Source organism: Denticeps clupeoides, chromosome 11 (genome assembly GCF_900700375.1).
Source record: "Denticeps clupeoides chromosome 11, fDenClu1.1, whole genome shotgun sequence".
Taxonomy (NCBI): Eukaryota; Metazoa; Chordata; class Actinopteri; order Clupeiformes; family Denticipitidae; genus Denticeps; species Denticeps clupeoides.
This window is the reverse complement of record NC_041717.1, coordinates 12,492,095-12,616,567: the sequence shown is the minus strand read 5'-3', so window position 1 is coordinate 12,616,567 and position 124,473 is coordinate 12,492,095. Positions and strand designations below refer to the sequence as shown.

The window sequence follows — 124,473 nt, the reverse complement described above, 5'->3', positions numbered from 1 at the left end:
CGTATTTTCCAGTTTCAAATAGCATAATTCAAATGTGTGGAAATAGGTGTCATAATTGAATTAAGTTAACCCAACAAATTATTTTTTTGAGTGTAGGGTCACCCAAGGCAAACTGGTCCTAGGTGAAGGAAGGAGACAAAAAGCGATTCACCAAGGCCTTCCTCTCGAGCCAGGTGGTTTGGACTTCACACATCGGGTTTGGCTGGTCGTAGCCCAAAGCGGTAACATGGGTCCCACTTGCCATGGTCTCATCACCTGTTGGAGGGGCCGGAGAGGTGAGTTGGGCAACGTCTGAAGACAGGGGCCTTGGCAGTCTGATCCTCGGCTGCAGTAGCTTGCTTTAAGTACATAGAATGTCAACTCTCTGATGGGGATGGAGCCTGAGACTCTCTTCATAGAAAATCTTTAAAGAAGGGTAAATTTGAGTCAAACCTCAAATTTAAGAGGAGAAGTGTTGTTTTTACCAGACTGCGGAACAGTGGGCCAGCTCAACATTACATTTACATTTACAGCATTTATCAGACGCCCTTATACAGAGCGACTTACAATCAGTAGTTACAGGGTCAGTCCCCCCCTGGAGCAACTCAGGGTTAAGTATCTTGCTCTGGGACACAATGGTAGTAAGTGGGATTTGATCCTGGGTCTTCTGGTTCATAGGTGAGTGTGTTACCCACTAGGCTACTACCACCCAGTAGGCTACTAACACCATTGGCAGTGTCCTGGAGGGTGCATGGAAGTTTGCCCAACCAGAAGGCATTTGACCGTGTCACTCTGGTAGGGGGTTCTCCGGGAGTATGGGGTATCGGATTCCCTGTAAAGTCTGTTTGCTCCCTGTATAACCAGTGTCAGAGCTTGGTCCACATTGTTGGCAGTAAGACAGACCTGTTTCAGGTGAGGGCAGCCATGACATTGAGGGGATCCAGTTTGGTGGGCCCAAGATTGGGTCACTGTTTTTTGCAGATCACGTGGTCTTTTTGGCCTCATCGGACTGTGACCTACAGCTCTCACTGGATCGGTTTGCTGTAAAGTGGCTAAAATGAGAATCAGGACTCCAAATCTGATGACATGGTCTTCAACCGGAAAAGGTTAAAGTGCCCTCTTAGGATTAGGAGTGAGATCCTACCCGAAGTAGAGGGGTTTAAGTTTCTTGGGGTCTTGTCCAGGAGTGACACGTGCTTTCGCAGTTTTTTATTTTTAATAAATTAGCAAAAACCTCAAGTAAACTTTTTCATGTTTGGGTAATGTGTGTAGAATTCAGAGGTAAAAAGTTAATTTAATCCATTGTGTAATGAGGCTGAAACATAACAAAATGTGGAAAAAGTGATGTGCTGTGAATTAACTGTTATTTCTCAATCACTTTAGTGAAACAACTCTCACCGGTTGTCAGATGTAATTGGGTTATGGACTTCTCTGTAAAGACACAGTTAACATGAAATGAATGTACATTTGCATAAAAACATTAAGATGCCTATACAATACACAACAACGCACCAGGTCTGATTCATGAATGCTACCTCATCCCAAGATTTAATTGGCATCATGCTTGGAAAACCTTATTTCTGATTATGGTCAAATGCGTCATCTGTGTCATTATGCACCACCCTTGGTAGGTAGCATGAAGAGAACATAATGGCAAAGGTCAGCATCCGGCCAAAATAGCGCAGCTGACCAAATTCTATGCAGGCAGTGACACTGGAAGTGATTCGTTGCATTGCATAAATTCACACCGATCTTCTCTACAGTGACGAGGTGTATGGCGTTTATTCAATTTGTAAAGTGGTTTTGAATTGATTTTAAATTGCAATTATTTTTGTTATTTGCAGCATTCAGGGGCATGCAGTCGCCGCACAACATGGGAGTAAAACAGCTGTGTTTTTACATCATATGTGCTTTCCGGAGTGAAACAAAGCCCGGTGTTTGCTGCGATTAACATTCATCATTGCTATATCACCACCCCAGGGGAGTATCTATTAAGAGAGTGAGCCTCACCTCCCTGGTGGCAGTTTATGATCATATGCTTGCTTCTTATCTTTTGATAATCTCATACCTTTTCCATAACTATTCTAAAAACTTGCATTTGCACTCACCATTGCATGCAAATTACTGAAATCATACTGTACTGAACGAGAAGTTCAACAGAAATTTTTTATGCAAATTTGTGTGTGTGTGTGTGTGTGTGTGTGTGTGTGTGCACTCAAGAAAACCTGGTTGAAAAGGGGCAGGTTTGTGTGATACCTGGCATACTTTGTAGGTTTAAAAACATCAACGCAATGCCTCAGCAATTCTTTTATAAGTCATAATCCATTAATTGGTTTTTAGTGTTTTTCACATCTATTGCTCAGGCAAGGCAGCGATGAGCATGAGCGTCAGTGAATCACAGTGATTTGTCATGACGGGGTGGAGGAGAGATGATTTTTTCAGAAGCGGATGTATTGTGACAACTTAGAACATTTCTGTGAAGTGCAAGCAATAACCAAGCAGATTGTTTTATTTATTAAAATTCATAATTTTTAAAATATATTAATACAACACCAACTGGGAACATGTTTTGAACAACTACGTAGTCTCAGAATAAACAGACATAACAAAAGTTAAACTGGCTTCAGGCACTATATGGATATGGACAGATATTTATTTTTCTATTATTCTAAGTGGATCCTGGAGGTGTGACCAAGAGAAGGTAAGCAAAACATTTCTCCTCTAATCAATTATTTCATTTTGGGATCTAACAAAACTTTTAACAAAAACTCAACAGCCAACATGTCAGAGTGAGGTGAGCAGATCATCCTCTGCCTCCATGATCTGGCAAGCATTTCATGAACCTTTTACACACAGCACACGGCTGAACCAGGTTTGAAAGGATAATGGGATGTTTGCTAGCTTCCACAGCTGGACAGAAAGAAAGTGTCTACTGAACTATTTCCATTTGTCATTCTCCTTTATTACTTACGTGCAGACAAAAGCACAAGGTCAAATGTGAAAAGTGCACTGTGAGTTCCAGATTGCATGACAGGTTTTTACAAATCTAGAGGTTTATATTCATTCACATACAGTACAGCCAAAGTATGGACACAACTTCTCATTCGATGTGTTTTCTTTTTCATGACCATTTACATTGGTAGATTCTCACTGAAGGCATCAAAACACATGTGGAGTTATTTCACGTGTTCAAAACTATGAATGAACACATGTGGCCTGTACTGTATACTCATTTGTGAACCACAATTTTCGGAAATCTTATTTTTTACATTACAAAGTGAAGTGATTGTCACATGTGTTCAGGTGAGGGCAGCCATGGCATTGAGGGGATCCAGTTTGGTGGGCCCAAGATTGGGTCACTGTTTTTTGCAGATCACATGGTCTTTTTGCAGGTCACGTGACTACAGCAGCACAGCACACGGTGCATACAGTGAAATTTGTCCTCTGATTTTATCCCATCACCTTGAGTGAACAGTGGGCAGCCATGACAGGCGCCCGGGGAGCAGTGTGTGGGGACGGTGCTTTGTTCAGTGGCACCTGAGTGGACCCTGGCGGATCGGGATTCGAACCAGCAACCTTCTGATTACGGGGCCGCTTCCTTCCTTAACCGCTAGGCCACCACTGCCCGCTAGGCCACCATTCCCATACTAACGAATGGGAACTGTTTTCATTCTATGTTTTGTGCTAATGCTGATTTTAATAGACACAGTACCAGTAATTGACATAGACATTCTATTAAAGGAACGGCATACAGAGATTGGCATTAGAGTCTTTTTACCTAATACTGTTTCACTTAAGTAAGATTCCTTTTGAAAAAAAAAGTAAAGTTTAAAGGGATGACTTTTAAACTATTCATATTTTCCCTACTTTAACTCAAGTGCTTGACTTGTGATCTTCACCCACCAGGATTTGAATGGAAATGTTGATGTCCCTTTTAGTTCCACTTCCAGGATGTCTGCATTGCACCAAGCAGCCTGTGCAAACACAACATCCTGTGGCGTGTTTAAGTTGTCTGGCGGCGGGTTTTTTGGGGAAACTTCAGGGGGCCGCGTGCTGCGCAGTTCCGGCGTGACCGAGGCCAACAGCGGTTGCGTTAACGTTAACCCACACGGCACCACTGTGACTCATCATTGCATGAACGCTGCACTTCGTCCAATTATATCTCACCAGTTTGCTGCTCTTGGGTCACGACACAGTTGCACTGGACAGGGCTATTTTCACGTCTGTTAACCTCTACTGACCAAGCTCACAACACTGGGACACCTCTTGTCGTTAGAATAGCATGACTACTGTCTAGAAAGCTGTGTTTGATTTTAGTTGAAAGCTACAACTGAAGCTGAACTTGTGTCAGTATTATTTATTACTGTAATGTTATCTACCTTTTTTCCCTTGAAAAATGTACCGGTTTCACACACACGCACATATAGTGGTCGACATTGCACTGCCTTCGTCTTCGAGGAGGATGAAGAGGAGGATGCGCTATGGATCGGGGTCTTTATGCATCAGCACCAGCTTTCTCCAGGGTGGGGGGGTGGGATTGATCCCTTCAGTAAGCCTGACATTATAAGCCCTCGCTGCGCGGTAATGTAAGGTGGGGGCGCACAGAGGACGAGCGGGTCGGAAATCGAAAGCGTAAAGGCACCTGCCGGAAACACGAGCATCTCGGGGAGAGCTCTGGACTGGAAAATGAACCAGTCAAAAACTGCACCATTAGGAGCCAAATGTTTCACGCCGCAGTCTAAGTAATGTGATTATGGTATGGAGCCAAGATCGAATTCTGTGTGCGTGTACGCGATGCGGCGATGGGCTTGTCCATTGTGTTGTGAAACCATCAAGCCCTCGTCTGCTCAGGGCTGGAGAGACCTGCTGCGAAATGTACAATGACGGCCGCTTTCGTGGATTTTGGCCAGTGATCCTGACCAGGCCTTTATGCAAAGGCTCTGGCCAGCACGAGGACGCACAGAAAGCTTATTAGAATCCAATAAGAATGGTACATTGCTTCGTGCAAATGACATACAGCAACAAGGCAGAGCTGCAGTGAACGAGTTCACAGTCCGATTGGCAATATCGTCACGTGGGGTCTCAAGCAGATTATTTCATTATAATAAGTAGGTGCGCGGGGCTTCAGTCGATTTATCGGACGGAGGAAAACGGCCGCCGCCATCGCCTCCCTTCTCTGCCAGCTGGAACTTTAGTTTGCTTTTCTTTTTCTTTTTTTTTGTTGTTCCTTTTCTCCTGATACGTGGTTCTCTGACGCGCTGAAGCCACCGGCGCCCGGTTACCGGGAGGAGCCCGGAGCTGCAGACGCGCTGGACCCGCGCTCGGCGTTTCTCCTCGGGTGAGATCGAACTTTTTCTTGTTTTATCTGGATTTTACGTAGGAAAGTACATTTCTGAATTCCGTAGTGCCGGCGAGATTCTCTTTAGTACACGAGTCGAGATTAAATATATATATATATATATATATATATATAAAAAATAAGAATTCCTCGTGTTTTTATCTCAGGTAAGTTTTCGTACCCCCTCCTTTGCAGAGTTCTCTTTTGACCGCAACTGTGTCTGCATTCGGTCCTGCATTCGGAGTCTAGGCGCTCGGTCTCCCCCCGTGCGTATTTACGCACGATCGCGACGGCGGCGGACACCGGCAAGCCGCGCGTTTACGCGCCACTGCCGACCGTCGATACGCAGAAACGACGTTGTCCTCGAATAAGCAATATGTCGAACTATTTTTTATCTGCACAATCCTCGTCGGCATCCGTGGAACTCGCCTCACCGTCCAGGATTCTGCAGCGCGTATCTTGACCGCCGCTCCTTATTTTTCTACATCTCGGACCTTCTCCGTCCACGTTCGGGTCGCAGGTCTTTGCTCGCCAACACAATGCTTCGTTTTGCTCGGACGAACCTTTTCGGATTCCTAAAGTGACCCAAGTATTTCGCTTTTAACCCACGCATTTTGATGTTCGGTCTTTTTTTAATACCTTCAACGGCATCAACACTTGAGGTCAGATGTTAAATATTATTTTACTATGTCTTTATTTCTTTTTTTATTGGTTCCAGAAGAAAGACATGATGCATGACGACGATCGATTGTACGTTGGACAGTAAAGGCTGCATAAAGCGTGTTTCATAAATAAATTATTTGTTACATTTATATTTACAGCATGTATCAGACGTCCTTTTCCAGAGCGACATACAATCAGTAGTTGCAGGGACAGTCTCTCTGGAGACACTCAGGGTTAAGTATTTTGGTCAGGGACACATTGGTAGGAAGTGGGGTTTGAACCTGGGTCTTCTGGTTCATAGGCTCCCCGGGCGCCTGTCATGGCTGCCCACTGCTCACTCAGGGTGATGGGTTAAATGCAGAGGACAAATTTCACTGTGTGCACCATGTGCTGTGCTGCTGTGTATCACATGTGACAATAGGCGAGTGTGTTACCCACTAGGCTACTACCACCCATAATGAATTATAATATTAATTATCTTTATTTTAGCGCCTTCAATGGCATCAACACTTGAAGTCAGATATTAAATATATGTCTTTTTTTATTGGTTCCAGAAGAAAGATGTGATGCATGATTGAGATCTCAGTTGATCCCCCGCCACTCCGAACTACACCCTTCAGTGGAAGCACGTTTCAGCGGCACGCTCCAGCTGACCGTGGGATCATCAGTCAGTGAAGGAAATTTGGGCTTTCAGGGATAATTAGCATGACTAGGCCCCATAAACGCTTATCACTTGGCCCCACTATGCCAGGTCACTACACCTTTTATTACCCCAGAAAGCCAATGATGGCTGCTACTTTTATCTGTGACGATGCAGAGACAAATGAAATGATCTGTTTAGCTCTGTCAGCCGCTGCCACCGGTATTTTCATGCTTCAGTTATTCATACTGCTATCTTGGAGGGTGATAAGGGAGAAAATAATGAGCATTCTGTTTTAGACCTAGCGGACTGATCTTGACTGGCCGGTAGATCAGTGTCATCTGGTTCCAAATCAGATTTTGAATTTAGTGGTTCAAACATGTATCAGACCAATAGAACTGGCAGACAATTCAGCTTTCTGCTTGTATATTGCTGCTTGAGAAAGGAGCGTGGGAATTTATTAATCACTCAAATCTAAACATTTCATAATGGTGTGTGTATTTTGTATTTGTTGCTTTACACAGACTGTAAAGAGTTAACCATACTGTGTGTCCTAAGTCGGTGTGCATGTCTGACTTGCATGAAAGTCTTTTAGTTCTTTCGTTAGTGTCTTGGTTAATGGCACTCTCATTAGGGCAGTGCACACTGGCTGCTTTTGTTGGAACTTTCTCTGTACACGTCACGCCTGTTACTGGAGAAGAAAATTAAGTCTTATTTTTATTTAAAATTAAGCACCGTTACGAGAAATGCTGCACAGCTTTCAATCTAAATTAGACATTAAATTCTAATGCCTTATGTCAAAGTAACACATCCTATTACCTCTGGATCTTCGTTTATGCTGAGCTTGTGATTTAAATAAATGTTCCTGCTAATTTCAAGTGCAGCACCTCTGGATTCGAACCGGCACCCTTCCGACTATGGCTCAATTTTCCTTACCCGGCCATTCTAAGCTGCTCCTAAGGTGACCCTGGAATCCATAGCTCCTCGTGTGATGATGCACTAGCCACACTAGACCGCATCACACATTCTGCCAAGCAATATCCTCCATCCTTCTGTTTGGCTGCCTTGAGACAAGTCCAGGAGACACTGAGGTTTGATGGAGGATAATAGAAAAGCAGACCCTCTGGCCATGTGTGACTCAGTGGACAGGAGGAGATGAGCACCCAGAAGGGTCCAGAAGGACGGCATTTTCTGTGATGTGACTGGCTCAGAACCAGCAGACAGATCCTTCTTGACAACGTCTCTTTAAACAATTGCACGGTAATCGGTTAATTATAATCACCAGGTCCACCACTGTATTCCCATTCGGTAGCATCCAAACACATCATTAATTGTCTTTTCACGCTTCACAAAGACGTGGTCTGTTTTTTTTTTCATAATGATGCTCTGGCCCTGAGAACATCAGAGCCCAGTATGTAAATCCATCAGGGAGCTCCATCAGTACACAGTTAGAGCCACTCCAGACTGGGCAATTAGGCCAGCAAGGTGACGGGGGTTCGTTGTTCCTGTCGTCTAGATGAGCAGGAGAAATGGAAATTGTTTTTCTCTTTTCCGTCCTTATCTTCCCACACACCGAGGTCTTAGTTGCTGAATCAATGTTTAATATGTGGCAATGGAAACCAGTTACACAAAAATATGGTCTCTGGAGAATAAAGGAAGTGGGAAATCCATAATGTATTGATTACAGTATTTTGAAACGGAGCAGCCACTCTATTGGAAGAGGTTTTAATGTGAGGTATATAAAAAAGACACGAAGCTCCTTGTTACCTGGGTCCCATCTTCGTTTAGCAAAGGCGAGCACTTCGCTTGATGCCTGCATCTATAACAGTATTATGCAGTATTACGTAGGCTGAGGCAGATCACGACAACTTCAGAAAAACACCCGGACAAATGCCACGGGCTGCTCGGTAGTAATCTGCATCTTGTAGGAAAGAAACCATGCTTTATGTGTGTAATTATTTCTGTTGCTCATCTTTTTTTTAAGTTTAAAGTGGGAGGAGCCAATGATTCACCTTAGATTAGAAAACAAGCTAGTCTTTGAAATAGTGACCCTAAGCATCCTCGTGAAAAGATTGCAATAGTGACATTTAATAGATATTGGCTTTGGATGAAGGACCTTTGTATGCGCGTGTACAGTGCTGCTTGGTTTTCGTGTAGTGTTCAGCAGGGCAGAGAATATTCGCAACGTTCTGAGCTTCTTGTTTATGGGTTCAGGGTGCTGCCGCTGCTCTTTAGTGCTTTTGGCCATCCACCATCAAAACCTGATTCATTTGGCCTCTAGCATTACTTAAGGCCTGATGCACACTTGTTTTTATGAAACAGCATAGTGGTGCATGCACAACATTAGCATTACAAAGTGCAACCAAACTACGAATTTTCACTGAAAGCATAGATGGCTTAGATAATTCATGTGATCTAAAACTCAGGATGATGGCAAATGAATCATGGTCCATGTCAGCCTTTGTCACACATTCAAGAGAGCGTCTCAATTTATTTATTTTCTGTAAAAATATAAATTAAGCAAAAAGCTGGGTACAGCAAGATATTTTCTTGCTCCTGCATTTGGGGATCAAAAAAATGACCTAATAATCAGTAAATGATGAAAATGAACATTCACTCTGATGGCGACTGCTATTATGAAGCCTGTAGCCTGTTGCTGGAGGTTTCCTGGGTGCCATTCATGTGCAATCGATCTTGGATGTCTAATACTGTGTTTTTCCATGCACTCTGAAATCTAGTCAAATATATTTTTCTAAATGTATTCGTGGATCTGATTACTTTATTCATTTATTTGGACTGAATCTGTAGAGAGACAATTATGAACTGGGCAGATTGGTGCAGAATTAGATCCATCTGCTCAACTTAAATGCAAATTACAGCGCGGCTTTACAGTGCGTCACTATTTGCTAGTGTTGCAATAATAAACTATAGGCAATAATAAACCAGTGCTGTATGGTGAGATATTGGCACTTCTGTGACAAACATTAGTGTCAATGAACTGAGATTTCATGACCTGATTGATTGATTGATTGATTGATTGATTGATTGATTGATAAAACCCTTTATTGCTGTTGCAACAAACCATGTCAAAAGTACTACTGAAGCTTGGCCATCCACCCGACCATACATAAACACAGCACAGTACTTTGGGGGGTGGACAGGTCAGGAAGATAGGGGAAAAGGTCAGAAACAAAAGCAGGGTTCACATTAGGATAGAAGAGGGGGATGAAAAGAAAAAAAAAAACAGATTGTACTCCAATGGGGAGTACATTGTGGGAACCGTAAAAAAAAGTCCTGTGATCACGGTTCCGAATATGTAGATGTCTTCGATGTCCTCCACGGAAAGAGCAAACAGGCACATGATCTTCCATTTCTCCCATCTGTCCATCATGTACCCAGCGGCAAACGTACCGGCAGGACACTCAGGATCTCCTGGATTACTCCTCGAGATGATTGTGTCAATGTCGTTGAGAGACCAGCTGATCAGATCCATGATTTTCGTTGATTTTTGTCGTTCGCGGAGCAGGGCTGAGCGAGTCTCTGAGCGAGAGACAGTAGACAGGACAAGTTGGCAGTGGTGGCCTAGCGGTGGCCTAGCGGTTAAGGAAGCAGCCCCGTAAACAGAAGGTTGCTGGTTCGAATCCCGATCTGCCAAGGTGCCACTGAGGTGCCACTGAGCAAAGCACCGTCCCCACACACTGCTCCCCGGGCACCTGTCATGGCTGCCCACTGCTCACACAGGGTGATGGGTTAAATGCAGAGGACAAATTTCACTGTGTGCACCGTGTGCTGTGCTGCTGTGTATCACATGTGACAATCACTTCACTTAATACTTAAACTTAAGTGAAGCAAGCAGGGAAGAGAAAAAGCAATAGCGACACGTCCTCCTCCATTGAGATTCAGAGAGAGGATGCATTGCTAGCTAAAGAACTTGAATCAAACCCTCATGAAAACCAAATAGCGTGGTTCTCTTCTATCTAACCTTCTCTGCAGAGTAACGGTCCACCGTCTGGGATGGATGGCAGCGGGAGCGGGTGGCCGACCGACAGGGCTCCATCGGCAGGCATCGCTGGCATGGCCGAGGAGAACATCAGCTCGGGTCACGTGTTTGAGGTGGTACTACAGCCAAACAGCTCGTCCAAGCACAATCCACAGTTCATTGGCGTGGAACTCCTCCAATGCTTCAAGCCCCTCATCATCCCCTGCTACACCCTGGTGGTCCTGGTTGGCGTCTTCGGCAACTACCTCCTGCTCTATGTCATCTGCCAGACCCGCAAGATGCACAACGTCACCAACTTCTTCATCGGCAACCTGGCCTTCTCCGACATGCTCATGTGCGCCACCTGCGTCCCCTTCACCCTGGCCTATGCCTTCAACCCTCGGGGTTGGGTGTTTGGACGCTTCATGTGCTACCTGGTATTCCTCATCCAGCCTGTCACCGTTTATGTGTCTGTCTTCACCCTCACCGCCATAGGCATTGACAGGTAGGACCCGTGGAGATGGGACCGGGTTGTGGGATGAATAAAAGCTCGGAGTAGAATCGTCTCTTCCCTTGTAGCTTCCCTTTCATGTTCCCACGTGCAGCATTCACACTTATGAAGAGTGTTTAAGTTCATAAAATCTAGTTTCCCTTTACATGCAGTCACAGGCAGACTGGCTCACAATGTTCTCTTTCATCCAGTGATGTCTGATTAGAACATTTCACCAGTGTGTGACATTCAGGAGGCGATGCATCGCTCAGAAATCATGCTGAAGGTTGCCTTTCACCTTCCTCAGAAACATGGTAATGGTGGATTTCTGAATTCAAAATCAAATTTTATTTGTCACATACATAGTCATACATGGTATGATATGCAGTGAAATGCTTTAGCGACTGCTACAGGCCACAGTATTGCAAATATTGCAAGTAACAATGAACCAATATGCAAATATTGCAAACATAACCAAATATTACACTTTTATGTATTTAACCTAAAACATAAAATATGTGTGACAGATAGGTTGAAGGTGTACAAATGGGTGAAGTCAAAGTATAAAAAAAATAAATTTGTGCAAGGTAAAAAGAGTTAAAGCTTTGTGCAAGGATTTCTGGGGGGATTGAGACCAGAAGGGATTGAAAGTGAAAGTGCTGGAGTGTATTGGGGTTCTCGCCTTCAGATCTGATTTGGTTCCAAAATAAATCAGTCAATCGTTAAGCTCCACGCATTGTGTTTCTGCCCCCATTGTCCAGGAGCTGGCATTAATATTTCTCAGGAAGTGGCTTTGCTCCGCTGAACGTAATGTGAGGTATAGGTTTCACGTTGTTTGTGAATGGGTACTATTCAATTCTCTTTTTCCTCCTTAGATACTATGCTACAGTCCACCCATTAAAAAAGCGCATATCTGTGATGGCCTGCACCTACCTGCTCACTGGGATCTGGCTGCTGTCCTGCGGCCTGGTGGCTCCAGCCGTGGCCCACACGTACCACGTAGAGTTCAAAGAGGAGGGTTTCACCATCTGCGAGGAGTTCTGGATGGGCCAGGAGCGGGAGCGGCTGGCCTACGCCTACAGCACGCTCTTCATCACCTACGTGCTGCCGCTCTCCGCCCTCTGCATCTCCTACTTGTGCATCTCCGTCAAGTTGCGCAACTGCGTGGTGCCGGGTCACCGCACCCAGAGCCAGGCCGAGGCGCAGCGGGCCCGAAAACGCAAGACCTTCCGGCTGGTGGCGCTGGTGGTGGCAGCGTTCGGCGTCTGCTGGCTGCCCATCAGCGTCTTCAACGTGCTGCGCGACATCGACATCGACCTGATCGACAAGCGCTTCTTCCTGCTCATCCAGCTGCTGTGCCACCTCTGCGCCATGTCGTCCTCGTGCTGCAACCCCTTCCTGTACGCCTGGCTCCATGACCGCTTCCGCGCCGAGCTGCGCAAGATGTTCACCTGCCACCGCCGCATCGGTGCCAACGCCTGCGCCGCCAACGCTAGCGTGGTTCTCTAACCGGGAAAAACAGTGACCTTCTCACACCACGCGGCCCTGGAACCGCGTCCTGCGCCGCAGCACGTAATGACCGCTTTGCCGAGGGCATTTTTCAGAGCGAAATCAGCATGTTCCACCAGCGTGTTTTCCATGTAATGGTCTGAAGCCATAAATAAAACGTAAGAGCGTAATTGGGCCTCAAATTGGTGATGAAAGTGTCCCTCGGTAATTATGTTTCTCCCGCAGGTTCACTGTCTGCAGGTACCTACAAAACTTTATTTTTTTTGTTTTGCTAGAGTACTGAAAAAGAATCCTCTTTTATTTCGCAACGAACCTGCAAAGCCTCTGCTGCTTTCGAAATGGATTGTGCTCGCGGCAAATGGTTGCGCTTTGGCTTTCTACTCTCCTTCTCGGCGTGAATCTGTTTGCGCCCGTCAACGGGAGGGGGTGGTTGTACGAAACGAAGCGGAACTTGGGACTCGGAAGATGGCCTGGCGATAACCTGCTCTGACAGCTGCGCGTCCGAGGCGTACGTTACGAGGATGGAGGAAGAAAGGACTGGACAGAAGACCGAATGATCCGCAGTGCCACAGCTTTAGCGATCAAGAAATCTCTTTCTATGTAAATGAGCTACCTTAGCGCGTACGCTTAAATAGCTTTTAATGTCCTTTGGTGTGAATACTATATTGTACCAATGGTGTTTTTGGATCAAGTGTCAATTTTATTCATTTTTGATGAACTGTTGTCATTACCAAAGAGTGGTTTCTGATCATTGCACATTGAACCTTGAGCTGATGATGTGATAAGACAAAAAAAAAATCACTTCATTGATTTAATGGGAAGATGAAGCAAAATGATTTGTGGAAAATGACACATAATGGTCACAGCTTAGCTCGTTTTTTTCATTTGCATCGAATATATTGTGGTCAGCTTAAAAAAAAAAAAAAAAGAAAACAAATCAAAGTGCAAATACATTCATTGTGTCGCTGGCAAAGCAAGAGTGAATTCTATGCAACGCTTTTCATACGTGTCACAGTTTTGCTGAGCATGTGTGTAAAGTGCATCACGAATGTTCAAAGTGAAATTACGCACCACCCCCCCCCCCCCCCCCCCCCCCCCCCTTACTCTTACTCTACCACGGATAGGGAGGTCAATTAATTTTTCAGCTGAACAATTGCTCAGGCTCCATGCCTATTCGGCAGCCTGGAGGGGCAATAAACGTTTGAAAAGAGAAAAGGGACGCGGTCAGCACTAATGGAGGGAAGGGAGATAGGTAGACTACAAAGGGACGTCATTGCCTGGAGCCTGAAGTGTTTTCGAAAGGACCACAAACTCTCAGGCATAACTGAATTATTCTAATATTGTATGGAGCCATGTGATAGTGTGACTACTCCCAAGGAAAGAGGAGGAGGAGGAGGAGAAAACGTTGCCATGGTCACACATTCGGTAACCCCTGTCTGTCCTTTCTCACTTTCAGGTCAGTGGAGTGCTTTGGAGTGCACACGAAGGGATGCTCAGGGATGAGTGTGAATTTATGGGCCCAAACTGGTGTTTAAAATGATACTGATATTTTCACTTCATTGGATTTTGTTCTATAGGTATACCACAACTGTCGTCTCCGTAAAATTGGAAATAAATAACAATTAGCCAGTGCAAAAAAGTGTGCAACTCAACGTAAATATGTACACGCTGTCTTATGCAAGGTCAGAGATGATGTTGGCTGGTCCATTATAAATGGCTAGATTATCAGTGCATCCTGTATATTGGCCCGTCTGTAGCTAAATGGACAGAAGAACCATGAGTCCGGAACCTAGTAATTTAAAAGAAATTTAACCACAAGAACATGAACACTGCAGACAAAAACGCAACTTAACTGAAAACAACAGCGGCAGGAATATTTGACAAAGCACCTTTGTTTCTGCTGTGCTAAGCTGTTCAACCAAATGATATAAAACACATGACTGGCCACAGACCAGCCCGATCTGGATTCGGGCTGATGTTACGCTACATCTGAACATGAACTCACTGAACAATGTAATAGCCTTATAAATATTCTTAACAGGGCTAAAAAGCATTCTGCCTCACAACACCGCTGTACGGCAATCCTGTCAGGTTTATTAAAATTAATCAGTGAGGTACAAATGTTGTTGTACTACAACTAACGCCCCTAATTCTGTAGTTCTTCCCAGTTCCTGGTTCAAATGTCTGTATTCAGGTAAGTTGTAGCTCAACTCCTGGTTAAATATTTTTATTAGAAACACATTTAGAATGCGTCCACTAGAGGTCAGGGCAGATAAACGTTTACATTTTGGATTTATTATTCATACAATTTTACAACAACTACAGGTGCAGACCAACCAGTGCAACTGGGTGATGCCAGATAAATATTACAACTAAATAGAAGATTATGCATTACTGTTTAGTGATTTGAATGAACGGATAATCTTTTACCCATTAAGTTGAAAAAAGGTAAGTTATCAGAACCCAGGTCTGCATGGCCATAGATGGTATTGTTTTACGAGATAAGAATCATATACACTCATTAAATGCAAAACATACAAATGCAGAATATAAACTTTTTATTGAGATTTTCAAAGTCAGTTTATGCAGAGCTACTAAAAATGTCAAAATCTGAAGAAACAGTTACTTCTTTATTCACTATTAAAAGGTATATAATTGATTTAAAAGCAAAAGTGAAAAAAAATTAGATCATACTTATGATCCCCAGATAGGTATGTTGAAAAAGGCACTTTTCCAAAAATACATAACCGTATGACAAAATGTTCACGGTACAGATTACTCGCCAATATGATATTTGACAGACACGTGCACACAAAAATACATTTAACGTATGCTATTCTTCATGAACCCAATATATAATCTTCAGAGAATAAATATAATACAAAAATACAATTGTGCTTCATAAATATATCTGATTATTTACAAGACTGTGTCCTTCATCGGAATCTGTAATGCTATGAGCATTAAAAGACACTGCCCATAGTGTATGAGAAATACTGCGCCTAATCCTGAAGATGACTTCATTTTAAACAACGACATGCTGACAGACATGCCGCTGTAAATAGAAAAAAAACATTTGTTCTTAATGAAAAATCATAGTTCTCTTTCATATTTGGATGCTTATGAAAAAACAGCCACTTGTGTGAAGTAGCTGCTTTTGCATTCAGCAGCAGTTAAACCAAAAACTTGGCGTACACATAAATAACTTCCAATCAGAACAATTTGTTTGTTCCAAGGCATCAGGAGATCTGACCGGACAATTAATGAGCCCGACAGAAGCAGTAAGTAGCATTAACATTCCAACAAATGTGCAAAAGTCTGTAGAAGTGAGGGCCCAGGAGGCAAACAGCATCAGAACTCATGACAACTAGAATAGATTGCTAATAAAATTCCACATTCAAAAATAAAATAAATAAAAAGGCAGAGATTTGCAAGATGTAAAGGTTATTTCATTTTCTACAGAATCAAACACTGGACAAAAATGCCTTTTGGAGAGAGGAAAACAGAAACATATGGGAAATGATAATGCAAATATTACCTTAAAAAGCTTGAACAAAAAGAATTAATTTATTGTTAAATAAATTGTTACAAAAATGCTTAGTGTCATAAAAAATAGTCTCATATGGTCATAATTTTATTACTATTATTTTTTTTTTTTTTTTAAGATCCAGCAAGAACCAAATTGTTGGTTGATAAAAAAAAAAAAAAAAAAAAAAAAAAAAAAAAAACTGTATTAATATGCACTTTTCGCATCATTGAGCATCAAAAGGAGATTTGGCTGCTCCTCCATTACGCGTACCAGCAAGTTGTCAATGTACTCCTCCAGCTCAACGATCTTGGCATCTTTCTTGGAGAGTTCGCCCTGCTGCTTTACGACCAGAGTAATGAGCTCTTCTTGGGTCAACTGTGTGTAGGGCCCACTCACAGCCACCTACAATCAAAGAAAGAAGGTAAGACTGAAGGCCCTTTTGACTTTCAGGGTTAAAGACACAGAATCCTTTCAGAAGGAACTGTTCCATACCTTTGGCTTCTCTGATAGATCAAAGATGCTCATGGATTTGAGATCTTTGGTCACTGAAAGGCTGCTGGATGGCTGGCTCTCTATAGAGCTCAAAGGCTTCACTGGGTGAGGTCTGTGTACAAAAAAGGATTTGAAATGGATGAAGAGATTTAGGAAGTACTGTCAGCACAGTAACGGTCATCCTATTGATCTACGACACGTTGGAGGTATTATCTGCTGGTTCCCATTTCCCAACACCAGGTGTCAAAAGTGAAGTGTCCACTGTTCATTGTAAAATGTTGATACATTACACAAAGCAAATTATAACACACAACATAACAATGAAGCGTAGACAGCAGTGTTCTCCAAGGGAATCAAATGCTTGATGAAATTAGGTTAGAATATGAAGTAAATTCCAAGTCAAAGCCACTTTAGCGAAATTGGACCAAAATAAAATACAAATACAGGGTATGAACCCATAACAGGACCAGTCTTTCTAGCAAAGTCGGTCTTTTTAGGAAGACTTTCCTTTAGCCAGGACTGAGGTCTGTTTCAAGAAGGAGGGGGAGGGGGAAGAAGCATACAGACATTAAAAAGAAAACCAATTAGTGACCCTGAACAATGCTCCCATATCAACAACTCTTCACCAACTGAGGTTTTATTTGATAGATCACAAGTGAAGAACAAAACTACGTATTAATTAGTATTTATCTCGACTAAAGTTCAGAACAGCCTTGAAGATGAGGTCAGTGGAAAACAGTCAGAGTTGGGTGACAAAGAGAAGGGCGACGGCAAGGTCCAGAGGGGATGAAGAGGTTCTGTCTCACCTGCGTGGAATTGGAGTTGGCCCTCCACCGTTACTCTGCACAGTGAATGGTTGCACCTCTGAAGGTGAAATCCAGGCCCGCAGTGGGGTCTTAAGCACCCCATGCTGCAATGAAACATCTCCAGCTGGTGTCCTCAGTGGCTCAGATGCATCCCATAATATCTCCTCACTTTGAGATGCTTCTTCACCAAAAGGGCTGGAGACTGCTAAAGAATCAAGCTTGATATCAGCCAGGGTGGAAGCTTTAGGGTCCATCTCATCAGTTGGTAATTTCACCACATCAGTGCTACTTTCCACAACTGGTTTGTCGGGTTTTGCCTTTTTGGTCTTTTCTGGGTCTGGAGTACTAGAAATCACTGGAGGTTGGGGTGCTCGATTTTTCTTTGATGAAATTTCCATAGCCTCACTGGCCTTTTTGGGGACCGCTTGTTTTTCCTGCTCTACAAGTTTGGCTGAGTTACTATGTGAAAACTCAGTGAACGGGTCGGCAGGATCACTGGAGGAAAAAATCTTGTCAAAGTCCTCAGGTGTGATACGTTGGTCCCCAGGTTGATCTGTTTTCTTTGGCACACCAGCGAATAAATTGTCTTCAAAAGGTTTCTCTTGGGGTATAACCCATGGATCTTTCGAAAGGAGGGAGTTACTGGGGAAAGGGTCAAACTCTACAAATGTCTTAACTGAACTTGGCACCTCATCTGGTTCTGTATGTGTGGCATGTGAAGTCTGACCATTTTCACAGTCAATGACCTCTAATTTTTCCAAAGCTACCATCTCAAAATGACTCTTTGCAGGTTCTTTGGAATCCTTTTCCTCTGAGGTAAGTTCTGTTGTACTGGTTTGTTCTTGTTGGGTTTGTAACAATGAGTCTTTAGCTGACAGTCTTTGTCTAGGTTTGACTGTGGGAACATCTTTGTCAGCTTTGGGAACCTCAGACTTTATTGGACCCAAAATGGGTTTGGTAGGGGGTGCTGGTGCTGGTTTTTCCTTTGGCAGTATGAAGCCCTCAACTTCGTCAAGCACCTTTCTCTCACTGATTCTATGAGAATCCTGAGACTCTTGTGGTTTGGATGTATCGGTCTTCTGAGCTGACAGAGAGGGTAAAACTTTGACACGAACATCGCTAGTCTGTTCAGCCACTAGACTGGCTCGTGATGTGTTTTGTGTGACAGTGTCCTCATCCTGTTGCTTGGCTGAAGGGACAGCAGAAACCTTTGGAGGGAGCAGGGGCTTTTTGATCACAGTCTTTGCCACTGAAACCACAGAAATGTCCTCTTTATCCTTCTGGTTTACATGAATATTTGGATCACTTCTTTCTTTATGGTCGACTGATCGACGATTGACTGGGGAAACTGGGCCATCTACACTCATCTCAGGTCCACACAGTTCAGCATTTTGGTCAAACTTTCTTTGAGTAACTTCAGCAATGATGTGATCCCACTGACTCTGACCTTGCACCCCATGCCTCCTCTTAGGGTACAGGCTTTCATAATCAGGCAGTGGAAGAACAGGTCTTTGTGTTGGCGGTCTCTTTGTCACATCAGCATCTTTACCTCCCCAATCCTCCATGGGATCTAGTAAGCCACTAGAGATGCTTCTAGACACACTTCTTGATTGTCCAAAATTCTGGGATTCCATTTGCACATTCTTAGCTGAACTTGGATATCCAGGTGGAATTGGTGCCTTGCGTTTCTTCTCTGACATGCTAGAAGTGTCAACAGACAGGTTTTCTACACTTTCCTGGGGGGTCTCAGAGGAACTTCTTCTAACGTTAGGTGGAGCCAGAGATGAGTGCAGGGATGAGAACATAACAGAGTCAAAGGGAACACTAGAGAGGGAAGAATCAGAAGACAGGGTGGAGGGGGAAAACTTGCTTTGAGGGTCTGTAGGGGCAGTGGGGGAAGCAGGATTGCTTAGATCAGTCTCTGGCTCCAGATACTCCAATCTGCCGAGGAGCAAAAACAAATCGAGATGCCTGCATGTAAGAGCTGTAAATTCAGCCAGAGAACCACAACCGCAGAGAACCCTAATGATTCCATGTTTATATGTCCTCTCACAGCATTAGCAGTCCCATAATTATGCAGAATAGTAGGTAACACTTTATAAAGAAATATCTGCCACAAGACCAGATACAAATATAGACTAAGGCACTTCTATCTGTTCTGATCCCACTTTTGTTCACTATGCATTTCTGGCATTCAATGAAATGCGTATTTATGAGCCAGTGAACAAAACAATTACATTTACAGCATTTATCAGACACCCTTATCCAGAGCGACTTACAATCAGTAGTTACAAGGACAGTCCCCCTGGAGACACTTAGGGTTAAATGTCTTGCTCTGGGGCACAATGGTAGTAAGTGGGATTTGAACCTGGGTCTTCTGGTTCATAGGCGAGTGTATTACCCACTAGGCTACTACCACCCTGATTATGTCTGTGACTAAATCCAAAGTGTTAAAGCAACATAAAAACTAATCAGACTATTCCGAATCGCAGACTACAAGCTCACAGCAATGCAAACCAGTTTAATAGTACATCTTTATGCCACAAACCACCAGGTATAGAGGGACAGGTACAGAAAGATAATTTCTAAGACTGACTCACCATTAGAATTATCCCAGATCCAAAGTATAAAAACAAAAACTCTGCAAAACCGTTCCTGAAGCCCAAAATGGCACCCTGACTCACACACTCAAGGAGTTCTGGTCACCGTGTACCTTCCGCATCCCACACAAACCGGTTCTGCTCCATACCATTCCAGTGCATCAGACACACCTCATCACACTTCATCACCTTAAACCAATCAGAAACAGAATGCCAGTCCAACCAGGGAGGGTTGTTACAAGCTGGGGTGAATGGAATGTCTCGTTCCAATTATTATGGCCAGTTGGTGAGACTAGTCTTACTCGACCTGGTAAGAACAACTTGCAATCTGGCAAAAGACCACAGAAACTTTGTGAAACAAGCATTCAGCCCCTCTTGTCTCAGAGTGAAGAAATCAGGGAAAAAAAGGGAAAGGAGGTGCATGACCTGATCTAATTCCACCTGGATTAGAATGAGGTGGAAAGCAATACAGTTTTGCAGATTCGGTTTCCCCGTCACACCCCACAAAAATGACCAGCAAATAAAATAAATAAATAAATAAATAATAATAAAACAAAAAATTTCACATGAGACTCAAACGACAGCAGATTGAAAGTTACGGCGCAGAGAAAGTTTGTGTGCGACACCTGGTGGTAGCTGCTTTCAGCACAGCGGGACATTTGCATATCGAATCGCAGGTGAACGGCCCAGTTCAGAAATACAATTAGCTTCCGCTCGTCCTCAGAATGCCTTCAAATACAGAAAACTCTTGGACGGCACAGTAAGACAGGACAAGGACGCACCCGAGAAGTGGCTTAGATTTCATTAGAGAAGTGACGTCCACGGAGCTGAAGGCGGTGTTAATTGCACCGCAGGTCGAGTGAAATTTCAGAAGGTCTGAGCTCAGAGGCTGTGCCCACGTCCCCAGGGGGCTAAATGAATTAACGGGAGGCTCAACTTACCGTTCCTGATCCAAGTGTGCTAAAAGAAGCTCTAGAAGGCCTTAGATTGAGTAATTTGTAAGCCCACCAGTTAAGCCACTGTCAAACGTAGCACAGCAAGTTGAAGAAAGAGGGGGAGAAGGAGAAGAAAAAAAAAAAAAAAAAAAAAAAAAAAAAAAAAAAACTCACCTTGGTTTGACGGCAGACACTTTGGTTGTGCGGCTGCTGAAAATGCTGTTTGGGGTGAGGACTTCTTTCTGAGCCTCTTCAGGACCCTCTTGGATGAAAGGATTAGGTGGGCTGGGGTTCAAAGGGATTTCCTCAAAGGGGTTTGTGGAAACATGGGGAGTCTCTGGTAAGGTTCGTCGAGGAGCAGGGGTCGGATGGTTCTCGTGATGACTGGGTGGTTCCTCTTTCTTCCGTCCAATACCAAACAGTGAGGAGAGTTTGTCGGTCACAGTGGCATCCTCTTGTCGTTTCTGCTCCTCTACCTTTCGGGTCGCCTCCTCTTCCTTTCGCTTTCTTTCCTCCTCTGCAAACATTATCTCTTCCTGCTTCCTCTTCCTCTCTTGCTCTTCCCGTCTCTTACGCTCTTCTTCTTCTTCTTCTTCTGCTGCTGCTGCTTTCTTCATCTCCTCCTCCGCTTGCTTTTTTTGCTGCTCCTCTCGCCTCCTCTTCTCCTGCTCCTCCTGCCGGTGCAGCATGTCCTGCACTCTCTTCTCCGCCGCCATCTTGGCCTTCTCCTCCTCCTCTTTTTGCAGGGTCTGCTGCGTGGCCGGGCTCCTCTCCCAGGGCTCAGGCCGGTATGAAGGGATGCTCAGGGCCTGGAACGAGTCACTGGAGGCGTCCGAAGCGTTCCGGGCGTGCTGCTTCCTCACGTCCTCAACGGAGCCCCGGCCAGAGCTGTTGAGACTGAGGCTCGAACCGCTCTTTGGTTCAGGCTCCTCGGCGTAGACGTGGCTCCCGTTTATACACAGGTTGCTCTGCTCAGCGGTGCTCTGCTTGGAGCGGGAAAGCAGAGCGAACGGGCCGAGTGACACCTTACTGTCACTGCTGTCTGTGCGCTTGTGGCCAAAGAATTTAAACTTCTTCTTCACTACAAGAAACACATAGATAAAAAAAAAAAAATTATACTCATTATAGTATTATGATTCACCCCCCCACTACAAAAAGTATTCTATTTGGAAGTAAATGTGAACATGAAAAAAAAAAAAAAAAAAAAAAGAATAAATATATATATATATATATATATATATATATATATATATATATATATATATATATATATATATTTCTTTGTATCATTTAAAATAAATCTGTTTCACTCATCTTTGAATTTACATTTAAATAAAATAGCTAAACGCAGATACATTAACACACATTTTGAAAGGAATTCAATATACTCAAATAATAATCTTTATGTATATGATCTAGCCTTAATACTTATAGTACTTTTCTAATAAAATAAAAAAAAAGTTCTCTCACCATCAGGTGACTCAACATTGAGACCCGATGAGCGACTTCCACTAAGGGAAGAGTTTTTCTCCGGCAAGGTCCCCAGCGTGGACATAGACTGGGAGATGTTGCGCTGAAGGTTGCTCTTTGGCGCGAACAGAGTCTTGAGCTTGGACTTCTTTTTCACAGACGTCTCTGACTGGGCGTCGCCCTCACCTTCGCTGTCGGTTAATACCTGAGTAACAGACGGCACAATGGCTGACGCAGAGTCAGAGAAGCCATCTTTCTTCTTGCCACGGACCTTGTCCTTCAGCTTTGAGAGACGTGAACGTGGCTTGTCCTGCATGGAGAGGTCGAACATGCTGGCAGTCATGTTGTTCCTCATGAACTGGATGTCCAGCAGAACTTCCCCTCTGTCCTTATCAGCCTTCCCATTCTTATCAACTAGTTTATACCAGCTGAAAGAAAGAAAGAAAAATGTGAGCCATTACGGAGTACAAGAGTAACCTCTGGGACAAAAACACCATTCTGTGATCATACATGAAAACTATTAAACATCTAACAGAAATCTCTTATAATTTTTATCATATACTGGACTGAAATGACCAGAGAAAAGCACGTCATGGAAGAACCTCTTCAACTTGGAGCTCAAATGTCCCCCTAATTACACCGAACGAGCCTCAGAATGTGCATATATAGATATTAACTCCATTTCATGCTGGTTGTTCCAGCAAATACAGGTCATGAGAGGCTGATAAAAACAGACAATTACGGCTTTGTGTTCTCTGTGCCCCCGGGCTCCTCTCCCTCTCAACACAATCGGCATTTTTCCACTCAGAGCAGTAGGAGCATTCTGGAGAGTGCTTTTCATAAGCATGATAAAAACAGGTAATTATCCACCGACGCCATTGTCACCGGCATGTCCACCCTGGCGATTTACAGCGGCTCATTGTCGCGCCGGGAGCCAGGAAGAGTGGAGGGCGGATTAGGGGAAAAAAAAACTAATGCCGCTGCAGTGGTTTGTTGGTGGCCTCCAGCAGGGGGAGGGATTACCAGACCCGGGTCACACGTCGTTGTTTTCGCTGCTTCAACAGTTGCACAACCATCTCACTGTATGAAAACAAGAGTCTTGAAGGATTTTCACTGTTCACAACTACAGAGGGGGAAGATTAAACGTAATCCATATTGCATGCACAGCGAGCGCGGTTATATAATGAAGCACACACACACACCCATCCCTGCTAAATTGACTGAACTTGAAACCCTAAAACCCAGTTTCCAGTAAGGAGCTCTGACTAGAGCCTGAACTTTCTGGATGAGGTCATTCTTAAGATAACGCCTCTCTTCCCTAAGCTCCAGGCTGGGCGCTTTATAAAAAGCCACAATGAGCCAGAGATCACTGGCTATTGGCTATTTGGGGACAGACAGTCTGATCATGAGTCAGACGGAGAAGCGGGAGCTTCTGTCCGTTTTTCCGTCAGTCCACTCCTATGGTTTAGTTCTTCTCTGTATAAACTTAATTACACAGAAGGCTCTAAGAACTTCGGAAATATTTTGACCCGAACAGATGGCACACACTCCTGGTCTAGGTCATAGGATTTCAAACTTGGGCTCTCCGGTCCAATCCATTGGTACTGTTGGGGAGATTCCGAGAGTTTTGGTTGTATTTACAGCCGTACTGCCGTATGTGTAAATGCAGCGCCCTGACAACGTGGTATTGAAATGTGGTGCGTCCACGTCCAAGTGCACTAGTTCCAGTTGCCTCCTTGAAACCAAAAGAAAAGACACAGGAAACAAGAGGAGCACACAAAAAAAAAAAAAAAAAAAAAGAATCTGACAGAACATCGAATGAATGGCATATTTTTTGATTAGCCGAAGGCCAAATTGCCTCAGTCTGTCTACAGCAACAAGCGTGCTGTAGACAGAAATAAAGTGTTCTAAAGGTCATGGCCCTTAGAAACCTCATGCTGACATAGTCCACACTTTTCCGACCGAAACGCCTGCACAATTAGGAAAGGTCATGCAGTTAAGTTTTAAAATAGCACGCAACTCGGAAAAACAAACCTTCCAAGAAGTGACGGGAACGTCTAGTAGCTGAAAGAAAGGCTAAGTCGCAAGATTTGCCATTTTCACTAAAGAACACTAGTGCAGCGGCTGTGCTTGATCTGATTTCCTCATCTGACAAGGTCATTTGTCTCCTCCTCTCTCCATTTTTTTTTTAAAAAGCTGGACTACTTCCTCTAAACGGCTCACCGCGCCAACCTAGACGGACAGACCGTCGCTTTCAGTTGGACTTAAGGTCCGTCGAACCAAGCAAGGTCTACGTGAAGGCGCCTTTAATGAAATTTGAACGAGCCGGCCGTCTGTTGCCATTCCCTGGAAGCCAATCTCGTCCGTCCGCGGGAGCCTGCATTCCACCGAGCTTTGTGGTCCGGTGGGGGTTTAGAGGAGGATGCCTTCGGATGGGTTATGAAAACCAGCCACGCAGGAATGCCGTAGAAAAAGCCTTATCTGTCTCCTGAACCCGGCCAGGGCCAAGACCGAGCGGCCTGGAACTGAGAAAACGGCCAGCTTGTGGATTCTTGTTCACGGTTTCGCAGCGATAGGAACAGTAAGAGCCCGGCTGGTTAAACACCGTACTCTCAATGGTGTTTACAGAGAAACATTAACCCCCGACGGACGGGCTTTGGAGAGTTAACCAGTTTGTCCAGCTATGACATATGAGACTCTTTGACTTTTCCCTTGACATTGTGCGGCAGACGTTTAGAACTTTCCAGTCCCCGAAGCCCCCGCATTAGGTGAAAGCGCCATTAGCAGTTAGCGGCGTCATATCATTTACTGACACTGATACCAAATATGACCTTGGACATTGTGCTGCTGCTCGCTCGCAGCGTTTCTCTCCACAACAGGACAAAGGAACGGTATGAAAATGAACCAGGTTACTAGCAAATCCAGCAAATCCTGGCATATCAATGTTACACTAAAGCAAGGGAAGCGAATCATGCATTCGTGAGTAAACGAGGAGAGTTAAATTCTGCACAGGGACACGCCCTGTACACTCTCAAATTGCAAATCTAATTGTCAAATTCCCAAAAAAATTTTTGTTACTGTTATGTGCAAATGACCGTCATAAAGAGCAGTCAATTCCATATTTGGGACCGGTTGCTCAAGTTTAACGTGCTGAAAGAAGACAAATAATCCTTACGAGCCGCCAGTGTGTTGTGAGATTAGGTGTGTGTTCCTAAATCGCAATAAAGAGGGGTGTGTGTGTGTGTGTATACTCTGTTCAGAGCAATTTCTTTTTTTTAAATACTGGGTCATTTGTTTTGGAACACTCAACGCTACGCCCACGAAACTGAGTCAGGCGCTTCACCGCGTTGTGTAGAAGCAGCTAGTTTAAGGTTCTCATGCGTGTGCCCAGAGTGACGACAACGGCAAGTGTAGAGAATGAGGCCAAGCCCCGGTGGCTTTGGCGTCTCTGGTGACAAACGGTGTGATAAATAAATCAATACATGAAGAAAAAAAAAAAAGGCGGCAACACAGAGAGAATCCCAGCGACGAGGTTACCAAAGGACCGACAGATCAGTGGGTTTGCATGCGTTCAAGTAGCCGATAGCAGTTTTTTAGTGACGTTGCAAGTGACAAACGCAGTCTAAAGTGGGTCAAAAAGGAGCGAATGTGCGCTCAACTAAGTCACCTTCAGCATAAAGCAAAGGGCAGAATCAACGCAGCGTTACCGTCATTACATCAAGCCGTTTCGATTGCAAGTGTTTGGGGTTTCTACAAGCAGGTTACGTAAGCGTGAGCGCGCACAGACGAAAGATAGCGTGCGGGAGGAACGACACGTCCTCGAGACGCTGTGTACACACACACAATAATATGGGTATTGTGTTTCTACACGAGTGTGCAGTTCAATTCCGGTGACCTGGTGAATATCCATATCCCAGGTGAGATAAAATTGTGCACTTCTATTTGAAGGAGAGAATTTTTAAAACTGTTACTTACTATTTATGCCGTAACATTTTCCCCTCTTTCCGTTCTCTCCTTGTTTTCTATTACAAAAGCCATTTCTGTGACTACTTATCAGCGATAGTACATTTACAGCATTTATCAGACGCCCTTATCCAGAGTGACTTACAATCAGTAGTTACAGGGACAGTCTCCCTGGAGCAACTTAGGGTTAAGTGTCTTGCTCAGGGACACAATGGTAATAAGTGGGATTTGAACCCGGGTCTTCTGGTTCATAGGCAAGTGTGTTACCCACTGGGCCACTACCACCCATGGAAAGTAGTTTCCTCAACCAAAACAGAACCCCTATTTTATTTATTTCTTTATTTTAAAAGCCTTTGTTGAAAGACTGTGGAGACGGCTGGACTGTATAAAAATTCCAGCTTTAATGAAGTGTGCATGGGTGCGACTGTACAGGATGCCATTAAAGTCCTCGCCCAAAACGCTTAACACGGGCCAAGCCCACATTCTCGGCTTGGAATTGTTACGCCTGCGGTGAGATACTTCTGGGGACTGGACGCAATATTCCAGCAGTCGCTGGTGTTCTAATGACTTACGTCCCAGAACCGGTTCCACAGTGCCAATCAGAATAAACGGTAAATAAGAAGGGACACACACACACACACACACACACACACAAAACCCACAAATCAATGCAGCCAGACCGCAGAACTTTACAAGGTCAAAAATCGAACTATTAAAATGACCTGCTAGAATCTGATGAATGTGTCCCAACTACACACAACGTAAAAGAGCCACCTTTGGGTAAGCTTTTGAATTTTAACTTTTGTTTAAATGGCAATGTGGCATCACGCACTCGCGTCACCATCCCGTGCTTGAAGCTGAACAGCGTTTGGAAAGAGAGCCCTGTAAGCAACACTCTTTTTCCTGAGGTAAAACCGAGCACTAATCATCATACTAATTACGTCATCTTAGCATCACCTTTGCCTAGTGACAATGACACTGGCGGTGAGGTGCATATTAACAATGCAGCACTGCTTCAGCAACGGGTGGAGAAGCACGAGAACACGCACACATGGCGCAGGTCATGAAGTTATATTAATAATCAGTTTCCCGTAGAACCCTTCAGGGAGGAATTGGAAAAGTCAAGTCATTGGGTGTGTAATTCCATCGACATCATTAAAAACAATAATATTAATAATAAAAAAAAACCACCAGCTCTGCATGTTCGTGTCATCAGCAGCTGACGCATCGCTCGTCATCATGGTTCACGCACACTTAAGCAGAACAAACGAGGAGCCGGCACATGAAACGTCCCGTGCGTATTACACACCGTACTCGGGCGTACGAACTGAGCAAATAACCTAATGAGCATTTGATTCGCACTGAGAATGTTTTAGAGAGTTTTGAAGAAAAATTTAACAGCGGTCGGTAGTCCTGTATTTTCTTTCCCCCTCACCTTTTTTTTTTTTTTTTTTTTTTTTTGGACGGTGTTCGTTTTAACGCAAGTCTCGTTACCTCCGAGTCTGAGGTAAATGTTTTATGCAAAATAAACGCAAAACGAGTTTCGTTTGGAAAGACACGGGGGGGCGGAGCCTAATGAACGGCACGGCCAGGTACCGCAGGTAGCCTTGTTGCCATAGAACCCGAACAACTTGCGCGACGGAGCCCCACTTTCCCTCCCATTTTAGAACCGCTCACTGACGACGCGTTGAACTCACTCGGTCTTCTTGCGGGACGTGTTGGCGTGCAGCTCCAGCAGGCTGACGACCGCCTGGCCCAGCATCTTATCCAGACCCACCAGGGCGCGGTGCATGACGATGACGTGCAGCGTGCAGCGCTCCGCGTTCCCGTGGTGGAAGAGCGGCAGGTCGAACGTCGCCTCCTCGTTCCACACCGGCGCCAGCGTCTTCTCGGCCACCGACGTGGAGAACCGGTCCTTGGCCACCTGCATGATGGCGTACGCGTCGTTGGCGCCATTCTTGCCCTTGACCCTGAGGTTGCGGGCTTGGAACACCGTCACCTGCGCGCTGGTGGGGTACCACTGCTGGCTCTGGTCTGCCAGCGACATGTTCGGGATTGTCGTCGGGACGCGGGCGGCGAGCGACTGTCCCGTCGGAGTTTAGTCCAAGTGGGGTTGGTGCGGAGGACACGCCCCCTTTCAAGGGCTGGAGCATGAAGTCACGCCCAGTGACGTCACCGCTCCCCTAGTTCCTCAAATGTACTTCCTTTACAGTAGCAAAAGTATAGTAGCTGAGGATGGACACTGAGGGAAATATGCACGAAGTACGCTAATATCACGACAACTTCAGAGTATTCTCGAGCTTGGTTTTAACAATCGTTATGGGCACTGATAAAAGGGTAAAAACCACATCAGATTCATTAAACTACATTAAAATCAATGTTTAGGTCACATCACGATTGTCATGGGTGACAGCTGATGTGCTTTATCATTAAATGCCATGTTGAATATTCTTTCTGATGGAATAAATTATGAAATGCCCCAAAAACATGCTCCTCCCCTCTGGAAATACCCGACCACTTATTCTAATTCAATACTGTGCCGATTGAAGAAAATGTAATTTAATGGCACATAATAATAAATTAATCTGAGTGATAGAAATTGGCCAGGCTTAATGTGCCCATGTGTTTCTATATTATCATATATTTCATTATGTTTATAAGAAAAAATGAACATAAGGAAATTTTTTGTAAGAAAAAAGCAAGATCAAAGTGTGAGAGTAAAGATGGTGCAGAAAAGTAAAATATAGATTTTTCAAAAAGCAATCATATTTGAAGTGTAATACCAAGCTGTTTTTCCTCTGATACCCTTGTGGCCAAACTTACTTTATATTTTAGACAGAGATACCAGTGAGAATGAAGATAAAGGTGTAGATGTTTATATTGCACCAATATCAGATCAAAGAATCAATACCACCATCTTGTTTTTTTATTTGTGGTGACAAGTTGGCTCATCTACAGGGCAATTGTGTCAAATTGTACACAGGCTGTGCAAAGTCAAAGAAGCATAAACCAACGGTGGGATTTCCAAACACTCTGAGGAGGAGGAAGTACGGACACGCAGCTCCCATTCCAAACCAAGAAGTCTGCATGGACAATACAAATAATGTTTGACAACATTTACATTTACATAACATTTACAGTATTTATCAGATGCCCTTATCCAGAGGGACTTACAATCAGTAGTTACAGGGACAGCAATTTAGGGTTAAGGGTCTTGCTCAGGGACACAATGGCAGTAAGTGGGATTTGAACCTGGGTCTTCTGGTTCATAGGCAAGTGTGTTACCCACTAGGCTACTACCACCCTATATACAAGAAGAGACACTATATAGAAGAAGATACACACAAGAAGAGACACACTATAGACAAGAAGATAAGAGAAGACAAGACAAGAAGAGAAGATTCAATGTTTCTGAGTGTCAAAGGAACCCACAAAGTTGTGTGCAACATTCACCAAGAGTTTGTTTGATTTTTAATACTTATTTGTAGATACAAAAAATATTTAGTGATTCTACATTGATGTCTGAATGTAATAAAACAAGCAATCTTTCAGTTAAAATTTTCTCAGTGATTTTAATCCATTTTTACCAAAAAGTCTACAAAATACCCAAAAGAGAAGTAAGAAATGTCATGGAATCATTTTTATGGTAATATACCATCAGTGTGTGTGTGCAGTAGAGGGTTAAGATTAATGTAAATGATTATATTCTCATATTCTCATCAATGGTTGTTCTTAAATGTACACGTTAAATTAGATCCAAAAATTCCCTGCTTTAATGTTTGAACTGAGACATGTCTGCAAGGGCCAATAAAATGCTTTGCTTAATCTTTTTTACCAAATATAATTAGCAAAATGTCTTTCGGACTTAACTGAATGGGTAATGCCAAAAAGCAGATTCTGTGAATGAACACGTTTCATTTTCAAATGAAAGAAATCATTTTTAAAATATGATATAGATATTATGAAGATGCTGACAGCTCATCATGAAATATGATATGAAACTGAATAATTTTTATAAATCTCATGAATATTGCTCAGGTTGCCAAGTCCCACAGTTAATTTATCATTTGTGGTTGAACTGTTCATGCAGTTCTTCTGTGCAAGTAAAGTGACTGGTGATTTCAGCTGCAGTAATTCTAATGGTCACAAGATGTCACCCATCTCCTGTCAGTGGCCTTGAGAATCAGAAGGGCAGACAAGACAGTTAAGACAAATACTACATAAAATAAATACCATAACATCTCAGTAATATATTCAGTTCAGGCCAAAAGTTTGGACACACCTTTTCATTCAATGTGTTTTCTTTATTTTCATGACCACTTACATTGGTAGATTCTCATTGAAGGCATCAAAACTATGAATGAACACATGTGGAGTTATGTACTTAATAAAAAAATGTGAAACAACTGAAAACATGTTTTATATTCTATTTTCTTCAAAATAGCTGCCCTTTGCTCTGATTACAGCTTTGCAAACTCTTGGCATTCTCTCGATGAGCTTCAAGAGGTCGTCACCTGAAATGGTTCTCCAACAGTCTTGAAGGAGTTCCCAGAGGTGTTCAGCACTTGTTGGCCCCTTTGCCTTCACTCTGCGGTCCAGCTCACCCCAAACCATCTGGATTGGGTTTAGGTCCAGTGACTGTGGAGGCCAGGTCTCCACTTTTTGTTAAGTACATAATTCCACATGTGTTCATTCATAGTTTTGATGCCTTCAGTAAATGGTCATGAAAATAAAGAAAACACATCAAATGAGAAGGTGTGTCCAAACTTTTGGTCTGTACTCTATATTTAATCAGTGTTTGACCTTATTTTAAATAAAACATTGCAATTTTCTTGCAATGCTCTTTTCTGTATCCACAGAAAGTCTTGGAAGCAAAGTCTGCTTTTGCATTTTTTTAAAGCGTAACAACGTTTAGTGCTTTTTCCATATGGCTGTAGTCACTTTTAATGAAAGCCGCACAGACTCAAACTGCATACTGTAATGGTACTGTTCAAATCCTGGGAGGAAGTACCAAAATATCTGGGTGAACATATAATTCATGTATCTATTATACACTCACAAATACATGTTGTTTTTCAATTATTTCCGCATAGCATACAATTACAAATTATTATAACAATTATTAACCTCATCTTTATATAAGTGTATAGCAAGTGGGTATAATAATTATTGTTGTTAAGGCTTTAAAAAACCCTCTCTAAGGTTTTTTTCCTTAAATATCTAAGACCATAAGTATTTTGCTTCATATCTTAAAACTCATTTATCATTCAGGCTTTTTCATTGCTTGTCTAACCTTCAGTCTCGCTGATACTACTAGGTGCTTAAGTACTTCCAGTCAATCTTGTGCCCAATTGGATTTTATTCAACTTGTGTCGCTCTTCATTTGACCCCCAGTCATTGTAAAGCCATGTGGCCACGCTTTATGGTTGCTCTATCACAGATCCCAATCCCACCAAACCCTCAGAATCACAGCAGCTCTCACACTCTGGGTTTTGGGGGAGGGGTGAAGAGTCTCTGTTCACCAACAGATGTTTAGAGATGCCGGTCTGTTTAGAACAAGCTTACAACCCCATCACATGCAAGGCAATACATTCAATGCACCACAGAGCAGAAAAGGAACAGGCCAGCCTGAGCAAGAAAAAAATAGTGAAAAGAGAGAGAGAGAGAGAGAGAGAGAGAGATGTGACCTTTGGTTGTTGATAGCGCAGCTTGGCTGTTAAATATTTATTTTGGATGGCAGGGCCGGGTGCCCTGGAAGGGGGCAGAGTACAGGGGAATTCTGCACTTCTCCGTGGCACTGGGAGCTCAGCATCACCAACCAGCGCGAAAGAAAGAGCGACTGAGAGAGAAAGAGAGACCTCAAGTGAGTTAAGCACCGCGAGTGAGATGTGTAGCTGAGGGTGATAGTGGTACACCGGCTGGGCGGACTATGCACTTGCTGTAAGTAATGGCTATAATCAACTTGGTGCTGAATGGAATGTAGTTAGATTCCTATTAATTACTTATTTTTAGATTCCTATTACTTACTTCATGTCATCAAAGCAACTGGATCTTTGTTGTGCAAAATGGCTTGATGTTGATGGAACAACATTACAATAACTTACAGTATGCAGACTCTGAATTGAGCTTTGAATGTGGATATTCTGGGAGTAATTGCAATGAATTCAATGAAAATCTATCCAATAATATAATATAATATGTTATATTATATTATCATCTTAATGGGGAATTAATAGAAACCCTTCACAGATCATAAAGGTGCGGTAACCTGCAGCCACACATGCAAACCCTTGCGTGTAACGTCCGATGACAAGGTGCAATGTACCTGCAGACGTTGTTGTCATATCTGGAACTTTTATCTGAACAGGCCGTGCCAAGAGGCATGCACAGTACACACTCTCAGAGGCACGTCCTCTAACCTTCACTTTTTCCATTCTGCTTTCATTCAGATCTTGGAAATTCTACAGAATGGTATTGGGCTAGAAATTCACTAAGGATCTGGAATATAAAATAATATTCATTATGAGGCAAAAAATGAAGCTCACTGTACAAGAATAATTGTAACTGAGCAAAAAAGCAAAATATTTCCAAATTTCAGCATATCCAAATTAACCTAGTTGTTCTTATTAAGTTCAGAGTTTTCCATCAGAAAGGCCTTATTTTTATAGCAAAAGGCAGACTTTATATTTGGAAAATTTTGGATTGGGATTTATAGGTTCTTTCCTATTCTTCTGCTCTCGCTCCTTATTTGCAGGAGCATTCACAAAAGGGAGTTATGTAAAATGTTGGCTTTGTTGCCCCCACCCGATGCCATTCTGTTCCTGACTACTCCCTGCCTCTTCCTGCCACTCTCCTGGGTCTCGCTTTCGCACTCCGGCGGGAGAGGGACTTTCACTTTTCCAAAGCCAGGTTGTTCTGGAGCCCTGCACGGAAACACTGACTCCGTCTGAACAATGATGTCCTCCAGCTGCGAGTAGGCGGGCTCTGTGTGTGTGTGTGTGTGTGTGTGTGTGTGGTTACGTAATACAGTAGTAACTGCCCATAAAAGCCTTCATAATAATGGTACATTATCCAGTAGTTACATGCAGTTATGTTTTAAACAGTAATGTGCTATAAGTATACAAAAGCAATTACTTGGCATCTTCATTAAACATAACTAACCATACCATAACTACCACAACTAACTGAGAAGAATCTGAAACTCTTTCTACAGTTTATTGTGTGTGCACATCTTCTCAAAGCTGCTGCCAACTGTGTGTTGCTTTGGTATATTTGCAAGTGTTTTTGCCAGTGACTGCTTAGTTTAAACACCGGAAGACATCCACTGCACAATTCTGTATAAACAAAGAAAACGTTTCCAGAAATCTGTCTTTATAACCATCTAAAGAGTTAAAACAGTTAAAGGTGAAATGTGTAGCATTTGGCAACCTGGAAAATTAATAGTCCTTCCAATAGGGGGCAGTACATCGCCAAAAAATGAAATGAGATGTTCTTTAGTGTGATTCTTTACAGCAATTTAGTGTGTATACAATGAAATGTGTCCTCTGAATTTAACCCATCAGCTTGTAACCAGTGGGCAGCCATAAAAGGCGCCCAGTGTGAGACTTTGCTCAAGGTGACCTCAGTGGCAGTCTAATAAATAAATAACATTATTGTCACTGTGAGAAATAAAAAACATATGAGTGGCACTTAGTTGCTTACTGCAAATGCAATTTTCATACGTCTACTTCTACTTCCTGTCAGGCAGGTCTGAGGGCCGACAAGACTGCTGCTCATTTGTCAGCATGCTATGTATACATAAAATACATAAATACACAGACAAGACACAGTACACATTACACATCTTTAGTGAATGAACAATAACGTAATAAAGTCAAAACGATGTCTAGTTTTGATGATGAGCCTCTCACAGTCCATCACTTCAAAACCAAGGCAATGCTATCCACTAGTCTACAGTACAATTTCCCACCAGATTACCATATTTTATATTAATTACTAGTAAAATGGCTAGCATATCCTACCCTAAACGGTGAAAAATCCCTGAAAGTCTTGCAAAACGTTGAAAAACTGAATAACTTTCCTTACAGTGTATGAAGTCATTCTCATAAATTTGGGCAGCAGAAATGTTGCACAATCGTTAAGGATGTTGCAAAATCAAGATCCCCAAAACTCCCAGTCCTCCCATGAGTTTTAACAAGCAAAATCCAAGACAGGGAGAAATGTTTGATGCATGTGACGCGAAAAGGCCCTCAGATGTAATCTCTCCTAAACTGCCACAGAGGAATGAAGCTCCTCCGCTCTTTGTTTTCCCACCCACTGTGTAAAGAACGGTACGCCTCTTTATCCCCTTTTAGAAACAACGGCATCCCTTGAGCTGTGAAAAGCCCGATTCTAGCCCCGTATCGGACAGGTTCACACACCGAAAAAGGCGGAACACAAGAGGGCGTCGCCTGCGCCCGGGAGTCTCTATTACTTCCATCTGCACATGGGATGGAAACTATTACCGAGACTCAGAGAGCTGGAGAGTGAAGGGGATGTGGGTGTTTCACTACGAGTGTAGGCAAATGCATTAACACACACACACACACACACACACACACACACACACACACACTCAGGCTGAGTCACTCTGGCTGGGTATCCAGAAGGAGCAGTTGTTTCTTCTCCCTCGCTCCAGACCACTGCAGCTTCTCCTCACTGTAAGTATCTCTTCCCTTCTTCTTTTTTTTTTTCCAATTTTTAACGTCAACCGGTATTTGGTCGGTGTTCCCTGCCACATTTGCAGGGCGTGAGCGTGGCCGTTCTCGGGTCACACTGCGTGCTCACTGCAGAAAAGCCATTTGGCAGAAAAAGAGTGTATAATACCCTCAATATCGCACCATACTGTCATGATGCCTCATTTGATCGACTTCATTTGAATGTATTAACACTGAGTGTTTAAACAAGCGCTGCTTTTTTTAAAAATGCCCTTTCCCTGTATACCGCTGGTTGGGGAGTCTGTCGCCAGGTCGCTCTGCTGCATTCCTCTGCGCAGCGACAGCCACGTGCTGGGACTGTTATTGTTCTTGACAGGAGTTTTTTTTTACTCGCCGAGGTGCTGGATCCGGTCACATGGACTTGGCTTCAGCGCTAAAAAAGTGCATTTCGATAACACTAGCAACGCAACAACAGCGTATATGAACAGTGATGTGAGTGTGGGGCAGATGCACTTTTGATCAGGGGCAGTGGTGGTCTAGTGGTTAAGGAAGCGGCCCCGTAATCAGAAGGTTGCCGGTTCGAATCCCAAGCCGCTAAGGTGCCACTGAGCAAAGCACTGTCCCCACACACTGCTCCCCGGGCGCCTGTCATGGATGCCCACTGCTCACCAAGGGTGATGGTTAAAAGCAGAGGACACATTTCATTTTGTCACCATGTGCTGTGCTGCAGTGTTTCACAATCACTTCTACATATCATCATGATATGTAGTTTTGTATCTGTGAGCATTTAATTATTTGAACTTATTCAAATGAGTGAAAATTTTGGAATTTTATGGATTATTATGTAGGTATATTTGGAAAGTGCTGAAGTCGGCTACAGAAAAGTGACAAGCAGTGAGATCTCCAGCCCAATGTGAATTGGTTATTGTAACCGTACCACCACACCAGTTTATGCAAGGGTCAGAAAGCAGGAATGCTCAAATTGGCCTATGGGCATGTATTGCATTTGCAATGCATTTACAAAAAAAGAAAAAAACTAATTATGATACAATAAATCTGTCTGCTCTACATACAGAGAGGATTTAATTTACAAAATGAATACAGCCAAGCAAATTACTTTTGGTTTAGGAGTAAGGTTGGATTAGTTAACACAGGCTTTAAACATGCCTAATTTATCACCAGTGCTTTACATTTATTACAACAGATATATTGTCAAAGATATAACAATATCTTTGATACTTTTTTTTTTCATAAAATATGAGTATGTACCATGACCAGTCTGGCTGGTTCACGACACAAAAGACGAGAAAGTGAGAGACTCAGAAAAGGAAGGTTTCCCAGTTCAGTGTGATACAGACCGACAGCTCAGATGAAACGATCCCAGCAGGAAGGGGGACGAGTTCCAACAGAAACAAAACTACTTTCTCAGTCAGTGTCTGTCTCTCTTACCCTCACTCGGCCTCTTCTTCTATATTAGTGTCTGACTATCTGCCTCTCTCTCCCTCTCTGTCTATATATCTCCTTCCATGTCGATTTTTTTTATGCCAGGATTGTTTTGCCACTCAATATGGCTTTCTGTGAGTGTTTGTGTTCCCTGTATAAAATAAGTCTTTAATTTTCGAATTCTTTAGTGTTTGTTTGTCTGTCAGTCATCTCAGTCTGTCATTGTCATTCATATGTCATTATGTTGCCATTAATTTAGTTCTTGTCCCATATAACCATATAACCACTGTGTGTCTTTCTCATATACACACAAAAAAAACCACCTCCCACACACACCCTGCACGCTCACAGACAGACTCACTCACACACAACACGTACTTCAGCATTACACAGACTGTTAATGGTGATTAGGCAATGCTGGTCAGTGCCAGACCCCTAGGAAATTGCCCAGTAACCTCAGCAGGCTGGCAAAAACAGTCCTGCCATCGTCGGCCCCTCAGAAGCGCACGCTGTAAGACTACACCGTTTAACCCAAGATACGCAGTCTTCTGCCAAACCACTGAATTATTCATAATAAGCAGCTCTCCCAACGAGCTGCTGGTCAGCCGGCAGGCATGGAGTGTCCGCTAGCACATACGTAATGGGGACAAACCACAAATGCAAATAAAAAAGGTTTGCACCCTCTGGCCACTTTATTAGCACAACAGAGGCAATTTTACTTTAAGTTTACTTTTTGATTTTTAAGATTACATTTTTTTCAGTCAGTGAAAATGCTTTCTCTGGTCACAGGCACCTAATAAAATGGCCATGTAGGGTACACATTAACACACACACACATGCAGTGGTTCCACACACTCTTAGATGTACACATCAGGCTGATTTTGATCCACACAAAAGCAATAAGCGCCTCCTCTAGACGTCTGAGAGCTTGTTTTACTTTCTTGCTTCCACCTGCGTGAGAGAAACTTCCAGAACTTGATCTTTAGGCACTGTGTAACAGAAGCTCGACAGCAAAATGTTTTTTTTTTAATTGCAAAATTCTTTGGGTAAGCAGGAAAACCCGGTTCCAGGAAAAACTGCATTAGTGACAGGTTTGTCCATCTGAGAACATTCTTCAACATTCCTGAACAATTTTGAAGTAGCTCATTTTATGCACCACAACAGATTGTACAGTTATTGTAAATACAAAACAACATTTCAGTTCACGTTCGCGTCATATCTGCTGAGATTGTTCTGTTATATATAATTACACAAAACAAAATTATTTGGAGCCAGTGGTGGATGAATTAGGTGGATTTAGGGGCAGTAGTGGCCTAGCGGTTAAGGAAGCAGCCCGGTAATCAGAAGGCTGCCGGTTCGAATCCCGATCCACTGAGGTGCCACTGAGCTGAGGTGCCACTGTGCCCACACACTGCTCCCCGGGCCCCTGTCATGGCTGCCCACTGCTCACTGAGGGTGAGGGGTTAAAAGCAGAGGACACCTTTCGTTGTGTCACCGTGTGTTGTGCTGTGTATCACAATCAATTTCACTTCATGTCCTATTATAATTTTAGGACTCATTGACTCATTATAGATGAAAAGTCTCCAATGTAACTCATGGCGCAATGATGCTAATTAAAAGCATGCCGAGCACAAGCACACTAGAACCAGAAGACCACAAAGTCACAGGTTCAAATCCCACTTACTACCATTGTGTCCCTGAGCAAGACACTTAACACTGAGTGTCTCCACGCTGTCCCTCTAACTACTGATTGTAAGTAGGGTGGTAGTAGCCTAGTGAGTAACACATTCGCCTGTGAACCAGAAGACCCAGGTTCAAATCCCACTTACTACCATTGTGTCCCTGTCTTTTACTATATTTTATCTCTATCTCAATTAATTGTTAGAGGAACTGGTATATTGCTATCGGTTTTGTAGAGATGAGCAATAAGGACACTTAAATAAAGAATTAGCATCTAATCCATATCCAATCGTTTGCTTTAAGGAAGAAGTCATAGGACTGTAATAATACGGTGACAGCTTTTTCTCTCTACCGTAACACGATAGTCTCCGAACATGACATGTGATATCATCTGATGATCTTGTCTGAGCCTCGCCACTGACAGATGGAAGGGCCTGCTGGCTCCTGGGCTGTTAAGCTCTGTTTGGTTTGGGCTGTGAGGTGTGAAAATGGACACTGAGGACTTTGCACAGGCCACTGCCTTCTCACTCTCATTTCTTTTAACACCGTTGCAAATTTCCTCAGCACGCTGCAGGGTCATTCGAGGATCCTTACCAGCAGGATTACAGGGAGGTTGTCTTTGGGGGAATGGGATGTGGGGTGGTCAAAATACCAGAGGGAGGGAGGGATGCTTGTGGCATCTGGCATCTCAGCCAAAAAAATCTCATAAAATCTAAAAGGAATAAACGAATGCATGAAAAACATGTTGACGGAAATGAAGTTTTGAGAGTACGCCTTTCCATTGTAAAAACAAACCTTTATAGGCAATTACTCTACAGTTAATTATTAGGATAATTAATAATCTATTACTCATAGTATAAAACAAATCAATCCTCTTTAACGCTTTTTATGAGGAAATAATACACTCTGGTAACTAATGCTCTTGCAGTTATTACTTGATTACATCCAGTTAATTGGTAATCTTATAGGGATGCTTTATGAAGGAGTGCAGTGTCAAGAGAAGGAACAAAACTCAGTGCAGACTGATGCAGGTGGGAGTCGGAGGGTGTAAACAGCCCTGTCCTGAATTCAGACCTGCCAAGGCTCACCTTATCACACACAACAAAAAAAGAGCCGAGACCATTCAGGGAGGCTCAGAGAGGGCGGCCAAGACAGAGCATTGCTTTACAACAGGACCTGGGGGTTGCCACGGTAACAGACGTCAATTGGGAAGTCCTGCGCGGGCGGAGCAAGTTGTGAGCGTGAGAGTAGAGCTTCAGATTGAAGGAAGGAGTGAGAGAGGGACAGAATGAGAGAGAGAGAGCGCTGGAGAGATAAGCACATCACGCTGACAGGATTTACATGCACTTCACTAACAGATTGTGCAGATCATTTATAGTGTGTGTGTGTGTGTGTGTGTTTTTGTATTTATGTATTTATTCATATATTGTCTCTGTGTGTATTCAGTGAGATTTAATTTTAATGTATTATATTGTTATTTCATGGAAAAGGAAGTTATTTAATGGATTTAAAAATTGCAATGACTATACACCGGCATGATTTGAGATTTTTGTGATGTTACTGAATACTGCAATCTGACCTTAACACGGTCACAGCTTCAAATTTGATTTTGTATCAAATTGTAGAGTTTGATACCAAATTGTTTTATTCAGTAAAATTTTTTAGGTTTGTGTCAATGTGGTCTCAGACGTCAATCTTTTAGATCCTGTTTGTGTAACTTCTTTTAATATATTCTGACTGTTTTGATGGAACACATTACTCTCTGCAACAGGAACACTCTGCGCAGTTCTGCAGGGTCTCACAGAGCCACTGAAAACCAGACCAAAGATATTCTGCCTGTGGTTTGTCAAACAAGAGTCCCACTGCCTACCCTGCTGTCCTGCACTAACCGCATTATTCCTTAAAGGGCCTGCAGAGCTGGTCTGCAGAGGCTGTCGAATTCGAAGGCTTCGTTTTTTACCTGAGGGATCAGCCTGTGGGAATACACAGGCGTGTCTGGGTGTGTCCGTTTGACTGTTAAAGGTTGTTTGTGTGGTTAGATGGATGGGTGAATGACCATTCATGAAGCAGTAAGCACTTGAACCTGTTGGCTACAGGCTTAGCGGGGTCTTACGTACGCACAGTTTGATTGGAGAGTTCCTGCTGTTTTCTGCGAATGCTGAGGTCACTAGCATCATGTTATTTAGGTGCACCTGGCTGAGCACCTGGGGACTATTAATGTTTCCATGGCTCTTGCATTCATGCCTACTTGTTTAGTCGTTTTATTTGTTTCGTGTTATTTAACTGCCAAGAAGGGATTAAACAGCCACACAACACCGGTTTACAGTGTTTGTCTACTGTCTAGTATTTCTAGTATTTGTTTAGTACAATGCCTCTCTAAAAATATTTGAGAGCATAGGCCTATTAAACTAGTTTACACAAAGGCTATTTAATGTGACAATAATATATTATTGACTGTCATCTAGTCAATTCTTCAGTGTAGCACTGCACTGTGCTGAAGATATTAAGAACAATAAAACACAGCATTTGAATCCACAGCAGCTGTGAATTTAAATGATCTAAGAGACTCGTACCCTTAGTACACCTCAGTTTGAGAACCAAGGGACTAGTAAATGTCTACAGCAGGGATTAAGTCTTCCATGGGTTCTCAGACACCCCTAAAAGTCTTCATAAGTACCATCAGATCAAATCTGAATCTAAGACCTGAAGGATGATGGGTCCCAAGGAAAAGTTTTCAAGCTTTATTGTGGCATTTGTAATTGAATAGCGTGACCCTTCCAAGCCACCACCAGTATGCTGCCACTCCAGTCCATGTGTAGCTAGCTTTTTGACCACCCTTTGTCTAGTTTTTATGGTAGGACTGCATTTCTAAAAGGCATATGGGTCAAGGAATTCAATTAGGGAGCTTATCATACTTATTTTATGGATTATGTTTACATATGTTCTTAGAATTGTCTTCATCAATCATATAACAGCAATCTCACTGACCCGACTCAGAAATAGTGGATGCATATTCTCCAAAAATTGATTATTTTATACAGCCTTAAACATTAGTGTTTTCATAGTTTCACCCAATGTCGGGACAACTCTGTAAATGTTTCTTGTGTTTCGAGGGGTAGTACCTCAGTCCCAGCCAAGTGGTTGAGGGAAATGCAAGTGGGCATGGGTGTCAGGTTCATTGCTCATTTTGTGTCTGACCAAAGGCTGGCAGGCTTGAACTCTTGTCAGATCCTCAGACAGATTCCGAGAGCTGCAGCTGATCCGTCTGAGAGTGCTACCTGTCCTGCACTCCCACACACACAAACACATAGAGGCACACACAAAGACGTCCTGAGCCTCTTAGGTTTTGCATATACAAACTATGGGTAGGTGTGTTCCTGCTGAAATGAAGGTAAACATTTATACTCTCTCCCTCGGCCAGTCTTCAGAGCGAGGCAGATTTTGTCACATTCAGCCATGGTTTCAGGTTCACAGATGTTATTCTACAGTATGCCTGTCAGCATGCTGAGATCTGACAGCAATGTCTGGATGAATGGCGAAAGCATCCAACAGTGATGGATTGCAACTTTATTACAGATATATAAGGATCTGGTGTAAGACTATTTAAGATGTGTCTGTATTCGATTACTCTGTGAATCCCCTGTCAGCAGCAGAGGGACCATACAAGGAGGTGAACGTTTCAAGACGGTGATAAATGCGTACATATCCCTTTAATAACAGGATATCGCTAGCAGGCCTGACTCCAGGCCCATGTATGGTCTCCGCTTGTGTTTTTAAGCGCGTGCCAGTTTGTAGTCTGGAATGAAAGGCATGGAAAATGTGGTATTAACCTCCAAGGTAGGTCGGGCTATGGCTGCATTGATAATAATTATGCTGTTACCTCCCTTAAGAATCTGTTTTTTGCATTGTTTCTTTCTCAGTGTGTTCAATTGCCTGGAAGAAACAATCCCTGTGGACAGTTATTAGGCAAACCAGATTGCAAAAGATACATTTAAATATACTTTTAAACATTTGCATAAATGATGCCAAGATTTATTTGCAGTTCATTGTTCAAAAGGGTGTTTTTTAACTGTGCTAAACGTAGCCACCAACTAACCAGCAAGCATCCCTCCTTGATACTTAATAGTGAATATTCTCTAAAGCCACACCACTAATGGACATTTATTATCATACAGTAAATACAGGTCCAGAAAATGCACTACTACATAAGCATATCTGCATTCTTTTTCGTAGTTCAGGAAATGAGCTCCGCTTCGCCTCACAAACACGTTTCGCTTCCTTTTTAGGGAGCGGCGTTGAAATTTGTGTTTACAGACGATCGTATCTATTTGGAAGAGTCCAGCGGTTTTCAATTAATGAGCCATCAGCTGCAAACAAGCAAAAGCCAGCCTTTGAATTAACTCTCTGCAGGCCAGTGTCGGAGTGTCAGATCATGCAGCGGTGATTTCAATCATTAACCCGTCCTTTCTTTATCCACGTCTCGAGAACTGTGAGAGGTTAACTAAAGCGAGCTGTCTGAGGTCAAACTGGCTTCTATTGTTAACGTCATGTGACACAAGAACAATGTCAGTGGCCATTAGCTCACAATCTGCCCATCCCTTAGCTCTTGTTGATGGCATCTTGGCAGTAAAGTTGTTGTTCTTGTTGTTAACGGTTTTAGGGTCAGGGACGAAAAGGCCATGCAGCCTTCTGGCTTTGCCTAGCAACAGAGTAACATGCTATGAGTAGTGGTCAGTGGGTGGAGGGAAAACTTATAACAGTGTAGCTATAAATGATTAAACTGTCTACTGTACAGACTTAGGGAGTAGAGGGAAAGCCCACTCACTGTGATGGAATTCAAAATCGCAATCATTCTGTAAATAATGAAAATTCCTCACCCTAGACATCCTTTAAAGGACACCCAGGGGTTCCTCCGAAAAGAGGTGGAATGCCCACCAGCCGTTAGTGTGCCAAGAGGGTAAACTGTGATTAGTTGTAACGTAGTAAATTGTCTGGGGTGGCTTGAGTTATAGCAAAGGATTTGTTTTAGTGTAAAGTGATAGATGAGAAGACATTAAAAGGGGATAAATATTTAGAACCCCCCCTACCACCACCGATGGTGATCTCATTCATGAAAGCCCTTTGCATAGTTAACGCAAAAGTTCCTCTAGTTCGTTCTACTTTAGAAAACATCTGGAGAACTTTCATTGTTTCATGAAAAACCGTCCACTTCTGAATGCTACAGACATGTCATTGCATGAGGATCCTTCTTTATTTGAATAAAGAGAGCATTTTGGGGGGTTCTATAGAATAGCTGGGGTGTGGTTGGTCTGTGTTTGCTGTAGGCTCAACAAGCACTGAATTCGTATATGCCTCAAAATGAATGGACTCTCAGGGACTGTGTGATGTTTGCCTCTGAGAATGTCATTCTCTACTCCACATGGTTTGTTCATATCCAGCTAATCCATTTTGTCCTCTGATATCGCTGATAATGCAATCCTATTGAAATTTCTCTTGGGGTTTATTGAAGCTCTTTTGGAATGATTTCTGCTTTGCGCCTAAATTCTCAAGATGTTAATCATAGCAACATACATCCACTGCAACATGGGAGTTCATGAGCACTTGCCTCCACATTAGCAAAAAAGTTTCTGTAATGCCAAAGTCTCATGAATAAACTAGGGTTTGATCATCAATCCAATTTAGCCTTTGACACTTGAGGCTTAGTGAGAAAAAAGATCAAGGCAAGGCAGAGCTGGATGAGGCCATGTGGAAGTGATCAGTGCTCTGAAATTCACTTTCAGGCTCAGATCATCAATTAAGGAGCCTCATTGTCTTGCTGTTCCCTAACGGAGAACCGGACATGGTCCTTTCCATCGGGCATCTGTCTCTATTTAATATGATTAAAAATCTGCATTAGAGGAGGGTTTGCTTGCTCACAGGATGTGTGGGACAGATAAGATGATCTGGAAATATTCATCACAGCGTGTTGCAGTCAAGTCAAGTTTACAAAGCGGACTAATTGTCTATAGGATGAGCTTATTTCAGTGTCTGAGTCACTGACAAACCCCACTGTCCAGGTAAATAGAGCGAGGACTGGGGTCTCAAGGCTAGAAGAGAGCCTTTCAGAATGCCAGCCAAGTTTTTGCAGAGACGAGATATCCCTCCATTAACAGATCTATGTCGGTTCAAGCTCCTTGGCTCCATCACTGGGAAGTAATACAGCAGGATGCAGCCAAAGTTGCTATCTGGAGAAATAGGCGTCCCAATTGGGGATAGGAAGTGCACTGTAGTGCAAGTAAGCTGATAAGAATGCGTGGGGTGTTCAAAATAAACATAATTCCTTGTATGCAAGTATGTGCATGTGTTTCTTCTTGTGATTAATTTTTTTTTGCTCTCCCCCAGATATTTGGGGCTGATTTGACCTTATTAGGATGGCTCTAAAGCTCCATGCTCCCTGGTTTTGGCACGAGCTCTGTGGGTTCGAAGAAAGATTTGAGAGCTGGAGTTTCTCTCGCGCTCTTTTTCACTCTCTCTCCACACTCATTTAGGTAGCGAAAGCTTCTGGAGACGCGTACATTTGTGTAGCAGGAGAAGTTGCCTCTCGTGCTTTTTAAGGCCTGATCTGTTTAAGGTGCTCTCGTGATTTAGAGCTTTGTTTTCACTCAGACGCTTTTTCTTTTGTGAACTTGTGCGCAGCAAGGCTGGGGGCAAGTGCTCTGTGTGGGAAGAGTAACATGAATTAAGCATTCAGCATTTCCCCAAGTACATTTGTAAAACACATGCAGATGAACTAACTCAACATGATCCGTTTCATTCTGCACAAACCACATATTTTAATATTTATATGAGCAGAGGGGCTTAGGACACTGTCTCCTTTATTCTCACATGATTGAATCCAAACAGAATGGATTGTGTGAGAATAAGAAGTTTGTTTGAATTGCTCCATTTGGCTATTCAACTACACATTCATCTTGGACAGACTAAGGAGAATATGTGAATTAATAAACGTTTTACGTCAGCTGGGACCTCAGCCATTTCCATAATTCCACAACAGCTGGAGACATTGTTAATATTGCACTGGCAGGGTACTGCCACGAAATGCATTTTTGCGGGAATGCCTGTAATGAAGGGGTGGAAGGGCAAAAAAGTTTAAAACTAATTCATATTCATACAGTGGGAGTGATAAAAAATAATCAATAGGCTCCATAAACCTCAGCACTGGGTCCAAAACACAACTATGCACTAGACTTGTTTTTAAGACATGTTTTTAAAAAAAAAAAAAAAAAACATAAACTATGTGTTCGATTCAACATAGCATTTTGGTAATAAAATTAACTACAGTTTCTTGTGTAAAAAGTCATCAAGTCATTCAAGACGGGAACAATATGGGAACAATAATTCCATGGTTTTGTTTAAGAGTGCCAGTAAGGACAAATACATTGCTACACATGGAAAACTCATCTCCACACAATTGGGACTTCAACAGGCTGGCCTGGCCCCACGCTGGAGAAGGTTGACCTCAAGTGGAAAGTTACAATCATTCTGAGAAAAAAAAAAAAAACAGACGGAGAGAGAGGAGGAGGAGGGGGCGTGCACAGGTTCTGTTCCCATGCCAACGGCACAGCTATTACAAGTCCCTTTTCAGACACTGTAGGAGAGAGGTCCAATCTCCCAGTTCTTTGATCTAGAATCAGCTTTCCTAATCTTCTTTGCCAAGGTGCTGGATATCTGAAACCCTCATTTCCCTCCCTTTTTTTTTTTCAAATTCGCATCAGACTAGCTGATTTTGCTCTGTGTCACTCTGTTCCCTCTGTGTCCCATGAGCCTTCTGTGTCTTATGGAACAATCCTTGGAAGCCTGTGACTCACGCTCTGTGTTTTGGGATGACCCATGCCATGGTAACAGGGGGAAAAAAGATGACACACATTTTTGAACAGTTTTGAAATACAACCGAGGGCTGTTCTTCTTTTCTTTAACTTGTGCCTGAAAGAACTGGCATGCAAATTGGGATACAGGTGACAGGATATGTGTGCTTGACCTTTTCTCTCCAAAGAGAATTTAGTGCGAGTGAAAGAGAAGCATTCGGGAAAAGAATACATGACTTTGTGGCCTGTGAATATGTGGCCAGACGCTGGTTTACTTATTGTCACGACAACACTTCAAGTCTCAGTTGCGCTGGCTTGAAGACAGCGTGATCATCAGTGAGCTCATATGACATTGGCAAGAGTGATGCCTAGCATGTGGGACGGTTAATCCAATCATTTTAAGGGGAGAAGAATGCAGACAAACAAAAGCACAGACTCAGAAATAGCTTTAGGTGAATGACTTCAATTAGCTAATGCTAGGTGACTCCCATTAGGTGTCACCAGATCGATCTTGTTTTGTTCGTATGTTGTAGTTTACCCCTATCTCCCCCTTTACTTTTTTTATTGTACCCATCTGCAAAGTTCTGGAATCATTATTAAGAGCCCCCAAAAAGTGGTGTAGTGCAGTTACTGTTTGGCTTTCTGTTTTAAATAGGAGATGGTGTGGATCCAAAGGTGTTCTTAAACTTTTCCACCTTCAGATGGGTCATAGTACAAAATGATCAAATACAGTCTGAAGACTCCCTTCACTCCTTTTCAAAGCAGGTCAACAGTAAGAAAGAGAGAATCACTGATCAGACTCTCCAGTGTAGATGAAATGACAGTCCAAGATAAAACATGGTCACCATGTAGTGGACTTGAACTTACAACACTATACTTAACGACGTGGGAGAATATATACAGAATAGCAAGTCTCAAGGAGATGGTTCATTTTGCCCTTTGTAGTCATAATCATTTATTAAACTGTCTAAAAGATAAACAGGAATCTAAAATCTGAGTTTTGACAGATAATGCTAAAATGCTGTGTTTCTTTTCTGTATTTTTTTCAAGGTGTTTGTACAGAAGATCTGCACAGACAGAATCACTGACCAGGCCCTCCCCTACAGATGTCCCAGGTAAAACATCCACATGCAGTGGACATGCATACATGTTTGCATTTAGTTGGAATTGATCATTGTATCTCCTGTGAATTCCTGTGGATTCCTGGCTTCTACTCCTGGTTTAAACAAATTCCTGCTTTGGGAAAAGAACCAGTTTATCCTCTCCGTAGAAATGACCACTTTCTCTTAAAAAGTGCTCTTGTCTTAGTATTTCACTGGTAAGACCTTGAATCGGGTACAGGGGAAATTGAACATGCACCTAGAATGATGCCTCTGAACTGAAAGGGGTGAACAACACAGCAACAGGGCAGACAGACCACTATGTGCCCAACCTGAATGAACGAGATCGGGCTGTTTATGGAGGGGCTTGTATTTCCATGCAAATGCCCTGGTCCCGGGATTCAACAATGGCATCTCCTTGATTTATCAAGATACAGTTTCACACTCTGTGAGAACGCAGGGAGCTTCCCATGACCCCCGTAGCTCAAGCGGCCCTCACGGACAAACACACAGGAGGCAGGTCGCGGGGCCGCCAAAGGGGAGGTGCGGACGGACGGAGGAGGGGTTTCCATGGTGACACTAGATCTGTGGAGGGAAGCAACAGAGAGAAGCACCATCAGAACTCTAAGGGCTGACAGAAGTGACCCCGTTAGAACCCCCTTGGCCCTAGGCAAAGCCCTTTAGAGCAGAATAGCTCTAAATAGTCATAATAACCCTCATGGCTCCCCTCCTTCCCCTGACCACCACACTACATGATGGAGTCTTTTCTTCTGACCCTGCTGCGGAGACGACAGGAAGGCAGAAAGCTTCACAGCTTTTAATAAATTCCAAGAGGACATGCTTAAGAAGTCTAGCAAGTTTATTACAATAAAAATAAGAAAGAGAGAGCAATAAGAATACAAAAAGGATGCTGATGATCTCTCTCTCTGCCCTTTTAGCGACAGGTGGAGGTGAGAAGCCATTTGAATGGCTCCAAGATTGTCTTCTCAGATGAAAGGCCTCCAGGAGCCAGTCAGGAGCACCAGATATTTACAGGTCCAGACCTGACCCATGATGTTGTGGTGATCTCACCTGGGTTGCCCACACCACCACTCAGCCCATTCCGGACAGCAAAAATGCCCACCACAATGGAAAAGGCAAGCAGTCATGAATCATTTTTAATTATTTTGAGCTTGTCAGATGGATTGAAGTATGTGAATATATGGTAAAGGCAAGCAAAAGAGCAGGTCAAATATCAGCTCTCACCTCGTTCTGTCTTAATCAACAGTATTAACAGTTTGAGTTTAGCTCAGGTTGAATTAAAACATTTGGTTTAAAAGTTTGGGTTGATTGCGATGGTACCCTTGCATCACTGCTAGCCAGTCAGTCAAAAAGAACAGATGATAAATATGTCCCAGAGAATGGAAAGTCTATATAATCTTCATTATAACTTTTCAGGTCAGTCCTACAACTTAACCAATGCCAACAGTAATTAATTTATGTAACTCTAGTAATATATGCACAGTAAAAACAGATAAACCACTTTATGTTGAAAAGTTCTCGTCTTCTCAGCAGGTATCTGAAGTAAATGGGAGTGGGATTCCTTTTGGATCCTACTACGGCCCTTCCCAGACCAAAGGTGAGTTTTAACTTTTAGAATAATTTGCATTTTAAACCAATTGATAAATATATATACATTTATATATATATCAGAACAAACTCCATTTTAACCCATTGTTAAGTCATTATGTATGTGCAGGCTGACAAAATGTATGGGTCAGGTAATCAGTGTAAAAGATTACTTCACTTACAAGCACAATTTTTGACTAGAAGGTCTCTGGAATAATATTGCTAAATACTAGGGCTGTTTATATTGTCCGAACAGCATCTGAATTGACAGCATCTTGGTTACCCTCTGTGCCCCTCTAGTGGTAAAGTATAGTAACTTCATCAAAAGGGATGAGGGAGAACCAGCACATTCAAATTAGACAGTTTGTTCTAATAACCATTATCCTACACTTTAATTTACATTCATTTATTTATTTTTGAATGACAGGGATTCTGTCCAATGGTGCATTTGCTCTTGGCTCTGTCTCCCTGCCCCGGAACTCAGCGAATAGAGAGGAGCGTCTGATAAAGTTCTCTGGAATCGGCCCAGTGGATGAGACCGGCATGCCCATTGCTTCTAGATCAGTGAGTCAGAATGCAGCATGCCATTTATCTGTGATCTTCAACAGATCAGATATGTATTCAAAGTTCCGCCGTGGTGCCGCTAGAACAGACCACAAGACCATTGCAGGTTTGTGGACATACTGTAGCCAGACAAAAATCAGGTCTTTTTCTATTTAAATTCTTTAACTTATTAATGGCAAGGATGAATTCAATTATATTTAATTGCGTTTTTTCCTACCTCGCTGCAGTAGCCTACTTTGCTGTAGTTTTGGAGAAGATCCAATAGGTGGAGCAACAAGAGAATTGGCTGAAAATCACTTGACCAGTAACTGATGGGAGTACATATTGTCACATCACTTAGGCTTAGGTCCAAGCCCTTCCCATATTGTTTGACATTTATTATATCCAGGCCCTGCATGTGAATGAATTATAATGTAAAAATGCAGTCTGATAGACCTTGGAATGCAACTTGCTTTCAATCACACGTGACATTACCTTCAAAAGAACATGCAGATCCTTCTCAAGTTTCGTGTGTTTGAATCTTGTGACTCGGTCTCCCGTTGCATTCCATTCCATTCTCCACACTCTACTGTAGGTCTGTAACACAAATGCATCTTTGTCTGTTGGCATAATTAAGTCATGCTTACATCAGAGGAAATGCATTTAATGCTCTATGTGCCTTGCACCTAATTGAATTCAATCTTTGCTGTCAAAAAAGAATATGAAAACCTCATAAGAACACGATAAGGAAAGATCATTCACAACAGCTTGCAGCAATCTATTTCTACACATACACATAAGTGCTTGTAAGTGCTAGATATGTGGTTTATGTCCTTAACTGTGTTCAGAAGGTTTTCCTTTACCTGCGTAATGCATTAAAGCTGAATAGGAATTGTCCTATATGTTCTGGTTCGTGCTCATCTTTTCATGGTAAATTACGCTGAAAATAAGGACTTTCTGCAAAATGTGGAGAATTTTCATTTTTCTTCTGCAGAGTGTGAACAAGCCTAAGGATTGGTACAAGAGCATGTTTAGGCAGATTCACAGGAAACCTGAAGGTATGAGAACTCTCTCGCTCTCTTTCCCTCCTTCACTCAGTTTCCTTCTGTGCGTCCATAAAACTGTCACACTGCTGCCATTTTACAATGCTGAAATTCCTGTCATTGTCTGTAACTCCTGAGCTGATCCAGGACAATCAGATTTCCCACGGGGGGGGCCGAAAGTGCATGCTGAAAATGAAAATGAAAAATGACCTCAAATGGACTTTGTAATGACCCCCCCAGGCGTCCAGCATCAGCATTAATAAAAACTGGACACAAACGATTGTTTTGTTTTATTTAATTTACATTTACATTTACATTTACATTTATGGCATTTGGCAGACGCCCTTATCCAGAGCTACTTACAACGTGCTTTCAAGTTACCATCGATGAAGAGATCAATTCCGGTTCACTAGGACCCCAACTATGAATACATCTATTTAATTCACTCTGTTGTAGATTCTGTACACAAAGTTCGACAACAAAAAAATTACAATTTAATCTAAATATTCTTTAAAGAGGAAGGTCTTTAGCTGTCGTTTGAAGGTGCTCAGTGACTGAGCTGTTCTGACCTCGAGGGGAAGTTCATTCCACCACCGAGGGGCCAAGACGAAGAAGAGTCTAGATGAGCATCTTCCTTTTACCTTCAGAGATGGAGGGACCAGGCGAGCAGTACTGGAGGCTCGGAGTATACGAGGTGCAGTGCGAGGTGTAATAAGGGCTGTGAGGTAGGATGGTGCTACTCCATGTCTGGCTTTGTAGGCCAGCATCAGTATTTTGAACCTGATGCGTGCAGCTACTGGGAGCCAGTGGAGGGAACGTAGCAGAGGGGTGGTGTGGGAGAATTTGGGAAGGTTGAAGATTAGTCGTGCTGCTGCATTTTGTATTAGTTGTAGAGGTCGGATGGTACATAGAGGTAGACCAGCTAGAAGGGAGTTACAGTAGTCCAGTCGTGAGATTACTAAGGACTGAACCAGTAGTTGGGTGGCCTGGGTTGACAGATAAGGGCGGATTCGTCTGATATTGTAGAGAAGGAATCTACATGAGCGGGAAAGATTGCTGATGTGAGTTGAGAAGGAGAGTTGGTTTAATGATCATCCGGCACTTCATGTCCGACTTTGACCAATCAGCTGCCGGAAACACAAACATGAGCACGCGTAGGTCACCAGTCGATCCGTAACAACCGGGCCTGGATGGTCATTTTCCAGACTACGTTCAATGACAACAAATGAAAGCTGAATTCAGGCACAACTCTCAAGTTAGACACAAATCGTTGGATAATCATCAAATAAAACAAAAGAAAACAATCATATGTGTCCAGTTTTTACTAACGCTGATTTTTAAACCATAATCCTGACTGGGGCTAAATGTTGGGGGAAATTAAAAAAAATGTAAAAAAAACATGAACAAGATTCCGCCACAGACTCGCCGAAAAGGAATCGAGGCGTTTGGCGAGATGTGTACGATTCCCGCTGCACGTCTGCCTGCTGGTTATGGTCCGCTGGGACACGACCCATGCTAACTTGTGCCAGGTCACATTTTAATCTGGTCACCCTGCCGATACAGATACAGATGCTTTTCATTGGGTCGTGAGGATTTTGCTGTTAACCGGATCAGGGAATTTCTGCTCGTGTTCTTGTATTTGTCCAGACCAGGCTGTCTGTGTTGTGTGACCGACGGACACCACTCGACATGAGCGAAACGTTCATTTAAACTCCGCAGAAACACAGCCACTACCACAACACAGCATGGCAGGATTTTAATTATATTTATTGTTTTTTTTTTTTATCTTTGCATTTTTGCAATTTCTTCCAAGAGACCACGACAATGCACGGGAGTAGCGCAACGTTGTCAACATTAAATTAAACTCTTGAACATCAGTCGATGTGGTTGGCGATAAACTTTTCAGACATTTGATTGGCTACTTTTTAAAAAAAGAAATCGAGCACCATCAGGGAGGTTTCAAAAATCCACAGAAAATGTAAGGTTAGTCACTCATATATACGGTGGTTTGTAAATGCAGGTTAATCGTTTTGACTGCATTTGTGCATCACGTACATTTTTTACTTTGTTTTTAGGCTAGAAAGGCATTTGTGAATCGCGTTACATTTATTTGTAAGTCATAAAATAGATTTGTGATACTTGTTACATTTGTTCCTTGAATTTTGAAACTGAACTATCTCCATACGGCAGGGCCAATGGGAAGACCCCTCGAGGCCCTCGCCAACATGTCATGTCAGAATCTGTTCCAACTGACCCAAGTAGAGTCCCATGTGTTTGTTTGTCTAGTTTAAATAAAACGCTTTTGCTAGTGTGTGTTTATAAAGTTGTCTCCCTATTATGTCCTGTTTTATTTTCCTCATGTCGAAAAAGCTTGGGGGGGCATCACACATATAAATTTAGGTATTTATCAGATACCCTTCTCTGAAGCAACTTATAATCAGTAGTTACAGGGACAGTCCCCCTAGAGACTGTCTTGCTCAGGGACACAGTGGGGTTTGAACTGTGACTTTGTTGTCATTTGGTTTATAGGTGAGTCTGGTACCCACTAGGCTACTACCAAGCACACAGGCCCATCATCCATTTATAAAACGTGACCTCTACTGTCCCTTCGAACGAATCCTTGATAATCTTACAGGAATGCAGCTCCTTAATGTAGTCATGGCGTCATAATGGTGAGCAATGTGTCTGGCATTAAGCCCAGCATCAGGAGGGATTCACCTCGACGCCATGTATGGAGATGGAACTACTGGGCTCTGGACCAATGTGGAGAAGGAGTATATTTAATAGTCGATCATTAATGCAGCACACGTGCGCTGGAGCTGGTGGGTGGATGAGCACAAACCAAGTGATCTCATTCATTCTTGCATGGGACTACAGCTGGTTTGTTTTTCTGACCCATGTCTGGATTTGTTGAAGAAGGAATCTCAGTGGCTTACGTAACACGCAAGTGTGGAGTGTGACGGTTTTGTGTGAATGGCATCCCAGATTATGTTTAAAAACATATTTTATGACCACAAAAGTACATTTCAAGCACATCACGGGGTGTCCTCTAATTAAGAGTAAAATATACCAATTACAACAACATTTCTCTATTAGTAGCATTACTTGTGATAATTTGATATAAGTACATTAATTTGTATTAATACTCATATATACTGAGGATACTCAGCATATTAATTACATATTTAATGCTGTGGTTGAAATAACTGATTTTCATACACTACTATAAAGATCTTGACTGTGGAGGAATTACTGCAATAGAAAATTACAAAGAAACTAAAAGCAATTCAGCATTGTTTAGTACTAATTGACACTAGTAATAAAATCTTAACACATATTAATACTATTAGTATTAATACTAGACCTTTTTTCCTCCTGGGGTTGTATGGCCATGTTTTTACATTAATGTTGTGTCAGTTACATGCATGATTCTAACTTTATGTCTCAAAAAAATATATATTATATCTCTTGCTGCAGAATCTGAAGTGGAATACTGGTCCTCTGAAAGTAAGTTGTTCTCCGTTGGAACTAAAACACCACAAGTGCAAATGAAAAGGCTGGAACATCCATGATATTTGACTTGCTGGCCTTTGACTCAACACTAATTTAGAATGAGTGAAGTTTGTACCCTGTTGTCTGAATGTAACTGTGTCTGTGTCCTAGAGAGCCATAAGTCCCCCCCACACATTTCCGAGGCGGTCCCGGTGAAAGAAAAAGAAGTTGGACAGGACCCCTTCACCTTAGATCCTTATGGATCCCTGCCTGATTGGTGAGATATGGGGGACGAGAAATGAGTCTAGTCCCCGTTCTGGTGTTTTTCATGCAGGTGTGATTGCAATTCAGTAACCATTCATGTTCATAGTGACTGCAGTATTCAGTATAAATATTTTGGGTGACGTCAGGTTGACGTGTCTCGATAAACAGTCTTTTTCCGAATACATTCCCATGGCCTCAACGTGAAGTCAGCTATTGCAAAACACAAGCAATACCTGTTATTATAGTAAGCTAGTGCTAATGCTTGGGCTTGCAGTTGCCATCTCCCACACAAATTCCAGCCAAGGAGCATGTAGTGGAGCGGGAGAACGAGTGGAAAAAAGTGCCTGGTCGACAGGTTGGGATCTGTTACTACAGGCACTGACAGTGAAACCATGATAAAGTGTTTGTCTGGACCTGGGCGTGTGTTTGTGTGTGTGTGTGTGTGTGTGTGTGTGTGTGCACGGGGGGGGTTGTATTTCAGGAGCGATCTAGGGGACGGAGGGAAACACCCAGAGCCTAAGAGCATATTCGACTTTGAACCAGGACAGAGCAGCACCCCTGAGGACCGTAGCCCGGTAAGCATATCGGAATCAGAATCAGAAAACTTGATTAATCCTAAAGGAAATGGCTTATTAATTATTAATCCCGAAGGAAATGTAGCCCACCTGAGAAAATGTCTGTTCTTGTAGCCCATCATTCATGGGCATTCTTTCTTTTTTTCTCTGCACCATAGCAAATTCCAGTTACATTTCAGAGATGTTTTTTCATGTTTTTGTGTTATCTCAACTGTTATTTGAGGTGTTAGCTGCCTTAACAACATCATCTTGTAAAACGCTAGGCATGTGCTGTTGGTCACATGCATTAATGATTTATGAAATATACTAATAGACAACACAGGTTAATTCAAATGCACACAAAAGGCATGTATAAGTGTTCATAAGCATTTTTCTTCCCCACATTTCAATATACTAATTGGTCACAAATCAAGTGTGGGTAAGGAAACGGTTGCCGGTTCGAATCCCGATCCGCCAAGGTGGCACCGAGCAAAGCACTGTCCCCACACACTGCTTCCCGAGCGCCTGTCATGGCTGCCCACTGCTCACCAAGGATGGTTAAAAGCAGAGGACACATTTCGTTGTGTCACCGTGTGCTGTGTTTCACAGTGACAATCACTTCACTTTAAGTGGTAGATTATTTTTTATCGTTTATTGGTGCGCCTGTCTGTATCTGACCTGGTAAGTTTGCCATCGGTCAGGAGGTCTGCCGTGAGTAGCACAGACTGGGAAAGGCATTTCCTCTAGTGAATTAGACATTTCATCTGCCCACACGCAGTTCTCGCAGTGTGTGTGTGTGTGTGTGTGTATACAGTAAATTAATAAAAGAGTCTGTGGAACCACACTCCCCTACCTGTCAATACTGTTACGGGCTCAAACTGCATTTAAGGAAGGATTATTTAGCCATTGCTGTGTGTACAGTATGTCCAGCGATCAGGAGCAAAGCTCGTTTTATTTGGTGGGCCTCACTTTCTGAATACCTCTTGTCACCACGCTCCAGTCCACGCTGGGCAGAAAATGGGTGCAGGCATTGTGCAGGGAAAGAAAGGAAATCATTGTTCTTGTCCAGGCTGGAGTGTTTTTCATGGCCAGTGGGCATCTTGTGATACTGATTAGGCTGTTAACCGGTGGCGTTTCTGTATCTGAAATCTCTCGCCGCATGTGGGGAACTTCCAGTCTCTCAGGCACATCCCTGCTTCTACTTGTGTGTGTGTGTGTGTGTGTGTTGCGGGGAGGGAGGGCGACATCACCAGCAGCCATATTTTGACTCTTTGGGGAGGACAGATGCTTCTGAAACTATCGTCTTAGCTTTGAGGTTGTTTCATCCTGCCAAAGACTCTGCCCCAGTTTGAGCTTGAAGGAGTATGGATTTTTCAGATTTTTTTTTCTATTGACAGGTCATTCTTTAAAAGGACATTGTTCTCTACTGGTTGTCTCCCTGGGGTTATGTAGGGGTTCAATCGTGCATTTAAATAGATTCAAATATAACATAAACAAAATATAAAAGGATCATGTAGGATTTTGTAAAGGCAAATAACAAATGCAATACAGAAGGCATTGCATTTGTAGCCCTTTAATTTTGTGAGCATAACTAAGAGATTATGGTTAGACAGGAATTGCTTTACGATTCATGTCTGTGGGCACTTTTTTATCCGGTAGACTTGATTTCAGCCATTTTTTAAAAAAGATAACAGCGATGAACATTCTTCAGGATTATGGACAGAGATGTAAAAATGCAGTGGCTGATTGTATGGCATTCATTTGGCTCTAGCTGATTGCTATGGTGGTTGCTCGGATATGGATTTAAATGAATATTACACTTTTCCATTGGCCAGATTTTTGGTTGTATGCATGATTTTTAACTGTTACCATTGCGTTTGTTTTTTCACCATCAGTCTCGCCTGCCTGTGCAGCGGATCCCTGAAAAACCTCACTTCCCCTCCATCGAGGTACGTGCCACATCTCACACTTAAACACTCTGGAAAAGTAAATAATAAATAAATAGTAAATAATAAAATGCACATGGTCTTTATGGTTTTTACCCAGCAAACCTTGCTTCTTGCAAATATACCAAGTTTCCACTCAGCTAAAAGTCCCAACATTTCTGTCATGCTTTTGTGTCAGAAGCTGACAACGTTCAGTGTTTTTTGTTCTTTTTTTTAATGAAATCATGTTGCTCTGCGGTCGCCCAGGCCACGCTGGTATCGGAATTGAGTCGATTTGAGGCAGAGTTGGACTCAGACATCCGCGGGCTGGAGAGGAAGTTGTCACAGAAGCAGCAGCCGAGGCGGCGAGGCCGGGGTGAGGTACTGACCCCCCACACCCCCCCACTTCAGACTCCATTCTTAATGCTTTATGCCCCTGTCCCACCCTGAACCCCTAAAACTGGTGCACTTCACAGCATACACATTATATTTATTACAGAGCTTTGAGACAACAGCTCTCCTCCAAAGACAGAGGCTTTAATATAAAAACAAAAACAACATCCAAAAAAAGAAAAGGTGCAAGAAAAGGCAGAATGACCTAGCCCATGTAGAAAGGGTCTTCTGGTTCACAGGCAAGTGTGTTTCCCACTAGGCAACTACCACCCTATTCTCTGATTTTGGTCAATCTTGTGTTTGTACATTTGTTTAGTGGATCAACCCATTAATAGTCTAATTGCTATTTATGCAGATATTGCGCATAACATGTAACAGAAAAAAACGGGAATATATTATAATCTGGAAATCCTTATCGTGGTGTTAATACAGTAATTCTGTGATAGAAGTGAAGTTTACATGGTTCTCTTTCGGTCGTGGCTATTCGCTGAAACATGGTAATTTGCTCAGTGGCACCTCAGTGGCGGAATTCAAACTCCCAACCTTCCATTCTCCATCTCCAGCTTCTGCTTTACCATCACCGTGAGGGAGAACCATCCTGTGTGCTCTGTTTGTTTCGGATATGCTCAGCATACAACCTTCTTAAATCAATGCTTTGGTGAGGACCCAATGCTGCAGAAGCTTCACTTGGACCTTAGGGGGACCTATGACAAGTATAATCAGAACTGGGCTAACCAGCCATATCCTGCTGAACTGGCCATCAACATGGACGTTCCTCTGATTCTCCAGGAAGAAAACGCCACTTCCCTCGTGACAATGTCGAACCCCACTCCCTGCAGTGCAATCTCAATCCGAGCTCAGGAGAAGGCACCCCATGCCCCTCAGATAGCAGCACTCTACATGAGACATGCCACCGTGTGACGAACAGGCTTAACATAGCATGGCCCACAGCCCTGCTCGCAGCTAAATGTTCCATATAAGACTGATTTTTGCCCCCGACCACCCTGGTGCAACAAAATGTCCACTGAGTAGATGTTGGACCAGGCCATATACAGCGTGCACTCCTGTCAATGGTTTTACTTCAGTGGACTTCTAGGGAATGGCGCCCACATGCCCCCCCATGGAGGCTTCCTTGGCAAACCACCCGGATCCTTGAGCAGTGTGGGTATTTGTGCCACTGCCCTCAAGCTCCCCCATAATGCTGATCACTTTACTGCGCCCATATTTGAAAAGATGCTTAAATCTGTTTAAATATGTTTAAGTTGGAGGAGGGCATGTCCACGGCCCTTCTGACTGGCAGTGTGGTGGACATGATCTATAAAAAGGAGCAGGAAGCGTTTAACCTTTCCTCTCCAGGACAGCGACGCAGCCCACCTTTTTTCAGGCAGTGCCCAGACCGACTGCATCAACATGGTCAGCGACAGCCGGCAATCATGTTCCAGAGAACATGATTAAGATGCTCAGTCACAGGCATGATAGGTTTCACATGGACACACGCTCTGTTTCTTCCCATCTCATTACCTCATTACCTGCTGATCTCAGGTTTAGATCTGCTGTCCAGACGTCATCCGTGTGTACGGCGAAGCTGCTCATCACCAGAATGCAGTGTCGTTTGTTCTTTTCTCTGATAAGAACATGTGTGATGCGCCTGTCGAAATGGTCACTCTGTCACACCCTCACAACCATGGCAGCGTACTTTTCCCAAGTAAGTCTTTTTCCTCCCACATTGGACAGGGGGCTTTAGAACGATTCTGATAGCGCCACACTGGCCGGGTCAGCCATGGTTGGTGGTTGGCTTTATGCATCACCATAGCGTTTCCTCCTACGCAGGGATCTGCTGTCTCACCTGCAGGTGTGATTTTTCATCCATATCTGGAAATCTGAGCTTTGTGGACCTTCCCCATAAAAGAGCTCTAGCTCTGAAGTGGTGAGTGTGAATAGCCATGCAAAGGCTGTGTACCATACTCAGAGATGAGTGAGTGATTACAACCGTAACCTTTCGTTCTAACCTCCTAGAGGCCCATAGGAAGATGCTTTCAGTGAATTGGAGGGGCTGTTGTGAAAGTAACTAGCCTTCAGCAGCCATTTCCTAACATTTAGTCCATACAATGAAAATAATAATGAAAACAGATGTGCTGCATTATGATCTAAAGTGAAATGTGGGGTCCACGAGGAAGGGTTTGTGAATGAGTTACAGAGTACCACGGACCCTTACGAAAAGTAATGTATGTATATTTGAAATATACATCAGCCCATTTAATGTCCTGTACACTTCCTGCCTTCCTTTTCCTGATAATTCCTGCCCCTCCCATCATCACAGTCTGCCCTGATCAAAAGATGTGCATGCCAATCACATGGCCGCCTTGTCCAGATCAAAATCAATCATGTGCTTGCGATGCTCCAGCCTACTTATCCTGCTTATCCTTTTTCTATTGGTGTTCCGAATGCCACCACAAAAGCTACTGCATGTAAAATTCCATTTTTTCGTAACAATGATTTTTTATTCCACAGCAACAGGGTCTCTACACAAAAGCTCTTTGGGTCTCTACACAAAAAACCTTCAACCAGAAATACAATAATCTGATTAATGGCTCAGCACAGCCTTCTGAAGAGCAGCTGCAATCCATGGAGTGTAGGACCCAGGGGAGGAGGGAGTGGTCACCTCTGTGCTAAGTTTCCTCTGAGCTTTTCCCAGATCCCAGCCTCTGTAGCACAGTGGCCCTTCAGGAGCAGAGCCGAGGCTAGCGGCTGCTCAGCAGGGCGGAACTCAGCGTGAACTCTTGTCTTTACAGGGTGGGAGGACAGACGCTTCAACAGCCTTGCCTGCCACCAGTGGAGAACAGTACAACAGGTGAGTGTTTCTAAGAGGTGTAGTGTGCAATTGGTCTGAGGTGTGTGAATTTTGCATAATTATTTCAGAGCTCCTTGATCCTGTTTATGTGATGCTTGGTGTTGTTATGAATATGACTGATATGAACGTTTATGAGAGATTTTCACTGTAGGTTTATGGTGAGTTTGTCTAATTAATTGAATGTGTATTTGTATGTGTATGGGTGTTAGGGTGTATTTCTGTTCAGGTTTGAATCGTTTGGACACCAGAAACCTGTTCTCACCCTACCTGTATGTACCAGCCACAGATGCTTCCTGAAAGTGCTGAGTGGACAGGGTTGTTTCTATATTGTGATCCGTAGGGCCTGTCATCTTTAGTCAGCATCCGGCCCTCTACTCTCCATTCTCCCGTTTTATCTCGAGGCCTGTCGTGTTGTCATCAGTGTGTCCTTGCCCTTCATAGTCAAATTTGGTTTTAAGAGACAGAAAACCATTTTAAAACTACTTACAACATATTGAATTTAGCGCCATCTACTGGTATTCCTTTTGTATGTTTTTACTCAGAATGTAAGACAACACAAAAAAGAACAAAATTGGGTGCACATTGATTATTTTTTACTAGTTTTTCCCTGACAGGGTGGATAATCTACAGCATCTGTTACTTCTCTCCGTCGGTGTGCCAGGGACAGGTTAATGGTTTAACACTTTGGCAGGTGGCCACATACCTGACCTCCTCTGAGCTCCACAGGGGGTAGATAGTACGGGTCCCTTTATCTCCTTAAAATCTCCATGTTACCACCCTCCAGATTAGATTCTAATCTGGACTGATTGGCTGTGATCTACTGTGTGTAATCTGTGTTGTTTTTAATCTGAACCACCACCACCACCACCACGCCCTGCCCCCCCTGACCTTAGAGCGGGAGGGTCTCCCCTTGTGTTTATAAGGTCACACAGGGCAGTGTCACGCATTTCTTACCTGATGTGCAATTCGTGCTTGGATCGCTCTGGCATGATCAGTTTTTTCCATCTTGTTTGAAGCCCCTAGCTTTTCCACCAGCTCTATAAATGCCCCCCGCCTGTTGCCACGGAAATGAGAAGTGGAAGCGTTAGTTGCTGTTTTTTTACTGCCTCCTTTGGTTCGGTCTGTTTGTTGGGCCTGAGGGGGGAGATGTGAGCAAGACCATATGTTCATCATAAACGACCTGCATATGAGTGTTGATTAGATCAGCCATGGTTGTAAAGCCGCATGTATAGCAGTAACTAATTTGCTCCGTATCTTTATAAATATACCCTGCAAAGTAACGTTCCTGATCCTTAGTCCTGGGAGGACTGCTCATATTCATTCCATCGACCACTGTATTTTGGTTTCAGCTTTGTCTGATCATGTACCTGATGCAGACAGCAGTGTCATTATGAGCTGTATCTGCTGGACACGTGTGGGTATCAGTTCTAGTGCCTGTCAATCTGGTCCTGTGCAGACTCCTTATAAAGTTGTTGCAGATAATGCTTCTGTCTTGTCATCTCTTCAAGAAACATACTGTCTGTTTTTAACCCCCAGCTGGACTGGGACACAGGACTTTGGTGTGACCTCACTGAATCAGCCCAGTACTGCCACTATTCAGAGCTCAGTGCCCAGTTACTCACATGCTAAGGGTAGGTAATGCAAAGTGTATGTTTATATATTATGCATGTTTCATAACTGGAACACAGTAAAGTAGAACACAGGTTAATCTAATAATTAATACATAAGAGATACATAATACATAATTAATACATGTTAATTAATGAGATGGCCATTATTATTTTTCCTTTATTAATTAGCTGCTCATCCATGAAAAAACATACTTTGAATGTTGTATCATTGTTTATCATTATATGTATGCATTCTTCAATAAGAGCTGTGGCATTGTGTTAAACTCCTGACCTGTGTCTCATATGAAACCAGGAAGTGTCGGAGCTGATGCGTTGTGTGGCCTCTGACCGCTTCCTGACTAATCAGCCTTATAAATTGTGGTTAGATTTCAGTCTTAGTTTGGAGCTAAGATTGGTCTATAGAGTCAGGGAGGGGAGGAAACTGAGTGAAAAAGTCTTAAGAAGGAAGTCTTGATTATAGATTAACTTGTTTTTCTTGGAGATTATTTCATGCCTCGCTGGACTGAGAGTCTGGCCACTGTTACTGTAACCTATCATGTGTTGGTCTAGAGACAAGTCAGTTTTTACTTCCCAGCTACTTGAATGACAATGAATATGATTTAATGGGGAGGAAGGAAAATTTTGCTCTGCTTAGTAATGCGGTTGTGTCCCCATATGGAACAAAAAAACATTCATTAATATTCTATGTATTTTTAATATATTTAATATAATTTTTTTAAGTGTTTAGTAATTGTATATATGAGTGATGTCTAGATTGGTACCAATATGTTACTTATTGACCTGCAGTGGGTTGGTTTCCTATTCAGGGCCATTTGAATCAGAATCAGAAAATTTCATTAATCCCAAAGGAAATGCTTTGAGTGAGTGAGCAAAGTGGTACTAGTTACTAGTACTAGTACATTTATAGCCATTAATACATTGCATATCTGGAGAGTGAAAATTAAGAGAACCTTACAAATGGTCTAAAGTAATTATAGCCTTTAATACCTCACATAACGCAGCACAATATTAAAAGGGCTTGACACCTTAGTATTGCTCCACATTGCCACCAGATTTGCTCTACAACAGAGTGATCAGCCTTTATCCTCCTCTAGACAGAGCCAGTCCTGCACCTGAAGCCATGGATTTCCCACCTAAGCGAGAAGAAAAAAAGGTATGCTGTGTTTTCAGTCAATACAGTCGGCCTAACTTGTATTTATCAACCAGCCAATCTCAGTGAGACAGCCAAGGTGTCAGATCTGTATCAGAACTAGAAATGTCCCGTGCCAAGGTCCTCCAAGAAAATCTGACTGTTCCGGAATATTTGCCCATGTGCATTTTTCATCTCTTTCCTCCCCTCTCTGTTTTTCGCAGTTGAGAGCTGCGAGAGCCAAGTTCAATTTCCAAGCACAGTCACCCAAGTAAGTCACGTATTAATCCTTGGCAGGTCTGTTCTCCAGACATTTCCTTTCTCACAGGTTATTTTCAGTCTGATTGCTGATGGGCAGGGAAAGGAAACCTGAATTCATTGTAATTATTTCATGCTCCAGCAACCCTGAATAGCTTTCTGGTCAGATCTCATTTCTGCGGGTCACAAAAGATGTGAAACCTCAACATAAGGACCCCATTGTTGGAGCTGCAAGGACGGCTTGAATTTGTTTGTGATCAGATTACCCGAATTCTTTCTCCTTTTTTTTTCTGCGTACGCTGGTTAATCTACATGACCTTGTTAATAATTTATGTGGTTAACCCAGAAATTAGAAGTTGAAATTTGTTTAGCAAGTACGAATTCAGCTATGGAATATAGTATAAAAGTGAATAGTAAAATTATAGATTGCATTTATTTTGAATGTATTTGTTATTGCGTAATTACATATTTATTGCATTAAAATTGTCACTCGCTCACTCACTTTGCATAGAGATTAGTCCTTAGTCCTATTAAAATACTGCATATAGAGCCTCATGTCTCATTTTCACATTTTTACTGCAGGGAGCTGCCCCTGCAGAAGGGTGATGTGGTGTACATCCACAGGCAGGTGGATGCAAACTGGTTTGAAGGAGAGCATCATGGCCGAGCTGGCATCTTTCCCACCAGCTACGTAGAGGTGACTTTTACTTCAAAAGCAACAAGAGTTCATGTGTTAAATTATTTTTTATTAGAGATCTTTCCAATGTTCTCTATAAAAATAACTGACCCTTTCTATCCTTCCTTACTTGTATTCCCCGCATCTTACAGATGATCCCCCCATCTGAGAAACCAACACCCATCAAACAACCCGCTATACATGTGCTGGAGTACGGTGAGGCAGTGGCTATGTTCAACTTCAATGCCGACCTCCCGGTGGAACTGTCCTTCAGGAAGGTAAGCATCCATCCTTTCTGGTCAACCTCAGCACATGAATTAAAAAAGCCTCCATGACAAAGAGCCTTTCAGCACCTCTGAGGGTGAACTGAAGGACTTTCCAAGTCATTAAAACATATTAGCAAGTCAGTCATTTTTATGAGACCTACAGTAAAATGTTTAAGTGAATTCAGCATCCATACCCCTCATTCATCTTTGTGCTCTTATGCTTTGCATATTAATGCTAAACAGTCATTATCATGATTTATTAAAACCATATAAAATTGATGACTGATCCTTGAACAGAAAGGTTTTGTTTATGTCATATAAAAATGACCGTATCACCCACATGTTTGACCTGAAGATGTTTCATCATCAACACCAGCCATCAGCTGGAGCATATGGTTTAGTATTCACTAATCAGTTAATGACCAAAAGTATTAATTTGTGAGAACATCCGGGGCCTGTTCAACAGAAACATTACTGTTCTGGTACATTAACACACGCCCTCCTAATTTTAGCCATGGACTGATGGACTCTGTTATATTATGCTATTTATCCTGAGCATCTCTCCCTTATTCTAAGGGAGAAATCATCAGTGTGACCAGAAGAGTGGATGATCACTGGCTGGAAGGCCGGATCCCCGGGACCAGCCGCAGCGGGATTTTCCCCATGAACTATGTCCAGGTCAACAAAATGCCCAGAACCAAAACTAGTGACGAGTTCCCCACCTCGCCAATATCCACCACGTCCCCTGAACCGCGGAGCCCAGGGCGCCCGCCCCACTCCCCCTGCCCGCGCTCACCCCTCTCCCCCACAGACCCCCAGCTTTCACCCCTCCAGCCCCGCTCACCTTCCCCGCTCGGAGTCACGTCTACCCAATCACGCTCACCGCTTTCCCCCACCCAGCCCACCTTCCGCAAACCATCGGCCAATCACTGGCCTCAGTCTTGCCCCAGCCCAGCTTCACCCGCCTCACAGAACAGCCTTTGGGGTGGATTGCATCATGCGCCTCACAGCCCACTGGATAGAGATGTGAAGTCCCCTCTCTCAACGTCCAATCATGTGCCATCATCTCCACAGGGCCCAGGACTGAACGTTGGTACAAAGCCTGCGTACTCCACACAGGTGATCTTATCAAACTTCATAATTTTCTTAAAAACATTGTTTACATATACTATCCAATTTAATGTCTAAAGATAAATTTATCTAATTGACAATGAGACACACCAACATGTTTGCCTACTGTTGTATTTATTAAAGTATATCTGTCCACAGCCAAATGTGCACATAAAGACTCCACCCGCTGTACAGACACCTATCACTCCTGGCTCAGCGGTAGTTCGACAACAACCGTAAGCCACTCTTCATTAAGTTATTTATTTCTGTCCTTGTCGCCTCAATTTGCCGTCTGACTGCGCAGCAATGTGGTGGTGGCCTTCTTAACCCCACCCACCTTTCTGCGCCGCAGTTACAAGGCTGTCTACAGCTACAAACCCCAGAACAGGGATGAGTTGGAGCTCAGAGAGGGAGACATTGTTCAGGTGATGGAAAAGTGTGACGACGGCTGGTATGTAGGTAAGTTAAAAAAAAAAAAAAAAAAGGTGGAATGATCTGTTGCCCTCTAGTGGACAGTGGGGTACATCACATGAAGGGCATTTCATTGCACTGTGTTTCATAGTCTAATCACTTTCTGTTCTCAGGTACGTCCGAACGGACTCATGCTTTCGGGACGTTTCCAGGCAACTATGTGGCACCGGTTTAATGCTGAGATATTTCTGTGTGGGCCAACCCGCCATCTACAAATGAACTCACTGCATCCATCTGACTTGCGCACTGAATCACATCTGCATGCGCACCTAAGTGTTTAGACCAAATCAGAGCAGCCCACGCACATCACACGTGTTTCTGTGTGACTCACGCTGCGACCTCACCCTTCAGGCGGACACTGACAGGGCCGGCTGAAGCCAGGGAACAAACTTGCTGTTTCCGGAACACCTGCTTTGAGACACAATGTATTACTATGAGACAAAGCTGGACTTTCTCGCAGAGCTTTCTCACAGGTTTTGGTGCCCCGATAGGGCCGTGCTTTGTTCACGTCACGGCACATTGTACGTGGAACCTCGCCTCCTGAGCACTCCACTTTGACCTTGACTGAACATCAGCTTCTTTGTAAATATGTCTTTCACTTCCAATTTCAGATTTGTAACAGTTTCCCTGATGCATCCAAGACAGCAGCAACCAAGCGAAAATGAATGTACCCGGAACAACGATTTTCCCCTTTTTTTGATTCACACAGCAAGTCCTATCAATACACAGCAAGTCTTATCAATATTCATAAAAAGCCTCACAAACACGATCTTCCAGTGTAACTGTAGACATCAGATTCACAAGATTAAAATGGTGGGAAATAGAATTGTTCATGAAACAGATATTGCTTAAATGTAAACAGATTTTGTAAAGTTTACCCCACCTGATGGTAAGCGATGTCTACGTATTTTACGAATAGAGACCAAGCAGGGCTGACACTTTACTTTACTTGATATCTGATAAAGTTTTATGCTTCTTCGCCTCAATAATATTGCTAAATATAATGATGCAAAAATAATAATATGCTAAAGTTATGGTCCACGTCATATTTCATTATGAATAAGAGATGGATTCAGAAGAAGAAGAAAACTGGTCTTAGGTCACACATTTTGGAGGTATGAATTTAACCAAAAGGTAGAGTAGTGAAGACGATCTTTTGCATTTAATAAACCACTGACACGCCGGGCCATTTCTTCAGCATCGGGAATCCCTTCGCAGGGCGGTACCAGAGTTCAATATTAACTGCTCTCCATGTCACCGAGAGGAAAGCTGATGTGCAGCTGCCAGGGGACTCGGTATAGCTGCTGACTCCTGTGCCCCAAACTTTGCTGGTGCATGGGCGGCATTTCATTTCAGATGAGTTCAAGGGTAACCAAGCATTCATGCATCAGAAAAAAATTCATATATTTGTTATGTACGCATTGCTTTTTATACCCAAAAAGCTTTTTGCACAAAAAAGATAACACTTTCAAACACTCTTGCATGTTTTAGCATGACATATTTTGAGGAAATATTTTCAGATCCAGAAGTGACAAAATGAAACTTGTCAGCAACTTGTCAGTGAGACCTCAGATATTTTATTCGGCCCAGGAAACTCATTTGAATTTTGCCACTAAATACCAGTGTGATAACAAAATGAGTAAGACATTATGCTTATTACAAAGATAATTTAGATTTATAATAAATCTTTTAATGAAAGTGTTCTTTTTTTGTGATCAATATTATAATGTACAGATATCACGTGTTATCAAACTGCAAAATAATATATTTTAATGACAGTGTCTTTCATTGTATGGTACTCACACAGGTCTGCAAAAAATAAAAATAAATGTTTTGCAATGAATGGCGTTCCCTGTGTGGTGTGTGATGTGTGTGAAGTAGGCTACAGTTGTGGTCTGATGTTTACATTCACTCACCCTGGACATGATCGTGTTCCTTTTCTGGAGTGAAATGTCATCTTATTTCATTCATAGTTTTGATGCCTTCAGTGAGAATCTACCAATGTAAATGGTCATGAAAATAAAGAAAACACATTGAATGAGAAGGTGTGTCCAAACTTTTGGCCTGTACTGTACAATATGGATGGTTTGATAATGAAAAAAAGAAGAAGAAAGAGAAAAACATCTCAAGTTGGAGAAAACAGCAATCCACAGGTTATAGGACTGATTTGGGACAAACAAGTGGACATGAAAACATAATTCAACACACTTCAAACATTCACCTAACTTGCCTGCCTTTGCCAGCACCTAGAGTCTTGAATCTCAAACGCCGGTACCTGCAGGACGTCCCCAGGCTAATTCTATGGGTGCACCAGGAGACCCTGAGAATCGTTAAATCTAAATAGATAAATAGGCCATTGCTACTTTATTTTAAGGCCAGTTGTAATGCAGAGACCAACCTCGGCCCTAGAGGAAGCCCACCAAAACACCACAGTCTGGGACTCGAACCCTGTCGTAAGTACATGTCCTGCAGGTTCGCAGGCCCTCCACCCCTCTGAAGGGGGAATTTGCAACGTCGGCCGGGTTCGGGGTCTCTCCTGCAGGGGGCGCGCTTGCAGCAACCGATCGCCAAATCACCGGGCGTGATTGTTTGACGTCTCAATTAACTCCGCCCCACCCCTGGTCGGCCACGCCCCCTGCCATATCGACCGGCCCATCGGGGCGACTTTATTTTGATGGCAACACGTGGCATTCGGGGTAAAAGGGGGGAAAGCGGTCGCAGGTGCCTTCTGCCTCTCTGCGCATCCAACTCTCGGACGCACGCACGCACGCACGCTCGCGCGCGCGAGATCTGTCTGGCACGGACGGTTCGGACCCCTGTCTGCGGGCTGCGGGGCGAGCCGATGACACGCAGCACCCCGGAGCAGAAACACGCAGGACCGCCGAGTCGCCGCCGCTGCGTCTGCGCACCGCAGGTGTGAAGTTAACGAGGTCCGAGCTTTTCTCTATTAAAATCACCTATATAATCTAATATAATATGCTTTATTTGTGTGTGCAATTATTATTATTATTGGTTTTTTTTTTTGCTGCACACAGTTATGCTGTCAGTATCGTTCTTAACTAAATCACGCCGCGGATTTAGCTCGTTTGACTTGGTGATCTTCATATTGGACTGAAACGGGGCGACCTGTGTGCCTTGTCGTGTGTTTTTATTGCTGAAATGGCTTAATAAATGCAAAAGCTGTGACGGGGAAGCATGTACATTTATCAGACGCCCTTATCCAGAGCCACTTACAATCAGTAGTTACAGGGACAGTCCCCCCCCCCCCCCCCCCCCCCCCCCGGAGACACTTAGGGTTAAGGGTCTTGCTCAGGGACACAATGGTAGTAAGTGGGATTTGAACCTGGGTCTTCTGGTTCATAGGCGAGTGTGTTACCCACTAGGTTACTACCACCCATGTCACCGAAATAAAAGTCATTTCTGGATTCCTGGACGTGCATGTTTGTTCGGCGGGTGGTGCGACGAGATGCTCCGTGAGGGAATATTAAATCGCGATGACACCGGAGGAAAAGGTGCGTCGTCACCCTTGTGACCCCTGACCCTCAGATAATAGCAGCTAATCTGAAGTTGGAATGCAGGTGGATGGACTGGAGGAGTCTGGTGGCTTCTTGTTTACTGATGTAGCATCGAGGAAGGAGTCTTGGGTTCAAACTAGCTCCACGTTGTCCTCACAAATAAGTCTCCCTGACTCACAGCTCTTTAAATAGCTGTTTGTGTGGAAAGGTGTGGTCTTGGGAAAGATGATGGAGATGATGATGATGATGATGGTGATGTACGTTGAAACCCGGCTTTTGACCGTTGCTCTACTGCCGTACCTTTCCATTGTGCCGCTCTGCCTTTCACAGGCCGGCACGTTCTCTCACGTCCACCCACCTCTTTTATTTCCAATTGTGTGAGCGCTTCCTGATGCGTCCTACACTCTGCTGATCGGGCAGTCCGGCGCTGGCCGTGGGCCGGACGCCCTTCTGCCCTGTTGTTGCCCAGCGCTGGTCATAGTTCTCAGTTTGTTGCGTCTTTCCTACTGGACTTCAGGGGAAAAGCAGGTCTGTTTCTCTTCATGAGCGGATTAATGAATTATAATTTTTTTTTCGCATAACAGCCCTATTGAGAAACATCTTTCATCTCGCGTCTCTGCTGGAGGACGTGGTAGGGACCTGGTCCGGGGGGACCTCTCTTCTCTAAACGAGAAGTTTCTCGTCAGTGGTCTTGGTTTATGTAAAAACGATGGCAACCTCGAGGCAGCGTGTGATTACTGTTGGCCACCTCTGATTTCACCCTGAGTTAGTGGGTGGAGGGTGCAGAGTCTCGTCTCCCCGCTCCGCGTGACCTCGCGGCGGCTCATCCTGGTGTTTGCTGTAGCGTGTGTAGGAGCCCCGGAAGGAGGACGTGTGGAGGATGTGGTCAGGTTGCCTGATGTCGGGGGGCGGCCTCTGCTCGCATGGCTTGGCAGGTCTGCAGATGATTGGTGGATGAAATGGCTGCAGTTAACCAGTGTGGGTGAAGTGTGTGCAGTTGAAACTGAATCTAAAAACACTTGCGGCTGCCATTAGGACACAAAATGCTTAAACGTGACATTTATGGAGTGAAGAACATTTTGAATTTAGAATTTAAATTGAATGGTTTAGAAGCATTTTGCCACAATAATCACATATCTGGCAACACTGCTTATGCACATGTGACGTCTAGAATGAGAAAGTGTTAAATGCCATTTTAAATGTAATTAATGAAAACATCCTTAAAGTGTCATGGGGATCAGAAAGAATGGGGCTCATACAGTCATCATCCCTATTTGACAACGCACAGGTTACCAAAAAACGCTGCAGTCTTCACTTCACCCATCGTGAATAATCACATCAGTATGAAGGCCAACCTCATTAATTGCAAAACAGCGGAAAATATATACTCATGTTTTGTCATGTACCCAACACTAGTTCCTTTGTCTTGTTTCCTCTATTTATGGCTTTGTTGTCTGTCACCTTAGAGATTGATGGGAAGCCTGACAGCTCAGGCAATGGTTTTGGGAATGTGAAAAATGTTATTCCAGGCTATTAATGGGGAGTGAACTGGCCGTGGCATTTCTCACTGTGCTCAGAGGGTGTGTTTTGTTCTGGAAGGTGGCACCAGCTAGGTGGGACCTTGAATTTGGAGAAGGCATGAGAACATCACTGGTCCGAATCCTTTATCCATCTTTGCTCCAAACCATTGAAAATAACTAAAGCTGAGTTCAGTTTTCTATAAAAACCAAATGGACTAAATTCCTTTGGTTATTATAGAGCATTTCATATTCCATACCTACGCACCACACCTCCGAACCTTGACGTGTGTCTCACTTTTCCAATTGTACGTCCATCTATAATTCCAACCAGCTCTAGTAGCTTTTCATATGCTATGAACAATATTCCCTCCATATTTATGGCCTTGGCCACTATTCTCTAACAAGTGAATCTTCCATCCACCCATCCGATTCTAGTAGATAGCTACAGTACAGTTCAAAACTATAGGGTCATTTAGAAAAGCACTTGTTTTTGATAGAAAACAATAGTTTTGTTCGTGAAAATAGTATAATGTCCAGTCCGGACATTGTTGATGTTGTAAATGACTCTGGTAGCTGAAAATGGCTGTTAATGGTGGAATATTGCCCTAAATGTAGAGAGACACTTTATCGGCAACAATTGGAATGCTGTCTTCACTAAAGCCAGTCACTTTAAACACTTATCTATTATTAGAAAGCCTTTTTTTGCAGTGTTCTTAATATAAAACTGTTAAACAGACTAAAGAAGCAATAGAACTGATCTTCTAGTCAGTTGAGTTCCTGGTACTTCAGCAAATGTGGGTTCAGCCACATCATTATTTCTAATCTCCGCTAAACTATTTTTTTTTTTAGAAATTGTTGTATTCCTTCTATATTAGTGGAACTGGAACTCCTGTTTATGGCCTTTGGGTTTTGATCCAGTTAGTGACTGTAGTCCTGGTGTTCCAGGAAAAAGAGAAACCACCACACAGCCGTAATGAGGACAAAGGTTAGTGTTCGAAATGCACACTTGGGTCAGAAATGGCGTGTGGGTCTGTGTCAAGAGCCTCCCCTCCCTAGACCAGAACCCAGTAAATCTCCCCAAAAACCTTCAGAGAGAGGAGTGTCTCTCTGATCCATAATTACAGTATGGGGTGACTTGGGGCTGAAGGGTGTGCGTGCATGTGTGCGTAACTGTGATTGAAAGCAAGTGAATGACTGTGTGTAATCTTGCAGTATTTACCTCAGCTAAACTGCGCATAATTTGCCCAGCTTGTCACGGCAGGTCTAGCCAACGTTCCCGAAATCCCGTTTCGACCTTTAAAGTCAATTGGGTGAAATTAAAGAAGAATGGCACGAAAGCGGTAAACAAGCTGGTTTGTTGTCATTCTCACGTTACCTGTGCATTACGTCACTGAGCCATTCTCTCTCGCCCTCGGTCATTGGCCCACGCCCGTAATCCACCGGCATCATCCTGCACCCACGCTGCTACAGAGGGCTTTTCAGAGTGGACTGTCTGCTGCCATTGCTAGGAGGACCCCCCCCCCAAAAAACACAGACCTTTTGACACTGCTTATGGGGTGGGGTTTCTGGCCTCACAAGAGCTTAGCTGAGCTGCAATGCTTCCATTCTCCTTGGCATGCCTTTGGGCACCGTGCCGTCAATGGTGCATTTAGGCATGTGGTCCATTGGGCGAAACCCACTGGCACTGACTCTTGTCCTCCTGCCCAGTTTCATTGCGGCTATAAGTGGTGTCTAAATCGGGCCCCTGGAAGCCCCTCAGAGCCTCTCCACATCTCCACACCACCTCAGCTCCGCCAGAGCCAGGCGGCTTTGGGAGGCTGAGGTCACCAGAAACAGCATGAAGACATGAGGGCACGTCTTTGAGGGTGTAAAATGGCTTAAGCGAGGCTCAGTTGAAGCTGCTGTGCTGATTTCTCATGACTGTGTGGATTTCTCTGGCTCAGAATTTTGATCCGGTCCCACACAATTGAAAACTGAGGTGTTTTACATGCAATACTGCAAACTAACTGCTGTTTATGTGCGACCTTTGACTTCTGTGACCTGAAGTAGAGATACACAGTGAAGTTTTATGGAAGAATACAGTGTCAATCAGTTGAGAAAAATGTTGTCAAGCCTTCCAATGTGGGTAAAGGGTTCTAAAGGGTAAGCAAAATAATTTTTGTGTAAAATATGAAACAATCTGAAGATTCTGTCACTGAGACAGCAGTATGAGAAACACGCCTGGGAGGATATCTTTTTTTTTTTTATATATATAAGTTGTGGTTTTGTTGTCTTTCAAATATTCATCATAGATTTTTTGTTCTCCCACCCCTTTTCCACAGTGTGGAAAATGCTGTTAATATATTGTGGAAAAAATAAGAGGCATGTCTGATGATTTTGTTTTATTGCAGAACATGCCTGACATCTACAAAAAAAAAAAAAACAACAAAACTTTGCAGAGGGAAAAACGAAAGGAGGATTTTTTTTTTTTTTTTTTGTGGATCATGCAAGGATTTGACTGGAATTTCAAGTTATTCGGACTTACATTATGCTTACTCACCACTGGCACGTGATGCCGAGGTGTATCGGATTGTTTTGTTTTCCTTTGAATGAGCGAGCCACATGTCAATTGATACTGCGCATACCTTTTCCAACCAGTTTGGCGGCTTCATGTTTGAAATTCTTCCTTGTGAAGCCTGTATATTGTGTGACCAATTGTTGCTTGGCAACCACGGAGCCAAAACAATGCAGCTTTCATATTGTGCTCATATAAACCAGTTTTTACGACCCATTGTTTATCATTTACAGAATTGCATTAGTCACACTAACCCACACTTTTTTTTTTTTTTTGTCACATGTCCAGTTTCAAACTTACTAACACGCGGATTAACATTTAAGACAGGTTGTAATTTTTTTACGGTTCATTTTGTATGTTGAAGCATTTATGTTGAATCATTATGGAGGGTTCATAGCAGTTCTACATGCCAATATTGCACAGTGTAGAGTGACCTGGAGGATATTATTGGAATTATACAGTTTAACTAGTATCTGTTGCAATTGTTCAAAGATTGCAAGTCTTTTTATGCACATTAAATACTATTGGTTTTCACTCCAACTACTGAAATTTATCTCCAAATGAGTCTTCTGACTCAACCTAAGCATTAACTTTTAGCTTTGGAGTGTGTTGCAGATGAGTTTTCAGAGCCCAAGTTAAAGTGGTGTTAACCACATTGCTTTAACCCCAGGCATTTTTTTTGCCCAGATTTTGGCTTTTTAGCATAGTGTAGAGTGAGGTTGCTGGCTTAGGCTCTCAGATGACATCATGAGCGTCGTTCTTATAGTTGGAGATTGCATATGGAGTTTGTGGCCACATTAAGAAGTTCTTTTCGCCCAGATTTCCTCTCCCACAACCTCAGGAACCTGGCTTACACGTTGAACTTCATCACTGGTTACTGTTTGTTCCTTTGGTGACTGAGGAGTGCTTGAGGCTGATTACATATTGGCTGGTAAAATTTGGCCAATTTTAGAACTACAGCGATCAACAATATCTATCACTTTGACAATCAGGGATTAGTTTTTCCAAAATGAGTGATTGCTTTAGTCCTAGATGAGTTCTTTTAATGTGTGGCCCTTGATTTGAAACATTCACCCCTTTTCAAGACCTGTATTTACTCGTGAAATTATGAGCTTGATATTTTGTTTGTTTCCTTTCATGCGAAGCCAGTGCATGAAACTGAAATACTTCATAAGCCAGAACCCAGAATTAAACATTTTCATTAGGCTCTGGTGACGCAAGTACATGCAGTTTTTCCCCTTACAACCATAAACTACCACCTCCAACGCCCTCGTGCCAGTGGGGATAATGGACATTTTTTATGGTTCTATGGGCAGTTTGATTAGAAAGCATGTTTTCACTGTGGTGTGATGATAATGGGACCAGGGGGAGACGCTCCATTGGTGTATTGGACTAATTGAAGTTCCAAATGACTGGGAACCGTGGTATGCATTTTGTTTTTTTCCGCGATTACGTAAAGGGACGACAACAAAAGCCACAGCAGCGGCCAGCAATGTGGTCTGCCCAATATTTCTTATGGCCACACCAGTTATGACCCTAGTGAAGGGGGCGCCTGTTAGCCCCACTAATTGCCCTGAATGTGCTAATGATGGGGGCGGCTTTTAGGTCTGAGTCCCAAACACTCGTGGAATGCAGCGACAGCCATGTTGCACGCGAGAGTGTGCGTGCTTTGAAATGTCCCAGATTACAAACGGCTTGCATGAGCAAATCCCTCTCCCGTCCTGAGATCCTCGTAAATGAATTACACGAGCAAATTTGCAGCTAGATGGATGGGATCATTAAGTCCAGCGTTAAGAGCTCTTCAAAAAGTTATGCCACTATCACTAGATACACTATTGATTTTTAACTACAAACCAGATGTTCTGGCCGCAAATGTGATTTGCCAAATGGTACCAAGGTTCATGTATGGACTTCTGCAGAGATAAGCAGACAAGAGGCTCATGTGAATACGGCTGCTAATCTTATCTTTTCTTTTCAAAGAGCAAGTTGTTGTTCTGTCTTGAGAGGTATTTATGGCCTTATTTATTAAACCCAGGAACGTATGTGCAGAATCATTAATGTGACTTTGCTCTGGCTGCTGAGTTTGACGCTCTTGATCCAGTCTGGACTAGAATGCCAACTTTTCTAAGAGAAAGTGAAACTCCAAAGCTCCCAAGAGACCAACTTTGACAAAAGGCCACACAGAAATTCAGTGTGGTTGGTTGAATTCGTGTTAACGGCTGCAGTTGCAACGTCACAAAGTGTCTTATAATTATGCTCCGGATTGAGCACCACATCATTGCCAATAATGGTCTCCTCTCGTCAATGTATAGCAGCAGTCAGATGTAGCTGAAGGTGTTGGTCCATTCTCAGGTGAGGGGCGCAGATGTGCAGCCTCCTGGTGGCCGACTCGCAGGCTGCCTATGGTCGAGTCGGCACTGGCGCTCGGTCAGTCTGAGCCGTTCCTTCGCCGCAACCTGTCAGTCCCCGGTAACACGTGCTAATGGGGAACACCGCACGCACGCTCCCCACCACACGCACAGCCGCGCTTGCGGGCCGAGGGCATTCCCTCTCCACGGAGCGCATTGCGAACGCTCAGGCATTCGTTCTAAACCCTGTTAACTCGCCAGTTGGAAGTTGGAAGAGGCTGTGGCTTTTGAAAGAGCCGAGCGATGTCAGTCATGTGCCCGTAGGTCTGGAATTCCTTCCGTTTCTGATTCGAGCTGCAGTGAAGGTACAGAATGCAGCCGATGGCACTCTTCACCTTGAAAACATGACATGGTTTTTTTAAACGTTTGCTTAACGTCAAGTAAGTCTTTGTGAATCCTTGTAAAATGTGAATCTTTATTTTTATTTATTATTGTTTAGATTAGCAAAGAAAATTATGATTATTCTTCAACTAACTATGATAAATCATGAGAAGAATGAAAGATTTGGTTTAAGTCAAACAATTAGTTGTATTTAACTGTTACGGATGGTGTAGCTTTAAGATAATGATGACATAATATTTACAAATGCATTCATGTTTTCTCTGTAGCTGTACTCAAATATAAGTTTTCTGTTCCAACTTCCGTCAGTAGACTTTCAGATCACATGCTCGGAGTCACATGACACATTTTCCCAGGTCACTGGTCCTAGTGAATAAGGGAAAAGCGTCAGGTAGCTCGAAGCAAATGCTGCGGAATCACCACACAGTATTTGATCGAAGATGCAGTTAGATTAATCATGCAAAAGGTTCTTACAAGACATGTTTGTTTTTGTTTTTTTTTTTTCCCAGGCTTCCATAGGGATTTGGGACAGAGACCTGCAGTCTCATGATGTCACTGACAGTGAACCTAATGGGCCCGTCCCCCTGGGGCTTCAGAATATCTGGTGGGAGGGACTTCAAGAAGGCCATAACAGTTTCCAAGGTGACAAGTGTGTGTGTGCATATGTGTATATATAATATTTCTCAATTATATTTCTTTTTGTCCTATAACATAAAGAATCCTGTCTTGTTGTCCAGAATCTGTTTACGTCTGTTACCTGTTGACCAGACCGGTTTTTGAGAGGAAGCCGTCGATTATGAAAGGGAACCGCTGAAAACCTGACCTTTTGTTGTTTTTTTTTTTATAAAGAATTCTTACATTCTTTCAAGAAACAGGAAAACTGGAAGTCTGTGTGCGCAGAAAGGAAGACCATTACCAAAGAGTTCCCCACACACACACAAACAAACGTGTTAAGGAAGAAGGGCGTGGGTCCTCTGCCAGCCCAATCAGTGGACACATCCTGACCCTTAAAGCTATAAATCAGACCCCTGTTACTGCAGCGACCGTTCCAATGCAAACTATTTCCATTATGTTACCCGTCGAGCATCCAAAACAGACCAAAGCCATTGAAGGTGGTGCCTAAATCTCCTTGTTAGGAAATGAATGCATTTCACTGCCAAATAGATAACATCTGAATGTTTTGGCTGACGCTTATATCATTGTTCTGGCTCTACAGGGGTGTTCTGGGCACCCAAACAGCCCCCCAAAAAATGCTTTGCCACTGTAGTCTAAATAAAGGCCCTGCTTCCCTTGTTAAATTCTCTGTATCACTGGTATCCTCTCATTTATTTAAACCACATCACGAATGCAGAGGGAAGAACCCATTTTAAATGACTTCATGCTGGCCTGAAGAGATCTGAGTCAGAATGCTGCCGTAAAAGATTAAATATATGTATTTAATTTGCTATCTGGACAAAACACCAAGGGCTCTGCATTGAGGATGCAGGAGACATTTTTTTTTCTATCTATTGTCTTCTTTTCTTGAAACACGTTATTTGTTTTATAGCATAATTCCTCATGAATAGGGAACAAGCTGGCACTGGTGTTTGGTCCGGGGTGAGCACAGGCCTGTGGCTATGCTAGCCGCCCGATGCAGGGCTGAATGGGAACCAGCAGGCCCCTGTCCTTCCCACCACTCCAAAGCAGTAGGAGCTTGGCACCGATGCCAGTCCGATGCCCACATTTTTCCATTCTTTCAATCCTCTCATTCTGGTTTTTGGTTTGTGTGTTTTTCATTCATTTTCTTTCTCCTTTTCATTATCTTTTTGTTCTTTCTGTTCTTTTAATCTATTTTTGCTGTACGTTTTCCCACAATGTGTTTTTTAATTTGTTGTATTTCTATGTCTCTTTCTCCAACAATTGGCGCACTCCCTTTTGAAATGAGCTGTAAAAATCTAGTGGGCCACCTGTAGATCGGTACAAAAAGATATGTTTCTGGTCATGATGGGAGTGTAGCAATGGTTCCAGGGCCTCACTAAACGGGTGATGAGCCTGAAGATCAGCGCAGCTCGACACCTGTAGCAGATTCTTCCCTCCTCTGTGCAGAGAAGGAAAAACAGCGGCCTTAGTTTGTGGGAAACGAGGCGCGGCCTGATCGGAATGGGCACGCACCATTGTGGGTCGCCACGGCAACAGTTAATTGCCACTCGAATGGGCACATGGACGTGGGCACCTCTTTGAGGCGCGCTGAGGAAAAAAAAAACCCTGTTGCCCCTTCGTCTTGGGGGTGACCTGCCATGTTTGAACGCGGCCCTTGGGGCTGAATGCGTGTTTGTGTGCACTGAGCTGCCCTTTGTCTGACTTCTGGCCTTGACGTTCGGCTGTAAAGCTTCTATTATGCCCTCCCTCAGTTGCATTTGCAGCCCCATTGACAGCTAATGGGCCTACTTCCTCACACGAGAGCTCTTTAAAGTGTCTGTGTGCACATGTGGAAGTTTGTGTTTGTTTGTGGGTGTGTTTGCATAATTGCATTTACATTTGGCCTTCTGAACCAATGCTAAAGAGTCCGCTGTGGACAGGGGAGCTGAGGAACCTTCCCAATGATTGACTCGTCCCCTCTCTGAACGGCTGATTAATCCCTGGGCATGACTGTCTCTGTCTTTGTTGAAGTTCCTGTATGTCCACAGCTATTCGTTTGGCACTATTCTGGGATAATTAGCTGGCCACAGGATGAAATAGTCTATTTCCCCATTGAATTAAGCATTTCTACATTTTCTTTTTTTTAATCACTGTAGGTGAACAGTGAGAGCAAAGCTGAGAAGGCCGACCTGCAGCCTGGAGACATCATTGTGGAGATCAATGGGGAGAACACTGCAGATATGCTCAACGTGGAGGCGCAGAACAAGATCAAGAACTCCCAGACCCAGCTGCAGCTGCTGGTGGACAGGTAGGACAAAAGGCCGACATCCTGGGAAAGTACACAGATGATATTATTTATTTTTCTTTAGCATAATTGGTTGAGTCAGTTGATGTCACATCACATGACACCTATACACAAGTAAAGTGTATGTGAGGTGAAATTCTTGCCATTCAAAATCTACATAAATCTATAAAAAATATCTTTATATATGCACAGCAGCTTCCTTGAATATGATCAGTTTTACTTTGCGAAACAGCTGATGTGGTTGATGTCTGGAGGCTTTTGACCCCCGCTTACACCATTCATGGGCTGCTCTGTTCTGGTGTACTCAGCAGAACATGGCAGTTTATCTCTGTCTGCTTCTCAGTAGCATTCAGTTTGCAGAATTGGATTTTCCCCATCAATCTGCACTGACCCTTTCATCCCTCTTTTTTTTTTTTCATTACAAATTGATTGTTTCTCTTTTTAATTTTGTCTGGTTGCACCTTAACACGCCTGTTCAGCCCCTGATCAGTCATAGTCTGCAACCTCTTTTGTTTCTTCCTCTCTCCTATCCACCCCTCCATTACTTCCTACTCTTCCCTCCTTATTTTCCCCTCTTTGTGTTTTAATGCCTGAACACATCCCAGCTTCCTACAGTAAAAATGGCTCCAATGAGTCAGTTCTGTGAAAGAGAACTGCCCACGGAACACAATTTTGTTCTGTTTTTTGTTCGCCGGGTGTCCCATTTGTAGCTGGGGTGTTTCTGTTAGGCAAGCCCTTTTTTTTTTTAAAATTAGCAGTTCTGTCACTCCTTTTATTAGTGAAAGGAAATTATCAACATGCCTCCACCAGCCTGCTGTTTTTCCCTGTTGCACCCTTACCATCTACAAATTAGCATTTGCAAACAAACTCTCCACACACACACACACACACACACACACACTGAATGCACCATGTCTATGTGAGTGGATTTTTCCCTGCTGAACTCATGTCTCCTTCCAGGCCAGAAACAACACGGCGTCTCCCCTCCCTGGACAATGGCACTCTGTAGATCTTCCAGCTGCCCTCCCCACTCCACAGCTTTCTGTGTGTCTTTTCATTGCTAGCCATGTCGTGTTTTGAACTTGGGGTTTTTTAAGTCCTCGCCTCTTGATGTGTCATGTCCTCCCAGTCAACCTCGACCAGAGCATTAACACAGGTTCTGCAACTAGTCATACTTTTGATCAGAAGTGTCGAAACTAGCATTCACAGAATTAGTATTTTCGCAGAATGTTTTATACATAAACTTGTTCGTATAGGATAATGCATCTTAGATTAAATGAAATAAATGACTAAAAAAATTCACTTTAAAATTGTTCCCTTTAAAAAGGATTGTAAGAGAGAACATGGATGTTCTGAAGCAAGGAATCGTGTAGACTGATCAGCTCATAATGCTGCAGCCGACGTCCAATTTTTCTCCTCAAGCGCTTCTCAGCATCGGTCGCACAGTCGGCTTTCCACCCCCCTGTCGTCCACCGGAGCACATTTAGTCTCTGGGCTTCCAGCTGTTCCCGTTTCACGGCCTTTCATGTCACTGCGCCTTGTGGGATGACCTCATTATTCAGAAGCCGGCATGGATGGCAGTGCGGCGTTGAGCGCATTTCCAGATGCCGCCATATGCTTTGTTTAAGTGAAGAATGCGGAGTGTGAGCGCTCTGTGGCAAATTACCGCTAAAGACAGGAATTTTCAACGTGCTCACCATATATGGTTTATTCTCATGAAATACAAAACGAGCGTGTTGTCCAGACTTTGAGAAATGAATGTATAGAAACAAGAAAGGTTCATTGCTGACCACCCAGCCCCTTTTTGGTATTAATTCTTATATATACCAAGTGGAAACAAAGTTAAAGTTAAAAATGAACCAAAAACTCCAACATGTTTCAGAAATCATAGTTCAGCTTTTTTCATCATCTACCTACCATTGTTTTCAAAAACTGTATATCTTTGCATAAATGTTGCATATTTAAAAAGTGTAAATTACACAATGCTCAAATTTGTGACCCAGTGACATATATTCCGCTCAGTGGTATTTATTATAACAACCTCCATCATCAAGAAATCAAAATACTTGAAAATGTCCCTCGTCTCACTTCATAATCATCAAGTACCCTCGGTCTTCATGACAACCCTATATTAGCCCCGTCTTCCTCACGTAGGGCGCTCTCTCCCACCCATTAGCTGGCATGTCTCCTCCCCCCGTCACAGCATAACCACAACAGTCTGGGGTGAAGCCACAAATGTTGTCCTTTCCCCTACCAGACTTCTATGGCTTAATAGATTTACAACCCGCTGCCGCCGTGCGGCGTCCTGGGTGGTGGGCAGGTCTGCACGGAGCTGGGCTTGCCATGCCCACGGGTGTTGGGCTGGCACCCTTACACATCAGCATTATGTTGCCTAGGTGTCTATTGTGTGTGCGGAGCAACATAAGCTTGTTTTGAAGTTCTTTGCCCGTATCTCAATCATCCACCTGGCTTTGGAAGATGATGGATTGAGGTTTATGACGACCGAGTGCGTATGTGTGCTTGTGCGTGTAGTTCTGTGTCACATTCTCGGTTCCAGGCAGTCCGTTCATGCCGACTGGCTTGCACTCTTGGACGGCCACTCCATTATTTAGACTTTATTTCCTATTGTTCCGCCTGGTTGCGTCTTTCTCATTGCCCGTTCAGCCTGGTGCAACCCATGATGTAATGCTGGCAACTGTGTGCTGTTGCTCAGTGACCCAAAATGTCTGAATGGCTGAACAACAAGTGTTTTCCAGGGGTTTGGCTTCTATGCATTCTTCTGAATTATTTAACTGAAGAAATAAATAAATAAACATCACTTCATCAGGTTACAGTGCAACCTGGCAGTAGGTGAGATGCTTGAGGCTGCAAGGTGGACCTAATGTTTTAGAAGCAGGGAATCTGAATGCTAGACAGCAGGATGTTCCTGGTCTGGATGTTTCAGGACCTATCAAGGTGGTTCAAGAAGGGGTAAAAACATTTTACCATCAGCAGGGATCAGAGCCACTGCCCTATGTACATGGTTTCTGGGTCTGTGTGTGTTTGTGGAAGGAATGAGTTTGAGGTGGGAAGAGATTGGTTTGAGATCTCAATTAAGCATATGTGGGATGTGGTGGAAAGGTTAGGTCCATTGAATCACAATGTCTCATCTGGAAGGACTTTTGAGTGGATCAGAACTATTTTGACTATTTGTCAGGTGGTTATGGCTAATGTGGATGATCGGTGTAAATCTTGTCCATATACTATTAACAGTATAAAGTACATTTAGAAACAGATTTATGTCTGCTTTGTTGTTCCAACACCCCTAACCCAGTCATCCATCAATCCATCCTCTGGCTCTACATAAAGTTGGATGTTGAAAGACCACACAAGGAGGACGTGGTGAAATGCCCTGAGGATTTTTCCTCTTTTACCTTCATCCCGTGCAGTGCATTAGATAATGAGCCACACACAGTCAATTCATGCGCAGTGTAATCATCTTCATGCTTCTCCAGAGCTTCTGTAGCACTGGGAGCCATGAGGCTGCTGCAGCTCCGCCAGCTCTGCTCTGGTGTTGAACGTTTTCTCAGGGATTAGATGCAGCCCCTCATTATTGGAAACATCCTATGGAAGGGATCCCCATGCATTTCTGTGGGAATTGTGCCCCCAGTTTTCAAGATCGCTGGAGGTGACTTTCCAGACAATTTGGTGCAGGCATCCTGGACCTTCCTGTAAGCCCCATTAGCAGCGGTTCCAGCCTGGGATCTGTTCCTGCCGAGCATTCACCACCTCGAAGCTTTCCTACTGCAAATGTCTCAGCCTGTTATTACTGGCACACACTGTGTGTTTTCCTGCTCGTTCCCCATAAGAATGGGTTCACAAAAAATGCCTCATTAAAATAAGAAGGAAGAAGATTGGAGAGATCAGTTGAAGTCCCTGACTGTTCTCTCTCTCTCTCTCTCTCTCTCTCGCTCTCTCTGAAACTTGATGTGGTCTTCAGCTCCCAGCCTGGTGTTAATTTCGTCACAGCTCCTTGATTTGAGGACTATTCTAATGCTGGAGTGCTCGAGTCTGAATCCTCCGGCCAACACACACCCCTTCACACAAAATGCACCTCTGTGGTTCGCCAGCATCCCTTCAGGTTTACTGGCAGCATGACCTGAGTTTGCTGAATCGGGCCCTTGTGTAGCACGTCCTGGCCAAAAAAAAAAAGAGAGAGCGAGTGAGAGACAGAGAGCTTTGTTGCTCTTATACTAATGCCAGGCAGATAAACTGTCTGCATGGCATGATTCAGATCAGCAGATGTGGTTTAAAAGCTTTGACTGGATTCATACTGGAAATCGCACGACACATTTATAAATTATTTTAACGTTAATTTACAGTATAATGCAGAGTTAAACGTGTACATAAAGTTATTATGGCTGACTGATTTGCTTTCTGTTCTTCAGGCCTGATCCTCCCAGCCCTGGTCAGACTAATGGTATCACCACCCCTGACCAACTGCTCGGACGATTCCAGGTTAGTGTTTGATTTAACTTATTTCGATGGTTTGCTCTTTAACATCATAAGAACTTTTATAACTAATCTGCATTAGATCTATTAATTAAAGGCAGAGTGCTATTTTGCATGATGTTTCATTTCTTAGTTCTTGTTCAACTCAACACTGTTCATGCATTTTTGGCTGAAGACCTTAAAAGTTCGAAGTGCTTTTCTTCCACAAAGCCACCTTTGCAGGATTTTAAATCATTCTCAGAATGATATAAATATGACCGCCGGTTGCCTTCACTTGATCTCCCCAGAAGATGTCCTCATGTGCAGATCTGTCTCCGAAAGTTCTGTTTTCAATTCTCTGAACAGCTTTTACGTTATTGAGGAACAGGCCTATCTCCTTATCTGAGATTTACTGAAGGTCAAGTCCAGTAGAAATGAGGGGGCCTGGGATGATTTTTTTTGGTATATCCACTCTCAGCCCTTGCCATACATCTTTGACTATGTGGTGATGGGAAGTGAAGAATGCTGTAAATCAAAGTGAAAGCCCTGCCTTTTTATTGGCCAGAAGGGATGCGCCTGGGTTTTCTTTTTAAATGCGAAGAGCAGCCCCGGGCTGAAAGCTGAAAGTTTTGATGTACTCTCTTAGCTCAGGTGAACGGTTACCAGGCTTAAGTAAAGATTAAGATACTATGAGTGGCTTGAGATTTATTATGAATGCATCATATACCTTAACATTCCAGGAGTGGCTTACTCTTGTAATCTTTGTGTCTATAGTAGTATTTTATATATTCTAATATAATTTTTCTGTATAATACTGTATTCTGTATAACCCACTTTAAAATGTATTTTATAAACGTAACATGGTATAATGTGAGTTGCTGTGGTGCTAAGTCAATCCGATTGGTTACAATTATTGGTGACTACTTTTTAAGAATGGTTGGTTGAAAGTGATTCCCAGTCATTGTTGCTGGTCTCCCATGGCTCTAGGAGGCTGTACAGGTAAGCCGAGACGAGAATCAGAACTACAGAGAATATTCCCTCTCCAGTCCGGCATCGCTGTCCCCTGGACCCTATTCTCCTGAGCCCCTGCTGAGCCCTTACCAGAAAACCGAAAGCATCACCCCAACCAGTGCCAAAAGGTAACGCATCATTCATGCGCTCAACACATTCACGTGTTAAGCTGTGGCCAAGTTCAGGGAGGAACGTCAATGGAACTGCATTGTTTGAATAATGAATGCCCTCATATTAATTACCGTTTGGTGGGATTAATAATTTGAATAATTTTATATTGTACAAGGAGGAATGACCCCATGGTGAAAGCGCTTTTTATCAGTTGAGAAGGTTAGACATTAAAATAAAGAGAAATGTGTTCGTTCATTTTGACCAATGAGATACGCAAAGTTTCGGAACACACCGGTTCGTGCTGCAGACACGCTCGCTTCCCGTTACTCAGTCGCCCTTGCAAATGCAAAGCCATGATCAGAATCTGCTTACGATGAAATAAAAAGTACTTAAGAAATGTTAATCTCCCAACACTCTTCTAATAATGACTTTTTAACAATGCTGCCAATCTGCAAATTTCTTTTTTTTTTTTTTTTTTTTTTTTTTCTAGTTGAACATTTACATATTGGAACATCACAATGCAAATGTAGTAAATCCACATTATGTGTAAGTGCTTTCATTTTGAGGAGACAAATAAAGAGTTTTTCCAGACACTGCTTCAACAGGTATGCACCTGTTGATATTCAGATTTAGCTGTAGTTCAAATGGAGTGTCTGCTATTCAAAGGGCCAGTCGGGTCAAAATGTTGTCAATTTTCCTTTATCTAAGGGGGTCTGAGCAGCTCTCGCTGCGAGATAAGAGGCGTCGTTGGTAAGTACAAGATGAGCCAGTTTAGGACCTGAACCGGAGGGAGATTCTGCTCAGGCTCTTAAGTGCTCGTTCCAGTCGAGAGAGATTTCAGGGTGAACAAGTATGGCATTTTAACGTGCAGACCTAAGGGGCCAAGGGAGCCTAAATGGGTAACAAAGGCCATGCATTGGATTTCCCTCTCCTGTTCCTCCCCATTCACTTGAACAGAGGAAGAGGCGAGCCGAAGCAGAGCCCTGAGCCGCCCGTCTCGAGGGAATCCCGCCGAGCCGATTTTGAAGGTCACAGTTCAGACTGTGTAAATGCAGATGAATCGGCACCCTGTCTGCTATGGGATCCCCACTTCCCTCCCGCTCTCTCCTGGCTCGTTGCTGGAGTAATTAGACCTTTTTGGAAAGCTTTGAAGTGCATTCCAGGTGTCAGGGCTGATTTGGGTTGATTTTTTTTTTTTTTCGGATTATCCTGACTGGTATGGAGTAGCACCACTTCACTGATAATTGCAGGCTGTCAGTCAACCCAGGGATGGTACCCATTCAGTTGTGTTGCAAATTGTTCCCAAATGGACTTAACAAATGATCTCATAAAAAATTGCATATATTGCATAAATCTGAAAGGCCTCTTACTGGCTATAGTGATTTGCTGACACTGTAATGCAAAGTCTGTATTTTTTTTATTGTTGTTTATAATTCATTCAAATCAAAGGCAACATATTAAAGTGAGGAAAATCATTCCACTGTAAATTCTGTTAACAAATGATTGTTCCCTATCTGAGATAAACTGGTGGAAAAGTCTGGTGGAAATGTGGTGAATATATAAACATGTACATTGCAGACATATAAAATGTGCTCATTGGTAAATTTTGCAGAAAAGCTGTGATGACAAAAAGTCAAGCTGAATTTTCTGTTCATTGTTGTGATTGCAACATCACAGAATCCTGTCAGGATTTTTTTTTTGGTGGGATTTCACCTGAATGTGCGTAACAATTATAAAGTGCCTTTAATCCATATACAACATTTCCACTTACGTTAGGAATTTAAAAATAAATGCAAATCACTTTGGTAGACATGATTGACCATTAAAGTCTGTTTTAAATGAGCTGTGCTTTCAGAGACTATGTTTTTATATATAAGGAGAGTGCATAAATGATCCCTTTGTCTGTCTTGCAGCCTTCAGCTGCGGTCTTGGTCCCTAGAAGAGAAGACCGCCAGTCACAGGCTCTCCCGACCCCTCTCTCAGGTAGGCGAAATACCTCATTAGCAAAGTCTTGAGATGATGCCCTTCATCAGGTTCCTCGTTTTCTCTCAAGTGTTTTTTCCACAGAGTGCATCCGATTACCACCATACTGGAACAATTGAGCCTGTTGTTCCTGTTCTTTTTCTGCTTTTTTGATGTAGTCTTTCCCAGTAATTGCTCTGAATAACTAAGCATGACCACGCCGATACACAAATTGGAACATTTAACCTGTGATTTATTGTTCTTTCATGGGAGGACAGAGTTCCAGCTTCCATATATAATTCAAATGAAGAGTTGTGACTCATTCTGATATTTTCATTGAGGGCGGGGCTTATGCACTGCTAAAGGCCACTTCCGAAAGCTGGCAATCGGTTTTGGGACTCGAATGGAAGTGGTTTGCTTAAATATCACCGTGAGCGAGACGATTATTAGCTCACTGCCGAACAATGGACGTGACCTTTAGTGGTTCATTAAGGAAGGGGGGTCATTAATTCTTGGGCTGAAACAGTTAACTATGGGGTTCGAGGGAAGTCTGCAAATTTCTGCTCGGGTTTGACGTGCTTATTTTGTGTTCCCGAAACGAGGGGAGGGAAAAAAAACCGAGAGGGGTATGAAAACCACTGCAAAAGTTGGGTAAACTAAAACAGAGGCAGTTCTGTGGGAAAATTCATCATGAGTTATTTAAGTTATGCGGAGCCAGCCGTGTCTCAGAAGGCTGTGCGAGACTGGGGGAAAACATGCGAGCCCTTTCGGAGATGTAAGGACACAAAATGACATTCCAGCCATGTTGCAGGGGCTGTGGATGTTACATAAATATAAGCCCGATGACCTGCATGCTGACTCGTCACCCCCGAGGGACACATGACTTTTTCGGAATGCTTGAAAATGATCTACGGTCTCACTTGATCGGTGCCTGTCCTGACCGTCCGAGTGAGATGGATCATTGCTTCCAGATGGTTCCCATCATGGTTGAGCCATCACCCTTCTTTCCTTCTTATGCAAGAGGCCAGGGGTGAGCAGACGACAAGCCCCCTTTTACACCTCATGTACTGGTCACTTTGTAATTGCTGGCCATGTTTTGTGAGCCTTTGCCTGCTGACAGACGTAATTAACCTGTGGTTCATCCACTCTGCACCCTGCGGTGCTTTGCATTTGCGTACCAGGCCCATTCCAGAGCTGTGCAGAGAGCCGTGGCACAGTGGCTCACAGCTCCTGAGCATTCCCTTTTTCCCTTTGCTGTTGTTTAATATGGCTGCTTTTACGTTTCCCAAATCCACGGAACCTCACCACAACAGCAAATATGCTCCTTTTTTTAAAATGGAAAAACAATTCCAGAAATGGAACTCGACGAAACATAATCACGCTTCCTCCAGAAAATTAAATTACGGCTGTTATTCTACTGTCGCTTTGCAAGATTGAAAGGTCTGAAAGTGCCTGGATGGAATGAAATGCGCTCGGGGTCAGAGAGGAAGAGAGGGAAGAAAGAGAGATGTTTGTAGACTGACTGAAGGAAAGACGACCCACTCAGTGTTCACATAAATCTCCCCTCCCGATTAGCTGAGAGGTTTACAGACGGGTCAGCAATTATTTTGGTGTGATGTTCCCAGTCGGTATCCAGTGGTTGTGTGTTATGCCCTCGGGAGTGTAAGGCCTAGGCGTGTTCGCACCAGAGGCTTGTCTCGTCTTGCCCAGGCACTGACTGCTTCTATTAAATATTAACATCAGCCAGTTCCCTTGGGCTTTATTAATAATACTGAAACATAGTATTGTTCTTAAGGTGGTACGTTCAAAGTAGCTTCCAATTATGCGGTCATGGCTGAACCATATTATATTATGTCAAATCATCATTCATCATTCATTTGGCACCAGTCATTTTAGTTAAATTTGCTTGTCCGAATTTGGTGTTCGATTTGTTGATCAAAAAATGCCCCAAGACCATAAAAAGCATTGAGATCCACAGTACATGTTGTCTTTCACATGTGGCCCTTTCCACTGACCTTACATGTTTGTGGTGTTTGTGAAGTTAAAAGGGTCGAAGGGAGCCGGAGACCTTAGTCCATTTATTTCTGCCCTGGCACATAGTTATGGAGGAATTTTTAAAGATCCACTCACCCCTCATTTCTCTTCCCAGAGTAGATTCCCTGTTATCACTCACTCATCCTCTTTGGGGAATACTTGCATTTTTGTGCTGTTAAGTTTGCTATAAGCACTGAACTAATTCAGGGTTTATGTGGTTTAAGTGGATTACATCCACTAGTCTTCTTTGAAGGGGTAGGAAACAGTAATTCAGCACAACAGGGTGAGCAATTGGGAGTAGAGTTGGTGATGACCCCAATCACTGTAGGCACTGATCTGGTGAAATGCATGTAAGTTAGTAGATAATCACCTTCACTGACTAGATCTCAGCTGGTTTTGGAGTGATGTCTGGAGTGGCAGCATCTCCGCAACTATCACACTGCGCCTCCAGCAGAGTTTAGGTGCCCCGTGGTGACCAACAACTTGCTCCTTTTACTATTTACTCTTTTTGTGGTGTGGTAGGTGCTGGAGATCCAGGTCCTTCTTGCCAGCAGAGGCAAGCTCTGGCAGTTGCTCGTATTCAGGTGTTCACGGGGTTAAAATGGTTTCGGAATAGTAATCAGCGTGTTTTACGTTGACTGAGTGGCGAACTCTGCGGTTTCCGGTGGAACGTGCTCCCCGTTCCTGCTACTGTCAGGTGTTGTGTGGTTTATGGCCAGAAGGAGCTTCTGGATGAGAGGGGGCTTTGGAACTTTTTGGCCGAGAGCCCTTGCCCCCCTGTCTCCGCCTTTCTCCTGTGGAGGACTGCGGGACCAAATGCACAAACACTGCCACTAGTGACAGAGGGTCTTTGACGAAGCCTATATGCTCATAGCTTATATACACAGGGGGACATGTTTCTCTGAGACATGGACATAATCTCGGCACTTAGACAGACACTCACTTTCTCTCCTCTTTTTTTTTATTTTTTTTATCTTATGTTGTGTTACTGGCACGATCTCAGTCATTCCCAGTATGGGGTGTTGGTTGAAGGGCTCGATTCTCCTAATAGAGCCCCCTGTCCTCCAGCCACTCCCACAGCCGCATATCAGGTGATCGTCTCGGCGCTGAAGTGCCCAGAAGGCTTTTCCACTCTTCAACCTGGCACTCACAGCTCCGGCACACAGAGGGAACTGCTCCATGACTTGTGTCCACAAATAGGGCCACTATTAGGGGGGGGTGTTGGATATCCTGAGAAAGGGGCCGTGGACAATGGCTGCTCTGACAACGGTGGCTCGGGAAGGCTGGTGTTGCCTTTCGCCGTGGCCAAAGGGACAGGCCTGACCTTCTCGGTGTGAGTAGTGCAACATGTGGATGGTACTGATGGTCGCTGGGGGAAGGCTTTATGGTGGGGGGTAATTTAACGGCCCCACCACCCGCGTTGCCCCAGAACCGGAGCCTTGCACAGGGCACCCTATTGTCCTTTCTTCTGCTGGGAGCCCTGAGCTCCCGCTCTTCTGGGCCAGGGGGAATATGTGGTGACAGCACCACACATCTCATCCACACACACCATTCAGAAGGGTCGGGTTTCTTCCAAAATCCAGTACAGTGGGGTCTTGAGATCCACTGCCAGCGTCATCACGGGAGGGAGATTTCTCCCTTCGCTGTTTTGGAAGAGGCAGTAAGCACTTGATGTTTCACAGACCGGTGAAACTGTATCCTCCATAAAGAACGATTTCTCTTCCACATGCAGTCTTCCGGCAAGAGCAAATGTGCGGTTTTAAATCCCTTTTCCATCCTTGTACAGCAACATGGACACAGGTAGAATTTCCCACGCTTTTTCTGTTCTGATAACTCAATAAAGCCTTTAAAGCTCCTATTTTCCCATTTTCTCCTTGTTCCCCTGCCTCCTTACCCTCCTATCTTGTATCTTGCATTAGCTTTGACCCATTTTTTATGGTTCGACAACATGACTACCCCTCTGCGAGGGAACGGCCCACGCTGTCAAAACACCTTCAGGATTCAGCAGAGGAACCCGTCTGTTTAGAATATCAGGAAATGATCGCATCGGCTTCCCTGCCACGGCAGGACCAGAAAGCAGCCCAGCCCAAAGGCTGAAGTCCCTGCCAAGCCAAATCCTGCCCAGAGCACGCCCAGAGCAAGTCCAGCACGGCATCTGGGAGCTTTTCCCCACATATGGACTGCTGGTCGGTCGCCGGCCTTTCCGCGGTGGACGGGGCTGCCGCGGCGGGAGCCCTCATCCTGTGTGAGGAGTGGATGGAGTTTTATAAATATAAACGCGCTGCTCTGGACACTCACTGACCACACGTTCAACATTTCTGTTAAACCTCTAATTGCACAAATTGAATAGAAGTAGAATCGAAAAAAAAATGTCTAATGGAAACAAATACATTTTTATTTGCCTTAGAAAAACACAAAACTGTACGAAAACCTTTTTTTCTGCATATATAGGTCACATGACTTTATGAAAAATGCGTCGTTGTATATTTGGACCAGGTGTCACCATCCCTGGTCCTGGAGATGCACTCATCCTGCACGTTTTTGGGTTTAACCACATTTAACAGCTGATTCAACCTTTCTGGTAGTTACAGCCCCGATGGTGAGTTGAATCAGGTGTGGAGGAACATGGGAAGAACTAAGCTGTTCAGGACGTGTGACCTCCAGGGCCAGGATTGTTGACCCCGGTTCTGGATGAAGGAGGAAGGACTGAATGGAAACGGTCTTTCCAACTGCATTTAGAAAATATCACTTTCGTTTTTCCAACATAAACACAGCTAGTTTTAGAATTTTAGACTCCGTCCATCTGTCTTTTCCTCTGATTGTTCCTTACGTTATGTTCCCTCTTTCTCTTTCTCTCTCTTTATCCAAGACTTGGTGGGTTGGCATTGATTTGGACAAGTCACATTTATGTCTCTTTCTTATTTGTCCATACACATTGCAGACTGTCTCCCTGTCGACTGGCTCCGCTCATGTCTGTTTGGGGTGTGTGGGTGTTTTGGGGGTGTGGCGCTCTAAAGCTTGACGCTGCGGTTGCTGCCTCGGAACTCAAATGGAGGCTTGGCATGCAGCACTGCAAATATCAATTGCTGTTTTTCATATTCAGCCCATCTTTTTTCAGTGTTTTCTGGGCCGATCTGAATATCTGTAAAGCGTTCTTCCAGAGTTTGTCTAAAAGTCCTGTTTTGGATAAGTTGTTTTTTGCCCCCCCTCACAGAGAAGGTGCATGCTGTACTTGCCAAAGCCTCATCAGGGCGACTGCTGGCCCGGTTTAAATCATGGCCCTCTGCAGCTAAGCGATCAGATGGTTATTGGTCTTTCTGGGCGAGTGCAGTGACGGACCTCCATCTACCAGCACACCCCTGCCTGCCGGCCCGCCAGGGCCCCGTGGCTCCTGTGATTCACGTTTTTCTTGGCTGTGGGAATACAGGGCCCCTTTTTTTTTTTTTTTTTTTTTCTTTCATTATTTTTGATGCGGTTTCACAAAATAGATGGCATGTCAGCGTTCCATCAAGCCTTCTCAACGACTCCGTGCAAGCTCATTCTTTTCCTCCCGGCTTCGTTTTCGCTCACCTCTGTAGATTCATATTTTCCTTTTGAGAACAGGACGGCCCAGTTCAGTCGTCTGGACGTGCTCACCTTGAGTGTAGCCCACCGTTGCCACAGTTACCTGTAGTTTATTATATAATTGTGGTTAGTCGGTAGGAAAATGTGCCGTTTTTCTTTTTTTCTGTGAAGCCGTCCAGTGCACGGTTTCCCTTGCACAACCACCCACCAAGTGGATTCAGATACACATCTGATGCATTGCCTCTTGGTCACCTGGCTGGGGCAAACCCTGACCCAGAAGTCACAAGTTCAAACCCCACTTACCTACCATTGTGTCCCTGAGCAAGACATTTAACCCCAAGTGTCTCCAGGGGGTCTGTCCCTGAAACTACGTATTGTAAATTGCTGTGGATATGGACGTCTGATAAATGCCATAAAGGTAACTGTATATGTAAGGTGAGTGTTAGCTTTCTGGAAAGATCTTCCAGAGTTGGTGCCGCTGGAATATTTGATTTGGCTGTGTGCGTAATACAGTAATGTATGTCTGTGGGTCACTTCCTCTCCCACTGGTACCCTCCAACAAAGTACAAGCTGAAGATTATGTTGCTGATGGCGTCGTTAAAGCGCGATCTCTGCATTTAACGTGTTACGTCTCCCTGTTGTCTGAGCCGTAACTCGTTTTATTTGTGGCATATGATGATTTTGGGTACTGAAGGTCATATATTAGATGCATAATGAAGTCCAACTATTTAACAGCGACATAACAAGGTCCAGATGTTTTAATGAGTTTTACAGCGGAATCCTGGCGGAGGCGTGCGGGAACTTTATTTTTAAAAGGAGAAGCGTGTTACTCACAGCTCCCTTTCTGGTAAGTAAAGTATAGACCTCGCCGAGTCGTTCTGTGAAAAGGGTGTCTTTTGATGTCCTATGGACTCACACACAACCCTCCAGACATGAGGAGGATGTGTGTACATGCACAACCCCACACTCATGCATTCTTCACCACGCTTATACGTTTTCATAAACATATACACAATTATGTGCATGCGCCCAGGACCACCGTGGTGCTAAGGAGTCACATGAGATGGCTTTGTCTTATGATGGCGGTGAGAGAATGTGTGAGAGACAAACTTTTTTTTTTTTTTTGGTAGATAAGCAATGCAGATAAGCAAACGTAGCTCAGACCAAACGTTCCTCTGATGTAATATTAACCTTGTGGACCATGGAACCAGCGACTCCAGACCGTTAAGCTTTCAAAAGAGATGTGTCTATTCTGATGTCATTGGTGGTCCACACACCCTGTGTGGTCACTGTGTGTGTGTGTGTGTGTGTGGTAATTACACTCCTTCTACATCAATGAATGCTGCCCTGCACCATACACTGATTTGGGCCTATTTGTGGCTTTTTGCTCCTCTTTCTCTCACACACACACACACACTCAGTGACTCACGGCGTTTGTATCATGCGGGTGTGATTTGTGAATGAAGGGACAGTAAACCACATAGTGTGCACACCCTCACAGTATCGATGCAGACGGCCACACACTCCGTAGCGTACGCTCGCATGTATTCACTTCTAGATGCAGCTATGGGCCGCAGGCTCCGGAGCCTGTGTCCGGACATGGGACGCAGGGCAGGGCTTCCAGTCCACCACAGGGCTCACATGCCACTTAATACATTGGCCATAGGTGTGAGTCTGTGTGTGAGTGTGTGTGTCACCAATTCACCTAGCGTGCCATTCCTGAGAAACCAGAGAACCAGTGGGAAATCCGTGCCAACCTTGGGAGGGGACGCCAACCCACAAAGCCGGAGCCCAGATTCAAACTCACAACCTTGGAGGTGTGAGGCCACGACGCGAACTGCCACGCCACCATGTGGCCCAGTATCACAGAAGTGACCTCATCGTAGCACACACATGAACTGCCTTGGTTTTATTCACACACCGGGGTTAACAGCATCCATGTGTGAGGTGTTCCTTACACAAACACACACACACTCAGTAGCACCAGTTCTTTTAAAAGTGATTGTCACTTGTGATACACAGCAGCACAGCACATGGTGCACACAGTGAAATTTGCCCTCTGCATTTAACCCATCACCCTGAGTGAGCAGTGGGCAGCCATGACAGGCACCCGGGGAGCAGTGTGTGGGGACGGTGCTTTGCTCAGTGGCACCTCAGTGGTACCTTGGCAGATCGGGATTCGAACTGGCAACCTTCTGATTACGGGGCCACTTCCTTAACCGCTAGGCCACCACTGCCTCACACTTCTACATACATCTGACCGTAACACAGATGCACATACTTCTGGGACAAACAGAGGGTGTGTGTGTGTGTGTGTATGATGGGGTGTAAGAAGATCTAATAACACAACACTAGCAGTTCACTCGGGAGCTCCCTGATCCAACCTAATGACATTCCCAAGTCGCACTCTCACTCCCCGTCTGTCGCCTCCCTGTTTCTCTACAGTCCTCTTTTACATCTCCCAAAAATAAACAAGATACGAGATTCTTCCCAGACTTGCTGTGTTTCTTTTTTTTTTTTTTTTTTTTTTTTTTGGTCCTCCCATCTCTGCCTCTCTGTAATTGGAGCGTCAGCTGCCAGGGTGGCATCGCAGTCTTACTGCTGACCCTGGAGCCGTTTCCCGACCTCACCACACAGATGCCCTCACTCCCTCCACTTCTGCTTTGTCCTCATGTCCTGTGTGTGTGTGTGTGTGTGTGTGTTTTTTTTTTTTTTTTTTTGTCTTTGTTCATTCTTTCTATTCATTCCCTACATCAAAGCAGATCACTGTTAGTCTCTTATTCAGGTCTGGCTGTACTGATCTGAGGTCAGTTGCCCCACCCCGAGTCTACTTGATCAGAAGAGCATTGCTCTGCCACAGACTAAACACTCTGCCCCGCCCCGCCCCTGGCCAGGCTCCTTCTCCAACCAGACTCCGCCCCAGCTGCATCCCCGGGCTACACCCATATGAAGAGGGTACTTTGAACCCCTGGGGGAATGTTTGTATTTATTCAGCGTCATGCCCCAACGTGTGTGTGTGTGTGTGTGTGTGTGTGTGTGTGTGTGTGTCGTCTTGGTAGATTCTGAGAAGGCGATAGAGTGGGAACTTGCGCAAGTGTAGTCCGCAGTGTGGTTCTCGAGAAAATGAGGTTTTGCTTCCGTCGCACACGTGAAAATGCCGAGCCTCGGGCCTGCTGCTCGGCTTCGCCAGTTGCTGTATGTTGGCGCATCCGTTCTTTTCTCGGTTTCGCGGCTCGGTTCGTGCAGCACCGCTCGCCTCGTCGTTTTGGGCCAAGGGCTGAAACACAAGACAATGCCATCGGCAAGGAAGATCGAGCGGGAACCGCTTCAGGCACATGAAAACCATTCCGAACGAGGGAGAGCGAAAAAAAAAAAAAACCTTCACCCGTGGCCACATTCTTCACACATGGCGTAACGGAGGACTGGTGGGGGCGGAGAGCGGCGTGGCCGCTCCGTCGCTGTCATGCAACCACTTCCTGCCATGGGCCTTGGCCCTGCGAGTTGAGATGTTGAGATGCGGCTTGGGTCGTTTTTTTCCCGTTGTTCGTCTTGTGCAGACCTTGTATCGTTTAACACCTTGGCAGTCAGTAACATATTTTCCTCCTTTTCTTTTCTTCTCCCCCATTTCCTCTTCTTTCATCCACTCTGCTCTATTTCTCCCTCTTTTTCTCACTCGATTTACACGTCTCCACTTCTTTTTCCTTTTTTTTTTCATCCACTATGTCTTCTTGCCTCCCTTGACTTTTCTGTCTCATCCTCCCGTTTATCTTCACATTTACTTTCTTCTCTTATGCTCATCCTCCTCTTCTTTCTTTCTCTCTGCTCTGCTACTGCCGTGCACTGCAGAAGTAGTTACGAGGGATCCCCTGTGCATATTCGGTCAAAACAGGAAGCAGGAAGGTGTTCGATGTTCGAGGCGGGGACACGTCCTCGCTCAAGGCGCATGGCAGGATGTCTTTTCGCGTCCCCCAGGCGGTTCTGTGGCAGCTGGCGGTGGGCCGCGATGCCCCGGGGTTGTTTCGGTGCGTGTGATCGCAGCCTAATCGGCTCTTCCCGCTCTCCTGCCAGCTGACGGAGAGAAGGAAGGGGGACGGGGGGGGGGACGGCTACGGGTAATAATTGCCTGTTGATTTCTTTTCCTTTCGCGGCCGCTCCCCGCTTTCCCCGCTCTTGTAACCTGCGGCCAACGCAAACAGCCTTTTCACCTGTGTGCGTGCCCCACTGCCGCCATTTCAATACACACACGCAGAAGAATGGGGAGAACCCACAGGCCATAAATGGAGAAGGAGAAGAATACGGAAGGCGAAGCGGTTGCATAAAACGTTTGAAGTGGACCAAAGTGCTAAATTTCACTCCGTCTCTGTGCCTTTTTTTTTTTTTTTTTGGAACCTCCTGTGTTTGTTTCCCCTTTTCTGTTCTGTTTTCATTGCTCTGCATTCTTCTGCAGCAATCGGGGTCCTGCATCTCCAGATCATTAAAGACTGTCCCCATCACACGCATGAGGGCCCCCACTTTCTTCCTGGGCAAACAGAAGCCTCAGAAGCCTGAGAGTCTTTTCTGTGTGAACTTTGGTGAAAAATGCTCCTTTCATGATGGCGACACCAGCCATTACAGATGTGTGACTCGGCTGCAGATCGCTATCGAAGATCAGCCCTCAGCTGAAGAGCTTGGAGGGGACGGACGTTTTGACTTGCGGCGTTCAGCACAGGAAGTGCAGAGAATGCCACATTCTTTTGATAAATGTTCATTAAGTGACTTGATGACATTTGTAGAAGAACTCTTTCTTTTGCCACAGTTGATTCCTGGTGACCTTTTTCTTTGGGGGGGGGTCTTTCATTGAATCTTTCCGCCTCCGGCCTTTTCGGAACTTTGGTCACAGTGGCACTTCAGCTGTCTGCCATCGATTGCCAAAGTTCTTGGGAGCAGAACAGAACTGTACCCAATTTAGAGCCGAGAGGAGCTTCAAAGGCCTGCTGGGTCGGAGCGGGCTGGATGTGCCAGTGCTGCCAACGCCTCAATCCCAGCCCAGCACAGCAAACGTTAGATGTGTGCGAGTGGGAATATGCTTACATGAGCAGTGTGTGTGTTAAACATGCCAGGTCTTCTGGCTTCATTCCCCTCTGCTCCCTCTGAAATTGTGGTTTGATGTCCGCCTTAATCTCCCTCACTGTCCATTCTCTGCATTTTTCCCCACTTTTCTCGATTTTGTCAATTTTCCATGATCCTCGTTTTTACATAATTGCAGATGTGTGAAAGTGATGTGCACCTCGCCGTAATAAAGCTGGTCCATGTGAGATTCCTGAGAATAAATGTGTCCGAGTGAGTTACAGCTGGGTTACACCAGAGGTGAACCAGGTGTGCCCTTGAGTCCTTATTTAACACCTCTCTCACACACATTATAACACACACACACACACACACACACACAGAGCACGGGGAATAGAATTTCAGCGAGAATTCCACTACCCAGGATTTCGCCGTGTGATCACTAGAGAAATAAGAGTGTGTTGTCAGCTTCTTTGTTTTTGTGTAAAAATGATAAAACGGGGGTCTGTTTGATTTTATTATTCTTCTCGCAGCATTCCTGAGGGTATCTCAACTCTCCATCTGCCTTTTTTTTTTTTTTTTTGAAGCAGCAGAGATGTGGGTAAACAGGATGTGCCTATCTGAACGCCGTGATGATGGGCGGAGGTGATGAAACGGATGGAGGGAGCGCCATCTAGTGGCCCGTGCAGGTGGTCCCTCGCTCCCCTGACTCCTTTTGCCGTTTGTGCCGCCCTTTAGGTGACTTCCATAGGATACAGAATGTGGAAACAGAGGCGCTCCCAGGTGAATGCAGATCCAGAATCGCAGCTGAACCCTGCAGCGCGCAGAAAGAATCCGTGTGTGTCGGGGCGGGCACGCCCTTCCCGCTGCTCTTCTCTGCTTTCCCGCTCAAGTAGCAGATTCAAAGCCAAACATCTGCGGCCAGGCTAGGCTATCAGTATCTCTGTCATCTCACCCACAAAAAAAAAAAAAAAAAATGATCAGCTTTAGAGATATAAATACGCAAGAAAAAAAATAATAAATAAAAGGACTGTATGTGTGTGTGTGTGTGATTGATTGGAAGAGAGTAAAGTCAGCCACCAGGAATCCAGGGAGTGGTTCAGTGAAGGAAGTGAGGGGGAGAAGCTACAGTACAGGCCAGGTTCAGATGCTTTACCGCAGTAGTCAGCGCCTCGCCTTGATCCAATGCAGATCTGGATTACGGCGGGGGGGGGGGTGTATGCATGCTTATATGTGTGCACAGCTTGTTTTCTGGATGTTTAGAGGCCTCGTTTTGTCTAATGTGTGTGCGCCGCATCTGGTGTGTGTTTTATCCCACCTGCTTTGTTGCATCGTTCAACTGTTCCTCCACCCTTTCCCCATCAGCAGAAAGGACTGCAACGTCCACGCTCAGCCTCGCTCAGCGCTGAAACGCCTCCTTGCTTTCTGTCGAGACATTTATATGACCGCCCGACAGTTTCGGTTCACGCCGGTCTCTTTATACAGGGCCCCGTGCCGTCGGAATCTAATCAATAAAAGTCTCGGCTGTGGCTGGGCTCCTGCGCCGCAACACGTCACACTCTCGCTGCGTTTCCCGTGCGAGTGCTTTAATGCGTCCGGCCCCATAAACAGCTGCAGGTGTGTCTGCAGAATGCTGAACGTCTGTCTGTCTCCTTTCCTCTCGTCTTTAACTGTCCTGTGATGCAGGAGCTCTCCCCGACAGACTTCAGGAGTAACTCCGTGTCCAGTCGGACCCCCACCCCTCCAGGCCTTTACTCCCCCCACAGTCCCATTGAGCGGGAGCTGCCCATGTCCCCTCGAAGGAGGTAAGACCCTCTCTACGCCGCGTGAAATAACAAAGATCATGTTAGAACAATGCCATAAACAGCTATAATTTCCAAAGAGCTACATAAACACCTCCAATGAAATGGGTTGAACTTTTTCAAGGTAAAAACAATCTGGTTTCCCTTTCAGTGATTGAAGTGGTAGTAGTAATGTGGTAATAGTGGTAGTAGCCTAGCGGGTAACACACTTGCCTATGAACCAAAAATCCCACTTACTACCATTGTGTCCCTGAGCATGACACTTAACCCTAAGTGGCTCCAGGGGGACTGTCCCTGTAACTACTGATTGTAAGTTGCTCTGGATAAGGGCGTCTGGTAAATGCCGTAAATGTAAATGTAAAAATGCTGGCACTCCACTTAATGCTTTTTTGAGTTTTTTGCCTCTTCTGCTGAGCAAATGCTGTCTATATCTCAGACTTAGAATGAATCAAATTGGTTTTAAAAAGACTTGTGGCCAATTTAGCTTGATTAATATATGATTAAAATAATATGAATATGAACGTATCAATGATAATCGAGCAAAAACACAGACAATTAACCATCTCTGATGTGAGGATCACTACGTCATTATGTCCTCATGTTAAATTTGTATATTTATGTATCTGTTACTCTGCAATGTTAATCCAAAATGGCTCTAAATATGCATAATGTTATTTCGTCATATGATATACTGTAATTTGAGTACAATACATTACTAAAGAAATAGTATTTCTAATATACCAAATACTTACAAAGCAGTATTTGGAAAAAGATAATACTTTCCGAAACTCTTCAGAATGTGCTGTTGATGCTAATTTTGGGATAAATCCCACACTTTGTAATACGTATCGACTGTTACTCTGTAGTAATATTTAATTAGTCACAACACCCACATTTATGAATGTCACAAAACCCCTTGTAATGAGGTATTTTTTTTCTTCTTTACTCTTAAATTTGGATATGGATTAGAGTAAATAGTATGTCGTGTGCGTATACAATGATCTTCAGAAGGGCTTTCCGCTAAGAATTCCCCTCAAAGTTGAAGATCATGATGGTCGTATTGAAAGACAAAGAGGCCTTTATAGACAAGACGGGATGTATATTTGCATCCCGCTCCAGCTGTCTCCCATGCTGGTATCTCAGATGTGGGGTTCTGGATGCTGCAGCTCTGGTGTGTAGGAGGCCATCTGAGTTTCTTCAGAGTCCTTCGCCGTTTCAGTTATGAACTTGATGTGATAATGGACGAGGTGAAAAGAGGAGCATGGAAGATGTGGATCTTTCTTTCTCTCCGCTCTGCTCTTTCGTGCGTTTTGCCTTGTTTGTAGGGTGGTGCTGCAGTCATCTACGGCATCTCTTCCTGCTGCAACCTTTGTTTTCATGGGCAACAAACTTAATCCCAAAATGCTGCAGGAGGAATGAGCCAATTAATTAGACATTAATTTGTCTGTCAATTATTGTACAAATTACAATCAGCTTCGACTGCTCTGCAGACTTTATGTGGTCAAAGGGACGTAAGTGTGTTTTGGGTTTATTTTGGACCCGCATCCTTAGGCCTGTACTCGTCCGCAGTTGGGACATATAAATACACAGTCCAGGCCGTCGCTCTGTCTCTTCCTCTTTCCCGCTTTCCTTCTGAACTCCACCCTCAGACAAAAAGGATTTATTTCATTTCTATTCAGTTGGACCCCCCGACCCCTTCCGTTCACTGTACAGTGAGCCCTCCCTCGCTGTGCCTCTCCTCCAATCAGATGTTGTGGAGAAGCGAGGCGACCCTCCCATTTTAGGTGCAGCCAATGAGAGCTCGCCCGGGGACACACCTTTCAGACTGAAACTTGCTCCTCTCCTGCATCTCGTCGGGCCAGATAGAGGTGTGTGTGTGTGTGTGTGTGTAGGTGGGTGTGTTTCTCAGGCTGTCAGTATCTGCAGAATCTCCAGTATCTGAGAACAGGGCTGAAAGGCTTTGAAAGGATTTCTTCTTTGTTCTTTCTTCTGAGGTGAGTTGCCTTTTCCGACTGTAGACAGCAGACGGTTTCAGGGTCTTTTGCTATATTTTTTCTTTATGTTATTGTTGGGATACCAGAAGGGCTTTGCACTTTAGGAGATGATGCATCTGCGTTGTGACTTTTCTCTGTAGATTTAATCACAGTTCAGCTCTGCGAAATGAGGAGGGAGAACATGAAAAGCATTCGCTTAAACATGAAGACAGTCTGCCAAACCCATACACACACACACACACACACACACACACATCGTGTTCAGAAATGAAGTCAGCGGTTTGGTTTACAATAAGAACCTTCTCACCTCGCGATCGTGTCTACGGAGTTCCTGCCACTTTCCGTGCTCCCACTGCTGTTGTCGGCGTAGATGAAGGAAGCGGGCTGAGATGGGAGGAGTGGCGGCTGAGGAAGGGCCCGGGAGAGGGGAGCGTTGGAGGTCTGTTTCTAATTCGAAGCATGTAGTTCTGCACAACATGGCAAAGGCACAAGGTTTTAGCACCGAGATTTACGGGGTCGTCCGTCATCTCACTGCCCTCATCTATCAGGCTTGTTTCATTAACCATAAGTCATATAATGCGTAGGGGGTACTTAATGTTACACATGCGCTGCACTGCGTCAATTAATTCCAGTTTTCACATTCCTAAACTCATTATAATGACTATTCATGTATTTGTTTTTTTTTTACTTTTCTTGCAACTTTCTTAGGTTCAGTCTGTCTGTCATCATGTTCTGTTTGTTCTGTCATCTTTCACACATGCAAGCATGAACACATTAGCCTACAGGGACACCCTGTCACACAGGCTTTTTACCTCAGGGACTCAGCCACACCCCAGTCACCACAGCACAGTCTCTAAAGCACCCTGCAGATAATCAGGGGCCAAGAACAGGCCGACCCCCGGCAGCCACCCTGGCATCCGCCGCCGGGACCCTGCAGCGCAAATCACTTCTCCTGCAGCAGTTCTCGGTTGTCTCTGGGGACATCTCAGAACATCAGTTTCTGAGCGTCTGCAGCTTTATTTTTTCCTCCTTTCAGCTGCCATTGTGACATTGTGGCAGGCAAGGGACTCTTTGTCACTGTGTAAACACAAATACAAACAAGAGAGACCGGTTGTGTGTGTGTGTGTGTGTGTGTGTGTGTGTGTGTTGAGTGGGGTTTCAAGGTTAGTACCCATGTACACATCTTCAGTGTTTTGAGTTTTCTATACACCCACGTCCGTGTAAACTTTTCTGCTGAAATTAGCCGAGGCTCTTTATAATGCATGATAATCGTTCACTCCGGAATTCACAGTGAGCTCCTTAAACCCTCATTAAACTGCATTCTCACCACAAATGCTGCGCATTAATGATGCAGAAGTAAACCAGCCCAGTGTTCTGCTACTGCACCCCGCTACTGCACAGCCATGCCAAGACTCCCGTTAAAAGCAGGAAAGCATGTTTTTGCTGTCAGACCATGGAAAGGGTTCATTTGAAGTTTTTTTATTACCTATACTTTTACATTTTGCATTTTATTTTACTTTTCCAGTGAGAAATGCCTGAATCCCTTATGTCTGTCTGATACCTGATGGGTAATCTGGAAGGAGATGGGCACAGAAAATGCCCAAAAAAGGAATGTATTCACACACACACACACACACACACACACACAGACATCTGCTTCAATGCTTGTACCTGCGTGAAAAGGTGACACGAACCGAACTGATTAGCATCACGTGTGACGGATGTTTGTGCACGTTCGTCACGGCTGCTGAACCTCTGTTCCGGGGGGCCTCCATAGTTTTCATTCCGCTGTCCTGAGAGCTGCCCCTAGGTGAGGTTCAGACAGGAGAAGAAAAAAAAAATCCTGAGCCTATATTAAACCCACACAAGGGTGACCCATCTGCAACCGATATTGCTTCATGTACAGTATCACAGGCCAGCTCAACTATGGAAAACGATGAGGCCAGCGAAGCCTGGGATTTATGCCAGAGGTCAGCAGGTCAGGGCTGTTCTCATTTCCATAGGATTATACGATCATATCGTTGCTCGTATGTCTCAAATTCTCTAAAAAAAAAAAATAAAAAAATTCCTTAGCGGTTCGGAGTGGCAAAGAACTGCATGCTTGTGGTCGAGTTAAGGATTAATTTTGGATTTTGTACTTTGAACTAACTGCTTATCTTTTGCTGTGACTCTTCACGTAACTTTTATGTGCTCATTCTCGCGTCCTCTCACAGCTCCGACTTCGCCATGCAGAGGTTTGATCGAGATTCCGAAGTCTACAAGATGATCCAGGAGAACAAGGAGTCGCGCACCACCCCACGCCAGTCCAACACCTTCCGTATGCTGCAGGAGGTGCTGGAGGCCGACGAGAAAGGTGAGACACCCCCCTACAAACTCCAGGTTAAAGAACCCAAAGAACAAGCTTACATAGAGCAGTGTTCATGCTGAAGGGTCGTTTCTCACTGGACACTGTATTTAATGTAAACAAACCTTTAATTCCACCATATGTATTTGTATTTCAAACATATTCTGTCCATTAACCTTGTGCAGTCAGAGGGAATTTTTACTGTGATTTTTGGCATGCTTTGGTAATTGTTGTCAATTTGAAGAAAAGATCAAGCGTAATTGTAAGTTTACACACCTTAGTCAACCTGATCTGTCAGCAACATGTAATTAAAGGTGACCTTGTGCTGCATTTCTGTTCACACTTGCTAATAACCTCACTGGTGCTGGAACATGCCGTGTTTATGCCCTCTGAGAACACTTTACACTAGAAATGCCGCACGACAACAACAACAAAACTGCTTTATCAGTGTTATTTTGTCATTTTGTGTGATGTGTTGCATTGTGCATGGGGTGTATGTTACACTCTAACTCAGATGTGAGGAGTTGAGTATGTCGGAAATATGATTGGGCTGGAGGTGGGGTGTGTGCGTGTGCGTGTGTGTGCGCAGATTCAGGCATGCAGTGGAAGGCAAACATTTGTGGTAAGTTTAAAGCGTATCCTCAGACATTCCTCAGAAGACGGGCAGCATTTCAACGAAAACATGATGCATATGAATCGCCTGTGGTTGAATATGTATGCAGAATCCCATGCATGCTGACCAAAAAAATACAAAAATGTTCCCCTCTCTGTGTGTGTGTCTGTGTTGTGTGGGTGGGCGTGCACAGAGGCTGCGATCCGTTTCCCGGGAAACCTTTCACCCAGTCCAGTCAAGACCAACACTGTAGCTGGAGTGCACAAGTATCACACCTGTGAGAAGTGTGGCACCAACATTGTGTAAGTAGCCATCTGTCGTTCAGCATTCACATGCTCATGCACACACACACACACACGCACACACACTCTTGGACATGAACGTGCGGTCTGAGGGAAATGTTGCATCATGATTAATGCCTGGCACCCACTGTTCCCAATAAATGTGTATTTAGGCTCATTAGCGTTCAGTTGAACAGTTTAGAGAATGTGTGTGAACGTGTTTGTTTTGTGTGCGTGTTCCCCACCCAGCACGCAGGCAGTGCGCATCATGGACGACCGCTACCGGCACCCGGAGTGCTACACCTGCACGCAGTGCGGCCTCAACTTGAAGATGCGTGGCCACTTCTGGGTGGACGACGAAATGTTCTGCGAGAAACACGCCCGCGAGCGCTACCAGGGTCCCGGCAGCAACGCCCCCCGTCGCTTCACCGTCTCCCCCAACCACTAAGATCCTGTCTACAAACCCCTCCCTCCCACCCACCCACACCCCGAACACCTACCACAGCGGGCTCGTACACCGACGGACCATGGGCTGGGCGTTAGGGGGCCAGGATGCCATTTCAGGACCATCATGAAATATCACTTTTTAATCCCTCACTTAGCCTTTTCAGTTACTGCTTATGGGATTTTCCTCACGAAGCCCCTTCACATAATGTAGGTGCTGTTTTGGGTGTAATATATATTAATATATATATATATATGAGTCAATATTTGCAGTGGTATTTTGTTTAAGGGACCACGTAATAAGGGTTCACAGGACCGGTTTCCTGTTTTGGTTTGTTTTGATTATTGATTTTTTTTTTTCTTGTGCGATTTTACGTTCTTGTTGTACTGACAGTTTTCAGCACTTGTGAACGAGGCAAGGGGGTCATCATACAAATATAAAGAAGAGCCTTCTGAAGCTCAGGAGGTTCCTTCTTTAAAAAAAAACAGAGCTGTTAAATTTATTTCTGGTTTCAGAATCTGAGTAGTTGCTCAGAAGTGATGATAGGAAAAGCCTTGTGAAAAAAGGGACTGAATCCGTTAAAGCTGAAGTCCTGAATCCGCCCTGCTTTCTCTCTCTTCTTTTTACAAGCACGTTCATTTTTTTGGCTGTCATTCACTTTTAAAAAAAAATAACCGATTATATCAAAAGAAAGCATAATACAAACCGTAACAATTTGTGTAAATATGTATTTTTTCAGTATATGTATTTTGTTAGATTGCTCACAGATTTTTTTTGTGTGGTCAGGGTTGCATGTTTTTATATATAGAGAGAGAGAAAGAGAGAAAAATGGATGCATGCCGTGTACATTAGTAAATTTTTGAAAGGTTTTTACATGAGGCAATTTTTTTTTTTTTTGAAACCATGGAAAAACAGTGAAGATTTTTTTCTTGAGTCTAATTATGCTTTTTTTTTGCCTTTATGATGATTTTTCCTGTTTCTGTTTAAAATATAAAACTTATTACTGTATCATTCTGACTTTGTGTGGTTTATTATCAAAGGTTTAGTTAACATTCATCACAGAGGTTAAGTAATAAATTGGATCTGAATACATTTACAAATATGATATGGTATGAGAATCAAATTGTTTTCCAATTCAGTTCTAAGCTGTTCCTCTTTAGCTCAAATTGTATTTCAAAAACATTTTCTTTTGTGGATCAAACATGTAAAAATTATAGCAATATGCAAAGACACATAATTACATAAGTTACAGGGACTATTAATAACTATCAATAAAAAAGTGAGACTTATCAGACAGAAAGATTTAGTTGTCTTCTTCCTCCGCTTATCCGGGTTCGGGTTGCGGGGGCAGCATCCCAAGTAGGGAATCCCAGACAGCCCGCTCCCCAGCCACCATTCCACCAGCTCCTCTGGCAGGACCCCAAGGCGATCCCAGACAAGACTGGAGATATAATTTCTCCAGCGTGTCCAGGGTCGACCTGGGGGCCTCCTGCCAGCCACTTGTATCCACGATCTCATTCTTTCGGCCATTACCTAAAGCTCATGACCATAGGTGAGGATTGGGACGTAAATAGACCGGTAAATCGAGAGCCTTGCTTTCTGGCTCAGCTCCCTCTTCACCACGACAAACCGGTTCAGATTTGGAAGTGCTGTCCTCATCTCAGCCGCTTCACACTCGGCTGCGAACCTACCCAGCAAGAGCTGAAGGTCAGAGCCTGATGAAGCTAGGAGGACCACACCATCTGCAAAAAGCAGAGACGAGATTCTCCTGCCACCAAACTCGACACCCTCCACACCACGGCTGCACCTAGAAATTCTGTCCATATCGGTTATGAACTGAACCGGTGACAAAGGGCAGCCCTGGCGGAGACCAACCCTCACTGGGAACAACTTAACAAAATGCCATCCACCCCACACTCCTGGAGCCCTCCCCATAGGGTTCCCTTGGGGACACGATCATAAGCCTTCTCCAAATCACAAAAAAACACATGTGGATTGGTTGGGCAAACTCCCTTACCCCCTCCATCACCCCAGCAAGAGTAAAGAGCTTGTCCACCATTCCACAGCCAGGACGAAAACTACATTGCTCCTCCTCAATCTGGGATTCAACTATCGACTGGAGCCTCCTCTCCAGTACCTTGGAGTAGACTTTTCCAGGAAGGCTGATGAGTGTGATCCCCCTATAGTTGGAACACACCCTCTGGTCCCCCTTCTTAAAAACAGGGACCACCACCCCAGTCTGCCACTCCATCGGAACTGCCCCGATGTCCACGCAATGTTGCAGAGACGTGTCAACCATGACAGCCCTACAACATCCACAGCCATGAGATACTCAGGACGGACCTTATCCACCCCCGGGGCTCCACTGCTGCGTAGTTGTTTGACTACCTCAGCAACTTCTGCCCCTGAGATTTTACAGCCCATACCCAGGTATCCCAGCTCTGGTTCCTCCTTGGAATGTGCGTTGGTGGGATTGAGGATCTCCTCACTGTAAACAGTGTGAGCGAGTTCCTGCTTTGCTCTGCTGAAGCATCGAATGGTTTGCCAGAACCTCTTTGGAGCTGATCGGTAGTCTTTCTCCATGGCCTCACCGAACTCCTCCCATGCCTAAGATTTTGCCTCGGTGACTGCCACTGGAGCACATGTTCTTCGGACAAGTGTTCCCAGCAGACCCTCAATATACGCTTGGGTCTGCCACGTCAACCTGTCATCTTCCCCTGCCACCACTAGGTGGTGATCACTTGACAGCTCTGCTGTTCTCTTCACCCGAGTGTCCAAAATATATGGTCACAGGTCAGATGATACAACTACAAAGTCAACCTGTGACCTAGGCTGCCCTGGTACCAAGTGTACCGATGGGCATCCTTAAGTTCGAACATAGTGTTCGTTTTGGCCAAACTGCGGCTTGCACAGAAGTCCAATAATGAAACACCACTCGAGTTCAGATCTGGTGGGCCGTTCCTCCCAATCACGCCCCCCCAGGTCATGCTGTCATTGCCCACGTGAGTGTTGAAGTCCCCCAGTAGGACAGTCCCCAGTCAGAGCACTATGTAGCACTCGTCCCAGGGACTCTAAAAAGGGTGGGTTCTCTGAGCTGTTATTAGGTGCATAAGCGCAAACAACAGTCAGGACCCATTCCCCGACCAGGAGAGCTACCCTCTCATCCCCCGGGGTAAACCCCAAAAAAATGTCTGAGAGTCTTGGGGCTAACAAAAAGCCAACCCCAGCCCTTTGCCTCTCACCTGGAGCAACTACAGAAAAGAAGAGTGTCCAACCTCTCTGAAGGACTTGGGTTCCAGAGCCAATGGTATGTGTCGAGGTGGCTCCGACTATACCTAGCCGGTACCGCTCAACCTCTTCCACAAGCTTCAGCTCCTTCCCCCCCAAAGAGGTGACATTCCATGTCCCAATCGCCAGTTTCCTTGTCCGGGGATCGGACCACCAAAGCTCTCGCCTCGGTCTGCAACCCGATCCACATTGCACTGGAAATTTCATGTTCCTCCTGTACACTTGCTCTTTGTTTTTCTTTCCATGAAAGGTCTTCTGAACCGTTCTTTGTCTCGCCCTTTACCTAAGACCAATTTGTCATGGGAGACCCAACCAGGGGCTCCAAGTGCTCCAGACAGCATAGCTTCTAGGATCATTAGGGCTCTCAAACTCCTCCACCATGATAAGGTGACGGTTCAAGGAGGAGACACATAATTGCCTCAGACTAAATATGTTTTCTTTTGTAATTAGCTTTTAATGGCTTCCTTATATTCTTCCTTAGGTTTTGAATTGCTAATGATCCCCCAACCCTGCTTTTCTTGCTTTGTCCACCAGAGGGACACCATGCTGGGATGTTGCATGTCCTTCTTCCCCATATGCAAAGTTAAAATTATTAATTCATATTCAGTATAAATAAATGAATTTAAATTAATATTATTCAGTAATTAGATTATATAACAATTAAATATAAACTACATGACATTCTTGTGGCATAAAGGTTTTTTAGAATTCCGCATCATTTCAAATTCAAATTTTATTTGTCAAATACATAGTCATACATGGTATGATATGCAGTGAAAAGCTTTTTGCGACTGCTACAGACCACAGTATTGCAAATGTTGCAAGTATGCATGAACCAATATGCAAATATTGCAAACATAACCAAATATTACACTTTTATGTCTTTAACATAAAATATGTGTAACAGATAGGGTGAAGGTGTGCAAATGAGTGAAAGACAATATATAAGAATATATAAAAAGTAAAAAGAGCTGAGATTGTGCAAAGAGAAAAAAAGTGCAAAGAAGCTCCTCCTCATTCTCTCTTTGTTGGACTTAAGGGAGCGGAAGCGCTTCCCTGATCGCAGCAGAGAGAAGAGTCCATTGTTGGAGTGGCTGAGGTCCTTCACTATCTTCCTGGCTTGCTGTAGATGGATTGAAGGTCAGGGAGCTCGGTACGGATGATGCGTTCAGGCGATTGAACCACCCTCTGTAGGGCTCGCCTGTCCTGCATGGTGCTGTTCCCGAACCAGGTTGAGATGTTTCCCGTCAGGATGCTCTCTACGGTGCAGGAGCAGAAGTTCCTGAGCACCTTGGAGGGCAGTCTGAAGTCTCTCAGGCGTCTGAGGTGGTAGACCACAGGTCCTGCGTGATGTAGGCACCGAGGTAACGGAAGCTGTCCACTCTCTTTCATGACTTTCCTGTTCGCTCTTACAGAATTTACTTTACATTTACAGCATTTATCAGACGGCCTTATCCAGAGCGACTTACAATCAGTAGTGACAGGGACAGCCCCCCTGGAGCAACTTAAAGTTAAGGTGTCTTTCTCAGGGACACAATGGTAATAAGTGGGATTTGAACCTAGGTCTTCTGGTTCATAGGCGAGTGTGTTACCCACTAGGCTACTACCACCCCACACAGTTATTTAGTTTTTATTTTGTGATAACTTTCTCTTATAAAATCGGGAACATTGTGTCCTTTTCTTATTATGTTTACATACGGAAAGTCTTCCAATTTCCAAGATAATCAGAAACTGTTAAATGCAAACGACTATTAAAAAAGATACCTTCAACTGGTGGAACTCGCTGGTCTTCCTGTTTACCAGCTTCAACTGGTCATTAAAAAGCTCTGTTAGCATTAGCAGTTTTGTAGGACTACATCAAACTGTGATCAGAATGCCTTATCTAAATTAGCAGAACGCTTCTGGCAATATTAGCTACAAATAAAAAAAAAAATGAAACAATTGTCAAATGTGATTTTGATCGATTTACATTTACATTTTTACATTCACATTTACAGCATTTATCAGACGCCCTTATCCAGAGCGACTTACAATCAGTAGTTACAGGGACAGTCCCCCCCCGGAGCAACTTAGGTTTAAGGGTCTTGCTCAGGGACACAATGGTAGTAAGTGGGATTTTAACCTGGGTCTTCTGGTTCATAGGCCAGTGTGTTACCCACTAGGCCACTACCACCACTATAAACAGATATTTATAGTTTGATTAACGTTGAAGTTCAGTTATTGTGCAGAGGTGGAAAGTAACGAATTACATTTACTCGTGTTACTGTAATTGAGTAGTTTTTGTGAGTAATTTGTCATTTTTTAAATTGTTCTTGTAATAGGTAATTTTACTGTTACTCAAGTACTTCAAGCACAGAGTAAGTAATCATTTGTTTTAATGTTACAACAAATTCACATTTAGTTTAATGACAACTTGACTGCTGTTAGAGAATGTTGCTCAGATAATAATTTTTTCAATGCTGACTGACTGTAGTCTAAACTTTTGCAGCCTGCATCCTGAACACATGTTGGTCGTGAGTAAAATAGCCTATACAGTGCATCCGGTTCTGTTTTTCCAGCCTTACAGCCTTAGTCCAAAATGGATTAAATGCATTTTTCTACACCCAATAATGTAAACGTGGAGGTTTTCATGCTTGGTTTGTGCTCTGACATGAACTGTCGACTGTGGGACCTTACATAGGCCGGCGTGTGTCTTTCCAAATCAGGTCCGATCTACTGTTTTATCCACAGATGGACCACAATTAAGCTGCAGAAACATCTCAATGAGGATGAGGAGAAACAAGATGCACATGTGCTCAATATTAAGCCTCATGGCAAAGGCTGTGAATACTTATGTGTTTTCTTGTTTTTTTTTTTTTTTTTTTTATAAATTTGCTTAAACCTGAAGCAACCATTCATATTGTCATTATGGGGTGTTGCGTGTAGAATTGTGTGTAGAAAACATTATTTCATCAATTGTAACATAACAAAATTTGAAAAAAGTAATGCTCTGTGAATACTTTCTGGATATGTGTTTTGCCTGAATAGTTCATACATTACATTACTGAAACTGAGCAAGAGTTTCACAGTCTAATACCATAGTATTCTGTGGGAAAATTTTTATTTATCAGTTGTATTTTTAAGTAAATACAACTGATATATTTATTTTTGCTCTAAAATGAACAAAAAGCACAGTTTGTTAATAAGGAAATGTTGAACATTTTCACAGTTTTGGATCATTTTTTGCTTTATTTTCCCTTTTTTATTGTAATGTTTGAGTTAGACCATACAATTCAGAATTTTGTGGCCAAGTTTTGATGTTTTGATGGAAGTTTTGATGGAAGCAAAGGGTCAAAGTTTGAAAGAACACTCTAAAGAATAGACATATGCTGTGAAAAAGAATCCGCCCAATCTCGTCATAGCACAACAGTAGCTATTATTCACTTCAAACATTATAACTTTTTATTTTCTACATTCAGTTACAGACTATTTTCAGTTTTCCCCCTCCCTGTGAATGTATGTTCTTGAGCCACTAGATGGCACTGCTTGCTTTATTTTTTTCTGTCTGGACTACCGGTCCAAAGTCACCAACTCATTCATGGTTATTTCTTTTTCTCACAATGAAGGCTGAAAGTAAAGATTCAAAACTATGACAAGGCGCACATGAGGTTTCCATTTTTGGTTGTCGGTTGCCATTCATTTGCATCTTGTAAAGCTGCTAATGCCGATGACAGTGGTGTGTACAGCGGTCATGAAGCGGTCAGGACTCTGATCCCTTAATCAGATTTATAAAATACACCTCTGATTAAAAAAAAATGTAAAAAGTGTTCAGTGCTATTGAATATTGTATCATTTTCTTTCTTATATAATGATAAATGTAACCTTTTTGTTTTTGTTAAATCAGTGATTTAAATTGCTTAATTGGTTCTTGAATAACCTATAATGTTTAGCAAAGCAATATTAGAACATGTTTAAAGACATATGAAGAATGTGTCTCTCTCGTCACTTACTGAGAGATGAAAAGGAACGTGATTTGTCATGTTTGCAGATCCGAGTTTGATATCTGCTGCCGGCTGTGACACAGGCCTCTTCATTCATTCCTCTGTCAAAGACCGCGAAGCTCAGCAAAGCTGTCACACACTGGTGGCAGTGGGTGAGGACAAGCCTCCTGATCCATCACAGCAAGTGGAAACATGACACATGTGCGACTGCGCACACACACTCACTTCTCCTCTACCTTGTGCATCACTTCCTCCGATAGCGCCCCCCCCCCCACCCCTAAAGGCCTGGTCACAGTTCCTTCTCCTATCCACTTATCGCAACCGCTTTCCCTTCTCCACCTGAAATGGGCTCCAGATGTCGGAACAGAGCAGGAGTGTGAGAGAGCCCTTGCTCAGCGATATGAGCAGTGGAGAAAAAGAAAGCAACAGAGGGGGGTGCACTGGTGAGCGAGCGAGAGAGAGAGAGAGGGAATGTTGGAACAACATAAAAGTTTGTCTGGATGCCATTAAGTTCAATTTGATGTAATGTGCTGTTTTGGACGTGACATTTTAAATGGAAACTGTGCTTTCCAGATGAGAGAGATTTTGCTGGGGTGCTCGACTGAAAGGAGGCTTGGGGTGACGGAAGGAGGGTGGGGGGTGTGTTGTACTTGAAGCCCTATTTAACAGATTGAATAAACACTGCTCTGTTCCGTGGCTGGGCAGGCGCCTGCTTGCACTTTTTGGGTTGCTTCCTTCAGCAATCAGCCAGTCGGGAGTGTGCCCGCTCCAGTGTACAGTATCATGTACAGGAATAACAAATCTGGCCGGGGGTATTCGCCAGCGCACACTGCCTCATTGTGAGCCGCCGGCTGCTTTCTTCGACAGGGTGCTGACTACATGTCAGCCTCAATTGGGCTTTCTGGACCCTTCCCCATAACTGTTCCTTATTCTTTTTTTTTTTCATACTTTCAGACTATTCCTCATATATCTTTCTTTTATTTATTTAGTCCTCGTGGGCTTCCTTTGGTGGGTCACATATCATAAAGCGCCTTTAAAATAGGTCTAAATTATGGGGTGAAATGAAAGCTGTAGGTTTAATCTCTGCAGGGACTGAGATGAGGACAAAAGTGGAACTGTGAAAATGGAAGTGGGTGGGAAGTGTGGCCTTCTGTGTGGTTTTACAGTAGGCCTGTCTGCCCTTAATCACTCCGGAAGGCTAATATATACCTCACCATATCAGAGCAGTCGAGCAAGGGTGCTTACAAAGAAGCTTTCATTGGATATGTGCACAAAACCAAAACACTGCAGAATTACCTACAGTTTTCAGTTAAGAAAAACCCTTTACAATGCACTCTATGTAGGCCTTCACGATGGCACGGCCTCTGCAGCTGAACAGAGCGGGTTTGAAAAATGCCTTTTTGAATGATTATAGCAGGATGGTCACACACAGAGATCTTTCTAACTGCAAGTTTAGACCATAAACTGTATGGAGGTGTATAAGATAGATGGGCCACTTAACTAACTATTTGCCACAAAAATGATAGATATAGTGAACATAACTGATTATCTCACTTTTTGGTAGGCAGCACCAATCAAAATTGGTCCAAGGAAGGAAAGCTGTTGGCAACAGTGAATGGGTGGCCAGGGCTCTGTCATGGACGTGGTGTCTGATTGGATAGAAAACAAACTGCAGCTCAGATTGGTGAAAAAGTCCATACTGGTGCTCAGACCAGTCAAGTTACCAATGTGGACGTGAGCATCAGTACTGGGCCACGGAGCAGAAGAGGGACCTATTGCATGTCTGCATGTTAATTAAATTAACTATCATTTAAAGATATTTAGCCACCTTTAAATTTACTTCAATAAAAAGGCTTATGGACAGAATCGATGTTGCTGTGCAGCGTCTGTGTTTCTTGTAAAGCCAACGTGCTGCGTGTGAAACTCGTCCCTGTCCAGGTTATAGAGACCAGAGTTTACACATCTTCCCAAAATAGCCGCACGAGACTGGATAATTGGAAACATATTTGGTACAACTGGGGGAGAGCAGAGCGGTTTTCTTTATCTCAGCCGGGCTTAGAGGACGCTTTCCTGTTATCAGGATCTTTGAAATAACCAGGGCTGGGGTCTTCATTGCGGTTCCCAGACCCCATGTGCCTTTCGTACGCTGCAGCCAAGCCCCAAATCAGACTTTGATAGGCTGGTCGCACGCACAGACCTCAAGAGGGTCTGGAAATCAAATGGAAATGACCATCTGGGTCATAGTGCCTACATTTTACTAGGAAAACGTAAGTACCAGCTAAACGAATAGCCCTTCCATGTAATTATTAAAGTAAGATAGTTGTTAGTGATGATAGGCTTTCACCATATAGAATGTTTTTAGTAAGTGTATATTTGTTTCTAAGAAAAAAAAATTATTGATGTTGATCTATGCACATTAGTCTAAATGTTTCTGAGTGGTCACGTTTTTTTATATTTTACTTTTAAGAGGTAATGTGAAGTCTAATGCATTCCAAACAAGGCATATTCAATTATAATCAGTCATTAATAAGATATGCATTCGGCTTTGTAAATGCTGTATTCAAAGATTTTTTTGCTTAAACATATTCCTGTTCCTATTGTTCCTGACAATTAACAAAATCGTTGTTACACAGTCGTTGTATGTTAATGGATATTGTTAATAATAACAAGGACAACCAATGAAACAAAGGCAGTGTTGATCATTCTCTTTTGGATCAATACTGGCAGCAAATGCCAATTGGATTCAACATGGAAGCCAAGAAAAATCCTAATTTATGTTTCTTGTGTAAAGCGCAGCATTTTGGGACTCGTGATAATAGTCTCTGTGTTCTGAGTTCTTGTTCTTGGCTCCTTCTGCGCTAGGACCCAGTGGACGAGGAGGAGGAGGAGGACGGGAAAATGCGCGCTGGAGGCAGTAACCGAGCGCGAGTGTGACAGGCAAAAAAAAAAAAAAAAAAAAAAAAGCGCAGGATCTGGGGAATGAAGCGCGCCGCGGACCCGTTATTCCGTTCATTCCGGGCGCGGCGGGACGGGACGAGGCGGGCTTGCGTCTCGTTGGGGGGCTTCGTATCAGTCGGCAACATTCGTGAAGTTTTTTTGAAGCAGGAGAAGGAGAAGAAGGCGCGTCGGTTCAGTTGCGCTCGGGCTGCGACCACAACCACGGGGGTCTGTCACAAGTTTTGACGTGAACCCGAACTTTTGCGGGGAGGCGGGGGTTCGAGGAAGCGTTGGTTTCGTCTCTGGATCACATTTGAGGACTTTATTGGATGGAAATGTAATTTTTTTTTTCCCTTCTGGGGGAGCGCTGCGTTTTGGAGAGAAGCACGCCGCGTGAAAATGATGCCCCCGTCCGATGATGTGGACGGATGATGACCGCTCCTCCAGGCGCTGGAGCAGCCCTCTCACCCGGCCAGTAACGCGGACCGTCGCCGCGGCCCCGTCCTTCCTTTCCAAGGCGCGGGATTAACTTTACGCACGGCGCGCCGCCGAGGCGTCCCTCTCTCTCCCCTCTTTCCGTCCCGCTCTCCCCCTCCTCATGCGCGCCGCGGTGAGATGGGCTGAAACGGGGGCGCGCTGAGCCGAGCGAGATGGGGTCAGCGTTGGTGCCCGACGTTCGCGGCGCCCTCTGGGCGCGCCTGCTGCTCCCGCTGCTCTGCCTGGCCGCCGCCGCCGCCGAGGCGAGGCCGGGGGACGCGTGTCCCGGGCTCGTCTCCAGCGGCTGCAGCTGCTCGGACGAGCGTCCCAAGGCCCACGCCGCGCCGGCCGACCGCAAGAGGGTGAGCTGCAGCGGGGACGAGCTTGCGGAGGCTCCCGAATCCGGCCTGCTGCCCAACCGGACCGTCACCCTGTGAGTAAAACACCTGATGTTTATTCATCTTTACCAAAAAAAGTTTGTCAATGGACCTAACATAATAACAAATTAATTAAACGATAATCATTATCAGCATAGAAAACCGATCAGTCAGGTCAATTTCCAAATTAAACCAAGAATTTAGATTACAACATGAGAGAAATACAACTGGAAACCTCTATAAAAGTCTTCCTGGGTTAGAGGATTGGAAACGTGGCTATTCAGGTGAGATCATGCAGGCCAAAAGTTTGGACAGAACCTTCTCATTCAATGTCTTTTCTTTATTTTCATGACCATTTACATTGGTAGATTCTCACTGAAGGCATCAAAACTATGAATGAACACATGTGCAGTTCTGTACTTAACAAAAAGTGGAGACCTGGCCTCCACAGTCACCGGACCTGAACCCAATCGAGATGGTTTGGGGTGAGCTGGACCGCAGAGTGAAGACAAAAGAACAACAAGTGCTAAACACGTCTGGGAACTCCTTCAAGACTGTTGGAGAACCATTTCAGGTGACGACCTCTTGAAGCTCATCGAGAGAATGCCAAGAGTGTGCAAAGCAGTAATCAGAGCAAAGAAACTAGAATATAAAACATGTTTTCAGTAATTTCACCTTTTTTTGTTAAGTACATAACTCCACATGTGTTCATTCATAGTATTGATGCCTTTTGTGAGAATGTACCAATGTAAATGGTCATGAAAATAAAGAAAACACATTGAATGAGAAGGTGTGTCCAAAATTTTGACCTGTACTGTATAAAATGTGATTTTTGAGGTGGAATATGAGATTCCCTGATTCACCAGATTCTGGTTCCCCGATGCCCTTGCCTGTTCAGATGCCTGTTATCAGACAAGGCTCGTGGTGACCCCTTGACCCCGGCCCCCAGACAACATGAAACACAGAGTGTATTTGTGACCTAGCGAAGCCCCCAAAATGTCTGAGCTGGCTCAGCAACAGCCTCAAGTGCATAGGCCGAAAGCTTGGGCTCACTCGCATTTTCCTTCAACTCCGGCAGCCAGGGAGCTGAAAGCTGGACAGGAGGGAGATCAGCGCTGACAGAGCGCTGTCACGCAGCAACCGCGACTATTGGGCCAGAGGAGAAACTGCCTCAGCCTCTCTTTGTCAACTCTTTGGCAGTATTTTGTTTTTTGCTTTCGGGTCCAAGGCAACCCTTGTGAAAAATGTACTTGACTATTTAATTAGGCTTTTTAACAATATATAACTACATATAAGTAGTGATAACGATATTAAAAGGATTTTCAGCAAATGTTTTAGTAGTCCCAACCCAATTCAGTGTTACATTTAATGAGCATAAAAATGAATGTGGAAAATGTACATGATCCGGTTTTAAACACTGCAGAGTGTTAATGAGCACTGCCATATTTTCTGTGTATGAAAACAAAATTAATATAATTATTACTTTAACAGTTCTTTTATTTATATGTATTTGTTTAGATATTTATTTATTAGAATAAGCACATTGGATTTTTTTCATACCTCTAAACCTCTCTTTCTCTCTCTCTCTGCCTTGCTAGAGGAGGATAAACAGAAACACATTTCCAGACTAACCTATCTCGCTCCATCTCTCGCTGACTATTGAAAGGTAGCCCTGCACATTTTAAATCCCTTGTGATGAAGATAGGAGGACGATCTGTTCTTCGCGTTTGTAGTACATAATATGCATTGCCTGAAACGTCGTAGTTGTTGTAGGCGGTGGGTGGATTTCCTTAGCAGTGTCTTTCACTAGTTGATTCTTGCGGGCCAAGTAAAGGAGAAGTAAAGTTTATTCATCTTTACCTATAAGAATATATTATAACAGTCATTTGTGGTATAAGTCACTATTAAATAGTCCCTAAAATATAAACATGCTACAGTAGGTCACATTGGTGTCACTGAAATAGGCGGCTATCATTATGACACCTAACACAAACTTTGTGCCAGTGGAACTTCCACCTCCTCCGAAACGCGCCTGTCTGACCCAGTGGGAGCAGCGTTTGCCTGCATATGGGTGCAGTAAAACAAAAAAAACCCAAATAGGCCCAGCGTTGCCTGCAGAGGAGACACAGCCAGTGGATTTATGCCTCAGGGAGCCAGAGGCAGCCAGCGCTCCATTTATAGGGCCTTGTGTTTCTGCTTAATAAAGGCAGGATAAACATCTGGGGAACATATTGCTGAAAAGCGGAGGTCAGGCTGTGGAGAAAATAGCCTGGGTGGGCGGTGGCGATTGAAGATAATCTCGCATCCTCGCACCTTTTAATGTTGTTTATTTGTTTTCTGACCTCTCTTGTGCGCAGTGGGGTGACTTTTATAAGTCTGTGTGCGCTAGAAACAAACAACTCTGGCCCATTAGCGTTCTGGGCTCAGGAGAGGGGCGGGGTACAGCATCTCCACAGCAGCATTCGCTGAGGCTCGGCCGCACGATGAAGCACAACTGGGGTATATACCCACCCCCAATCCCCCTGACCTTACAGAAAACCCAACCGCTCATCCTCCCCGTTTTTGTGACGTCCCTTCCAGATGTGGAATGTGCAGAGCCGTGTTGATCTTACTGTTTTTTTTTTTTTTTTCTTCCTGACATTCCTGAGACTCTCCAGGCGGCATCCCAGGTGCAGTATGGAAGCAAGGGGATGTATTCATGACCTTCTGCAAATCTCCATAACACACACACACACACACACACAAACGCTGCACTAGGCCTTGTCTTCGTACGTTCGCTGCCAGTCCAGGGTGTTGGGTTTGAGGCTGGGGAGGAGAGGACTGAGGGGTGGCTGCATTAGTGGCTGAGGTCACCGGGTGACAGGAATGATTGACTGTGTTTTGGGTGAAAGGGGTCAGATGGCCAAGCTCACTGACAGAGGGTAATTGGGCTGAAAGCAGTACGAGGAGAAACGGCTTGATTACGATATTTTGCGGGGTGTTCTGCAACGGTGACTCGACTTTAGCCAAGTTTTTTTTTTCGGACCAAGGCGCTGCTGCAAGGCAGAGTTCTGGAAGAGATTGCTGGTCCAACTGGTACGGGGCGGGCGTCGGGGTCAACCAGGCCGACTACCCAGCCGCCGATTGTAAAAGTTCAAAATGCTCCTTCGCGGCGTTTCTGCTCCGTGTGTGGGAGCTTGTGTCTGAGGTTTTCATATCGTTAACGTCCCGGAATTGTGAAATGTGGAAATGACTGGCCTTTCCCGGGCTGCGGGGTGAAGGCTACTCAGGCGACTCAGTGGGACTGGACGGGGTCAGCAGGACCCCTTTCCTCCGAGAGCCCCGGCCCCGTGGATCCGCGGGCTGCTGAGGGTAATGCACAACAGCTGGCTCCCATGAACATTCCAGCTGAGGCCTCCGAGCCCGTGGGGAATCCCAGTGGGGGATTGTTTATTAAGAGTATTAGTCAGATATTTGTTGCTTTAAGAGAGCGTAAGGGGAACTAACGCAAGAGAACCGCATCTACGCCTCACGCCGCAGCTCTTTGATGGGGTTATCTATTGTTTACCAGTAGGCCAAAGGGTTTAGTGCAAAAATGTATAAATCCACACTTGTGTTGAGTAATATTTTCGCGAATGCTCGACGGGCATTTGATATTCTCGACGCACTCCGATTACTAATCCTTCCCTTCCCTTTTCCCTGTTCGTCTCTCCCCTCCGCATCTCTTTCACTTTTTTTTTTGTAACCCCCCCTCCCTCCCCTCTATCATGAGTTCATCCACACGCAGTAACTCTCAACCTAAATATTTAGCCGTCTTGGTAGGAAACTGCCATGTCTAAACTCCTTCCAGATGGCAGCCCGCGCAGGCCTGTCTTTAAGGCTAATTATGCGCGGCTGCGAAGGCGCTGGATGTCGGGCGGAGGAAGGAAGAGGATGGTGAAGGAGAGCGACCTGGGGGGGTACAGAGGAGAAATAACCAACCTCCATCAGTGAGGTTCAAGTATATTACAGCATTTCAAGCTTTATGCGATTTTTTTTGCCATTGAAAGCATTTACTCTCCCATAAAACAACAAAATATAACACTTTTTGCGACCAGTTTTTCGACTTTAAATGAGGCAAAAGTAACTGGAGAAAGTCTTATCTCATTATCTCATGTAACCCTTCCCTTGCGCGGCTGTGTTATAATTGGATTATGCCACGGCGAAATTCTCACCAAGAGGGTTTTTCTTTCTGCTACCTACCTGACGGATCAGTCTGAGATGATGCTAAGCAGAAAGATAGATTATCACATGCAAAGTCATTTGTTTTTTATCATGTGCTTACAAAAAGGTTCTTTTTTAGAATCTTCACCTTCACCAGGGCATTTTGGAGTACCACGTACCCTCATGATTAACTGGCCATTTTCAATCATCGCTTATTACTAATATTAAATTGAATTTGCGATTCTGTGAAAAAGTAGGAAATCAGCAGTTTTTTTTTTTATTTTTTTTATTTTCCATTTCACCCACAGGGAAGGTATGAGCTTCCAACGCTGCTAAAGCGTCCATTAAGCTTAAAAACTAACAATGGTGCAAACACTTTCTTGATGTTTATTTTTACCAAGGACTCTCCTTGGCTGCACCCTTCCCTCCGAGCCGGTGGAGTCGTGCGAACTTCCTGGCTTAGCCGACCGCAACATCCACTCTGGCCTCCGGACTGTTCGCCAGACGCTGAAGTGCCCTGCTTGTGTCCAGCATTCTTGGGCCACATGTTGAGCTGCGTTCGAGTGTGAACTATGCAAATGCCGGGTGGGAGTATGCGCGCGTCTCCGAGGTGCTGAGGCGCCATCCCTCTGCGGCCTTGGGAACGTGGAAGGTGGAGCTATCCAGCCTCACCCTGCTGGACAGCTGCCGCCAAGGTCACTCTGTCTGTGGGTCAGCTGGGGTGAAACACACCCAGACGGTATCAGCCTTAACATTCCCATTCCACACTCTGGGCTTCTGACCAATGTTTCAGAATACCTCAGTGGCGCCGTAAAGACAAAAATACATTTCCCAAATTTCATAATCACATAATGCATGCTGGTGGATAGAGCCGGTCCCATGCTAATCTCTTCTGAAACTTCAGATTTTTCATATATTCAGTTTTTTTCCATAGGGGTGTAATGATAGTGTGGGGAGGCTGTGTGGGACAGCCATGTTTATGTCCCTTTGAGGCTGACTTCAGGCCTCGGCCGTGTATGTAATGGACCTGAGTGCAGGGCTCGGCCTGCATGTGGGATGGGGCTGCTGTGGTTAGGTGGTGTGTCTCTGTGTGTTTTGTCTGTTTTAAGGTTGTGGGAGTACTTAAATATATATGTGTGTGTGTGTGTGTGTGTGTGTGGATTTAACTGTAGCAGCTTGAGTAATTTAATTCCATATGTGTGATCAGGCCAGGATGTGATAAAGTGTGTCGGTGTGTGTGGTGTGTGTGTTGGGGGCAGCGGGGGGGGGGGGTTATCCCTCAACCCCAGTGCCCCTTCTTTAATGGCACAGATCCCTTATCAATGGGCAGAATTCTTAAGGCAGACAAGAACCTTCAGTGGCAGAGGCCTTTCTGAGGACAGATGGTTTATTTACGGTGAAACGTGTTGAGAGGGAGTAGGCCTGTGCACATTCTTATATTTATATCTCAGTGAAGAACAAAAACCCTTACAAACATTTCAGCCAAAATTTCAATAATTTTACAAAATGTGTGTTTACCAAAATTATTTAAAAAGTTGTTATCCTCGTGTTCTCAGTAATTGTTAAAGCAAATGTGTGCATTTGTGTGTGTGTGTGCGTTTGTGCATTTGTGTGTTTATTTGCATATGATAACAGGAGGACCAGGATCTTCATCAATCATCATCATCTCATTGGAAGTGGTCAGATCTTAGACTTTGACACCTGTCCCTGTCCATCGAAATCCCATCTCTGTTAAAACAGATGTTTTACACACACACACACACACACACACACACACACACACACACACACACACATACAGAGAGACTCTCTCTCTCATTTCCTCTCTGTCACGCCCAACACATGCGGCCTCAAAATCCCCCATCATCATCATCAGTGTCTCTGAAGGAAGCAATCAGAGCGAGATACGTTGTCATGGGCCTCGCCTCCCCCACCACCCTCTTCCCCCTCTGCGACTTGTTATTTTAGTTTCTCCTTTCATTTGGCCCGTCTTATCTTCCTCCAAATATGCCTGAGTCGTTCCCTCTATGGCTCCCGACTCGTCCCTTTCCCTCATTCCCGTTTCCTCCCCTTCCCCACACGAGCAGCTTCCATGAGTTCCTGCAGGGCTTGTGGTCTGGACCATATGCAAACAGGGTGTTTCTGCTTAATCCCGCAACAACCTGGATGACTTGTATGTGTGTGTGACGAATGACAGCATCGGTGTTGACCTTGAGGACGAGAAATGGCCCTGTCCAGGGTCAAACGCAGACGTTATACTTGTGTCAAAAGCGAGTGAAGAACAGCTCATTGTTAGCGCCGTTTTTTTCCTTTTGTTTGTTCCATAAATGAAGTGTTTGTTTAATGAATTTGGTCTGACAAAACTGTCCATTGAAAAGCACGCAGGGCCACGGCTCCCAGATTCCTGTGTGCAATTTAACTAGCGTCTGAACCCAGACTCGCCTAGTTATTTGGGTCAGGGCCCTTTTCGGGTCTACCCCCCCATTAATACCTAAATGAGTTCCCAGAGTGCTTGCCCACTAATGTGGGAAAGGGTGGATGCTCTGTGTTTAATCTAATTAATTGTGTTGTGTTTTAATTGTTGCCTTATTAGATGTTTGAAAAATCTGCAGGCGTGGGAGCACAGTACAGTACGTACATGCAGTTCCAGGACTTCACAATGAGCGGGACTCCTGTGGACTCCACTCTAAAGGCTCTGCTGTTGTATCTGGTACCCTTCCCATAGTCCAGCAATTTCAACTACACTTTTTAGTAGGTCATGATCACAGTGTACAGGGAACATCCCTGCAGTGTTGGAGATGTTATGATCCAGCAGTCTTGCCATCGCAATTTGGTCCTTTTCAAAGTCACACAGTCAATAGTTACAGGGACGGTCCCCCTGAAGACCCTCCAGTGGAGACACAATAGTAAGTGGGGTTTGGACCTGTGTCTTCTGGTTCATAAACATGTGTCTTACCCACTAGGCTACTACCACCCTAAACTGACTCATTTGCTATTCAATTAACCTTCATAATGTTATGACAGATTGATGCTTTTTGTTGAATTAGATATTATACCTAACTGAGAAGGTCTTTATCTACAAACTAATATCTCATGTATTGATTGTCATGTGTGTGTGTGTATGTTTAGTTCTGAATGCATGTTTGAGTGTTTGGAAGTGTGGGCAAAGATGTATGTGTGTGTGTGCATGGGCACGTGTGGATCCATGCGGGAAGGGCGTTCATCACCACAATTCCCAAAATAGGATTCTATCCTCACCCTCTAATTAGAGACTGTTTAGAAAACCCAGATTTTAATTTTAGACCATGGAGGAGCTACACTCACTCACACACATACACACACACACACACACACACATATGCCCATAGGCCTTTAATTTTGGATTTTTGTGTGGCAGAAGGATTTTCTTATGCTACACTATATTGCAATGGTCTCTCTCTCTCTCTCACACACACACACACACACGTGCAAGCGCACTCTCTCACAACCACAGACCACAGAAGTCTTCACTTGTCTGCCTGGGCTGCTCACCACAGTACAGCATGCAACCGGTCTAAATGCAATACAGCCTCTCGCTGCTTCCTATCAGCAGCTGTATCAGGTTACACTACAGTCGCTACAATCTCGTTAAGTTGCGTCCTTCAGTTGGGCAGGGCCAGTAGGGCTGGATCATCTCCAGTCAGGGCTTGTGACATTGCGCTCCTCAGGGCCGACTCGTGAGGTGGTGGGGGATATTTGGGATGCTGCATCGCTGGCAGGGCTCTCTGGCCCTTGCTGCCGCCACACTGCTCCCCCGGTCTGCACAATGGCCCACATTCACATCTCAAGATGCATTTAGGGACTAAGTGCTTGTTGTGCTGAAGGGCCTGTGTGTGTGTGTGAGCGTGTGCGTGTGTGGGTTTGCACATCACAGTGGCTGACCTTTGTGTATGTGCATGCGTTGCAGATGTGCATTGTCCGTGCATCTACGTCCATTTTTTTTTGCGTCCGAGGGACAGGACCATCGCTGGGAATTGTGTATTTGTGGTATGGAGGTCTGGAACTGCTGAGGCAGCAGGCAGTGTGGGGACAGGCTGTGGTTATTAGTACAGCTCTGTCAGCCCATTGCTCTGCAGCCCTCGAGGAACTCCAGTGAATGGAGACTTAATTTTTTTTTTTTTTTAAAGCTGTGGAGGTGTGTGAGTGTGTGTGTGTGTGTGTGTGTGGGGGGGGTGCTTAGCCTTTCATGCACACACACACACACGCAACACACACACTGCAGCACATACACTCCTGCAGTGATGCTGCCTTAATTGGGCTTGAAGGCTTCATTAGTGGCTCTAACTGAAGGGGTGCTGTGAGGAGTGGGGGTGTCTCTTCAGTCAGCATGCCCCCCCTTCCTTCCTTCCTCCCGCCCTCCAGGCCTCCTTGCTTCCTCCACTGTGAAGCGTGCTAACTAACTAACTAAGATAACTAACTGTCCCGGACATGGAGCAGCCTTCTGGGGTCTGACGTGTTTACAGCTTCGGCTTGGGTGGTGTAGACCTGTCCCAGTCACTCTCCACATCACATCATACTTCATTTATCCTAGATTTATACATTCATTTTTTTCTGATTTGTTTGGTTTTAGCTTCACAATTATTTATGGATGGCTGCAGTTACTAAAGTTATTGTAGCTGTAAATGGCATTACAGTGTAGCAAAATAACTGGTTGGTTTGGACCAATGAATCGAGAACCTATTTTCCTGAATGCTAAAGATATGAAGTTATTTACAGTAGATCAGCTGAGCCAGACCTCACCACACACTATTCCCACAGTTCAGTAAATCATTTTTAGAAACTGTTCTGTCCTATTATAATGGTATAGATCCTATTTTAATAGTGAAAAACATTTAATATTAGATTTAAATGTACTAAACGTAATATCATACAAATTAATGTATATAA

The 124,473-nt window shown here is 44.0% G+C and overlaps 5 protein-coding genes and 1 long non-coding RNA gene across 19 annotated transcripts in view; 4 read left to right on the top strand and 2 right to left on the bottom strand.

Annotated features, from left to right (window-relative positions):
- Positions 1–4,641: 4,641 nt before the first annotated feature.
- Positions 4,642–13,566, top strand: prlhr2a (prolactin releasing hormone receptor 2a). Of its 4 annotated transcripts, none has more exons than XM_028997354.1 (4): positions 5,099–5,317; positions 6,036–6,067; positions 10,614–11,104; positions 11,965–13,566. In XM_028997354.1, the coding sequence occupies exons 3-4, from the start codon at positions 10,635–10,637 to the stop codon at positions 12,596–12,598; spliced, it is 1,104 nt and encodes a 367-aa protein (XP_028853187.1). In that variant the 5' UTR covers positions 5,099–5,317; positions 6,036–6,067; positions 10,614–10,634; the 3' UTR covers positions 12,599–13,566. The 4 variants fall into 4 exon arrangements, with proteins under 4 accessions (XP_028853185.1, XP_028853187.1, XP_028853186.1 ...); XM_028997351.1 differs by lacking the exons at positions 5,099–5,317; positions 6,036–6,067 and adding exons at positions 6,389–6,612; positions 6,827–6,842; XM_028997352.1 differs by lacking the exons at positions 5,099–5,317; positions 6,036–6,067 and adding an exon at positions 4,642–4,735.
- Positions 13,567–16,327: 2,761 nt separating this feature from the next.
- rab11fip1a (RAB11 family interacting protein 1 (class I) a) lies at positions 16,328–28,484 on the bottom strand. Of its 3 annotated transcripts, none has more exons than XM_028997080.1 (6): positions 28,091–28,484; positions 22,431–22,858; positions 21,135–22,041; positions 17,426–19,366; positions 16,620–16,731; positions 16,328–16,529 (listed from the first exon to the last, which is right to left on the bottom strand). In XM_028997080.1, the coding sequence occupies exons 1-6, from the start codon at positions 28,438–28,440 to the stop codon at positions 16,332–16,334; spliced, it is 3,936 nt and encodes a 1,311-aa protein (XP_028852913.1). In that variant the 5' UTR covers positions 28,441–28,484; the 3' UTR covers positions 16,328–16,331. The 3 variants fall into 3 exon arrangements, with proteins under 3 accessions (XP_028852913.1, XP_028852914.1, XP_028852915.1); XM_028997081.1 differs by lacking the exon at positions 28,091–28,484 and adding an exon at positions 24,465–25,130; XM_028997082.1 differs by lacking the exon at positions 17,426–19,366.
- Positions 28,485–32,187: 3,703 nt separating this feature from the next.
- sorbs3 (sorbin and SH3 domain containing 3) lies at positions 32,188–67,213 on the top strand. Of its 7 annotated transcripts, XM_028995909.1 has the most exons (23): positions 32,203–32,333; positions 34,137–35,092; positions 47,107–47,171; positions 48,095–48,292; positions 48,708–48,774; positions 49,192–49,328; positions 50,302–50,365; positions 53,828–53,857; positions 54,014–54,119; positions 54,588–54,681; positions 56,556–56,609; positions 56,853–56,966; positions 59,771–59,829; positions 61,366–61,460; positions 62,555–62,613; positions 62,814–62,860; positions 63,430–63,544; positions 63,676–63,801; positions 64,366–64,467; positions 64,864–64,908; positions 65,059–65,135; positions 65,252–65,358; positions 65,484–67,213. In XM_028995909.1, exons 3-23 carry the CDS (start codon positions 47,163–47,165, stop codon positions 65,543–65,545), a joined length of 1,767 nt encoding a protein of 588 aa, XP_028851742.1. In that variant the 5' UTR covers positions 32,203–32,333; positions 34,137–35,092; positions 47,107–47,162; the 3' UTR covers positions 65,546–67,213. The 7 variants fall into 7 exon arrangements, with proteins under 7 accessions (XP_028851739.1, XP_028851738.1, XP_028851742.1 ...); XM_028995908.1 differs by having other exon boundaries at positions 64,366–64,908; positions 65,982–67,213; XM_028995903.1 differs by having other exon boundaries at positions 32,211–32,333; positions 64,366–64,908.
- On the bottom strand, positions 47,512–50,312 carry LOC114799348 (uncharacterized). The gene is made up of 3 exons (XR_003751218.1): positions 50,171–50,312; positions 49,803–49,904; positions 47,512–47,741 (listed from the first exon to the last, which is right to left on the bottom strand). It is a non-coding gene; the product is annotated as an uncharacterized LOC114799348 (long non-coding RNA).
- Positions 67,214–68,040: 827 nt separating the features above from the next.
- Positions 68,041–105,206, top strand: pdlim2 (PDZ and LIM domain 2 (mystique)). 3 transcript variants are annotated; one of them, XM_028996535.1, is made up of 11 exons: positions 68,041–68,300; positions 76,216–76,348; positions 78,481–78,632; positions 83,057–83,126; positions 84,087–84,238; positions 86,135–86,204; positions 97,566–97,610; positions 98,514–98,632; positions 102,837–102,976; positions 103,774–103,882; positions 104,111–105,205. In XM_028996535.1, exons 2-11 carry the CDS (start codon positions 76,253–76,255, stop codon positions 104,307–104,309), a joined length of 1,152 nt encoding a protein of 383 aa, XP_028852368.1. In that variant the 5' UTR covers positions 68,041–68,300; positions 76,216–76,252; the 3' UTR covers positions 104,310–105,205. The 3 variants fall into 3 exon arrangements, with proteins under 3 accessions (XP_028852368.1, XP_028852371.1, XP_028852370.1); XM_028996537.1 differs by lacking the exon at positions 68,041–68,300 and adding an exon at positions 69,312–69,413 and having other exon boundaries at positions 104,111–105,206; XM_028996538.1 differs by lacking the exon at positions 97,566–97,610.
- Positions 105,207–114,538: 9,332 nt separating this feature from the next.
- Positions 114,539–124,473, top strand: part of adgra2 (adhesion G protein-coupled receptor A2) — a 47,693-nt gene continuing 37,758 nt past the window's right edge. Inside the window, exon 1 of the mRNA XM_028996947.1 lies at positions 114,539–115,421. Coding sequence (XP_028852780.1) covers positions 115,162–115,421 — 260 coding nt within the window. The 5' untranslated portion in view covers positions 114,539–115,161. The remainder of the gene's footprint in view (positions 115,422–124,473) is intronic.

Excerpts from the sequence above, each read along its gene's own strand:
- pdlim2 (XM_028996537.1), top strand. The coding sequence starts at position 76,253 with ATGATGTCACTGACAGTGAACCTAATGGGCCCGTCCCCCTGGGGCTTC. Across the intron at positions 78,633-83,056 it reads CTGCAGCTGCTGGTGGACAG|GCCTGATCCTCCCAGCCCTG; the intron begins GTAGGACAAAAG and ends TCTGTTCTTCAG. Across the intron at positions 84,239-86,134 it reads ACCCCAACCAGTGCCAAAAG|CCTTCAGCTGCGGTCTTGGT; the intron begins GTAACGCATCAT and ends TCTGTCTTGCAG.
- sorbs3 (XM_028995906.1), top strand. Across the intron at positions 48,293-48,707 it reads TGCCCACCACAATGGAAAAG|CAGGTATCTGAAGTAAATGG; the intron begins GCAAGCAGTCAT and ends TCGTCTTCTCAG. Across the intron at positions 65,136-65,251 it reads GCGGTAGTTCGACAACAACC|TTACAAGGCTGTCTACAGCT; the intron begins GTAAGCCACTCT and ends TCTGCGCCGCAG.
- rab11fip1a (XM_028997080.1), bottom strand. The coding sequence starts at position 28,440 with ATGTCGCTGGCAGACCAGAGCCAGCAGTGGTACCCCACCAGCGCGCAG. Across the intron at positions 22,859-28,090 it reads ACGTCCCGCAAGAAGACCGA|CTGGTATAAACTAGTTGATA; the intron begins GTGAGTTCAACG and ends TCTTTCTTTCAG. Across the intron at positions 16,732-17,425 it reads CCAACTCCAATTCCACGCAG|ACCTCACCCAGTGAAGCCTT; the intron begins GTGAGACAGAAC and ends TTTTGTACACAG.
- prlhr2a (XM_028997351.1), top strand. The coding sequence starts at position 6,551 with ATGATTGAGATCTCAGTTGATCCCCCGCCACTCCGAACTACACCCTTC. Across the intron at positions 11,105-11,964 it reads ACCGCCATAGGCATTGACAG|ATACTATGCTACAGTCCACC; the intron begins GTAGGACCCGTG and ends TTTCCTCCTTAG.